The following is a 144,179-nucleotide window of genomic DNA, read 5'->3' as shown; positions in this document are numbered from 1 at the left end:
GGGGACCATGAAGGTCTGTTCAAAATTTCCGAAGATATTAGACTAAAGTGGTAATTGACCAATCCAAATTGGCTGACAGACACACTAACATTGCAATCCATAGAGCCATGTCTTGAGCAAGCCTAAAAATCCAAAGGGGACTGCCTCGAGGCTGCATGCTAATTTACTTAGATTTACTCTGAGTCACAGTCAAATTCTAATGCAGTAGTAGTCTAATGTATTCATCTAGTGTGAACACAAGAATATACACAAAAAACTGTTTACATGTCCTTTTCTGGGCCGCAGTGGAAGTATAAAAATAAAAAAACTTAGAATCTATCATTTAGAAAATGTTTTGAGAATTTCTTTACGTTTCACACAACCAAATCCAGTATTATAATAAGTGTCTGCCACATGACACCTACAACTATTAAAATAATTCTTAAGGAAAGTGAAGATCCAATCTCCCTGGGGGTGCAGACTATTGCCGGATGGGCAGCAACACAGTTATAACTCATTCTAGGGGATTCTCACAAACGCACAATGTACCAACAGATCAGATAACAGTAGTGCCTTTCTATTAAAATAATCTATCTATACAAGCAAGACTAAATTATATTGAAAAACAAATCAAGATGAGACAGGTTTTCCCAACAAAGCAAGGTTGTTTGGAACCGCACGCCAGCCAGCACACACAGGCACAAAGCAAGACGGCTATAAATGCATATAAGAGGACTCAACCCAGCTGCAGCTAAAAGCATAAATCAACCAGATTGATTTCCAAGGTGTGATTGTTTTACAATACAGATAAATAGACGTATAGAGATAAATAGTTACAGATGGATTGGTCAAACCTCCCATTTTAAAAGGTGCTGTAAGGGGAATGGTTCTTTTAGCTAACTTCCTGTCAGTTACTGCAGTTAGAAGTCCCTTTGCTCGTCCTACGTCACCACATTAATGCACTGCGGTCTTCAAGCAGCAAGTTATCTAGCATCATCTCAGATCCATAAGTGTGATAAAACATGATAAAAACCATTAAAACAGACATTGGGAAGTATTTTTACCTGCTCCGCCATTGTAGGCGCATACACATTCACCCATCTGTTGCTCTGGCGTGCACCGGCAGTGAGACCATGGAGTATACTATATGTGAGTGAGACGAGTATCGGTTCGTAGCGTTCTCTCTTCCGATTGGATAAAAATGTCGGGATCCTCCAATAAGTTTATTTGCCGATTACATGCAAAGCAGCTGACTGAGAGATCGGCTTTATGAAACGCGCACATTATGTAAGTGATCACTGTATGAATTAAGAGCGATTTAACACATATATTAACATAAATAAACCGCTTACTTCACCTTTAAGTTGAATGTACTACATTTGCTGGCTTTGTAATACCAACTTTCTCTCGAGAAGTGATGCTGTTTTTACATTTAGCAAAATAGTTCCTTTACTTGTAATGCAGTTCAGATCCCAAATATCTTTGTTCCCCTTTAAGTAGGTATATGACAAAAAAAATTGAACATGAAATGATAATAGTTTATACCAACTAAATTCACCAACAGACACTGGATAAATGCACTCTGAACCAATATCAGTAGAATGTATTTTTTGATGTTATAGATAACAATTTGGAAAGAATATATTTTATTATATTTCAAATATTGTTGGTTCATTCAAATAAAATGTAACTTCTCTTTTACATCTACTGGATCATCTACTGGATTTCAGTCAAAAAAGGTGAAGTCAGTGATTCTAGAGAACACTTCCAAATCAATGAATATCTCTTATCTGCTACCTGTCAATACAGTGTAGTCAGCTGCAGATATGACGTGACCCCCAAAAAAAATCTAACAAAAGGGTTTTCAGTGGTTTACAGTAGTATCAGATGTACTTAAAAACATACTAAAAGTTGACCAAAGTTTGATGCCAAGAAAGGCTCCATTTTCAAAATGGCCGCCATCAGGTCCTTAAAGTGACCATTACTCCTTTAAGTCCAGCAGATAGGTGCAATATATGAAGGAATTGTGGTTTTGATGATATACACATGAGCTTTCGCACACTGTTAGAGCATGTCCCAAGGAAAATTGTTGGCTAAAGGGCCATCGCCAATTTTTCCTATGGCACCAGTGGCGAAATGGCCGCCGACGGTCGTTATTTTACATGTAGCTTAGTTTCTAGACCACCTAGGATCTTGGTTCTGGTGGCTAATCCTACATTTTCAAGGATTAAAACATGCTGGAAACTACTAAAGTACATATACCTGGCACTCAGGGAGCAAAATTATAGTAAAATTATAGTTGAATATTAGCGGAATATTACATATTTTCCTGAATTACAGAATTATTCCATGAGTTGTGTGTATAGACCTCTTATGTTAACATGTACATATCTATTCAAGAGCCTGACCAATACATTGTTTTTGCCTGTTTGAGCGGTGTAATTGCTATTGTAACCATGTAACCCACTCTGAGTAAACGGCTCTAGGTTCCTAAAGAGCTTAGTGGTATAACCTGTAACCACAAAGGAAGTACCAGGCAAGGTAAGTTTCAAGCAGAAACTTTTAATCACATAAAGTTATATATATATAACACCCCAAAACATTTGCATAAACAGGAATGGACTTTCCTGATGCAGTTACCTCTGCTCTCCCATGTGACTGTAGTGACATCTGTCATACTTTTCTTGTTCAGCGTATGGTGGAGTGGTGGTGCTAGAACTAGTACATATTGTCCTCAAGTAGCATAGTGCATTGAGGGACCATGGCTAAACTATTCAAGGTTGTGGATCCTAATGAGCCAGAAAGATCAGAGAAATGTTCATCTAATTTTGCTTTGGCACAAACCCCTACTCAACAAACTTTGTAGACCTCTTTGCCCAAGAAGCCAAGTACCAAACTCTGTGTCTTCTCTCTCTGTACAATAGAGTGAGATCCAAGAAAGCACAAAATATAACATAGACAATGTTAACCATGGCATTGCATTCGCTGCACTTGTCTCCTATAATTAGGTGTGCATTGAGAATCCCCTGTAGCACCAATGTGCACGGTAACCAACCTGGTGAATCTGTACAGTACCAGGCTGGAATAACTAGAAATGCATGTGAAGGGGCCCGTCCACTCTTTAAAAATAGAATACTGAGTTACATCCCAGACATGGATGCTCACAAGCAAGGTTGTGATGTTGCCCTAATGTGCAATGAGGATTTTGGTGCTGCATTGGGGAAAGCATGTGAGCATGATGCTGACATTGAGGAGGAGGAGGAGGAGGAGGAGCCAGTTTCACTCTCAACACTAGTTTCCATGGTATTGTATGGTACAAACATCACAGCCCAAAACAGCTCTATGTTTATGCCTCAACCAGCCCCTCACCCTCTCACCCTATCATGTACAACAGTTTGGTACGCCAGAGGGAGATTTCCAACACATGTTGGTCTTCCATCAGGCACTGCCAAGACCGGGAGACACCATATTCTATATACCTGGGCATCATGATCCAATACGAGCCCCGCAAATGAGCCCTTGTGGACATCCTTTTTGACCTGGTACTGTGTGCATTTCTTATGATCTGGTGCTAGACATCTCCACATAACTTGTAAATGTGGAGCTTATCAGCAATTCGAGGTGAATATCACTTAATTGTGATGCTTGCAGGATTTGACATTGAGATGTCAGCACTAAAGGAAATTGGCGCCCTCTTTGAGGGTTGCTGGGGGACAGAAGCACATGTACAAGTTGGAGTTGCTACTGTTGGGACAATAGATCCCTTTCTGAAAGTCTCCAAAGTGACACGTACCTGACATGCTCAACAGGTCACAGCCAGCATCCTATATCTTCTCCTGCAGAATAACTACACTCAATGACCTGGAGGAGGGAAACAATTATACATCCAGGTGCACTGAAAGAGCTGCGTCATGTCCCAAGTTTCACTTCTGATCCATCACCCTGCAGCTGGAAATAGTTGATGAACTATGTTAGATCTCTTCTTCTCAGCCAATGCCATTGACTAGGCCCACAAGCAGATTATTACCTCATCCCTGCAGCAATGCTAGCAAGAGAGGGAAGGGAGTTAGTAAATGCGATGAGCCATCCTGTTCCATTCTTGAAAACTGGCCAAAGTTTTGCTGAACTGTTAACTTCCTTGCAACTGGTGTGACTGCCCTCAACACTAAAAACACCCTACTGCACCTAGGAGATGATGTGAAGGAAGGGTATGCCAAGGTGTCAATACGCACAGTTGAGACATATGTGCCATTACTGGTAGTGACAGCAGCCAAATCCCTTAACATAAATGAGTTATGTGTTCTGGGAATTTAGATGCTCATGAGATGATGAGGGCACTAGGTCCAGATCAATGTGTAGCCTGACCAGTGTTCAAAGCATTCCCTGGCTGTGACACCGTCATCTTTTGGTGGCAGGGACTAAGAAAGCATGGGATACACGGAGGAGCTTTGATGACATCAAGAGACCCTTCTGTGTCTTGGCTGACTCCATAGACAACTGGATGGAGCCTCTAGAGTGATGTGTGCTATTGCTGTATGACTGCACTAGCAGCCAGGAATCAGTTAATCAGGCGTACAAGCAGCTCTTCACCCAGAAAGGTACAACCATTAAGGAACCCCCCCCACAAAAGCAGCACTGATGCAACACAGAAGGGGGTTGCCAGTGCCTACCAAGCTGGCCAATGCTTGGGACAGATGATGCTTGCAGCCCCTCAACTCATGTCACCAGGTGAATGGGGGTGGAAGTGGAAGGCCACAGGTGGATGGGAAGTTCACTGGGCTGCAATACCAGGATCAATCCAGGCATGTTGTGAACTCCTCTGCTGTGGATGCAAAAGGGTGCAGTGGACAGTGCAATGCCCTCTGCCGCTGTCGTGGGCTGTTTTTTTCTGAAATAATTATAAATGTGTTAATTATTGTATAGTTATTGAATTCCCTGATATATGTTTGTATGCAGTTAGTAGCATGTTGTCAATAGTACCTCTGCATTTCTCATTCCTGTAAAAGTAGGATTAGGTACATTTTTTTATTTTCAATTGATGTTTATGCAAATGTATTTAGGGTGTTTCATACAACTTTATGTGAGTAAAAGTTACTGCTGGCAATTTACCTTGCCTGGTACTGGAAAATATGTAAAATTCCGCTAATATGAAATGGTTTTGCCTTAATTTTGTTCCCTGAATGCCAGGTGTATGTACTTAAGTAGTTTCCAGCATGTTTTAAATAGCGCCACTGTCTCCCTCATCCTTGAAAATGTAGGATTAGCCACCAGAACCAAGATCCTAGGTGGTCTAGAACCCAAGCTACATGTAAAATAACGACCGTCGGCGGCCATTTTAAAATGGCCGCCACTGGTGCCATAGGAAAAATTGGCGATGGCCCTTTAGCCAAAAGCGATATCAAAAGGTCAATATTATCTTCCACCATCTTCTGAATTGCAGATAATTGTGAATTTAGTTTGTTGGGTTTAGTATAATTCCACTTTTATACTCAAAAACTTCTATAGAGGATTCATCGTGTATTACCTTACCCATTACTACCCATCTTGGACGCCATCTTGAAAATTACCCCTTTCTAGTGGTCAAATTTTGGTAAACTTAGTATGTTATTAAGGACACATAATACTACAAAAAACAGCTGAGAAACCTATTGTTAGAATTTTTTTAGGGTTAGGTGTTTTTTTTTCATATATGCAGCCGCCTAGTGTACCCTTAAAAAAAGTTAGTGTTACAGAGCCTAGCCTTTGTAAACTAGTATGTAAAACAAAGGGGCCAACCGTAGCTAGCAAAATGCCTGTTTACAGAGCCTAGGCTGTGTATTGAAACATCTTTTTTTTATTTATATTTATTCTGAAGTTATTTTGACAACAAAAGTTCTCCAGAGTCGCTGACTGCACCTTTACTCTATGTACAGTATAGTTAAATGTCAACTGGGGTGCAGGATATATTCCCTTCTAATGCAATGATTGGTCAATGGGAAAAGATCAACCTGTACCTGGAAAGATCTCTTGCTAGCATAATGTTTGACTGACACATACATTGAGTATAACATGGAATATGTGTTTTAGTGTGTGTTCCCATTTCAAATTAGGTGTAACAAAAACTACTTTACACAGCTCAGGCTCCAGTTTTTGGCTATATTATAAGTATTTATAGATACTTCATGAGCCATAGCTTTTCACAGTTTTTTCATCACATCGTAACTCAAAAAATACTAGACCTTTTACAATCAATAAACAGTTTTTTAAATCTTGTTTAACGGTCACTTACTGTCAGTTTTTGTATAAAGAACTTGTATAAAGGCTATAAATTTAGGAATGGAATTAACTCCAATCGCTTGTTTTAACTTTCGTGGCATGTTGTCTATTTATGATTGGATTTGGCAAAGGTCCTTAGAGTCGTCTAACTGCAAAACCTGTGAATCAGAATCACTTTCTGTAGTGCATCACTCTAGATTGCCACTGCAGTACCTCTAGAGAGTTGACCACTAACGGCCATTTGACAAGGTCTTTAATTCCATTCATCTAAGCACTTTTCCCTCGACTTCACTGGGTTTTCCATGTCTGCATGAGCACACACCCATGTCTGGAGGCTTGATGTTCCCCTTTGAATAATTAAACAAGTATATGCATATACCATTGTCATAAAAAATAAGTATTTTTAATCAGACCACAAAACCCATTTCTTTCTAGCAAAGAAAGGTGGAGTATAGTGTGGCTCTTTGGACTTATTTGGTCATGTGGGTGGAGTTCAAACTGCAAAACAAAAAAAGGATTTTCTTCTCTAGACCAAATGGAGAAAATATGCCTCTGCACAACATGGCTCCACCAAGACTTTTCCTTCCCTGTTCAACGGTTTTTCCACATTAATTACTCAGAAATGTTTCCTGTCTCTTTTTTTGACACCTGTGAAGAGGCTCAACTTCATGTTCCATTACGGCAAAAAGGGATAGTACGTAATTAGACTTTGTATGTTTTGAGTTACATATGCTGCTGATGTCACCTTTTTTCATTATATTGCCTTTCAACTCAGTCTCCACCACCATTTTTACTAACCATTTCAGAGCAACATGGAAGCCATTAGGTTGCCTCTAATGAAATAGCCAGACAACCTATCATTATTTCTGTCTTGATATTGAAAGGCATATATGCTTGAGTATATGTGTTGCTAACTGTCACAATGCATTCAGTAAAATTATCTTAAAATGAGTCATCAACCTCAGTAGTAGAGCATTGTGGATTTAATAAACATTATTTAAAGCTATGGTTTAAAAATGTATACGCTTTTCAGTTGGATTTAATTGATACGATAACCTAAAGCCAGCATTTATCTCTCAGTGGCTGCTGGTGTTTTGTGTGTGTAGTGAGATTCTGCTAGTCTTAATCATTTTTCCTCATGTGAAGCTCTGCTTAGGTACTGACATCTGGGCATTTATAGTGCTGGCAAGTGATGGCTGCTGGCTGAGGCTTAGCATACTTCAAGCCATACCTTAGAGGGCTAAGCAGGGGTTTGTTCAAATGGACGGATATTCAATCTCTAATATGAGCTAAATGTTGAGACAAGCCAAAAGTTCCCCAGTTTGGACTAAGCTGACTGAGGAAACAACAATACATTTATTGTGCATAGTTAATTTGTTTTAACAGTTTTTTTTCCCTCGTCAAAATGTAAAGTAATTCACTTAAAAACTGTGGATGCATATGTAACAGACGATATGTGCCAACCCATATGGTGTACTAAACTCTGATAAGTATGAGACACTTTGTCATCCGGAGAAAAAACACAGTTAATGTTACTTTTGACTTGCAGGACATAATACAAGAAACCCTTTGCAAATGAATACAATATACCTTCAATTAAGTATACCTTTTTGAAATCATTCTAAGACTTTTTCAGGGAATTGCTGATTGTCTTTATTTATTTATATATTTTTTGCTTTGGCTGGTTTTATATTCTATGAATTAATATTGAAAAAACGAAATCTCTTTCCCTGAAATGTTCCTCTCATGCTCATGTGCTCCTGTGAATTTGTGGTTGGGGGACAAAATGGTTCATTTACAATAGGGTTGAATAAACACCTCTGACACAATCGGAACAAAAACTATAATTTTACTTTAATACACAAAGCCATTATAACCCATTTTTGTACAAGCATTATTTTGATTGTGTCCAGCTTCTGTATTTCATCCCAAATAAATGCTCAATGTTCAATAAAATAGACAAGACCATGATTTTATCAAAGATGTCGTTTATTTTATGCTCGCTGTTTGTTGGGTAAGTATAAAATTGCTCTCAATGGAATGAAAAGTAATACACAGGATTTTACTCGTTTTCTCATTGTGGTGTCAATCACTGTGCCATCCCTACACATGTATAATAATATTACAATAAATATGTTTATAGCAAGACATAACATTTACTGGTAAATATGTCTTGGTCAACATACAAATACATAGGTATGCCAGTTGAACACCATATGCAACTAATTATGAAGTATCTTGTAAGTGTTTTAACAAGAAAGGGGGATAGAAGGGGGGAATAGATGAAGACAAGAAATGTAATCTTTTGGTGTAATTTTACCAAGCAGTACTTGCACTGTCTCACTTGTGCATACAATTCATAACAAAAATAAGATAAAATATTTGAGAAAAAAGAAGACTAAAGATTGTATTCCCACATTTATTTTCCACTCTTACAGCTAAGCAGATAAGAAAGATGGTGTAGCAAAGCTAACCAACATATTTTTATTTAATACACAGATACTGTTTCAGATTTACCCTGGCAATGTTCCAAATCTTACCCTAACTCTATAATAACACTTTGTACTTCAGTTAAATCGTTGGTACAGGAAGGGAAACTGCTGTGGTTATAAAATGCAGCCAAATATTTCAGAGAATGCTCCAGAAAGGGATAAATGTGTAGCACCCTAGCTCTATTGTACATATATACTCATCTGATTTCTGTGTGCAACAACCAACTGGTCAAACATTAATAACATGACAAACTGAATTTGAGACTTCTTTGGTGGCTGATTAAGATGTCCTTGGTCTTAAGAAACAAAAGACTTAAGGGGGAGCAATAAATCAATGCAGACCTTGTTTCGCTTGGACAATTCAGCCACTTGGGGTGTAAAACACTCAAAGGCAATGAGCACTTGAAAGTCTGGAGCTGTGGACAGATTCTGCCCAGCAATTATCCTGTCTGCGTGCCTCCTAAACACTGCATACCAGATATGTTTGGGCCTCTTCAGCAACAGCCCCAGTTATGGAGACACAGACACTAATGACACCATATTTTCAGAGCTGTAGAGACAGAAGGCCTCTGGCCATCTCTTCTAAAACACATGCCACACAGCCTGCACCACCCACACCACACAGACCTGTTATTGATGACCACTGACTGCTCTACTCTTCAGCCGACTCAGGGTGGCCGCCATAGGCAACAAAGCAGTAAATACAACTTGTCTAGGTAACTTACTCATAACTGCCTTTCAGTGACCTACACTTGTCTTGTTGGTGAGGATAGATATCCTATGCTGTTTTCACATATTGTCACATTTTATTTTCCCTTGGTAGAGTTGTACTGTCTGTTTGTGCATTTCCTTTTTGGTCTGTTGCCTAGTAAGGAGCAGACTGACAAGCACCTGTCACATGGATTGATGTGTCCAGCTGGTGAGCATGAGGTGGGCTAAGAGACACAGGAGCAGGAGCAGCACACATTAAATCTGATGGCCAAGATGAGAGGGGTGTGGTTGAGACCTGAGCAGAAGGTTTGAAGGTGATAGAAGGATGAGGTAAGATGGAGGGGTGGAAGAAAGGGAGGAGTGGATAATTGAGGGAGAAGGTGACAGGAAGTGACTACCTTAGATACCTTCAAGGTGACTCAGTATGATAGAACATTCCCAAGAGTTTACTACTGCACAGACGGATAGAAAGAGAGAGAGAGAATTTCAAGGTGCAAAAGCTCTTTGCAGATGTCCAAATACGCAGTAAATCACTCTGAGGACCTGAGGGTGCTCAAATGCTTTTTGACTGAATCTGTCTCCCAGCCCAGTGGCTCCAGAATGACTAAAACATTAACAGGAGTCTTCAGGGTAACGGCAGCAGCCCACCCATCCCCCACTAGCGCCTGCACAATCCCAAGGCTATGCAAACATAAGGGCCAACCAAAATGGCCTCCATTCAGATGTTGTCCTAATGCATGTTTTGTTTGAAACCAAGAGAATGCTTGACTAGAAGACAGGCTTGTACACAAACTATCTATTTAGCCGTGTGTCCCCATTCCCATGAGTCATAAAGTTGCCCCTGGCATTTGAGTAGAGAGGTCTGTGTGTCAAGTTACAGGTGTTCTTTTTTAGCACGGTTGCTCGAGAAAAAAGAAAAAAAAAAGTTTATGACTCTTCTTCTATGGCGGGCTGTGGAAACAGAAGTGACATTGGACTTAAAAAACAAGTTTAAACCTAGGATGTAATCACCTTTATAGCACAATAACAAATAGACCTACACAGCGTGCTATGCAACCATACCATTCTGCAATCAACATACTTCTCTGCAATCTCCCGCTGAGCTAAAGAGGCAAACCTTTAATCACACCGACAGTCAAAGTGCTGAGGGGGAGGAAACAATTTACTTTTAAATGAAAACAAACGGCAATATTTAATTTTATTATGTTCCGTCATAAACACATAAAGAAGCATTACAATGAATATAAATAATAATATAAAATGGAAGCTGCTTCCAAAACTTTATCATTAGTGGCCCGGTACCTTTACATGATTTTACTTTCTTTTATTTATAATAAAGGAAAAAAACAAAACCATTCGGTGAATGTTCAGTAAGAAGTTCAGTGCAGCACTATTATTCATATGTGCAATAACATTAATGTATCTATTTCTTATTGCTCATAAATGGGCCGAGTAGTGAAATGAGCAGTGGTGAAATGAATGAATTTTTTTAACAGTTTTATGGGTACAAAATTACAACTCCACATTTTGAATTCACTGAACTGTAACTGGCAAGCTTACTTTTGAGAGTGAATAAATGTTCTTTTTATGTACGCTGTTTAAACTTTTTGAATGCCTTAACATTAATATGTTATAGTCTTACATTCCTTTTCTCCAGACATTATCCCGTAGATAAGACAGTCTTCATCCCATTCCTCACTTTGCCTCCTCTAACCTCCAAAAGGAAAATGACTGACATGATTTAATGCTAATGAAGAGAACATTAATAGGGGATATAAAGCAGTGAGCGCTTATAATTACAGCAGAGCATGACAGAACCATAATCCATAACTCAAATTGATTCAAATATATTTAGTAGTACTAATTTAAACAATAATTCCATACACAGATATGCTTAATTTGCAACTTGCTTTAAATGTCTTCTGATAGAAAGACAGGAACAGAAATCCTGCCACAGAGGGAGAAAAGGAGATCTGCGAGGCAGGGCTCTCAGGCTCTCTGTGGCTTTCTGCGACTTACTGCTGCCTTGTTATGTGTGCTCGACTGCCCCCTGGCAGATGCAGCTGTCACTACACTAACATTTCATCAGAGGAAAACCACTCCCTACAACAGAAAACCCTAGGAAAATTGTCCTGCGTCTTAAAAAAAAAGAAATTCTGCTGGTGAAGAGTTACAGAGAGTTACCAAAAGAGAACTGTCTCAATCTGATCCAGGAACAAATGAGTATCTGTAGCCTTAGATCCGCAACACCAGATAGATAGTTACCAATAGGTATTTAAGGAGTAGAAAAAATTCCCATCAAATGATCAACTAATAAAAAGCAAGGTACAAGCTTGGTAAAGGACACGCAATGGATTTAATGTAAAACTGATACTAATATTAAAATGAATGGGAGAACAGAATTGATACCAAAGTTTGTGCTTAGCTGTTTTTAAACATTAACCATAGTTAAAGTTCACAGGGTGGCACAGCTGACAACACAGTTTGACATTATATCTTTGCGTCAGACCATTGGACATAAAGCCTGCCTGGTCACTGGTGCACTAGCTGTATTGCAGTAAGGTTAGACGTGTTGTTAAACAACTCTCTGTCACAAACATGCTGTGTGACTAAACTGCAGAGTAGCCTACCAAAACTGATGCTGTGGAAATGGATACTGCATTACAGTACCTCAGTTGAACTAAGGGTGGCAGCACAGCCCCTAACACAAGACTTTGCTGAATGTGATAACTGCAAAAGACAATCTTAAACATCAGAACATAAAACAGATAACCACTTGGTAGGTGACCAGCAACTTTGGTGAAGGAAGCCAGTGTTGTGGCAGTTCTTATCATAACTTTTCACACTCATCAGAACTATAACTATTAGATCTATAAAGAAAATCAATAGTCTACTTTATCCTTGCCACCATTTTAAGTGGGAAATATGGTGTTGCCAATCTTCAATCCGTAATGACAGCTTTGTGCTCAGTAACACCTTCCACTGACAAATGGACACAGGACAGATTATACCAGAGGGGCCACTGCAGATGAACATGCATCACTGCATCACTTTTGCAGTGCTTCAAGCCTGCTCTGTGCAGGATGACATCACTCAACCTCAAGATCAGTGGAGCAGAACAAGAGCCAGTAAGGCTATTCATATTAATTAACAAATGACCTTAGATTAAAAGGGGGAGACACATATCAGAGAATGCAGACATTTATCAATTCAATAGGCAAGTGCACTCTCACATTATGCTTTAGATCTCTTCTGTGTGCTACAAAGCTCACACGATGACACACATACAAGTATCACAGAAACACACTGTATTATGCTGCACATAAATTGATGCAAAAAAACAGCTGTAGGGTACTTTCTTTTAGAAACCATTTCAATGAAGACCTGCCTTGTATTAAAATGCCTTTGGATACAAAGGCATCACTAGATGTTTTTCCATTTAAGAAGGAAAATTCCACAATAAATAAGCAACCAGGAATTCCTTAACAGTGTTGTCTGATAAAGTGTGAAATAAGCTGCAGCCCAGATGGTATTTTCTTTTATTTCAAAAACAGACTATATCTAAACCATCTTAGAGAGACAAGTCAAGCTCAAGGTTTGCTAATACAGTCCCATTGACAGGGGGATAAATCCCTGGTAGGCAACAAAAAGCAGATCAATAAAGAAAGCATGTAAACAAACCACAGTGGAAATGAAGTTGAGATGGATGAAGAGTGGGGCGGTGGTGAGGGTAACCAGCAGTGCTTCAAATAAAGAACATGACCAGGGACTGGAAGAAAAATAAAAGAAAGAAAGCCAGGGCGATGGACAGGGTGAGGATCAGAGGGAGTGCAGATGAACGGCCATGAAGGAGCGAAAGGAACCGAGAGAGGCAGAGAGCCTGTGAGGGAGATGGGGGTGGGAGGAGAAAATGAGGGAGCGAGAAAAACGGTAGTGTAGAAGTGATTTATGTAAGTTGTATAATTTTCTACAACGCTGCTCCCCCTCTTCCCCTACGGCTCTCTTTCCTCCTCAATATCCAACCCTCCCACCAGGGTGTGCTCCTCCTCACAGTCACACCAAGGAACCGTCCCTAGCCACACCAGCCAGTGATTAAGATTCTGCCGTGATGCGACTGCAGCACTTCGCAAATGGAAGACTGGACATAATTTCCCTAAAATGCTGTTTTTTATCACCTATTTCCCCTTCATCAGCTTGCCGCACACGATTGATAGCTGATGGCACCTCTGACAACTTAACGTTTTTATGGCTAGATTTATGGGCTATCTGCTCCTCTCCTTTTACAGCTCAAACTCTGTAAAAATGCTTATTTCTCTGATAAGGAGAGGGAGGGTGTCTGTCTATGTGTATGGAATGGTATCACACCCAGCTAAATATATGTATGACAGAGAAGGACCCATTCACTGCATTGCAGTCCAGATCAGTGCTAGGCTTCCAGGGCTTTATAGCAACTGTGAGACTTAAATTACCTCTGCATAGCACTATGGATTAAATGATATTTCTCACTTCTTAGATAGCATACACCCCATTTCTCATCACATCCTTAGCAGCAAACAGTAATTCTCTCTAGGAAATAGTAAATACTGAAAAACAAAGTATTCTCTATGGATGCAATGTGTATCCATTTGGAGACTCATCATTTCCTGATACAGGCCCATAATATCGTCATTTAACGTGTTTTTCATTTAATAGGAAAAACCGACAAATAATATTATAAGGGATCAATAATTTTTTTTAAAACTATATAGACCATAAAGCTCTAATACGCATTAGTCTGTGTTCCTTCCTAAAAAGGGTCATGCACTGATTGTATGTGAACGCATGATGTGAAAATATTGTAAAAATATAGCATGAGATCTCATTATCATTCTCGGGTCAAGACAAGTTTTGCTAATTGCAGAGAAGCTAGGTTAGGTGAGCTTTAATGGCAGTGAACACCTGAACACCTGAGTACGCCATAAACTGTCTTGTTGAGTATTTGTGTGCATGTATGTGTGTGTCCGCACATGTTGATGCACGAAGGAGGTTTTCGGTGTAGTGGGGGGCTGCTGGACTTAACTGGGCTGCAGTGGAAGTGTGGACACTGCAGGTTCCCCTCCCTCCCTGGCCAGATTTACAACCAGTATGGGCTTCCAGTTAGCCCTCTCCTCTCCTCCACTGATGAGCCTGGCAGATCCCAGACAGACGCCTCGGGGGACTGGTGTGTGACAGGGAATGGGGGAGGGGAGCAAAGAGAGGGAGAGAGAAAGACAGTGATGCGAAAAATAGGGGAGGAGAGAAAAACAGAAAGAGAGAGAACTAGTCTGATGAGATCAGTGATTCATAGACACCCAGGAGGACACACCCTGGAATGGGGTAATACCACACATGTTTTAACTGGGCTGGCCCATAATTCATTAGGGTTACCAAGGCTACAAGGAGCACCTTAGGAGAGAGGCCCCAGAAATCATCTCAGGGTGTTGTTAGATGCAGCCCATATAGGAGGAGGAGATTAATATTCAAGGCTACAGTGTGCTCGCCTTTAGTGTAGAAGTCCAGTCTGATGAGTAGAAAAAAATCAACACATTTGATGTCGGAATATTTCCACATAATGTCACAGGTTGCTCTGAATTTTCCACACCGTTTTATCTTGGTACTGTGTCCGGATCTGAGGTTGTCAGCGGAAATTTTACGATACGAAATATGAAATTGGAAAAAGTGAAGCTCTAATGTGTTTAAATATAGCTTCTCTGTGTAATAAATCCAGCATGGTGCTTACGTCTCATAGTAGTTATTGTCGCAAGTGCCATTGTGCCTTTTGCTTCATTACATACTAATCACTGTGCACCAGATGAAAAAGCAGACAGCATAAAGTCACTGGTGACAATAAGTGAATTACACACACTCTTTCTCATCTCTTCTCCAATTTAAAAAGATACAAGAACAGATCTCAGGATGACCTAACTTATTAATAAATTAGGTAAACACAGGATTTAAAGACTTTAACTTGGAGCACCTTGGTGGTGTAATGGTCACTGCGCATACCCCATAATCGCGACGTCGCTTGTTCGATTCCAGCCAGTGATCTTTGTTGCATTTCCACCCCCCCCCCCCCATCTCTTTCCATGTATTTCCTCTCTGTCTTGGAAAAAACTATCCAATAAAGCTAAAATGCCACAACAAATATCTTTGAAAAAAAAGTACACTCACCGGCCACTTTATTAGGCACACCTGTTCGATTGCTTATAAAAACATAAAGCTAATCTTCCAATCACTTGGCCGCAACTCAATGCATTTAGGCATGCAGACGTGGTCAAGACAACGTGCTGAAGTCCAACCGAGCATTAGAATAGAGAAGAAAGGGGATTTAAGTGACTTTTAACATGGCATGGTTGATGGTGCACGGCAGGATGGATCCATGCTTTCATGTTGTTTACGCCAAATTCTGACCTTACCATCTGAACTTCGCAACTGAAATGCAGACTCATCAGAACAGGCAAGACTTTTCCAATCTTTATTGTCCAATTTTTGTGAGCCTGTTTGAATTTTAGCCTCAGTTTCCTGTTTTTAGCTGACAGGAGTGGCACCCGGTGGGGTCTTCTGCTGCTGTAGCCCATCTGCTTCATGTTGGTCAAGTTGTGCATTCAGAGATGGTATTCTGCATACCTTGGTTGTAACAAATGGTTATTTGAGTTACTGTTGCCTTTCTATCATCTCGAACCAGTCTGCCCCTAACTTCTGACATCAACAAGGCATTTTCGTCCAAATATAATGTCGCTCACTGGATATTTTTTCTATTTCGGGCCATTCACTGTAAGCCCTGGAGATGGTTGTGCATGAAAATCCCAGTAGATCAGCAGTTTCTGAAATACTTACACCAGCCCTTCTGGCACCATCAACATTGCCATTTTCAAAGTCACTTAAACCCCCTTTCTTCCTTATTCTGATGCTCAGTTTTAACTTCAATAAGTTGTCCCGTCCAGGTCTACATGCCTAAATGCATTGAGTTGCTGCCATGTGATTGACTGATAAGTTATATGTGTTAACAAGAAAATGAACCACTGTACCTAATAAAGTGGCCGGTGAGTGTATGTCTGTGATTGTTTCTGATGTTGTTGCCCTGTGTCTCCAGCTGTACATTGGTCTTTCTTACAAAATAAATCTTGATCTGAATGAAACTACGCAACTTAATAAAGGTTTAATACACATCACTATACCCAAGTGGGTTTTGTCAAGTAATGCATTTATTAATAACTTTTTAGTTCCACACCTCAACTCAGCATGAATGTCCAATACACTGGGCTTTCAATACACTCACATTGGAAGTCTTTTCACATGAGGCCCAAAACAGCCTTCAGCTAAGCACTGACTGTAGAGCTTAATTGCTCCGATTATTCCCTGTAATTGCTGTTGCTTTCTCTGTCATGGGTTTTATTGGGGTGCAATGGGCAGGTATGGTGCGATTGTGGCTTCGGAAAGCAAACAAAGCTCATGTTGTTTCAATAAAATTTGTATCACGCTTTGGTTGTCTGAATCAGTATCCTCATTTCCATTTAGTTTTTCGAAAGCAAGGTAGGATTATGCTTAGGAGAGCAGAGGATGATGACAGTGAACAAGGCCATTAACCTACTCAGGATCTAGGAGGTCCTGTATGACTATAATGCACTAAGCTTTATCATCACCTTGTTTCCTAACACAGCACAAGCCTGTTGACATCATAGTGTGAAATTCTGGGCATATGGGATACTGAAACAAATGCAGAACGACCAGGTAACAGCATGACCTCACTGCAGTAAAAATACAATTCTTCATCATCTAAATACAATTTAAAAGAAGCCTATCAATCACATAATGTAAAACATGGCTTATTTTAAAAGGCCACAAATTGGATTATCCATTGGAAAATGGATTCATTCTGATTAAGAAATCACATTGCAAGCATTGGCTGCCCAGTTTTCATAAATCACTTCAGAATGTACATGGCATTTGATTAGAGCCTATTAGCAATGAGCAACAGTGTGTGCATGTGGAGAGGCATGTGCATGTATCTCATCTCACATTTTCCATGGTCGGCTCTGTAGGATGTTCCTCATTAGTGTGAATATTAATGCGACCAGAAAGGGGGGAAGAGGAGAAGAAAAATGTAAAAAGAATTTGGAAGAGCTTTTTAAAAGGGCCATTTCATCAGAATCGTTATTTTTTTGCGGTTCTCCGATGGCTCGTAACCGGCGGTCTATGAAGAGAGACATGCCGCAGTGGGGCTTAATTTAAAACCAGAAAGGTCACTGCGCTAAGAAAGGTCCTCAACTCAGCCAAAAATATAAAATGAGCAGGAGAAAGAGAAAGCAGTGTGTGGGGGGGTGGGGGGGGGGTCGCCCAAGACACAGAGCAGAATGAAAGGAGATCAGAGGAAGGGGGGACCCAGGCAGGAGGAAACACGTTCATCTAATTTGGAAAGACAGTGTTATGGAACATAGTACCAAATTGGAAAAATACTGAGGAAAGAGGGAAAACTGACAGAGGATAATGAATGGAGTTGCAATTGAACTGGAACAGGCCTAGCATCAAAACAGATGCAAGCGTTTTTTTTTTTTGTTTACTTTAATGATGTTTTTGCAAATAATTTGTTATAATGAACGACAATTTCAGGGGAAAAAAAGAACACTGCATCCATACACAGTGAAGGATTGCCAATCTGTCCAACAATCTGGGTTGGCAGAAAAACAACCCTCCCCAAGCCTTTGCTGAATTAGTCTCCCCGTGCTTGGTACAGGACCAGAGCACTAATGGTCAGATGGGAAATTAGCTTTGCCATATGCAACTCTGGATAGGAGAGGTACAACTTCGAAAACACCATTAAAGTCTGTTTATAAGTGATGATGACACTTGATTTGGCTGAGAAATGCATGTCATGTGTTGACTTGGCCTAGTTAACAATAGTAAATCAGCAATGAAGTCGCCCTCCCCCCAACTCTACATTCCAGAAACTAGCATCCCTGTTTTCAATCACTTGTTTATCTATCAGCTCACTTTAATTGTCCGCTGGGTTTTTGACTGCACCACATTACATAAAAGCACACAGGAGCCTCATGGCAGCGGCATGACAGCCCCTGATGTAAAGCCTCGCGCTTTGCACAGATAAGACGGGTTCAATTTTAATGTTGCTAGCACACCGAGACGCACCAGGCTCACTTGTAAAACAGAATGCCCCCTTCGCTTGTAAACGCAGCAGCCCAAGAGGAGGAAAGAGATGGGGGTTGGGACAGCTATTGGTGGGGCTGAATTAAAAGGGAAGAGAGGAATTCCACTTGTCCAACTCCTGCAATCCATCCAGTGGATCAATTTCTTCTCTTAAATTCCCAATCCATTCCCAATCTCTTTTAAAAACTAATACCCAATTCCAATCACAACTGCAGTAAACCACATCTTGTAAAAGGTCAATAGTGTGACCTCGGAGTTCTCTAAATTGGATGCTGCTTGGCCCACTTTCCTTTGAAATACTGCACAGCCTGAAATAAAAACTGCCCTGTGCACAATCACACCATGTGTGGGGCATGCATCCAGCCATCAGTAGGTGTTCATTTGGATGCGAAATCTCATAGTACAGAGACTTTAACAACATATTGGTTGTCTGTGTGGAGGGAAACAGGAACCAGAACTAAAATGGAAACTAGAGCATGGGGGCCCAGGAATGATTTTGGGATAGGTATACCGGCGTATGTGCTTGCCATAGGCAGCATGCCGGTATATAGTGGAGCATCTCTCCTGCAGCCAGCCAAGGGAACTGATCAGATGGACGATCAAACACTAATCATTCCCTCACGGCTCATAGCGAGTAAAGCTGTCATTAATTTTGCGGAATTACATCAAATCTGAGACATTCTTTATGTGGCCCACGGCCTGTAGACAGTTATACGACAGGGACTGCTGCGCTAAGCAGATGGGGCAGCTTGGCCGTGCATACTAAATACCCCCGTCCCCCATTTCTCTACCTCCGCCCTCCTAACACTCTGCCCTCCTTCCAGGCACTATGCTCCCACTCCCCCTTTCTTTGTTTTCCACCCTTCTAATGCCTTTCCTTGACTATTTGGTCCCACTGATTACATCAGTCACCCTACAGTGATAGGCATTATATCACTAAAAAATGCTCATATTGCTTGAAATAATATACAATATGCTTCATAGAGAAAAATGTAATGGACTTGTTTTTCCTCAAGGCTCTATTCACTAACACATTGTGCATTAATGTCCTATAATGAGAAAATAAATTGTTAACTGACATAAATCTTGAATGTTTGTCACTTGAATGTTGACAACTGGAACAGTTAACTTGCCTATACAAAACAGAAGGTCATAATCCCATTGGAGGTTTCTGTGGCAACTGATTACTGCTCAAGGCAAGTTACAATTTATGACTAGTGACACATACCTGCCATTCCCTTTGAATGAGACATGTGGTATAAGCTATATTCAGACAGACCACCTCAGGTAATAAAACTGCTGTAGCACTCGGGGGCTATACCATTTTCTTATATTGAAAGGAATTCCGAGCCAGGTTGCTAGAAATCAGCAGACGACAGGGATTACATTTGTGTAGAATAGCTCTTCAAAACAATAAATAAACAAAAAGCACACTGAGGATAGTGTGCCAGAGCAGTTGATAGTGGGATTTTTATTCTACATAATGCTTCAAAGTGTTGTTGGTGTTTGTGTGTGTGTTTGCGTGTGTGTTCATGTTTGTTCGTGTGTGTGTGTGTTCAAGGTTGGGGGGATGGGGTGTGGGGTTATGACAGACGGAGGGGCCATAACAGCAGGCAGCCAGGTCAAGATCAAGCAGTTTCATGGACAATCCACTTTAAGTCTAGTCTCTATTAGGGTGAAGCCTCACATTCCTCCTTCACGGCATTCTTCCAACTTCACACAGTGAAGCTTCAAAGTCAAGGGTATCTGAGGTCTGCCAGTGTTTTTTGAAATAACAGCAACACAAAACCCCAAACAATTACCAAAAACATTTACAAAACCGGGAGGAGTCCGAGCATATGATTAATTTGAAAAGAGGTCTTTCTTACTCATGCATTTATTTGCTTTTATATGAGTTCGATTAAATCATGGTAAAAACGTAGCACATGCAAGACACCAATTGTGAATCTTGCAGAAGCTGAAGCTGCAACAAAACCAATTTGGGAACTCGAAAAGGTTTTATTTCCCAACATCCTGGCCTAAAACACACATGTAAACAATGGCCACTGAATAATCTAGTCATTGCAGAACAACCCATTTAATTATCCAACTGCATAGAGAGCCACTACCTCCAGCAGCACTTTGCTTACAGGGGCTCAGCACACTATTAATCCACTTAAACACAATTTATAGGGTCTCAACATCGACTGTCCGTCGGCATAAAATTACATGAAGAGTCCTTATAGTGTCTTCAACAGACTAAATTAGCCAAACTGGACTTACTAATTGAGGAGGAGTAAAGTACTGTGTGACTGGATTGACTCATCAATGAGCAGAGATAAATAAGATAGCATCAATAACTATAACTACTGTATAGAATGAGCATTATTTAAACTGGGGCAAGATAACCTTAAATCTTAAATACTAACCTCAATTTCCACTTCTATATGATCTGTTTTTTTCTTCTGGTTGCAGGCTGCCAACTGCCTCTTACTTTGTAAAATACAAAGGAAACGCCTTAAAATCGTAATTTTAAATCAATTCTAATCAAGTTCCCATTTAGTTTACAAAATGAATACTGAAATAAGTCTTTCATATAAAAACTCAAAATTAGGCATTTTGGGCTAACGCGAAAAATGATTGTAAAATTAATGAAATAACCTCAGAGTCAACGACTTTCCTGTGAGATTTCTCTCATCCTGGGGTTTTGTCATCAACCTAATCAGCCAGTCATTATCATACTGTTGGAATGATTGCAAAACCTTATTCAACTTTGCTTAATTAATACAGAGTAATGAAGCAGCATTTAGTTTATTAATTTTTTCTATTTCAGATCTCATGCTTATTTAAATTGCATATTCCTTTTATCAAATGTGTCTCCTACATGAAGGTAAATACAACAAATTGGCCAAGATTTCTTCCCAGGCAGTGGAACAGTCTCAGGATGCTACAAAGAATGGGAATGCAGTGTGGGTTATGAAGAGGTCTGCATGTAATGCAAAGCATTGGGCTTTAAAGATGGTATACTGCCATCTGCTGTCCTATGCTGTAACTTCAACATGCTGTTCCAGACCATTTGTACATAATATATGTAAGGTGCCTCTCAAACAAATAGAAGTGCTTTTTTAAAGTAGGATTACTGGGTTAAAATAAAACCAGAAATTCCCAATGAAATCTGAAACAAGGACTGATGTCAAAAAATGTATATGTATGTATATATATATATATATATATATATATATATATATATATATATATATATATATATATATATATATACAGATTACTCCGTAAAACAGTTTAGAGGCCCATGCAGGACATTGATTCAACTGATTAGTAAAAACTCATACATAGAACTATAAAGTTATATCATTATTTGTGGGCTGCAGAGAATCTATAGTATTTTACTGTCATTCAAATTCAATAGCCTTCATATATTAGAATAAGAGTCAGCTTTATTGGTATTTTTATTAGCATGTGTATAGGGAATTTGGTTCCGGGTTTTGCCCTAAATGTTAAACATAGTAACGAATAATTTTCAGGAAGGTAAACAGAACCAGATCTAGAAGCAAAGTCAACCATTATGAACAAAGATAGGTAAAGATAAACATGTAACTATAAAGTACAAATAAGTGGGTGAAAAAAATTATTTTATATAAATATATATGAAAAACAACAATGAACAATATACAAGTTTTATATACAAGTAGTATAACTGTTTCTGTACATTTTAAACAAGATTCACCATTGTGCAGAGTGAAAAGAGTGCAGGATAAAAATGGAATGATTAATGATTAGGCCTGCTCTTTATTTATGATTTAGGATGATATTTTACATGCCTATACATAATATGCACAGCATACTTTGATTTTATTTATCAATGATAATATTAACATGTTAAAGAATTAAACTCTTAAATAAATAATATATCATTTTATGGTAAGGGAACATTTTAGGATAACATGGTATAATCTACTATCCAGCTGTTTGTGGAAAAAAACATAATAGTAAAGCTGACAACAACAACAACAACAACAACAACAACAACAACGCAGGCATCATCAAGATATTCTTTGTAGCTCATGAGACAGGCGGTTGAAAATCAAAACAGGATCAATTTGCTCTCTCCTTCTCTGTACACGTCTGTCGCACACACAAATCTTAGTGATTCCCGTTGGTCAGTCTTCATACGTTTATTGGATAACAATTGGCCCTCTGTGCTTCCGATGAGAAATACAACGGTGGCCGATGAGAAGCATCATATTACTTGCCGCGCGTCCTCCGCTATTCAGCTCTGAGCTTGGGGATTGTAGTTTAAAGTGCGGCATTTAGCTTTATTTCATTCACGTGGGGAACAACAGTTCCCACAATCCCGCGGTGGAAGTGAAGCTGTCATGCTTGTGTTTTGCTTTGTTTTTTTGTTATTGTTTCAGGTTAGTGGAGCAACGAAGCCCGAAGAGAAAAGCACGACTGCATCGCTCACGTTTTAGTTGTTATCTCACGGATAGTGACTCAAGCATCTGAAGACGGTGTGTGTAGACTCTTTACACAGAAGTAAGGGCGAGATAGGTAAGCGAGACATCGGAGACGGTTGGGAGATAATGTGCGCAGCTGTCTTTTGTAGTTAACAGAGCTAGTTATTGTCGCGTCTGACGTGCGCGCGCAGCACATTAACTAATTGGACAAAGACAATTAACGAGTACAGGTTCAAATCTAGCTGTATTGTCTCTGAATACACGTTTGTCTTCCTGAACTCACGTCGACGTGCATGGCACACTGTTTTCTCGACATGTGCTACTGTTGGGCCTCAAGCCTCGTGCTGTGTAATTTGAACCCTCCGAAAGCTACTGCACATTTTCCTCCCTCACCTATGGTTTTCGACATAACCTGCAAAATGGTTTAAACAATATTAACACTAGAAAAGTGTCTTCCCTTTTCTCTCTGTTTAAAGGGATGCTTAACAAAATTAGAAAACGTCACACCTATGATTATATTGTATTATGACAGTGGCACGGGCGATATAATTAAAGTACTGGAGAATCACAGTTAATCCACATAAGCAGCATGTACATTGTAACCCCAAATTGGGCTTTTAGAGTGTACCCCTTTTCCTTGCTAATATTGTCACATTACTCTGATGATAATCTCTAAGTAACTGCCATGACAGGGTACACCTCCACTTAGGCACATATAACCTATTGCGTAGTCAACAACCAATACAATGCTAAATTAATAAATAATGCTTTCTGTAAAACATGTGTCTCCCGGTGGTGTGGTTATCGGCAGGCAGGACTTTCTTTACATTCATGGAGAGTGCATTTGCAAGTGAAATATGAGCCCCATATGCTGGAGGCCCCAGACACCTTGTACTGCATGCTCACGCTTGACAGTGTACAATAGCAAATGCTGTTGACAGTGACTCAAATAGCTCTGGTGACAAACATGTAATATGTCATGTTGCTCAAAGGCCATGCTGTCGCTGTGGTGTTCTTTTGGCGTCCTCTCCTTAAGTGTGCGCTAAAGCAGGATATCTGATTACACTGAAATAATATTCACAAACTGCCAGCTTAACTATTTTACAATCAACTCATCTAACCAATGCATGCATCAGTTTTTAACCTGTAGTATATAACCTTACAAAACTGCAACTATTAACTCGAGTTTGGATATTGTTGTATTTTCCTGTTAGGTGCAAAATATCCTGCCTTTCTTTTGTGTTGCCATGGAGAAGGCTTGGCGGGTGGAGTTTCAGAATGTGGGCTGCAGTTACTTCCCTCAGAGCAGAGTCGATTCCCACTACACACTCAGCTCGCAGCACAAGTGGGCCAGCAATGACTGGATAGGGCTCTTCAAGGTATTGGTAACCTGATGACTTTCACAAACAATCAAGTGAATAAAGAATATGAATTCAACTGCAAAATAACAGTGCATGCTTTCTTCCTCAGGTGGGATGGTCATCGGTGAAGGATTACCACACGTTTGTTTGGGCACTGGCCCCGGCTGACTATCAAGAGGGCACAGATGTCAACTGCTGTGTGCACTTCCAGGGTACTCAAGCCGTTGTTTTCTAATTTTATTTTATTTCCCATAGTTAGCTAGAATCTATAGTGCCGGTGATTAGATCCGCACATAAAACCTGCAGCAGGAGATTGATGTTTCCGCAAATTGAATTGCCCTGTTGTATACAAAAGGCTAGCGACTGGTGTATTGAGCGGAGGAAAATGTAAGCCACTTCTATCCAAAAGGAGTTTTTCCACACATGTGAAAGGGAAAATATCCAAAACAGAACACAAATATCCCTCTAAGCTTGGTCTGTAACAAAGGCACAGTGTCTGTCATGGTTTGAATGAATTCCTTTAGAAGGCAGGAGGTTGAGTAATGATGGTGACAAAGACATTGGCCCAAAGCCTGCAGCAACGACTACTCCTCCTCCTCACTGGAAAATACAGTGTTCACTATGTCCTGTCTGTCACTGGCAGCTGATAAGGCTGATTCAGTGCGAGGGGCACGTGTTCAGCAAGTGTGGCAATGACCTCTGATTGATTTATCACTAACTTAAGCATACTGTCTATGGCGTTCTTCATTGGATGAAGAGCAGAGGAAGGAAAGTCTAAAGAAACTGACGATGGTACCTTATCATTGGCGATGCAGTGATATGAAAAGAAGGTTGCCTACACTGTGACCTGTGAGCTGGTGCTGTAAGTTACAATACAGCTCATAAACTTTGGTGTATATGCCGTTCTTCTAGCCTGGTCCTACCAGACCATTAAACTTCATTTCATTTGTACAGAAGGTCTAGAATCACTCAATTGACACACATTAAACACTTGAAGGCGAGTGTCTGTTGAAGTTAAAAACTATTGGATATGCCCAGCGCCACTCTGGATCTGCCAACCAATCGCATAACATTTGGTCATGACGTATGTCATGCGCTGACTTCTGAGTCACTCCCTCTGTTCGCTGATTGGACCGGCAAAAATCTGTCCGGAGAAAACCTAAGAATATACTGCAGGCCCAGATTGACTACTGAAGGGAAATGAAAATTGAGCGAAGTATGTAGGCGGGCGGTGTCAAGCTACCGTTCTTCCTATCCATTTCCCATATTGTCTGGGATAATTCTGTCATAATTCTGAACATGAAGCTCCAGTCTGTGAGAGATAAGGATAACATAAGGTTAGCTTACTTTATGGGCTGGATGAAGAAAGTGACTGGCTGGCGCCTCTCCGGTCGAAGCAGGAGGCATGACATCAGTCCCTGCATGTTCTGTCAAGGGTGGATAAAAAAAGGAAAACACAGAATCAAGAATGTGAAGATGTGGACATATTTTTTTAAGCTAGGAAATTAACTGAGTCAGCTTCAAGGTTTTGCTAAAAGCACTGTAGTTAAGAAACCATTTATTTAGCAGCATTATGAAGGCTTGTACTACACCTAACTTGCTATGAGAGATGGAAGCCTCATTAACAGGTTGTTGATGTTTTTGTTAACTGGCGGTAGTGTTTGATACAATATGTTATACTGCTTTTGTCTCTGTGGTTTCAATAGGGTATAGTGGCTGTGACGTGTTTAGCTTAGCTTGCACAAACATTGGAAGCTACTGCAAAACTGCTAAATTAACGAATATATTATGTAGGCCTATTAAGCATGTGTGAAAATAAAAGACTGGAGCTAGCCTGACCAAAACACTGGCCCTGCTTTTCTTTCTTTAGACTGACTATTATTGTTTTGTTATCATCATAACATTGACCGTTTCAACCTGCTTCAGTAGGCTACTGTAGAAAGGCAAACGGTTAAAAAACGTTACGCCGTAAGCTACTGAACCTACTCTACTGAACACAGAGAGATGAAACTACCCAAGTTAAATAGCAAACAAGCAACATGCGAGTATTACTTCGAGCAACTCTCTCCAAAGAGAAGCAAATAGCTTAGTGGTACAGACGAGTTGAAGTCATGAACCTATTAGTGAACCACCTGTTGTTTCTAATTATTTGTGCTCATTATGTAGGCTACTGACTTTAACGACAAAATATTGCAAACGGGTAGGCACTCACTCGATCTAAGTTGACTTCTTGACGATAACAGTATTGGAAAAAGTCTTCAGACCGGTGAGTCCGCGAGAATTACCAACTCCCATTAAAGTTCTTGCGACTACTGTAAAATTGAAAATAGCGCGCGTGCAGTTTTTCTTTCTCGCTCACGTCACCTGTGCCGAACACTTCAGTGCAGCTCCTTGTGGTCGGGAGGCTCACTGCTCATAGTAGCCTGGCGAGGGAGTAGAGCAGGGGTGTCCAAACTACGGCCCGCGGGCCAACTGCGGCCCGCGGCCCGCTTTTTATTGGCCCGCGGCCGATTTTAAAAATATAATGTAATATGGCCCTTTGAAAAAAATATATATATAATTTTTTATTTTTTATTTTTTGCATTTCCTAGTTAACCCACTAGTGCAGGGGTGTCAAACTGATTGATTGGCCCGTGGCACATTTTAAAAATATAATATAATATGCCCTTTTCATTTTTAAATATTTTTTTATAAATGCACTCATTATATTACAGAGAAATATGTCCCATAAAAGAAAAAGAGCACCAAGCCCATCCCAGAGGACCCTGCATAATATTTTATTTTAAATTAATATTATTATGGAAAATCCATGTGTCCTTCTCCAATAGCTTCTAATTCATCTGACACAGTTTCTCCATTTTTTTCATACAAAATTCTTCAGCTTTAGCCTCTTAATTTGCCTCTCAAAGTGCACCAGATTCATGCATTTCACTTTAAAAACTTTTTAAAAAATCCCGGGGGGGGGCACACCCCCGGACCCCCCTTGGAGGGGCGGGATCTCCGCTGGCTACTATTTTCACCCAGCTGGACATTGGACGCAAAAGCAGGGTATATCAATGGCATTTAACAAGAGGGGGAATGTATCTGTTTAATGTGCAAGTAAAAAGTTGCCGTGAAGAAGGATTACAATTTACGAAGACACTATGAAACTAAACATCAGAGCAGCTACATGTCCTGATAAATGTGTTATTTTTGCAAAGTGGCCCAGCCCTTCGTAGATTTTTCTGTATGTGGCCCTCAGTGAAGAAAGTTTGGACACCCCTGGAGTAGAGTCTAGCTGCAGCCCCGGAGAACAATACTGAGGCGGGGCGGGAGTACTGTGGCGGGGCTATTAGCCTATCGGTCTGCGGTCTTTTTTATTGTTTGGCGTGACCTTCTCAAGATGGCCGCCGCGGTGTTCCGTTAGCCGAGTGGAGCTAGCGCCGTGGCTAATCTAATGTTCTATCTATATTCTAACCTCTCCCTGTCCCCTTGCCCTAACCCTAACCACCCAGCTGTGATGCCTGAACATAATCTAATGTTCTATCTATATATATTCTAACGTCTCCCTATCCCCTTGCCCTAACCTTAACCACCAAGCTGTGATGCCTGAACATAATCTAATGTTCTATATACATATATATATATTATAACCTCTCCCTATCCCCTTGCCTTAACCCTAACCACCCAGCTGTGATGCCTGAACTTAATCGGCAAAACAATATAATTTGTCTAAATAACGTTCGAAATGTATTTGTATTTTCTTCCGCCCCGCCTCAGTACTCCCGCCCCGCCTCAGTATTGTTCTCCGGGGATGCAGCTGGATACTATTGGACTGAGGACGAGACCAGCATTGTCTCGCGAGTCCATTACAACAACAATACAGCCATATAGGCCTACATGTCAAATAAATATGAAAAATCTTTAATGCTTGTATTATATAAATACAGAAAAGGCTACTGTAAGGCTACATTATTATGATTTAAAGTGATTAAAAGTGAACTTTTTCCAAACAATTAAAGATAGTTAAATGAACTACAATGCACTAAGGTCAACGATATATATAACATAATGGGAGGCCAGCTCAAAACGAAAATTGGGTAATTTTGAAGCGTAATTATTCTTTAATGTAGCCTAAGTTAATTTTAAAATTACCAATTTTTTTTCTTGCACTTTTTTAGCCTCCTACCTACCCAAGCCCAGCTCCCAAGAGTATGAGTTTGTATATATGGATGGAAAGGGGGAAGTGTGCTCCCGCAGCTCCAAATTCACTTTCTGCGCTCCCATGCCTCTTGAGGATCTGGTGACCCTTGAAGAGGAGCCACATGGAGTTGAAGGAAGCACTGACATGTTGCTGGTAGTGCCCAGGGCTGAACTGCTGCAGGTGAGCAAAACAAATACATACTAGAAGGACCAAATAATATAGTGACGGAGAGCATGTTTTCAGTTCAGCAAAATTCATGCGGAGTGCTGCGCTGACAAAACTGTTGTTTACAGATTGGCACACAAAGACAAGAGCACAGTTATGATCACCCATCCACTGTCTGCTTCTTTCTGACTCTTGTCACAGAGTCGACTGCAGGATTGTCTGCGAGAGCGCGCTGAGCTGCTGCAGGTGCAGGAGACGACCAACAGGTGGATGGTGAAAGATAAGGAGGAGCACAAGAGGGCAAGGGAGGCCTGGGGCGGACAATGCAAAGAGCTGGAGGCTGATATCGCCTGGCTGCAGGAAGAGCTAAGGCAGAGTCGAGAGAAGATCAAGGAGATGGAGAGGAAGCAGAAGGTGGTGTATGGCGCTAGGCAAATGACATGATGGCAATATCATTTGGTTAGGCCTGATTTGCCTGTTACCATTTCCATAATATCTTTCCTTTTCCCTTATAAGCACATGTTTCTGCTTAAAGAATATCATGCCTTTTTTAATATGAAATTCTAAACAGTAAATCAAAGACACTTCTGAATAGTTAAATGTAAAATATTTATATGGGAATATAATATATAGCCTAGTCTGTCTCATGATTAATTAGAATTTGTCATGGAAATTAAAAATGCCTCTGGTCTGTTAGGAGGAGCAGGATATGGGAAAATCACTAGCCCAGGAGAAAAGCACTTTATTGGATGCAAGGGAAGAGAGTAGAGTGCGGATCCAAGAGCTGGAGGAGGATATAAAAACCCTCACACAGAGAACTGTGGAAAAAGAGATAGAGTTGGAAAGGTAAGACTTTTATTTTCTTTATTCCTCTCTGTCTCCTCTCCTCCTTTTCAGTTTTATGTGTCTCAAATGATTGTTTTTGATTGTCAGTAACCAAATCTCTGTGTGCAGGATGAAGGAGCGAGCAAAGCGGGCTGGAGCTCAGAGAAAAGATGAGGATAGTGAGAGGAAGAGCCTACAGGTGATTATAAATCAAAACAGGCTGTGTGTATGTCATAAACAAAAAACTTGTGCCTGATTTGAAATGTTCCTCTTCGTCTCCTTTTCAACTCTAGTGTCATTTATTTCTGCCCTTCTTTTTAAGACCAAGCTGGAACAGACAGAGGGGGAACTCAGAAGTCTGTCCAAGGAGTTCCAGGGCCTGCGCACCTCACTTGCCCAGAGAGACACAAGTGTCGTGCAGCTCCAAAGCACCATCACCACCCTCACCCAAAAACTTACCACTGCCCACAGGAAAGAAGTGAGATATTTCTTTAGGGAATTGGGATTGAAAAGAGGGGGTTGAGTTAATATATGGATTGATAGTTAATGCAGGTTAATAGTTAATCACCACACTTTTATTGAGGTGACAGTTTGTATTTCTAACCTTGAGATTTTTTGTTCAGCACCTCTCTTTAATGGAGAAGTATTTGGATCTTTAGGAGATATTCACTGATTTTGACAAAGTGATTTTGACAATAAGCGTTCTCCAGAATCGTTTACTCCACCTTTTAAAACATAACTCAAATTCACTGGTAGTTATTTTAAAGGGCTGTCTTTTTTTCTTTTTTTTTAACTAATCACCATGCAGTTACAGATGTGCAGCCAACATGCACTTTTCTTGTTCCCTAATGGCCAGGCTGAGAGCGAGGCAACGCTGAAGGAGATGCGGAGCCTGCGGGAGCGTCTGAACGCCAGCGAGCGTGCTGCAGAGGGCTTGAAGAGCGATCTAAGTGCTATGGTAGCCCAGAGGGATCATGGGCAGTCCGAACTGCACCAGGCACGCCTGCAGGCCGCTCAGCTCACCCTTCAGCTGGCCGATTCCACACTGGCCCTGAGAGAGGGAAGAGCTTACTGGGCCCAGGAGAGGCAGAATCTGCAGCGCACTGCTGAGGTAGTGTTTCAAGGAGATCTCAGAAAGTGTTATTCATCTGTACTGTGTGAAAGCTTTATGTTGTAAGATGTCAAGAGGTATTTTTTTCAAAACAGCATTCGAGTGGCTTTAAAATTAAATGTTCCGCCATGCAGTCAACTCAAGTTTTGACTGCATGTTTTGACTGCAGTGCTATGTTATGTAATAAGTAAAGTGTGTGTGTGTGTGTGTGTGTGTGTGTGTGTGTGTGTGTGTGTGTGTGTGTGTGTGTGTGTGTGTGTGTGTGTGTGTGTGTGTGTGTGTGTGTGTGTGTGTGTGTGTGTGTGTGTGTGTGTGTGTGTGTGTGTGTGTGTGTGTGTGTGTGTCACCCTGACAGAGGGGCCTGGAGCGTGTGGAGAAACTCAACACAGACATGCAGAGGATGGAGGACACATTGCAGGAGGAGAGGATGGAGAGAGTGAAGCTGGAGGTTGAGCTTGGGAGAGAAAAGGATTGTAACCGGGTGAGCAATACGACTATAAGAATTTACTGCATTTTATATATTTTTTGATATATGGTAATTTTGTGGGTTTACTTAAGTGTATTTTCAGTCAATTAAACTACTTTCATATTTATATATACTTCCCAGTTTAATTTAATAATTTAACAGTCTCTCATGTCTGTTAATCCAATTGATTAGCAGAAAGATCAGCACCTTTGAAGCTTATTCATGAATAAGTTGTATCTTGTTTGTTAAAAATTATTTAAAAAGAAACAGAAAAGTAACGGTAATTGTAAGCTAATTTCCTGCTGCCTCTGATTTCACGTTTACCATTAAGCAATGAGATTAGTATTAATCTTCTCATCTATTTCTCTGAAGGAAAGCAAGTACACATGAATCAAATGTCAAGCTTAACTTTACCCTTTAAACTATGCAGTTGTCATTCTAAATTCGCAGTATCTGTTTACATGTTTTTGACGTGGGCTGTTCTCCTTTGCTGTCCGGTTTGCAGGTTCAGCTGAGTGAAACCCGCAGAGAGCTCCAGGAGCTGAAGGCCAGCCTGAGGGTCGCCCAGAAAGAGAAGGAGATGTGTCTTGCAGAGAAACAGGTCAGAAAAACACTGTTTGATTAGTCAAGGGGGACAACTCAAATCTATGTTGACAGAAGGTCTGTTCAAAAAAACTATAAAGGGTTTGAGATTAAAGTAAACACTGTGCGAATATCGTGTCACGGCTACTGACTATGTCCCCTGTTCATTATCATTTCAAGGCTAATGAATGGTTTGCATGGATTAACAAGTAAATCGTTACTGTTTTAGCCTAATCACCTTAACAATGGAGGGACTTCTCATTACAAGCTTAACAGTTGGTTCATGTTTAGTTAATTTGTGACACTCCCAAGCATCAGTGCACCTATGAATAATAATTGTTTATCTGAAAGCTATTGTGTTAATAATATATTCCAATTCTGAAACCCACCAATTGTAACATACAGAGAAATATGCCGGGATCGTCAATGTCCCAGGTGTTGGGAATCTTCTGTCTGTTGTTGTCTTCTTTGTTGTTACTGTGCAATATAAATTGTTTATAGTGCAATATAAATCAGTGTATTTCAGGGCAGTCAGTGCTGCTGCTGCTGCTGCTGTTAAAGTGCCTGCAGAGTTTTTGTTGGCTAACCACTATCACATTTGCCCGCTACAGGCAGAGTTAGAAAGGTCAATGTTTTTAAAATCAGTGTCCAGCTTAAATTTAACATCCGCTATACGGAAGTGTAGTAGGCGATCTGTGGCACATCATAAATCAAACCAGTGTTTATCAAACTCTGCTAGTAATGTTTATATATATTAGCGATTGTTTGTCTTTTGTGTATTTACTGTGTAGGCATTTTATGTGGCTTTGGTTTGAAGAAGTTGGACATGATGATGGTTACAAGGGTGATGGCTGATGAAAGTCCTGCCCCGCTGTGTGTGTGATTTGAAGGCTGTGTTTTGCCAATACAGGAGTTGATGGAGTACATCTGTCAGCTGGAACAGAAGCTGGGAACAGCGGCCGTTGCCATGTGGAGCGCTGCCCCGATTGCCTCTTCAGGTGAATGGAAGCACACATTGATCTACTGTATGCCCTGCAGACGTGAACAATACAATGTTTAGCTGTCACTCAACAGCTTCACTAAATATAGTCCTGAACAGCCCATCCCTGCGTTCCAAATCACATACTCTTTATTTTTTATATTCTACATACTACATCGGACCATAAACATAATCTAGTTAGCATGCAGAAGGCATACAACTGGGACATAATTTTACTTATTTATTTCATCATAACATTGCGCCTTGATCTTGCCTCTTGCTTTTATATCCATCGCATCCCCGGTTGTTTTCATACGGAGGCTCCGTCGATGTGACATCACTTCCGGTGCGTACTGGATTGTGGGTCAGAATCGCCCAAATAGCAGGCTGTTTTCAACAGTATAAATCTAGGCCAGATGTTGTAGACATTCGGGGTTTTTTAAGCATAATAAATCTGACCACTATAATTGGGACATCCTAAATATTTTTCTACCATACTAAATAGCAGAAAGTAAAGGTATTGGAATGCAGCCTATGTCCGAGGTGGGCGACTAGAGCGGGTAAAGTGACTGCTTTTGTCTTTGCCAATGTTTCTGTCTGGCAGGGCGGCCTGGCAGTGCATTATTATCTGACTCTGAGGATGAGAACCCAGAGGCTCTGCAGCCCCTCCGTCCGGCCCGACCTATGGCACACTACAGCCTGTGTGAGCAGGGTGAGCCGGAGTCCTTGCTCCTGGCCACTCCACCTCCCTCGCCCAGGGAGGTGGAGAGGAGCACGGTGGTCATCAACCAGCCAGCACCGCTGTCCTCGCCACACCAAGCCGGCGCTGACACTCTAGGACACAGCTCCGATTCGGTGAGACAAGTTAGCGATGGCATTGTGTAATTATATGTGATACTGAAAATGAGCTATGTCTTCCTGCTGATAGCCTGTGCACAACAGTTAAACATGGGCAGTGGATTGTGCCAAATAGACATTATCTCCTGGAAGCAATTAGGCTGCTAGTCTGAAAGTTATTAGATTGTAATAGCTGCTGGTCAGAAATGTTGTTTTTGTGTGTGTGTGTGTGTGTGTGTGTGTGTGTGTGTGTGTGTGTGTGTGTGTGTGTGTGTGTGTGTGTGTGTGTGTGTGTGTGTGTGTGTGTGTGTGTGTGTGTGTGTGTGTGTGTGTGTGTGTGTGTGTGTGTGTGTGTGTGTGTGTGTTAAGGAGGAGGAATCTGATCCACTTCAGTGTGTGAGGCACAGCTTGGAGGAGGAAACAGCACTTTTGCTGTCTGAACACACAGACACCGTTCAAAGGTAAACCCTTTCACCTCAAACACACATAATCATATAAAGAATGTATTTACACACGCACATATGCAGGTGAGGAAAAACTACTTAAATCCAGAACTGTCAAATATCACAACGGTAATGCTCCATAAAATGGCATGCATTGAAATGTGAAAGTATGTTCCATACATATTTGCGGTAAAATGTCCTAAAATGTCAAACGTAAAAGTCGTCACTTTAAAGAGAATTCCCTCTCTCCCGTTGTGGAAATGTGATTAAGTAACAAATTTATTCAAGTACAGTTTTACAGGGCTTTACTCGAGTATTTCCATTTTGTGCTACTTAAAGCGGCTACGAGGAACTTTTTAATATCTTTAAAACAGCCTCATTTTCCCTCTGATAATCATAAATTACCGTTAACAGCAAACAAGACCATCAGTGCAAAGATTGCAGTTTTTATATAGTTTTTATTCATGCATTTGGTCTGGTCGCACACCCAGTCCGATTTTCGGCTTGCGCATGCAGGCTCTATGGTCACATATTCGTATTGGTCGCAGATTTCAGTGTAGCGCAGCAACGCGATTTGAGTAGCCTATCCATCCAGGTAAGGGAAGGGGAGCCTTGTTTGAGACAGTTATTTGTCGTCATAATGGCTGATAACGGGGCAGAACCATCAAAGAAAAAAAGTAAATTCAATGAGACGGGCGGGAGGAGGGCGTTGCCAAGCAATGTGTAAACAATTTAACAGGAGTGAACTAGTCCTGCAGTGTTTACTCCTTAGTGAATGAACGGTACTAAAAGAAAGTTTACTTTGCTTCACCATTATGACCATTATTCATCTGAAATAGTCATTATTTACAACAACATAAACTCATCACCTCATGGTGATCAATATTACTGTCTCTCGTTCATTCGCTAGTTGTCTAAGAACTGTCCCATTCGGGAACCATTTCCCCTATTAACACCACCAATGGTTTCATCTAAATAGATAAAGGTTCAAAGAAGAAAAAGTGTCCAATATTCAACACAGAAGCCAAGATTAGAATCCAAGACATGAATACAAAGTTGTTCAGCAGCATGTATATCCCAGGTAATGAAGGGCGAGACAAGACTACAAATCGGGTACAGTTGAAGATTTAATGTTCAAAAAGCGAGATTTGCATTTCTGGCTGCATATTAAAATGAAAATTTCTTTGAGGCCAACAAGCCAACAAATTTCTTACTGTCATACCAGCTGGTTTTAAACCCCAGCAATGCGTCATATTTTTATGAGTTCATGACTTGATTTGTGTGTACAACCTTACTCTGCAAAGTAATTTGTGAACACGGCAGCCAAATAAATGCAGTAGAGAAGGGGGAAAAAAGTATTTTTGCGTAAGTGTAGAAAAGGTAAGAGCCTAAAGTATTTCCGAAGGGGAAAATGTTGTGCTTTTAATTTAAAATTGCTCTGAAGCATAATACCCGACTCGAGTAAATCTCTTACTCTGCACGTCTGGTCTCACACAGAAATGGTTTCACACGTACACTATGAATTTGTGGCTCGCTGAGGCACACAGACAAATGCGTTATTTATGGTGACAGGGCGAGTATGGCTGGAAGATGGAAGTTTTGAATATGCGGTCGTAAAATAAGTTGAGTCAGGGTGAGGCGGGGGAGACTGTGCGAGACAGAGATGGGGCGTGGGAGGGGCGAGATGGGAGGACAAGGGGACAGATAAGTTGACAGCAAGCTGTAGCAATGATTTACCTGCGGGGTGTACCACAGTCACGGACCAATTTTCAGCATCATTAAAACCCTCTCTCTTCCCACTCACCCGCTCCTACAGTCTTACCTCCCCTTTTCAACCAGAATGTGTGTTTATTTCAGGGGTTTTTTCACACACACTCTGCTTTCTGTCGTCCTCCAGTGATCTGGCCGACACCTCGCTATGGTAACCGGTGGACTTCCAGCTCACAGCCATGACGAGCGATCAAAGAGAGGAGAAGGGGGGATTTATTTGGAGTTCAAGTGCTTCCGCATTACTTGCACTAACAAGCACATATACAGCTCACTCACTTCACAGACAAAATGTTAATGCGCAATTTACATCATATCTGCCGTCAACCTTGGTTTTTCCCCTCCTAGACTGTTGTATTATTGCCTGTGTTGTTGTTAGGAATGACCTAATGCCGCGTGGTGGCAGGTCAACACCGAGTTTATGACTGACACAAGACTGTTTTAGGTGACGGGCTCTGTCGTTTGAGAGTCCGCATACTGAAGCAGAGCGATTTCTCTTGAATCACTGCTATGTTGAGAGCTTTACGATGGATGTTATGTCGTTTTTATGACATCTGTGATTAGGAGTCATGACAGGGACTGTAATTATGATGTTTCGTGCAGGCCAAATCTCTCTTCAAGCATTAAATTCCCTGCAAGCAGCTTTGGACGCTATGCACGACAGCATAAATAGATAGATACAGCAACATGCTAAAATAATATTTAATCAATGTAGGACATCACATGTCTCCTCCCTTTAACCAGGAACTAAGACTTGATATGCACTTTCTTGTACACATTAGGAGTCGATTGTTCTCATGCAGATGCAGTTAAGGAGATTTAGTGATACAGAGGTGCTCCCAGACAGACAAGCATTTAAAATAGAGAAGCTTATTGAACCGATTGTGTTTGAAGTCTATTTAGATAGATGCAAGATGCAAATTTCTACTCCAGTAACTTTATATCATTATTATAAAAATTAATGTTAGTAAGCTTTTCACTTTAGATCAGCTGCAATTTTTACTTGCTAATGATCCTGGATTCAATATTTCATGATTATTCAAATTAAATGCTAATTTACGAGTTAGTCACTTGGATAGTCAGTGTTGGGCCTTGTTACAGTTTATATATTGCACAGACATCCTGTCTCACAGCCATGCAGTTTGAAATGTGTGCCTAAAATAATGAAGGAATAAAAAAAGAGTCGAGGTAATCATCTTTATAGATCCTGACATCACGATATAGTGTTGGTTTTCCCCTAGCCCTGTGGCAATAGGCTGCCTAATTAAAATTGCTGCCTACCTTTTAATCAATACTGTATGCATTTTTCATGATTTTTTCTATTTATAATTAACTTGAGTTCTGCTGCAATGAAACTATATTCAGGTTTAGTTTGAAGTAGGTTTTCGTTTTTTCCACACGACTGTTTGTCCAATATGTGACAAAGTTTTCCCATGCTTGGCTCAGAAGACTCGCTAGACACTTTGATGCTTGATTTTATCTGCTGTATTTGCACCCTATTTTTACTATAGAAGAGTTTTTAGATGAAAAGTTGTTGTATGGATACTGAACTATACGTCAGTTGCGTCCTTTCATATCTTAATCATTACCATTGTGTGTTGTGTATTTTATTGACATTTTTGTTTTGTTTTTAACGTTTCAAAATACTCACCTTGACTCTATTAAGGCTTAGTATCTGAGTTAAATTGGTGCTAATGACAGGGAATGATACCAGTGTGTCGATCCAAAAACATCTTCAGCGTGAAGAGGATTATTATAGGAGTCATGAATGGAGTAAATGTCTGTGTAACTTTCATTTACCTTGTGTCACTAGGTATCCTGGTGTTACATGTTGATTCTCCTTGTGTAGAAGACGTACTCATGAGTTGAGGGAGCCTGGTATTCTTTCCCAGAAGATAGTGCTAACTACATGAACTCTCCATAGTCCCTGTGTGTGGTTGTGATTTGACTGTATGTCTTTGAGAAAATACCTTTTTTTGGGGAGGGTTGTTTCCCTGAGAGCTCCGGTGCGAATACGCCTCCCATTGCAATAAAAGCCCCAGCGATTACGGTTTGTTTTGTGTGTGAAGGTTATCCCTGGTGTACACCGCCCGTCTATTTTCCTATCAGTCATGTACCAGGGTTTGGGTGGGGTTCTGTATAATAAAATGGTTTATGTATCCATAATTGGGTATAATGTGTCTTTTTCTGGCCAGAGATCATAATAATATTTTGATCCACACACATCACATTTCACTGGTAATTAACTGTGCCATTTATTTTCACACAGCCAGTATAACCTATATTCTCCTTTGGCTCATTGCCTCTTCCAAATGCATTTAGTCCCATCCTGGATTTTCTCCTCTCTCAAGCACTCACCTTTGGCTCTCTAGCGCCTCGGGGCCTGACCTCCTCGCCATCCTCCTCAGGCAGTCTCCTGCTCCCTCGTTTAAGCTCTCCTACCGTCCCTCTACCACACTCCCTCCATCCTAACTCTGGGGTGAGGATAGCTAATTATAAAATCAATGATGCCGGGCCGCCTAGTTTACAGCCCCCTCTAAAACCTTAACTGGGAAATCACTGTGGGATTGATGACTCCCTCACTCTTTATCTCTTTTAATTAGAAATGTAAAAGATATGAAGACCCAGAGGCCAGAACACATCTCCTAGCTTTTATGACCCCAACGCCTGCCTGCCTTTCCCCAAGCCTTCGCTCCCCTTCCACCAAATCACCCGTTTCGGTTCCTCTACCTAGCCTTGTTTATTTCCACTTGCCTCCCTGCTGGCGCACTCTCTACATTCTAACTCTTGTCACAGAATACCTTTGCTCATGTTGCCTGCATCACTTTCTCCATTACCGTTCTTCTTTAAGATCAGCCCAACGCACCCACCTCCCTGCTCGCACAGGGGGGAAGGTGTTAAATTTATGTTCTTTGCACACAAAAACATTTCTCACCTTCCCCTCACCTCTTTTCTCCCCCCTCCACTGATTCCCTTTATCTCCATGGATCCACTGCATATGGAACAAATGAGGGGGCGTGTCCCTTTTTTTTGGGGGGGGGGGCTGCTCTTAACCAAGCAGGTGACACACTGTGAATGATGTGCTGTTTGGTATTATGACCCTGCTGTCTCTCTTTCTCTCCGCATGCTCAGCTTGTGCCCAACACATGCCTCTCTGTCTTTTATATGGCTTATGGTCAACGTAGAAAGACCACATCAAACCCAGGTCACATGCACACACACACACACACACACACACACACACACACACACACACACACACACACACACACACACACACACACACTCTCTCTCTCTCTCTCTCTTCACTGCCTTTATCACACCTTGAGCCCAGGCCCTTCCTCCCTGACTGCTGCCAGGAGCACTGGGGTTCACTGAGCTTTATCCACTCTCCCGAGGAGTCACCCTCTCCTGCTCCATTATCTCTCCTGCATGTTGACTATAAGGTACCACCGCAGTTTGCTCATGTCCACAGCGAATGCAGCCCATGTGCAGCAGGGTCTCTCTCTATCTCTTTCTGGGTTTAAATGTTCAAATTAATTTCTCTGGTATGCCGCAGCCATGACCCACTTTTATGGATTCTTTACCATTTTTTATGAATAATTGATGTCCTGTGGCTGCAAGAATATTACAAGGGAAATTTTTACCCTTTATTAATTCATTGTTCCGTTATATCCCCCTTAAAGGCTTTTCTTTTCATTTTCTGTGAATATGCCTTTCCTACTTCAAGTAATTGGTTAATCAAGCACCACTGATCTGGAAGGATGAGTATAAAAATCTTGCCCGGCTCCTTTAAATCCCCCCCCCTCCAAGCACACCCAAACCCTCCCTTGGGTTCCCATGGCAACATCTTCCAGGGGCTCAGTATGAGGCCATTTGATTGTCCCTTGTAAAATAGTGTATAATGTATGGCCCTTTTTAAAAATTCCAGTCTTGTGTTATTGATCTGTCTTTAATGATTGTTAATTAAAGCAATCATATAATGGATATAATCTAATCTCTGTTTATCACCTCCCCTGATTCTCTCTCCATCTCTCTAATAATAAAATCAAGTTGAGGTATTAGTATCCCACACCGGTGCACTGAAAAAAAGATGGGATGTTTCCTATGGGTAACCCTTAACTAAGAGGGTTCCTTTTATTTATCAGGATATCAAGAGAGCATGATCTTATCGGTGTCAGTGATGTAGTGTGGTCTTGTCTCAACTCGAGATTTTATGTCAATAAAATGGTCCTTTCATATTCTCAGGTTGTTACTAAAAAACAGACTCAGTGTTGGATCCAAGATGCTTTCTCCTAAGAGATCAAATATCTCATTAGTCAAAACAAATCATGTTGGACCGGTGACTGTCTTTAGTTTCAAGCATCACTTTCATTTGCACTTTTTAACTTTTTTCAATGGTTGTGTTTAAGGTTATTTTTCTCCCTACCATACATCATCCACCCTTCTAAAATTCAATAAATAAATTGTAACAGATTTACCTTTTTCTTCTTCTTTTGGACCACTGTATCTTTAAGACAAAACTACAGGAAAAAGGTGAGTCTGTGATATATATTTTTTTCTTTTTGTGTTTTTTAACACTACCACGTGCAGTCCCCCAACTGCAGAGTGAACAAATCTCGGGAGCAGACCTTTATCTGATGTCCTTGTTCAGCGGGAAAGCAGTGATTTATTAGCCTCCACACCAACAAGCTCTCCATGACCTCTCAGACCCTGCCTCCTTGCAGGGTATACACTACTGCAAGCAGTACACCCTGCAGTCATGGTTCAAGAGCTCCCTCTACTGATGCATCTTGGTAATGTATAGTCATATTCACTCAGAAAGATCAGTAATATAGTTTGCTTGTGGTAGTGCAATTATTATTGACAACCAAATTTAAATGTTTTGAAAAAAAGAGTCTGGTCTCACAAAAGTAGTTTATTGTGCCTCTTACTGTTTATATGGCTTTTCTTTGTATGACAAGAGTTGACATAAACAGAGGCTAGACAACACCTTGGCCATGATGAAAAACAAAAACATAAAACAACATAATCTCAATGTTCTGCCTGCATATCCCATCATTAACATCATGACAGCCCAGCAGGGAGAGAGAGAAAGGATGAGGTCGTCACACAGGAGTTTCTGTGTGACAGCACCGTGCTGAGGACATTCACCCAACGACTGAAAACATGTTAAAGCATTCACACGCACACATGCCCTCTCGCGCACACACACAACTCAATGAAGAGACCTGCCCACGCTGCTACAGAAAGGATGTTCATATTGCTTTAAAGAGACAGAGGGAAAAAAAACACTCTGTACTCTAAGTCAGCCACACTCTCCCAGCTGATCGCCAATAGACATTTTGGCAATAAAGAAATGATACATGAGAACACATTATCCTCCGCTGCTCCTTTAAAAAAGAGAAGAGGATATACACAAGATGATATAATGTCTTTTGGGAGGAGAAGGTAGTTTTCTGCATGGATGCCAGCGCGAGCACAGGTGGGGCTGTGATGAGGATGAGGATGAGGAGGATTATGGCCCCCTCTGGAAGAGTCAAACTGGCATCCATGCTGTTTTCCAGACTTGTCACCTTCTATGTACACGCAGAGGGGTTGAGCTGATCAAAATGGGAGTCGAGAACACACACATAAATATTGCCTGTTTTCTAGCATGCCTGAGGGCAGCTAGGGTTTGGTCCTTACTGAAAAGCCCTGAGTCTGATTCCAAAACAACTTCCATAAGGATTCCTGCTTTTGACTTGCATATGTCTTTGATCGCTGCGTTGATGCATAATGTTTGTTAATGTGCGTGGATGTAATTTTTGTCTACGCATGTGTGTATTTGTCTACTGACATCATCAGGGAGTGCTTAAATGTTGATGTTGGTTGGACATGCTAACGGAGATTTAGGCTCACAGGCAGTCACTCTACTCTTGGCGGACGAGATGTGCCTCACTTGAACGGAGGATCACAAAAGTGCTACATATACGGTGTGAAGTGTAAATCTCTGTCCGGGCACTCGATTCCAGGTCGGCACGTCTGCCACAGTTGAGGGTAGAGTGAAAGAAAGTGTGTGTATGCGTTTTGTATATGTATAATGAGGCTATTATTCAGGTTAGTGCGTGTGTGCATGTGTGTTTGTGTGTGTGTGTGTGGGAGCGCTCTGCTGTGAGGATCACTGGATCATGGCTAGAGTCCCTGCCAGTAGTCAAACTCATGCTCCAAAGATGACTTCTCCTAACTTTGGCACAAAGATACTTACTTCCCGCACTGACAGCATTAGTTGGTTGCAAAAAAAGAGCAAGAGAGAGTAATGCCAATTCCCTGATAACAGAAACTGATTAAGTCACTGCAACATAACAATAGTCCTCTGGGTTGATTATCATTGACATCCACATTGAGCCAAAGTGTCCAAGAAAGCCCCAGCTAAGCATATGTAGCTGCTAGGAAGACCCAGCCAGTTCTGATTGGCCTTCTTTACCTCGGAATCTCTTCTCAGGAAAGCTCTTCAAAGAAAAGAAATCGTCTACAGGATTCATTTATAAAACCAGAATAACAAATAAAGACAAAAAATATAAAAAGGTATATAGATATGTATGGACTTATTCATTAATTGAAAAAAATTAAAACAACCACAAAAACAAATGATAAGCATACTCAATTTGGTTTTGCCCTGTACTCTTGTTTGCTTTTGAGAAATGTGCTTGTTGTAATCCACTGGAATCAACTGCTCAGTTCCGGTGTCTGATTTGGCTGGTTCCCCTATTTAGATATAAACAACAATAGTGAAAAAAGAGACATTTAGCTTTCTCAAAGAGGTTAATGTTTCTTTTTGTCACGTTAACTTCCCTCGTGGCTGCGCCAGGAGTTCATACGGTTTGCTGTCATGTCTCCTTTACTTTACTCTGTCGTATTGTTCACTTGTCATGGACCATGTGGCCTGAGTTAGAAAGTGTCTGTACACATAAGGCTCTGCTGTGCTCCGCCGTGGAGGACACAATGGTGTGCAGTAAAAGGAGAGACAAAGGCGGGGGGAAGGGGATGCCAGCATTTTCTTGGGTAGGGAGTGAGTGAGGTTGTGTTGTGATGTCTCTAAATGTACTGTATGTGTGTGTGAATGTGTGTGTGTGTGTGTTTGAATCTGTATGTGCATATGAGTGTGTGTGTGTGTGTGTGTGTGTGTGTGTGTGTGTGTGTGTGTGTGTGTGTGTGTGTGTGTGTGTGTGTGTATGAAATGCTCTGTTCACTGGGCCCTCCCGACGAGGCCTTTCCTCGCCCCGTCTATGGCATCCAGGACCCCCCAGGGCTCCCCGTCACTGTCCGAGCCCCTGTCTCGCTCTTCGTCGCCCCCGTCGTCATCGTCGTCTTCGTCCTCCTCCTCCTCCGGCGAGGGCTCGCTGCCGTTCTCCGTGGCCCAGCTGTCGTCCTCGTCCTCGGCCTCCTGCTTGAGGACCAGGGCCGGCGCCGGTGGTGGAGGGGGCGGCGGCGGAGGGGGCGGCGGGCTATCATTGCTCTCCGTTTGGTCCTCAAAAGCCTCTGGGTTCTCCAGCATCTCCCTGATCAAAGGAGGCATCGGCCCTGGGATCTCCATCTTCAGAGTGATGGCTCTCTCTGCACCTGGACACAGAAAAAACATGGCAGATAGAGGTAGAGAATTAGTCACATATCAAAGTCAAAGTCAGAGACAAAGTCGCTTTATTGTCAATATCTTCCACTTGTGCCAGACTTGCAGAAGAATCGAAACTACGTTTCTCTACGACCCACGGTGCAAATAGAGGAAATAAGAAATATACACAATAAATACATTCTAAATAGCGCAAAAGGAAAGGCAAAACAACAGTATAGAAAAAGTTAATAAATTGAAATGTGCAATATGAGGAACATTATTTACAATATGTGCAATATGCAGGAAACTGAAATATTATGTACTTTGTATGTGTTTCTGTTAAAAAACCCTGTGCTTTTTTTTATGTAATGGGTTATTATGAATTGTCTAGGCCTTTTTTTATTCAAACCAAAAATGTAACAGAAATTACTGTCTTCATACTAACCCTTTGTGCTGATGCCCCTGAGGTCGGTGATCTTCATCAGCATGCGGGGGAACATGTGAGGTTTGTTGGGGCGGCGGCGGCGGGCGTAAATCTTCAAGGCCTCCAGCAGAGGCTCCTGCAGCTTATCCACTTTCTGAGGCTCTTCTAGATCCATACGATCTGATGGGAGTGAAGAAAACACAGAAAATTCTCTATATTCCCAGCGTTTTACATTCACGTGAAAAAAACAAAGAATTGTTGCAAGTTTTATAATTGTTTAGAATAACTACATATGAAAAATAATAATCAGCTATTTTACTTTAATCATATATCAAAGCAGTGACACAGATTCAGACACTCCTTCTTTACAATTTACAACTATCAGTGTGTGTGTGTGTGTGTGTGTGTGTGTGTGTGTGTGTGTGCGTGTATGATGCAGTACCTCCACAGATGAGGCAGATGGCGCTGAGGAGGCCGGTTTCTGTGTCGTCCATCTCAAGGGGTAGAAGCTGGCCAGCGAAAGCAAACACCAGGTCCGTGAGGGGGCCGAAGCCGGCGTTGTGCATCTGAGTCCGGTTCAGTGTCAGGCCATCTGAGAAGGTCATAGTGTCCTGTTCTGGGGTGTAACGTGTGCAGATCCTCAGCATCTGTAAGCAGAAGAAGGTTGGCAAAACTTTTTAGTAGAGCAAAACATGATGTCACAAGGTTTTAAAAGGTGGAGTCAGCGATTCTGGATAATGCTTAGTGTAAAAATCGGTGAAAATCTGCTCACAATCTATTACCTGTCTATAACTAGGCTCTGTCAACGGGCATGTTGCCAACTACCGTTGGCCCCCTTTGTTTACATACCCTGTGGTTACATACAGTTTACAGAGCACAGGCTGTGTATTTCCACCATTATTTGTTTCGGCGCACACACAATACGGGGACAGGTAGTGGAAAGTGATGAGATATTCTCAGATTTTGACAAGAAGTGATTCTGACAAAAGAACGTTCTCCAGAATCTCTGACTCCTCCTTTAATGGAGCACCAAAATATCTGCAGTGGCTCAACAAATAAATATCAGCTCAAGAGTCATGCTATTTCTGTGAATACACTCCCACAACAAACACACACAGTGGGCTCTTTTCTTTCTGGGCATACCTTCCTGCACTTCCACTTTTCATCACCAGATGCCAGTATTCCCTAATCTGTCAAGTAACTTCTCAGTAAAAAAGGGGGTTCTTGCTGTCAGAGTGAAGAGGACAAATACATTGGTTCCAATCCTCACCAGTATGTCCAGGCAGGCCGACTTGAGTAGAGTGATCTGGTCAGCGATGGTGAGGGTGGTGAAACCTGGCAGCCGCTTGGCAAATTCAACAATCTTGATGATGCATTTGGTGGAGAGCTCACTGAACTTGTCCCATAAACCCAGATCCAGCTGGACACGGTGGTCTGAGCTAGAGTTCTGAACGCACACACAAGAGAAGACAGAACAGTACGACGTTAGAGAGGTGGTGTGCAAACCTGTCAGCATTGAGGCCTAGCGTGTCTAAGCCTCACAAAACATTTACATTTTACATCAATCAAGGGAGAGGAAAAAAAATCCATTTACATGTTGCATCAATCACTCGGAGGCCACACAGATGGCTTATTGGGGAACTGAATTAGTTAACCACCTCTATGTTGAGAAAGCTAAGTGAATATACGTCTTTGCATGCACTCAGTGACGGCACATAGCTTGGAGACTGTCGCCACACACGGTACGAGTGGACAGCAGTGCAGCAGGGTGTGTGTGTGTGTGTGTGTGTGTGTGTGTGTGTGTGTGTGTGTGTGTGTGTGTGTGTGTGTGTGTGTGTGTGTGTGTGTGTGTGTGTGTGTGTGAGTGACTTACGGTATGGTACTTGCCCAATTGGCCAAGTGATGGGAAGGTTTCTTTGTGAGCTTTGCTGACTTTATTGACCAACTCCTCTAGCTCTCCGCTAAGCTCATAGCTCTCTGGAAGCACCACCTCCTCCTTCACATCCTTCTTCTTCTTGTTTCTGTCATTACGCACTGCTATGGAAAGAAAAGCAAGACGAACAGTTAGAGCAGAAACTCGCCACCACTTCGTACAACAAAACCCCTTCTCTCAAGTGATTTCATAGATCAGCTACAGAATGTTCCTCTCCTTTTATCTGTGGCCACACATGTAAAAACATCCACAGCAGCCCTCATGATCTCTGTCTTTCACCACTGTCAAGGACATTGTGCTGGATAGTGGAAACCAGAACTCAGAAGCAACTGAGGTTGCTCTTAACAGTATTAACATATTTCCTTTAGCACGGCACGGATACCGGCTATCTCTTTCTTATCACCCGCTCTCTTCCTTGTCCATCTCTCTATCCACTTGACCGGTGCAAATAAGCCAGTCCTCTACTCTCTCTCCCTCTCTGCCTCCTCTCCCTCCTCCTCCTCCTCCTCCTCCCATACTTTCCTTCCTCTCAGGATATCCAGTAATAGCAGAGGCACAATGTGATCCCGGTCTTAACACACATCCCACACAAACATTACACCCACATACATGTCCCACGGGCTCTGTGAAGGGCAAGGAACTGCCACTTGCACACACACACAGGCACAGAAACACAAGGTCAAACTAAAGAGGGCACAAAGCAGTGTCTTTGATATGGCAAACAGCGTGAATCCTGCCGCCATTAACTTTGTCAAAGCCCGGGATCCTGTTTTCTGCTCTTTATGAATGACAGCTGTGTCTGTGTAGAGCCAGAGGGGCGAGGTTCCATATTGAAACGGGAAGTCAGAATCATTTTGTGATGCAATGAGTCATATGATTGGTACTGTGCCCAGCCTCGCCCCGATCACCACCCCTGGTAGGCTCATCATCTGCCTCTGTCTCTCTGCTGCATATTTCCCCATAGTCTCTAAGTGAGAACTGAGCATACAAACATCAATATGTTCACACTGTGTGAATCAGGTCGGATGGTTCATTTGGTTGTAAAAACAAACAAACATAAATCTGATTTAAGCCAAATTGAATTAAATATCAGGATAACTGTGTCTTCATCTCCATGTCTGAAACATTTGGATCTGCATTCTTGTGTGTGTGTGTGTGTGTGTGTGTGTGTGTGTGTGTGTGTGTGTGTGTGTGAGAGAGAGAGAGAGAGAGAGAGAGAGAGAGAGAGAGAGAGAGAGAGAGAGAGAGAGAGAGAGAGAGAGAGAGAGAGACACTATTCATCCATGTTTTGAGGGCCTCACCTTCCTTGGACATGCCGACCTCAAAGCACTTCTGCAGCCTGCAGTACTGGCAGCGGTTGCGCGTGACCTTGTTGATCTGACAGTTCTTGTCTCGGTGGCAGGTGTACACCATGTTCTTCTGGATACTGCGGCGGAAGAAACCCTGGAGCACCAGGAAGCGGGGAGACAAAAGGGGAGAGGGCAAGAGAGACACATTGTGTGTTACAGTCGAGTCATCAAATGAGGGATGTGGCATTTAACTGTTTGAATCTGGAAGAGAAAAGCTAAATGTTCTAGAATTTTAACTCTTCACTTTTTCCACTTCCTTTTTTCTTTCTTCTCAGATTTTTCATTATTCACGATATAACTCATATTAGAGAAGTAGTACAAGACCGCCTATAGGGCTCTTTACCCTCTTATCTTTATGATAAGGCAGCTAACGCATAAGTCATAATTCTTGCAAACCCTTTTTTTTCTTCTAAATGCAAGTAATAAATCCAGACAAAGCGGAGCTGAAAAGAATCTGGCAGGTCCTTCTCACCTTGCAGCCCTCACAGGAACTGACCCCATAGTGGTACCCTGAGGACTTGTCCTGGCACACAAAGCAGGGCTTGTAGATACGCGGTGGGGGAGGTGGAGACGGAGAACTGGGGACCATCTCCTCCGAGCTGGTGCTCTGGGTCTCCACCGCTATGGACAAGAAGAAGAAAAAAGAAGAGCACATGAGCACATGATTTGTCACAAATCAATGTCCGACAGCTACCGTGCGGTGACATGCATTCTTGTCGATACATGTAGCAGATGTGGATAGTCAAGTGTGTTTGACTGCATTCATTCAAACTCATGATCTGACAAGTGACAACATTTTCCTTTTCAATTTACTTTGTGTGGCCGGCGAGAGATGAAGAGTAACGGTTGTGTTCAGTGGATATACTTTTGGCCTGGGGGGGAATTAAGATACATTATCACATATTCCTTTTGAGCCTTGTCTCCCCCTGGGACAAATTGATAAGAGAGCGAAAGAGGGAATAGAGCATGAATTAAAGGCATCAATTTTTATTTCCAGACACCAATTACCACCCTTAGGGGCAGCACTCACGTGTGTATTTGGGGAGATTATTGTTCTTGTGAGAACACAATGAAACCAAGGAAAGATGACTCACTGACAACAGAGACAAAACGGTTTTCTAAAGCAGTAAGCAAGAGTGCCGTTGATTGACAGCTTCTCCGATAAGGCCAGGTAACAGGAGTGAGCTGTTGCAGCCAAGAGTCAAAGCTGGCTCTTCCTCATTCCACAGACTGACAGCGCATGATGACATCTTGCACGCACAGAGTTGACGCATGTCGAACACACATGCGTGCAAAGCGTGTGTAAGGTTCTCCATCTACCTTTCAAACTGGAACACAACTGTGACTTCAGCACCACTTAGAGTCACATATTTGCTACGGTACATTACACTTCACTATATTCCAAAGTGAAACACACAGGCTCATTCGGATGTTCTAGTGTTTGGCGTATGGATTCCATACTTCCCCTTGAGAAACATAAGCTGGGGCACACACATAGGACCAGACCCTCATCACACATGCTAGTCTGCACAAACTCACAGACACACATGTTGCTCAGGGGAAGTATGGAATCCATACGCTGCAAACTTGAACATCCACTTACCCGAAAGCACCTCTTTCAACTTTCACCCTTGGTTACCCTCAAACTTCACCACTCCCCCAACTCTCCATCCCCACCACCCCCTGACACACAAACCCTATTTTTCTCTTGTTTCCTGGCCCTAAATTCCTCAGTGCAGCCTTGCCAGGTTTTAATAGAGGCCTAGGCTCGTAAGGCGGCCTATAAAGGCGGTCCCATGGCTGGACTTGAGGCCCCAGCTCGACTGGCCCAAACTTTATTGGGACTCGGTCACCTTGGGCAGCTATTCACACCACCAGCTGTAGCTCCCAGCCCGTAAAAAAAGCCAATCATAAAATAAAAAACAGGGAGGCTCTAAAATTCTAACTTTTACTGCCCCACCTCCCCCCAGCACCTTCAATGGAAAGCACAGAGGGCTAGCCTAAACTTAACCTACAGCTACCCCCTCCTCCCCTCTCTCACACCCAAGGCTGAGGCAAAACCCACCAGCTTGGCTTTTTACAAGAGAGGGGAGACTTCAAAAAGAAGAAAAAAGGGGGCCTTAAAAAGAGGAATTTGATAAAAAACAGAGAAAGGGACAGAGGGGGAATGGGGGAGGAGGGGACACAGTTGCTCCTGAGGGCAAGTCTTGTTCAAGACCAAGATGACCATTACTACCACTCTGGCTACAGCTGCTGCGACTGGCCAGCTAGTACCTCATTAATGATACTAACAGAAATATGTTGGACATTTTCATTTGTTGCCTGCTGCTCAAACATCTGTTTTTCATATGTGTTTTTATATTTGACTACTTAGAAATCCACATTCAAATTCCTCCTTTGAAAGCCGTACTTTGCTGGAGGCAAAGATGTTTTCCATTAGTTTTAATAGTGATCCCAAAGCCAAATGTGCAAATCAATCTCAAACCCAAAGTTTTACGCCCGCTGAATGTTTCTACAGCAGTTCTCCTATCTCCCTGGCCAGAATGTAACAAAGCAGCAGGGTCAGTGGGAGAGCAGAAACCCTCTGAACGTGCCATGAACCTCTGTGTTTATGCAATAATAACAGCAGCAAATGAGACTCCAGACCGAGTGCTGACAACCCCTTTGGAAAAAAAGGACAAACCATATGTGGCGTCAAGTAACGAACACTGACTGACACCGTCTAAATGGGGGGAGAAAGCCAGGCCAACAGAGAGAAAGGGCCGTCCTGGAGAAAACTCAGAGACAGCAGCAGCGAGCGAGAGAGAGAGAGAGAGAAAAAATACATCAGGCTCAGTCAACACGTTGAACCTGGTTCCTGCCAGAGAACATGACTCCTGTACCCGCCTCCCCAAGACCTCGCCTCATTCAGCCCTGCTCCATCCAGAAATCCCCCGCACCACTTACCCCAGGGCGCCACAGTGAGAGGGCCCATTCAGGCAGGCCGACATGAGCCCCCTTTTACCCAGTCTCCTCAACTCAGCTCATCACTGTTTAGAAAACAAAGCCCTGTGAAATGAGAGGCCCTCCTTATCAGTGCTCCGAAGGCCCAGGGCACTATTTGCATGACAATCCGGCCGGCCGAGGCCTGTGAGCCGATGACGGACGGATGAGATGAGAAGAGTGGGATAGGTGGGTGGCTGCTGTTGTTGGGGGGAGGAGAAAAGGAGGATAAGAGAGGCAAAAAAAGGAGGGATAGTTGAGTTACCAGTAGCCACTGTTGGTTTCCTGCTAAGTATCAGTTTACGCCCTAATCCCTTCTCTCAATGCTCTGTGCACAAGTGGCCCAGCTGCACTGATGAGGCCTAATCCCTTGGTCACACACACACACACACACACAGATACTATTCAATGGCTACAAACTACACACACGCAGGAGGATAATATTCACTAGCTACAAACTAGCAAACAACCCCCCCCCCCTACACACACACACAACACACTCTCTACTAAAGTGCTTCAGCCCGAGTGGGAAGTGCTGTACATCATTCTCCACTCCACAACCTCATTAGATGTGAAATGTAACTGTACACGACAGAAATAGCTGTTTAGCTGAAGGTGACTTCAACTAGGTCAATTACATTATATTCTAGGTCAAGTCAGCTGGGCCAATCGACGTCCCTTTGGGTTCAACAGAGACAATAGGAGCGATAAATAGAGAGTGAGAATAGGACGGGATAATATAGAAAAACAACTGACTTTCTGGCAACACTAAAGCTGCCTGTTGGTCACTCGACTGGAAAGGGGAGCGTTTCCAATGTACAGTATGTGAGTAAATGCATGACTATGTGGCCCGTGTTTTATGTTGCAACACACTCCTTTTAACTGAGCAGCATATGACATTCTGGCAGGGTAACAAGTTTTTCTTTCACAATAGGCCTGCAGATTTTGTCTACGTGACTTGTTAGTTTGATTGAATCTTTAGTGAGACACTGTTCCAGAGGTCTTGTCTTGGCATGGGAGAGTGAATCCACAGGCTGTTTTTTTGTGTGAGGACTGTGCACATGCAGTACGGTACATGAGTGAGCGTCACAGACATATTTGTCGATGTTCACTTCTGTTTTTATGTCGTTTGCGTGTGCTTCACCAGCCTGGGGCACTGCCTATCTATGACCTCTTTTTGATTTGCAAATGCAGGACTGTTTGTAACAGTGCAGCAGTGAGCTCCACTATTTCCCCATTAAAATATCCTTGCGTTGTGTGTGTGTGTGTGTGTGTGTGTGTGTGTGTGTGTGTGTGTGTGTGTGTGTGTGTGTGTGTGTGTGTGTGTGCGTGCGTTAGTTGTCGGGTTCAAGTTTTCCCTTCTTTTCGTGTCAAACTGCAAGCGCAGGCATGAAGGGCCATTGTCTCCATCTCCCTTCATTAAACAGCCTGCAAAGTTTGCATGTTCCCATCAAATGCACTGAGCAGTAAAAGAGTGTGTGAGACTTGGAGGCAGTGTGTGAGAGAGGGGCACACAGGAGGGCTCGCTGTGAAATGAGGGCTGGTTACTGGGCAGACAGCAGTGGCAGAAGGGGAGCAGATTGAGAGAGGGTGGCAAACAGTGGGTGGGCAGGCTTGCTGGCACGTTAGGTGGGGCCTTTGAGGGTGCCCCTGGCCCTCTACCCTATGGCATAGGCTAAGGCACCACAGGGTTGCTCCCTGATTGACCATAGGCAAATCGAAAGGTTTCTATGAAGAACTGGGCTTCACGAAAGAGGAAAAGAAAGTACCACACCCTTGTCAGTGCATGGTGCCAGCATGTTTCACTCTCGTTCTCTGTGTTCCTCTGCCATCTTCCTGCCATCCCCCCTTAGGCTTCTGCTACAAGGTCCCACACAACAGACCGGCTTCCTTCCTCTTTGTCAGTACCAGTCTTTCCGGAGGATCTCCGTCACTGCTTTTGGAGCCACATCTCTGTGTGTCCCTCGCTGCTACGCCTCCTTCTCACATGTGCTCTCATTTCCCACAGGTCGATTATCACTGCCACTCTGTTCAAGCTCTGTTGCACACAGTTGAGTCACCTGCCAGCTGTAAGGGTTGGAGGTCTATCAAGTCTGTATTGTGAGTGTGTGTGTGTGTGTGTGTGTGTGTGTGTGTGTGTGTGTGTGTGTGTGTGTGTGTGTGTGTGTGTGTGTGTGTGTGTGTGTGTGTTACACAAGCACTCACAATACAATGTAAACTGCCTGCAACTGAGAAAGAAATACTTTATATGGTGGAGTAGTCAAAAGCTTGCGAGGAGGGAGGGAGGGAGGAATGTGTGTGTGTGTGTGTGTGTGTGTGTGTGTGTGTGTGTGTGTGTGTGTGTGTGTGTGTGTGTGTGTGTGTGTGTGTGTGTGTTGACAAGGAGGGGGGATGCTTTCATTAAAAGGTGCTGAGCAGTAGCAACGCCTTTCAACAGCTGTCAGAAAGCTCATTACCTGGGCTCCTAGACACAAACACACATAGGCCTACACAGACTCACACGTCTGTAAAGGGGCGCTGCAAAGCTGTTTTTTTTAAATAGGTCGATGATAAAATTGGGCTGCTGACCCGGAGATAGCTCAGGTACGAGCAGTGAAAACCCACCTAACTGGCCAGGAGTTGCGAGAAATCATAACACATTAATCATCCACAGACACACACACACACACACACACACACACACACACACACACACACACACACACACACACACACCCCTCCAGGAATTTACACCCTCCTGTCAGAACCAGCATAAAGTCAGGAAACACTGAGACATGTGAGTGCACATGATGAACGCATATAATCCTATACGAGAGGACATTTTGACATGTGTTCATGGCGGCCATGAGGGCTAATGGCAAAACTCTGGATTTTTTGAGAGTGGCACAACGTGACATGTCACACAAACTCCTGCCAACACACACACACACTTAACACTTCTTTATATATAGCTCCAACAAATAAAGTGTACAAGCGGAGCCGCACAGGAAAGGCGGCAGGTGGTATAAGCCTTTATCCTCAGGGAACATTTTAAAAAGTGGAATTACCCTCGCAGTCTGGTGGTGCTCTCAAAACACCCTTTCTTCTTTACAGCACCTCATAAAGAGCCTTTTGATATTTTCTTGATGGAGTTTGCCAAGCACCAACATTTGGCATCAAGCAACCCCCCCCCCCCCTCCCTCCTCTTTCCTGCACCACACAACCCTGTCAAGAAACACACAACTTGGCTTCAAACAGACACACTTGGCCACCAAGCTGCCTGTCCCCTATGAACCCTGCAAATAAAAAAAATTAAAAAAGTTTCCTTCAAATGTCCTTGTACAAGACCTGAGGAAGGAGGTATTAAACAGGGAGGAACATTTCAAAGGGAACATAATTTCAATGAAAGGGTTTTTTCGTCAGTGGCCTTTAATGGCAAGTGCAGGAAAAAGCAGACAGTCAAGTGCAGATCAGTGGAAAAAATTTCCCCCCCCCCCCCCTCCTCAACCCTGCGGTGAGCTCCAGCTGACTCTTCATCTGCCCACCAGAAGACAGGGAGGAACACAGCTCTCCTCCAATGGCTGGAGAATGAACTCAAAGCTGGCAATCGGGCGCAGGCCTGGGCCATTGATCATGTCAAGGAGACAGGACAACTCACGGGTAGGCGCGGAAGCAGACAGAGAGCGGAGGCAGGCAGACAGACAGGCGAGGTGAAGAGAGAAGAGCGGAGAGCAAAGAGGAAAGTCTTCCAGGCAAACCCCCTAGTCTTTGATCCTCAGGTTGTTTCTCGTCCTCCCAGACTTCCTCTCACCATCTGTAGCCCTGGCTCTCACCTGTCTGTCTCTGGCAAGGCCACTATAGCGCTTGTTTAATTGCTATTGCTTCCTCCTCGCAACAATAGAAACCTACAAAAGTAGAAGTAGCCCAGCCGTGGCTGCAGCCTCGCTCTGTCAGAGGAAGTGAGGGGAAAGGAGGATAACGTAAACAACAACAGTAGTATTCACTCCGGCTCATTGGGGAAGCACCGCAGACCAAAGCGTGCAAGCACTAACCGCTTGGTAGAAGGAACAAGCACACCCACAAGTAGTACTACAGAGTTTTATTCCCACTGAATATGTAAATGGCCTTAGCCCAAGCATCTGCACACACACTTCTTCCAAGCATTTCCTCTTTCTTTTCTCCTCCCTATAGGCTGCAGTTCAATGACAGTTTTACAAGATCATGCAAAGTCCCAGCCACTGTCCCATTTGTATTCACAGAAACAAGTTTGCTCCATCTATTCACTTTGACACAAACCCAAAGAATGAGATTAAGACAGATGAAACTGGCACAAACACTTGACTCATATCATGTGCAAATGTAACTCTGAATCTTCTGCTTTGAGTGTTTTAGTGAAGCAATGATGCATATCAGAGTGTTTCACTTTTGCTTGGCAACCAACTGCCAACAGGTTGCCCAACTGTGTCTGGGCGGAGGCTGTCAGAGCACTGACAAGAAATTCAAATGACAGTGATTCATTTCCTTCTCTGTCTACCTCTCGACGTGTGGGAAGTCCCGTGTGAGGCTGGTATGGGGCAATATCGTCACATTTTGACATTGTGACTGTAACCATTCGGAGAAATGAAGTCACTTAGAAATTCAGTCAGTTCTCTCAAAACAACAGGCTACCCTGAACTCATTTAGCATTCCTTAATAAGGCGTAAATCATCCCAGGCAGCCCCTAACTCCTTTGCTGGATCACTTCCTGTCTAACTGGCTGTCTGTCTGCCTGGCTGGTTTCATCTCAGCAATTTTTGGCAAATTTGAGGCTCTTAAACTGTAGAGCAGTAGCTGATACATCCAGGCCTACTCTCAGGAAGACTACAGTTGGCTCTCAATGAATCACAGGCCATGCTACAGTGAACCCATGGACACATTTTCTGCTAGTTTGTAGCCACTGAATAGCATGTGCTTTTTGCCTTTGTCCGTGCATGTCTGCTTGTGAGTGTGTGTCGTGTGTAAATGAGAATGGACTTTTTGTGTCCAATGCAAGACATCACCCACTGAAACAGTGAGTGCACTGCAGTAATTGTTATCAGTCTGCAGAAGCTTGAAAAAGGATTTAGTAAGCTACATTTTTACACGGGAAACTGGATTTAATATCAACGTTTACACCTAACCAAGAGGGATTGTTATCATGGGTACATGACAAAGAGCCAGCACAGGGAAGGTATCGCTTCGAAGGCAATACATCAGGACAACAGGAAAAAACATTACTATAACTCTGCTTCCTTGTATCCAAAACACATAAATCTGAATCCGACTAAAACGGAAATGTGAATAAATAAGTCAGTTCCCACAGCTGTTTAGTAGAATGTTTTGTTAAAATCGGACCCATGCTTACAGTAAAAGGGAAAACTGTGTGGTCTGAGAATCTTGGTTAAAAAAATATGATAGTAGGTTGGAAAGAAATCTGATTACTGACCAGCTGTATGGAAAGTTTTCAAGATGTGAACACATTCTGCTGTTTCCTGCCTTAACCTGATTTTACCCAATAACCTGGTTTCATGTGCGCACACATACACTTGGTCGGCAAGTACACACAGAAGCGCACACACACGCACACTCACACACACACACACACACAAGCACAAAGTGGCATCTGTGAAGTTCTCCGTTGACATTCATGTTCTTCCCATAAAAAATCTTAAACTAGTGTACAATTACAGGCACACCTGTTCCCCTTAGTGATCAAACAGGCGACAGACACACAAACAAAATTAACTAATGCAAGTATATAGGAATGAGCTTGTGCACCATTTCAAGGGAAGTGGTCATGGCCGTTGCACATATGTACCTTGGCAGAATTTGACTAATGTCGAAGTGAAAACAACGCCAGCGGGCCTCCCTCCCTCCCATCGGATAACTCCTTTTCCATCTCTCTCCACCCCTGAGCCCACATAATAGCTGTACTACACCAGCCGCCCACCACTCCCTGCCAAACACTGGGTAAACACAGCCCATTCACACACAAACACACACACACACACACACACACACACACACACACAGAGGAGAGGACAGTCGGGCTCGTCTGGGTTTAGAGTCCCGGCTTGGCTGCCCGAGCCCTCCGCTTCTCATAACACTGAGCCCCTAGCAACGCTCGAGCCAAGCCGTCAGTCAATAACATGGTGGTAACAGAACTGCTATCTTCACACTCAGCTCACAGATGGCTCCAGGGCTGGCATACACTACTCCTATATACACTATACACAAACACGCATGCGCACCAGTATATCCCGTGCTGACCAGGGAAAGAAAACTCCCAGGTGCATGCACAAGTACCAATTGCTAAGGTGATCATAACACATACACACATTGGCTGCCAATTGCCCACGTCGTTGTACACGGGAAAATGTGCCAGGCAGGCAAAGTTCTGTTCTCAGTAAACAGCTACAATAGCAGCAGCCAGACATGGGTGTTAGGGCGGGCAACCACAATACCGCTGTGGCCAGCAAACTGTTATGAAAGAACTTACGAAAGTCCAAATTGTATACTCTGCTGACACACAGGGACAAACTGTTGGCCCAGTTGCCTCATCACGGCCTGTTCTGTCATGTTGTGCTCCTCATCTTTATCCTCCTAATGTGTCAGCGTAAGCACTCTTGTGAAACACTGCTAGAAGATTTCACTAAGACGGACAGGGAAAGACAAACACAAAGTCCAAGGCGACAGATTCAGGCTGCACATGGTGGTTGATGAGTTTTATTTACAGTGGTGTGACTGACGCTGCTGAGGGGCTATAAACTGCTATTAGAGCAGAGCTGGATTCCACAGGCCTCTGTTGGAATCCAGCCTGGCACATTGTCTGTCTCTTGATTTGACACAGCAGTCTGGGTGCCCAACGCCAGCCAAACAGGCAAGCAAACACTGCATACATTGACATATAGGAGTTCACACGCAGACTCCACACATGCAAGCACAGGCTGACACTCTGATATTCATGCATAAGCAAAACCACAGATGAAAGACGGGCTTGTGGAAAAAAGTTTACGCAACTGCAGGGATTGAATCTGTTTATTTATAGGCGGCACTGCCTATTAACGGGCTTGGCTATTACTGCAGGGCCGAGACGGATCTGTTAGAGAGGTGGTGTGATACTGCAACACAAGTAGTCCTACCACTGTAAATGGCTTCATGCTATAAGATTTTTTTTTCCATGTTCCATGCAATATCATTTCCATGTTCCATGCAATATAATACAATAAATAAATAACTATTATGTGGTTAGAATAAACATCAATTATATTTAATATTGAGTTTCAGATTCAGATTAAATTTAGTGTCCCTGCATTGTGCAAATATGAATACAACAAAAGTGTTTTGGCAGCTGCCTACAGCTACAGGAATACAGTATATGCAAATACATAACAACATGCAAGCCTTTTGCATATACACATGTACTGTACATACAAGTACACTTCTGCATAAACCTTTCCCCAGAGAGCAGCTTAGCAGAGAAGGGGCAACTAACTGCTGTTACTTCCCCACACTGATTTGATTTCTTGATTACAGTTTGGAATTTCAAAAACTGGAGGAAACCTGTGTGTGTTTTCTTTTACATATCACTTACTGTACTGGCTTTCTACTTCAAACTGCTTATTTAGTTGCATAGTCTTAATTGTTTTCAGTGACAAGTGAAGGTTTGCCTGCAGAGCATATCAATTGCGACTCAGTGACCTTGGACCAGCTGACTACTTAAGCCCTTTTAGCTTCAGCACATTCATATGACATTATCTCAAAAGGATCAACAAGGTTTATGTATATATAACAGCACTGACAAGTCGTCATTAGAACTGCAACCATGGTGTTACAAGTCCCCGTAATTTTCTCTCTCTCTCCCACACGCACACATACACACAAGCAAAAACACACACACACACACACACACACACACCACCACCCCCAACCAAGATACCACTATCTATTCCCAGTCCTGCCCCCTCAGGCATTCTAATCTTTTAATTGAATCTTTTGTAATTATAATGAAATAACTGCGGACTTCCATCAGGGAGAAAATTATCGGGGCCAGAATGTGCCAGCGGTCACAGGAAGCTCTTATTTCTCTGCCATTGCTACCGAGATATACCCCCATTTCAATTAGCTCCTCAATTCACATTCGAACAGCACATTAAGGGGAAAACAAAGAGGTGTGTGTGTGTGTGTGTGTGTGTGTGTGTGTGTGTGTGTGTGTGTGTGTGTGTGTGTGTGTGTGAGAGAGAGAGATGCGCACATGGTAATGGATTACTCAAGCAATCTGTTACTGACATGCAACTTTCTTGTGTGTATCGCTTGCAAGGCATCCCAATTAATACCCAAACGCTGTTCAAAAACACCGAGCTACGAGTGTGTTTCAGCGAGAAAAACACGCTTCCCCTTCTTCTGACCCTGGAGAACTGCTAAGCGTAATTGCCTCATTCTTCTGCGCAAATTAACATTGACAGAGTGGGGATTGGTCTGCATAGGCTCTCTCAAATGGCTTCCCTGGCAGTTGACTAATTCAGTTCTCATTGACGTATGACTAAATCAGTGTGCATTATCCTTATGCGCAGGGGCAGCTCAGATGTAGTACCAGCTCCGTGGTAGAAGGCACTTAAGAGCATTACACAAGCCAAGCTGGTTGAAAGGGTCTCCTTTTTCAGCAAGCTGACAAGGCCGCCACACATGGTGTAGATCTGACATTGGCCAGGCTGTAGCCTCTGACTAACCTCTGACATTGAGGTCCCCCACTGGACCAAAAAAACAGGAAAACTGACCACACACTTTTAAGTCCTCCAACTGTCCTGGGCCAGCAGCCAACAACAGTGACACTTATCACTGCAGAAGATCTACTGCCAAGACAATAGGGTTTACTCATTTAGTGAAAGATTTAGAGGGACAATCACTTTTTATACACTTCCCACACGTTATTGACAAAATGCAGACATTTTCTTTTCAACAACATTGATGTTTTTTTATATGAAAATTAATCTCAAGGTGGACATTGACATCCACATTGTTGAATAATTTTTTAACAGGCAGAAATAAAAACACAGTTTATCATTGCTAAGTATCATGCTGGGGCCAGGTGACTCTCTTTGCAAACCCTGATGCTTATTTTGGTGTGCGGCAGCGTGCGTGCCTGTGTGAGTGTGACATTAGAAGCCAGACAGGTCCCTCTGTTGTGCAGCTGGGCTGGCTTAATGAGATATCAGGCTCAAACATCAATTCATCAGCCTCATTGATGAGGACAATGAGGGGCAACTGCTTCGGTAAAGAGAGGCATTATGGCCTCTCATGTGGGGATAGGGTGGCCTTGTTTACAAAGGTTATTGGGCACAGAGGGCTTGAAACAGTACACCACACCAGCACTCTACTTTGCTCTGCTCTGCTAGTCCCTGGCTCTCTTCCCCTCGGGGCAGCTTCTCTCTGGACTTTCCGACCTCTTTGATTTTCTGGAACAAAGACCCAGAAGAAAAATGTACTTGTGGAATCTGGAGGCCTAATTTTAAAATGTGCACGTGTGTGTGTGTGTGTGTGTGTGTGTGTGTGTGTGTGTGTGTGTGTGTGTGTGTGTGTGTGTGTGTGTGTGTGTGAAAATGGGATAAACGGAGAGACCCATAGAGGCCTGATTGATTAAATAAACAAATCTCATCTTGTTATCATCAGGGCTCCCCTAGCTAGAGCAGAACAGAGCAGGCCGGGCCGGCTGGAGTCCCCCCTGGCCTAGGCCTCCACTGACAGGGCATCTGTCTTCATTAAAGCTCAGCCAGTGTGCATGACGGCCACTGAAACGCTGGTGTCTTCACGATTAATGAAGACAGATGACTCCCCCCACACTCCTCCCCAGAGGCAGTAGAAAGGAACAAAAAGCAGAAGGATCAACAAACAAAACAAAAAATTCAGAATCAAATTCCAAAAGCTTCCCAAAAGACAGGAACACAGTAAAGCGTTGTATCCCACTGCTCTATCTCTTCTTGTATTCTTGATTGTTTTTCCGCTGTCATATCTGGCTTGGCTCTCACCACACGTCTCCCACCGTACCACGCATATACACCCCCCCCGCCCCCCACTCCTTTTTCACTCTCACACGCTCTCTCTCACAGCGGCAGCGGCCCCCTGGAAGTGTATGGAAATGGACCCCAGTTTTGTCTGTCCAGAGACAGGCCTATTGTTAAAGGAGTCAGAGCCTCGTCTCAAGTCAGAGGCGGAAGGACTGACGGAAAGGTAAAAAGAGTCTGACAGAGAAGCAGAGAGAGAAAAAGTACATCCCTCAGCTATTTTTTTTAAAGACTGCGTATGCATTCCACGTTTCTAATTTATTCATCAATTCCTCCATTAAATAATTAATCCACTTATTAATTCATGGCTGTTTGGCTCAAGAGGAATATCATTATCCATCTAGTATCCAGGAGCGTAAACAAACATCCGAACTATGAGGACCGCAGCAGACAGACTAGAGCAAACTTTTGGCATCAGTAATATTTCACAGGGTACATTCATCATGAATAACTTTTCATGGGAAATACATCAGAAACAAAACTTAAGTAGCAAATCCACAATATGAATGGAAGACAAACTAAAACATGTATGTGTGCCCTTCCTGTCACTCACCAACCCTTTCCCTCTTTCTTTCATCAGTGCATACCTGGCAAGGTCATACCTCACATTGTCACTGAAACTTGACAACATAGACTTAGACTCACAACAACTCAAAACATGGACGGATACACACACACACACACACACACACACACACACACACACACACACACACACACACACACACACACACACACACACACACACACACACACACACACACACACACACACACACACACACACACACACACACACACACACACACACACACACACACACACACACACACACACACACACACACACACACACACACACACACACACACACACCATATCATAGCAGAGAGTTTCTTTCAGATGAAGAAAGAGGAGAGGAGAGGAGACTGTCTGTCCCAGTCATTTCCTGTGCCGCTCTGTAGCCCCTGACAGCAGCCCCCTTGGCCGAGCCCTGAGGGGTAAGCAAGCCAACAACGAGAGAGAGCGAGAGAGAGAGAGAGAGAAGGAGAGAGAGAGAAGGAGAGAGAGACATACATGATTGAGTCATGCGAGAAGTCTAAACCGGATGCCACACTTACACTGAATGCTGGCACTGCCGGTCCAAGCGAAGGGGTCCAGACCCGCAAAGAAGGGGCTTGCCTTCCGCAGCATGCAGGCACCGCGGCTGGTGACATCATAGAGCTGACGGGGGCCCATTCCCAGAGCCTCCATGCAGTCGAACATGGCAACCCCCCCGCCCTCAGAAATACAAAAAAATCACTACGAGCACTCAGCGATTTGTCTGCGTCCTGCCCTGCTTGCTTCCAACTCGCTCACGTCACTCGCCTGCTTGCAGTGACAACAACAGCAACAAGCTAGCTGGATATGCTCTATACCTTCCCCTCCCCTTCACTTATCTCTCGCTGTCACTCTCTCTTTCTCTCTCTCTCTCTCTCTCTGCTGCTGTCCTTTTCCTATATGGATGCTGGAGTTTCCCCTCTCAGCTGGAATGCAGATCTGGTTCCTGCCCTGGCTGTGCTGTGCTGTGCTGTGCTGTGCTGAGCTGAGCGTGACTCTCTCTGGTCTCCCACTGCCCTTGGGTGAGCTGCTCCCTGTCTGCTGTAACAGACCTAAATAACAGCCTCTCACAGCTCTCGCCGAGCCCCAGACACGGCGGAGCGAACCAACTGCCTCGGCATGACGCTCTGAGAGGGGGGCGGAGAGAGAGAGAGAGAATGCCAGAGAGGGAGGGATAGAGAGAGAGAGAGGGACCCAGGAGGAGGAGGAGGAGGAGGAGGGGGGAGAGGAGAGGGGGCCGGCCAGCAGAGCCTGCACTGGAGGAAGAACTGATCTGGCTACAGGACAAAACTCTATTTCTTCTCCTGTGTTTTTATTTTTTTGTTTTTTTTGGTCCGTGCTGCTTTTGTGTTTCATATTTCAGCTCCGAATGCAAACAAATACAGCCCCACTCCTCCCCTCGTGTCCCATTCAGAATCTGGTCCCTGTCTCTGTCTGTCTGTCTGTCTGTCTGTCTGTCTGTCTGTCTTTACATCGCACCTCCCCCCAAACTCCCCTGCAGTAAATATGAGCCCCGTTCCCCTCCTTTCTCTGAGCCCCCGTCTCTAATCATAACCATATTAAAGTTCAGCCACTGGCCGGTTGAGTGTGTGTGTGTGTGTGTGTGTGTGTGTGTGTGTGTGTGTGTGTGTGTGTGTGTGTGTGTGTGTGTGTGTGTGTGTGTGTGTGTGTGTGTGTGTGTGTGTGTGTGTGTGTGTGTGTGTGTGTGTGTGTGAAAGAGAGCCGGGGATCGAGAGAGAAGAGAGCGGGAGAGAAAGAACACTGTGCTGTGGTTGAACCCAGAAACCAGATGCCAGGGTAAATCCCTCCCTCCACTCTGTGTGTTTGAGGGAACAGAGGATGGGCAGTTTCTCTCAGTCTCTCCCTCTGGAAGTGCTTTAACAGTGATGAATGAGTGCTGCCTTGCTCAATCCCGCAGCGCATTTACACAGACAAATATCCACCAATATACAAACACACCATGTGCTGGACACACTTCTCACAGGTTCACTTGACCTTGTTTGTGATTTATCTCCCGAGCAACCGTCGCAAAGAAATAAGGAGAATAGCGAGGACGTGGATGTGGTGTTGTCGTGCAAGTATAGTCAACTCCAATGGACCAAAAGCCACTTGAACTTGAACGCTTCATTCTCACATCACAACTCCGCCATTCACATTTTGCCCCATTTAACACAGGATGTTCTGTGTATGGCTAAAACAATTAAATGTAAAACATGGCAGTGTCCTCACAGTGTTGGTAAATCTAAAAGGAAGTCAATAAGCATTATGTGGTCAATAAAAAAGCCCCCGTCACTGGTCCTAACTGTTGCTCAGCAGACAAATTGACTCTGGCCGGGCTAAAGCAAACAGCCACATACAATGGGAGATATATGATAATAGAATGGCTTTAGACAGAGCGCCCCGCACATTCATCTACCCCCCCCCTGTCAGATCACTACAAGTGGTACAGCCCAGCAGGCAAAAAAAAGACAACATTTCCTGTCAATCTGTGCTGCTGGCTACGCTCTCCATAAACACACAGTGCCCTCCCCTCCCCTCCTCACCCTCCCCCCCCCGCCCCCCGTCAAACACTTCACTCTTTTTCCTCTCTCATTAAGAAAACCATGGTTTCATGTTTTGGGGAAATTTCGAATGGTTTTCGATTTGAATGTTTATTGTCCTAAAAGCTTGAGAACTATTGTTTATTTTTTCTTGAGCTGGCACACTCACGCGTTCATATACACATGTGGGCTGATAGTCCTCGCACACACACAAACTCACTCACACTACCACAAACAGACACACACATTTTAACGGCTCCTTTGTTGCAACTAACAGTAAACAACATCAGTAGTTTTTATGTGTTTCTTCATCCAGCTGTCAGGTCATAAAGAGGAAGCTTTATGGCGGCAAGAATAGAATGGTCAGGCTAAATAACAAACGGTTATCCATCAAAGATGCCCCACTGCTTACAATTTGTTGTTAAAAATTTAAAAAATAATTATCTTTGTTTTTCACACATTTACATAATAAAAAAAATAAAAAGAAGTCCTGATCTGGATGCATTTCAGATGAAATCATCACTGCCCCCAGTCACATCGTTGTGAACCGCAAACATTCTTCTCACACCCGTCTTTCGTCTCCTTCCTGTCTTTTTTTTTTATTTTTCTTTGTAGCTGCAAGTTTTGTACAGCATCCTGGAAACTAAATGCTGGCTAATCCCCATGGCGTTCAAATGTTCTATGTAACATCAGTGTCGTTTGCCAGGGCTGCGCTCTGGACCAGCGAGCCGCGACACAATCGATTTATAATGTCATGTGCTCACACTTGAAACTCTTTTGTTTTTGGAGATTTATGGACCCTATCCGACTCTCTCCTGGTTTTGACTTTTTTATTTTATTTTTTTTGCTGTGTATGAGACTATAACTCAGGTTCCTCTACTTATTGGCACGCAGCACCGTGTGCTGTGAGTCTTTAGGCGCTTTAGAGGGGTTTTGAGTTTAGACATCTAACCTACACACACTCCATACTGCTGCTGACCCAGGCCGGTCCCTGCCTCCCCTCCTCCTTCCCCCTCCCCTTCCTTCCCCGGCCAGAGAGGTTGAACTCCAGAAGAAACCCCCACTGGGCCACTAACTTTCCCCCCAAACTTATCCTGCCCTCCCTCCTTCTCTCCCTCACTCTGTTGCTCACAAGTCTCTCCATCGCTCTGCTTAATTCCCCCCACCACCCCTCCCTCTGTTTCTGCATACTCTCCCCATTTCATCAAGTTCCCTATGGCCATTTTTTTTCCTTCTCCTGACTGCATGATTTGTTTTAGTTGACAAAGTTCTCTTGCTTTTGTTTCTGCTTTTGGAAATGTTTCATTTTCGGTGCCTGCCAACTCCCTGGCCATTTTTGTGTGACTGCTGCTTTCGATCATGTTAATTGCAGTGATTAGACCTGACTTTTACACCCATTAAAATATCCAAATGTTTCTTTTAGTGATAAGATTTCATATCTCCGATGTTTCATGTATTCAGTAGACAGTGACACTCAAGTCGGTGTGCTTGTAGCTCCACGTGGGCCGGAGCCCAGGAAAAATAGAAGGTTTTACTACTGTCTGACACTCTGATGCCGATTACAGATAAGCCGTATACAACACATTGTTGCCACTTCCTCTGTATACAGTCACTCAGGTTCCAGCCGAGCAGTCAACAACACAGTGGTGTGTGAGGCAATAAAGATGGCTTGTTTCTTCTAAATGCCTATGCGCTAAATACAGCATGCCGATTTTGAAAGGAATGTAGAGCTTTTCCAGTGCCGATGTGAGCATGTGTGCAGTGTGTGGACGTGCTGAAACAGATTGCCGGCGATGATAGAGACACTGAACACCAGTTCAGAGCGCCCGTTCCACTACAGCCAGATTCAGGTTACTCAGAAACACACACACACACACACATACACACCAAAGAGAGAGAGAGAGAGAGAGAGAGAGAGAAAGAGAAAGAGAGAGGGAGATCCTATACATGTTGTAAACAAGGAGCTAACAAACCCACCAAAAACATCTCCTGTCCTTTTCATTTGCGAAACTCAATAAATAAAAAGTAATGTTTATGTCGGACATTGAAAACAGAGCGCAATCCTTTTTTTTTTTTAAGATATTTTTTGGGCATTTTTATGCGTTATTGATAGTGCAGAGAGACAGAGGTGAAATGGGGCAGAGAGGGGAGTGACATGCAGAGAAAGACCGCGGGCGGGAATCGAACCCGGGTCTGCTACTGGGACCGGTCCGGGAGGGGGACGCCTTACCGACTGAGCTAAAGGCGCCCCCACAGAGCGCAATCCTAGCGTTCTCGCTCATCACATCCATCAACTGCTCCACCCCGCCGCAGGTTTTACACATGTTCAGCTTTGACAAGACATGTAATCTTATCCACTGTAATCTAATCCACTCATCTACAGTATCTCTCTCTTTCTCAGAACACATCTCTGGAAGATACCTGGCGAGTCACTGAGGACGGACATAGTGGGACGTGAGAAATGACTTTTTCCGAGAGCCCCGTCCCTCAGCAGCGGCCATGTTGGCCTCCGTTCGCATGCTTGTCCCACCAAGGGCCTCACAAACAGAGCTACTCTTCAGAAACACTATCAGCCTTGGCCATATTTCAGAGAGGTTTTTTTTTTTTGCTATGACTTTTTCCCTCCCTCTATTTGCACTGTCATGACATTTTGCTACCCATGTTAGCTGGTGAAAAAAATAAAAATATTTTAGTTGTGTGGCCAAAAACACAACACCCCCACCCCACCCCACAACTTACATCGTCCCATCCCTCCTTTCTCGCCATTGCGCGCACATCGTCCAACACGTGCCTACAAAGGCCCATCTGAAAACAGACCCCTCCCACTTTTTATTAGTAGCCTCTTTATCTTTATCTGTCATCATGTCAGAGCTGTAGTACTCTCTGTGGCCTCTCCCTTACCACTAACCTTTGCCGACTTTCCACACGCAGCACACACACACACACACACACACACACACACACACACACACACACACACACACACACACACACACACACACACACACACACACACACACACACACACACACACACACACACACACACACACACACACACACACACACACACACACACACACACACACACACACACACACACACACACACACACACACACACACACACACACACACACACACACACACACACACAATAATACTCCAACACACTCATAGTTTCAATAAGATTCCAGCAATAGGGCATATTGGCTCCTACTTACAAAAAGGGATAATAAGAGGAAATCCCAGGCAAAGTCTGAGAAGAGATAGAGCGTAGAGGATAGAAGAGAGACAAAGAGCGATGGAACTGAAGAGTGCATAAGCCGACAGGGTTTAGGTGGATATTATCAGAGCAGCAGATATTCCACTCCAACATTGGACGCCTAAACTGACAGGAAAGTGGGCCTTTCTCTCCATTTTCCCGTCCCATCTATTGAATCATGGCCAGCAGTGGTTCAGAAATGAAAAAGAGAAATGTGAAGTGGGGGAATCGATTTCCAAAAAGAAGGTGGGAGATACCTCGGAGAGCTGTCGTCTTGAGGCTAGCTGTCGCCTAGGGAGATGAAAGCTGGGATGTCAGACGTTGCAGAGCTGTTTATTAAAGCAGAGGAGGCTCCAGTCCCCACTGGTAGATCAAGGACAAAGCCAAACAGCGCTACACATGCTGTCATCGTACACACACAAGTTCACACGAATGGTCCGGCCCTAGCATCCCTAATTTGCTATGTCGATCATGGTCACAGGTGTCAGCGAGCAGCTGTCTTTATAATGGTGCTTCCTTCTGATTAGGTTTTGACACTCATGGTGGGTGAACACCGGGGTCAAATCCAAACACAGCTTACAATGATTTAGTGTTAAAGTGGATTCTTCATCTATCCATGGGGTATACAGTATCTTTGACAGGATTTTGAGAATTCAAAACTGCTGCTGGAAAGAGATTACATTTGCAGTTTAAAGGGGTAGTTCAGGATTTTAGACATAGGGCCTTATTCCCAAGTTAGCCTTGGTGTTCTTTATCAGTGGAGACAGTTTTCAACACATTTAATTCAGTCCTTCTAGTTGCAGAGTGCGCTCGTGCTAAGCTAGCGCACGGCATCGGGGGGATACCTAGCCTGCTACTAAAACAGTCTTACCCACTCCACAGTACACCCGAGGCCAATCAATTATAACGCCAGACTATCGATGTAAATGTCTGTGTTGATAGAATAATTTTAGAAATAAAACCAACCTCGCATCGCATGAATTATCGCATTTTGAGGGACTACTTTCTTAGCAGCAGCGGACTTTTACTTTGCTGTGTAACCGAATCACTACAGCAGAAAGTAAACAGAGCAGCGTGGGACAGAAACTGAAACTGCACTGCCACCAGTCTACCGTCATTCTGTCCCGGTTCTCTGCTGCAGCTCCAGCGGGGGCTGTCTCTACAGACGCTCTTTCTCTTTCTGCCCTTTGAGCATCCCTCTCAATTCTTCATCAGTGTATTCCGGCTCGTACAGGTACGGTTCGTTGGATACAACAAATTCCTCATAATCGTCTTCAAAAGCAGACGCATTGCTAAGTCCTCCAAACGTGGCCATATCTTGTTTATTGCATTGGCTAATACAACTCCTTTGTGCACTGTGCACTCTGCGTCTGTAAGACAGCAGCAGGTAAACAAACTATTATAGAGCCTGTAACCTAGGTATTAGTCCGCCGCTGCCGCAGCCTACAAGGAATAAAGTCCCTCAAAATGCAATATGCGAGGTTGGTTTTATTTCTAAAATTATTCTATCAACACAGACATTTACATCGATAGTCTGGCGTTATAATTGATTGGCCTCGGGTGTACTGTGGAGTGGGTAAGACTGTTTTAGTAGCAGGCTAGGTATCCCCCCGATGCCGTGCGCTAGCTTAGCACGAGCGCACTCTGCAACTAGAAGGACTGAATTAAATGTGTTGAAAACTGTCTCCACTGATAAAGAACACCAAGGCTAACTTGGGAATAAGGCCCTATGTCTAAAATCCTGAACTACCCCTTTAACATATCTGATACCTTTTCTTTTATACTCCTGTCAGAATGTACCTATCCCTTGTATACTTTATATAAAGCTTTGGTTACCATGACCTTTGCAATTTTTATGAAGAAAAAAATACAATATTAGTAGGTGATCAAGCGATATAAGAGATCAGGGATGATACTGTTGTTATGTATCAAAAAACACCTCACACACCATAACAACTCTCTCTACTCTTAAATCACTATGATCCACATTCATTCAATTCAACCATCGATTGCACATGCTGCCCACAATCACTTTAAAGGCTACTATTAATCTCACATATAGAATGCGTCTCTTATTCCTGATATTTTTGTATGTATATCAGGAATAAGTGTAATGTGTAATGTTTTGTCATGTCTTATGCGCTTCAATTAGGTTTCAAGTCTATTAATCATATGCACAACAAATACAGGCGAAGTTATGGCCAGTAAAATTCTTAAATCTGAGGCTCCCTCTGACAATGAAAAGTACAAAACAATTCAATAATTAACAGATATCAATAAATTATGACAACATTGAGGTCAAAGAATAAACAGAAAATTTAACACTCAGGTTTTCTGCGAGAGCACACTGGGAGAGAAGAAGTTAATAGATATGGGAGTTGTGGCTTGTGTGTGTATAGAAGATTGGGCCTGCAAAGAAGTGAGGGGTAGCACAGCTGAGCTCAGCATTTTCATATCTTTCATTGCTTCGATTCTCTTTCATCTCTCTCCCTCCCTTCACTCAAATATACAGTATTCCCAATGCACATTGACACACACATATGCACCCGGACGAATCCTAACCTAAAAGTCAGCCACGTAAGTTCCAACCTGCTCTATCAAGGCTGGGCTGAAACCCGGCACTTCAACCATTATGAAAATAAATAAAGCGGCACAATGCGCTGTTTGTGCTCTGCTTTTCATCCAGTTCAGAAGGCTTCTCTCTGCTAGCCGACATCCTTCCCCGCTGTCCCTCTCCTCCATTTAAAGGTTTGCTTTTATTCCCTCTCATACCACATTTCCCACCAAAATGGCTTCTTTACGCAACTCCCAATGCTCCCTAAGCCAACATGACCTCTTTGTGTGTGTGTGTGTGTGTGTGTGTGTGTGTGTGTGTGTGTGTGTGTGTGTGTGTGTGTGTGTGTGTGTGTGTGTGTGTGTGTGTGTGTGTGTGTGTGTGTCTAAGAATGCAATGAGTGTTTTTAATTATGTCACTCTGCATGAAGATAATCTTTTCTGCTGGAACATTTTGGTCCTTTTCGCAGCCTGCTTGACTTAATGGTTTGTGTATGTCTGTGCGTATGTGTGCAAACATGCATGTTTGTGTGTGTACACACCGATGCATGCCTATATGCTTGGCAGCCCGTATGCTAATGTTTGTGTGTGTGCGTATTACGTTGTGTGTGGTGTCAAAATCCTCAGCCCTACACACACTCTAAACATCACAGCTGTTCATGTTGTCGCCACCAGAGGCACAACTGTGTAGACTTGGGCAGCATTTATACAAGTTTCAACACGCTTTTCATTCCATTCTATTAATACAATGCTTTAATTTCGGCCCACTGTGATGCAGAATAATACACTCACAGCTGAGCCACGTTTTTTCTGTGTACATCACTCAAGATAAGGCCAAAAATTATGGTCTGGATGGAGAGTCCGTGCCAAGCAAAGGACTTCAGGACTTCAGCCATGTGGGCTGAAGGAAATGACCTACTAGCTTTTCAAAACATCCCTGTGGCTGGCTTTGGGGCCAGGGCTCCGGCCCTGATTGGTGAAAGCTTAGAGAGGTGTTTCAGGGCTCAGTGGCGATGTTATCAGATAGTAAGTGGCCTTAATGGGCTTCCAACTGTTTATTTGAAGGGCTCCCATAATGACAGGGATCAACTGATAACGGCCGCTACTACACACTGCACAGACAGCCCTCAACCCTCTCATGGATGAACAATCGCCTTTCCGCATTTATAAAGATATGGATGGTAAGGACGGGAGTCTTGCAGCAGACCCACATGGTCACTGAACGTCATTCACACGAGATTTGAATGTTGAAGTGAAGCAAGGTAAGGTTTTCTGTGTCCATTTCCTCCATTTATGCACGTTTAGACTAAAGGAAAGCCTATCTCTACATGTGCAAACACAGTCCACCAACCCCATCCCTCCCCTTTCCTGTCCTTCCCCACCTCTGTGCAAAACAGGTATTTCCAAAGACACTGTGGTGCCAAAACAGAGCGCCGCCATGGGAGGTGCTCCAACCTGTCGGCGCAGCATGCACACCCTGCAAAGGTAGGTGTCACCCCGGCTACCTTTCTGACAACAATTGCACACGGAACACTGACGCTGTTTAAAGAATGCAGCACTATTTACTTCACACACACACACACACACACACACACACACACACACACACACACACACACACACACACACACACACACACACACACACACACACACACACACACACACACACACACACACACACACACACACACACACACACACACACACACACACACACACACACACACACACACACACACACACACACACACACATATATTTTCACTATTCTCTTTATGTGGAAAGTATTTTCTCAGTCTGGCCTACAGACAGCCCTGACAACAATGAGCAGGCCTGTTAAGTCAACTACTGCAGAAGAAGTAGAAGTAGAGAGAAAAAAAAACAGGGCCTGGGGAATGTCAAAACCAAGGCCTTTTGTCTTCCCCTCAAACGTTTAAGAGAGCAGGGAATGAGACTGCTGTCAGTAAAATGACTTGTAACATTCCTTGTCAAGGGATACACCAAAAGGAAGTTTTAGCAGCCGATACTAACAGCTGATGGTTTTACATTCCAGCAGCTTAACCTGATACTTGTTGCTTTAGCACAAATTAACTGTGGACATGTCTGGGGCTAGAATAATTAGTCCATGAACTAATTAGTCAATTGACAGAAAATTGATAAACAACAAAAACGGTGACAGCTGATTAATTGTTGAAGTCATGTATCAGGCAAATAAACGTTCCCTGGTGTCAGCTTCTCAAATGTAAGAAATGTCAGTTTTTAGAGTTAATATCATTTGAACCATACTAATGTTGATCCACGTATTCACATTAAATACTTTTAGAAGAATGATTGCATTCACTTGAATAGTACAATACAAGCTAATGGAGAGGTAAAACTGAAAAAAGTCAATCTAGCTGACTTGAAGCTAATTGTCACTCTGATCCCGACTTAATCTTTGACCCCAGCCTTGTTTAAGCTTCAAGAGAGCTTAAACCCAATTGTTAACCCTTGCGAACGATACTAATGCCAGCGAGGATATGTCAGTACAAGCAGTCATGTATGAGGCCCTGGTGCATGTGGTTGCCTGCGTCTGTTTGTGCTTTGATGCTTGTTTTTGTTTTAACTCACGCCAGTGTAAAAGCCAAAAAAGAATCCATCTGTCAAAGCTGTGGGATTTCTTTCTGCGTCAAGAGTATGTTTCTAGTTTTCAGATGAAAGACAAGCTCTATGTGCAAGAGAGACGGAGAGAGAGAGGGAGAGAGAGAGAGAGGAGGGAAGAGCGTCTCTGGTGTGTTTGCATGTGTGTATCTGTGTGTTTTCCCTAACAGGGTGTGTTCTTGGATTCCACCACACCAGGACATTACCCCCAGGTGCTCTCTCTCTCTCTCTCTCTCTCTCTCTCTCTCTCTCTCTCTCTCTCTCTCTCTCTCTCTCTCTCTCTCTCTCTCTCTCTCTCTCTCTCTCTCTCTCTCTCTCTCTCTCTCTCTCTCTCTCTCTCTCTCTCTCTCTCTCTCTCTCTCTCTCTCTCTCTCTCTCTCTCTCTCTCTCTCTCTCTCTCTCTCTCTCTCTCTCTCTCTCTCTCTCTCTCTCTCTCTCTCTCTCTCTCTCTCTCTCTCTCTCTCTCTCTCTCGTTCTGTGAAAATACCTTGAGGATTAGGTGGGCAGCAGCGGCGAGAAGGAAGGGGGGTGAGGTACTGATTGACGGCTGAAAGGCTGGAGAGGTGCTCAGGCATGCTGTGGTAGGGGGGGGGGGGGGGCTGCGCACACAAGGCAGGGGGGCTCCCAGGCTCTGCACTCAGCTGTTGCCACCCACACCCATTATAGCCCCTCCACCACCTACCACCACCTGCCACCCCTTTAGCGTACTACCCAGATAAGATTTCAAATAACTTCTGCTTACCTTTACCTCATGCCCCTAACCTCACTGATAGTGCTCTTTCCTTTTTTCTCCCTCTGTCTGTGTTCCTTTCTCTCTGACATCCTCAGCAGCTAATCATGCAGCAGTGGTTTTATACAAGCACTCCCTGACCTAGATTTCCCCTATGTCGATAATAAACTGTGTCTTTAAAAATAGCAGGTGTTTTGAACAATGAGCGATGTATGTCGGCAGCGTGTGTGTAATCGGGCTCGTTTTTCCAATGACAGAAAAACACTCTAGATTGCCAACAATCTCCTCTTTGTGCTCTGAACTCCATACATCATTCCATCCTATTGCTTGAGAATACAACAGTGCCCCCTGTGGTCACGACTGAAACCACAGTTTTGTCACTCCTGGGGCATGCTGTTGTGACAAGTCTGTTTTATTTTTAAATCCCGCCTTCAGCTCACCTTTCTTTCTTTCTTTCTGAGCAAGATGTGTGGTATGCCGAATCTGAATAAACAGTTAGACAAATCTTTGAATTGCTCTTTTTCAAATATTTGTTGATGCTCAGAGCACTCGTCACCTCACACTGAAAGAATGTTGTTTTGTCTCTAATTGCAGACTTGTGGGTTGCCTGCTTCACAAAAGCTCTGTGATAGGTCCAGTTACACACACACACACACACACACACACACACACACACACACACACACACACACACACACACACACACACACACACACACACACACACACACACACACACACACACACACACACACACACACACACACACACACACACACACACACACACACACACACACACACACACACACACACACACACACACACCAGCGAAGCCTGAGCCAGAGTTTGTGGTCACAACCACACCATCTACAAGCATCTATAAGGAAACCACAGGAGCAGTGTAATCATTGTATTGATGAAAGTGGACCTTCATGGTAACATTGGGGGATTTTTTTTTAACCACTCGTCCTATATCACAAACAGATCCTAAAGTTTTCCATTTCCACAAAATTACAGATAATAAAGTGCAATTTAAAAAAGCAGTATTCTCCTCTTTCTAGTGCACGTCCAAAATGTTTAATGTGACTTGACTAAAATGAAGGTATGATGAGTCGGATATGCAGTTTGGAGTTGAGACGGAAAATGAAACATAAAGAGGGAGGGGAAAGTCAACCGCACACAGTAATGAAAATGACTTACAGAGAGCGGCCATCTCTTTGGGCAGGTCAGCACCAAATCTCCCAAACAGGCTGCTGTTGGCCAGCAGGTCAAAAGGGGAGTGGCTTCTCATGGAGTTGAAGGCGAAGGGGTAGACAGCAGGTGGGAAGCCGGTCATGTGACCCACCTGCTGTTCCCTGTTGGTAGCCATGGCGACGGAACACACCCAGGGGTCCGCAGCAGGCCGCCGGGGCCAAAGCAATGGCTCTAACAACACCTGGAAATCCCACGAAAAGTTGAAATCCGCGTCCTTCTGAATACTCTCAGGGTGTGGGGAGTGGACCAGAGATGATGGGGCCTCTGGTTTACTGAGGGAACATCGGACTCCACTTTAGAAGAGTAATCCAGTTCACTCTCTGAGGAAGAGAAGACAGAGAGAAATCTGTTATCTTAACGAATACATTCACCACACACACACAACATGAGGACAACTGTTCCTGATTGGTAGAAACATGATGATACACACAGCCGTTTCAGTTGACATCCTCTTTGGATTTCGCAAAAAACCCGATTCACCTCACATCAACTCTGGGACCTTAAATCTCTCTACGCTCTGGGACGGAGAATAGTTTATCCACATTTCTAATGTAAGAAGGATGTGCAAAAACTTCATACCAATAGGTATGAGAGAATGGGAAGGAAAGAGGAAGTAAGGCAGGACAGCGAGAACAAAAACAGATAAAGACGTGAGATAAAAAGGAATGAGTGAGCCGTGAGAGGAAAAGCCAGAAAAACTGGGACTGGGCAAGGGGAAAAGAAAATAAGAAAGAAGTTTGGAAAAAGTTATAACAGGGAAGAGCAGGAGGGAGGGAGGGAGGGAGGGGTGGTGGGGAGAGAGAGAAAGAGAGAGAGCTCTTGTTCCTGCAGTTTTGATGAGCTTCCAGACTTCTGCAGTGATTCCAGGCTATGCCATATGATTTAAATCACCAGAACTCTACTATAAAGAGCTCCTCTGTTCCCGCTGCCAGCCTAGCACAGCAGCCTGCCTCTCTGCCTCTTTCCCCCCAGGACCAGAGGCCCAGACACGGGGTCCAGAGCACGGAGAACGAACGGAGAGAGGGGGGAGGGAGGGAGGGAGGGAGGGAGGGAGGGAGGGAGGGAGGGAGGGTAAGGAAAATGAGATCCACTGATTGCTAACTGCTGCTGTCACTTCCAACTATCTTCTCTTGAGGTCAGGCTCCCATCCCACAGAGTCATTTTGGCTCTTACCTTCTGCGGCCCGCTTGTCACTTTGAATCCACACAGTGAGCACAGACAAGTCAGGCTCAAGTGTGGACAAGACCCACAGTTATGCCCCACTGTTGTTAATACAAGAGAGAGAGAGGGAGTGGGGGGGGGGATTCTAGTAAAGCCTCCCATTTTCTTTTTTTGTGTTTGCCTTTCACTTCCCTAGCGTGATTTCATGAGTGGGTGGTGTGATCAGCTTGTTTTTTAAAGTGTGGCTTTGAAAAAGACCAGAACCAAGGAATTTGGGACTGCTGTGGCTTGTGAATCCGGCAGAAAAAAAGACGAGGGGAAAAAATCTTGGTAATGAATTCGGTATAAACAAAGAAATGATGGGAGGGGGGAGGAAAAAAAGATCTAAGGCTGAACCGGTGAACTGCTGAACTGAGCGAAAAAATGCACAGAGGAACAGTGACTGCGTCTGGGCACTGGGGGGCACTAAGAGGTGGCGCCGTGCCCAGGAAAATGAGGGAGAGCTTTCCAAGATGCACACATATGCACACAGTCTGAAACACGTACACACGCAATCAAGCAATGGAGAAGCAAAAAACACAACTCTACACATGTGTGAGAGCGCCCACTAACACACACACAGGCGCGCACACGCACACACACACACACACACACACACACACACACACACACACACACACACACACACACACACACACACACACACACACACACACACACACACACACACACACACACACACACACACACACACACACACACACACACACACACACACACACACACACACACACACCTCTCACCCCTTGCCTTTTTCAGGGTTCTGGCTGCCTCCCTGCCTCTCTTTCTGGCTCTTTCTCTTTCAACAGAGCCAGTTAATTACACCCTACTGCTGCAGGCAGCTTCAAACCACCACTAATTTAGAGTTCCATTACAGTAAACTGTTCCACATGTGCTTCCAGGGCCCAGGCAGGCTCGGGTGGCCACGTTTCAGGAAGGAGCAGCCGCCAATAGGCACCCACCCCCATCCTGCCAACGCAGCCATACTGCCATCTTTCTTTTCCTTTCCCCCCTTTCTCTCCGTGCTTCTTGCTTTCTTTCATTACAGTTTTTTCTGTCTCTATCCTTCCTTCAAACTACCTTTGATTCCCCCTGCTCCCCTTTTCTGAACCAACCCACATCTCCTCTCTATAATCATGTCCTTATACTCAATCCCCCACCCCATCCGCACCCCATCTCCATCCCTCTACTGCTTATACAACTTGTACCATGACCCTGTGCAGCGGTTCCACTGTGTGGCTAACACACAAAACATCACTAAAGATTTCACAGTGGGCCTAATGGGAGAAGAGGTACAGACTGGAAAAAACAAAACTGCCATCAACGCAAAGGCTCATTGTGTGTGTGTGTGTGTGTGTGTGTGTGTGTGTGTGTGTGTGTGTGTGTGTGTGTGTGTGTGTGTGTGTGTGTGTGTGTGTGTGTGTGTGTGTGTGTGTGTGTGTGTGTGTGTGTGCACGCATGTGTGTTATGAGTATGTACTTGGCCAGCGTTTAGCCCGTTTGGGTATCTGCCTCATGAACTCAAACCAGGCCCCATAAAGCCAGTGCAATCTGTCTGCGAGTGCGGGGAGAAGAATAAAGAGAAAAAGGAAGATGTGGGAGACAAACAACGATTGTGGCAAAGAGTTGGACAGTGCACATGCAACTAGCAAGGAAATAATAGTATGTTAATCCGAAAAAATTAAGCTTTAAATGAGCTTCAAGCCCCCCAACCCAAGCAGGGGAATCCTACTTTCCACTGTATATTTGCAAGAATTTCATGAAACAACAACAGAAACTAAGAAAGAAATCAAGAATCTAAGAAGGAAACTAAGAAAGAAACTGAGAAAAGTAAAAAGCAACTCTTACAAAGAGAGACAGCCTTTTAAAATAGAACCCAGAAAGTTTACTCTCCCCAAACACAATAATGAATTAATAAAAGAGTTGGCGCCAGTGTTTTTTAATGAGTCACATCAGCCCGGCAGCTTTTTACAGAGCCATTTATGTTTTATGTTGGGTCCTGTGGTAGGCTCACTTCGCCAACCCGTCTGGGGCTATAAGGGGATAAGGGGAATTTGGAGTGACCTCATCCCGTTAGCCAGGGCCAAATGGGCATGGAGGGCCTCCCCACTTCCCCCGAGCCTGGGGGGCACACAGGAGGCAGCAGGCGGCCCAGGCATAGCGAAGAGCACCCGGGCCAGCTATGGGTGGGTTTGACGGCTTGTTCTGCTGGGGACTTTCCATCATTCCCTAAGAGGTGCACTGTAGCAGTTTGAATTTGCTTTGGTTTGTTTCTGTAAAATGTAGGGAGTGTCAGACCCCACAGTAGTTCATCATGTTAAAGCAGACGCATTGGTAACACTTGAGGAAATCCAATGATTTTATCGGGGACGGAAAGCCGTGTAGCAGATGAAATGAAATCAATCAAGCCGACAACTTGGAGGCAGCGCTACAAGACGAGGCACGCTTAAGAGAGAATGAGATTCTCTTGTTTGCTAAAGAGTTTAGATTTCAACAAAAAGGCCAAGCAGAACGAAGGATTGAGCAAGAGTGAAAGAGAGAAAGAGAGAGAACCGTTCCCACAGATTGAATGTCTGTCAAACAAAGGGTATCAAATCCTCTGTGAGCAAAACAACAATTGTGCCTTAACTGTTGTGATGGAGTTAGTGCCCCTCAGGCAATAAGAACTGCAGTCAAACATAACAAATAAATCACGGCGTCTTAGGAAGCTCTGTACCACACAACCAAGGAAGGCAGTGGGTTGTTTTTTTGTCAGCTCAAGAAACCACAGGTGATTACTCGGCGTATATGAGCAGGATTCTGGGTGACACGGCCGACATTTCTCACGGCACAAAGGGAAAAAAATTACATGAGCGTGTGATGTTATATTGAGTTATAATTGCATGTTGGTCTTTGTGAAAGTTTTCCTTTGCAGTAAGAGTTTCACAACTCTCTGACGCATGTTTCTCTTTTTCTGAGATTGACTGTGTTCACTAAACACAGAAGGCCACAATATGAAATTCGAAATTAGGGATGTTGGGCGATGCAAAACAACAATATATGTCAATCAGTCCAGGCAGAGTAGCAAGTCAAAGCTTTTACTGGAAGCATTGAATTGTAAATTCGCAGCCTGGAGATAAATTAACTGTACCATGTATCCTGGCAGGGAACGCTTGGCAATATCACAGTCTTTTCATTCTTTTTCCATCTCTGACTTGCCCACTCCTGTTAATTTTTTTTGACAGAAAACTGTGCATGACTTCCAGGCACTGTCCTCCGATTGTCAACAGCATATGAAGTGATTTATGTTCAGTTACTTTGTAAAGGAAATAAATTGAAGCAGAGAGGGTGATGTTTTAAGTCATGGTTCAGTAGTTCAACAATGATTTTACAGTCCATATGTGCCAACCGAGTTGACAGACTGGCTCTTCCAACTGCTCGGAGCAAGATGAACATTTAGCACCATCACAGCTTAATGTGCCCACGCAGCGCCACCAGCAACTGTTTATGTACTCAGGCCTGTCACAGACAAATGAAAATGTTCGTATTGAAACAGGATCACGAGAGCGTTATCTGATCCTGCTGCTGGCGTCAGCAGTATTTTGGCTGTGAGAACAATATCCTCAACGCTATTATCTGATGCAAAGCTGACAGCTCCCAGTCTTTCAACAAGTGGCTGGCTAATGGCTCTGAGAGAGACACCTAGTGACAGACGGTCCAGTGTCTCCAAACAGACCCATATTCCTACACCTCAAACTTGTTTGACATCTGCCTGCTCTTGGCATCACACAAACGTATTTGCTTCTGGCAACAATGCAAAGTAGTACCTGTGTGTATTTGTTTGTCACTTAAAGAGGTGTTGTTTTTCATGAGTGTCATTGCATTCCTTGGTTTAGTATCTAGAACCCATAAAACATTAATTCCTAAATCTTTTTTTATTTGTTCCCTCTCATTCTTTTCTTTGTTTAAACATAATGTCACAAAACAGACTGAGTTGAATTGCAGTGGTGGAGAGAAGTATGAAAAGAGTGAGAACTCAGAGTGAGGCATAAAACACTTTGTGACATGATGAAGTCATCCCTACAGCTTGCTGTTTCCATGACGTGGTAGAGCTCTTCGGAGAACGCAACATGGAGACTTAAGCAGTGGGTCCAGCAAAACAAGAAAACACAACACAACAGGCAAAGGCAAAGACGGACGAAGATTTAAAAAAAAGAGTTAGAGACAGAAAATAAAGGCAGACGAATGTTCCAAGTGGCAACAGTGTGATGGCTACTCTTCTAGATTTGACAGGTAAAGTTGGTTCTACTAATACGTCCCGTTTTGTCATTACTGAGAGTGGATTTAAACCAAACTGGCAGCAATGGAGGTGTTTCCCTTGCTCAACTGAGAGGGAGAACAATTCTTTCTCTGTATGGAGAGATGCATAATGGATGGGTTTCACCACCACCGCTTTTAGCCTCGGGTGTCAAAGCAACACTCAGAGACAAGCAGGCCCAAACACACACATGCAAGCGCAACAAGCAAAACAAAACACTTACACACAACTTTGTGCCAAAATACATTTTTTAATGAGGGTTAGAAACAGGCTGAAATGTAAATCCTCACAATCAGAGCGGCACACCTGCAAAAATAGACATAGGAAACGGTGTGCAGATAGTTTCCTTGTTAATTATAGTGTGGTGGCGGAGAGCCCCTCGATTCTCCTAAAACCACCTGTCTAACCCCTCCCTACCACTTGGCCTTAATTGCTATAGAAATTCCAGAAAAAGACAGGTATCAACAACTCCCAGATTTACTGCTCAACGTCATGTCACAAAGAAAGACTGTTTTCAACATTTGCAACAAAGAAGCCTGTTTTTTTTCCAGTGGTTCCCTAAACAAAACCAAAGATTTATCTTCACCTGAAAAGTGTTACCACATAACGCACCAGGTGCTGACTTTTTTTTTTTAAATCAACATAAAATATATTATATTCACTGATTCATATTTATTGTAGTTTTTATAATTTGTGTTTCTCTGGATTATATTATTTTGTTGATTACATTTAACCTTTTGATCCATAATAGACACGTCTACATTTAGGGCACGAAATGACCACTAATCACACTGTTTGAATAAATAGATTTTAAAAAAGGCACTCTTTTGTGCTGTTATGTCGATGAAAATACAGTAATTTTCCCAGTATATTATTATTGATGTTGCTGGTTTGCTGCTTGATGTGAGGACAGGCAGAACGCTGCAACTAAAGACCATGAAGGCAAAGCTGCCCTGTATGGACAGCCTGTCCTCCAAGAATCCCCATGGGGTGGTGCTCTGAAGGAGCAGAGCACAGTGATATTACTCTGCCTCAGAGATGAGCTCCGTTTCTTCCACTCCAGATGTCACCGACTCTGAGTCAAACTGATAGACCAGATGACAGAAGAAGGCGACACTGATATCACTGGCCTTCAAGCAGCCATCCCTCACTCGGCCGTGTGGCTGTTTTTTCAATTCACTTCAATCATACTGTCCCTCACACTTATGTCAGGTCCATCAGGGGATATAAGCAGCGGACAGCAGGTGCAAAGCCAAAGCAGTCCAGCTGCAGTGCTTTACTTACTGACCAATCATTGCTGGAGCAATAAACCAAAGCACTGTGAAAAGCTGCACTCTGACATCAGGGCCCCGATCTTCATCTGATATCCAAATCACACAGCACTAAATGCACTGTGTTACACATGGCTGTAACAAGTGGAACCTGTTAACCTAGCACACATGCCAGCAGCAATAAATAACCTTCACTGACATGCATCTAACTATGAGAACACAATGAATAAACGTCCATGTAAACTAAGACCGGAGTTTCAGACACACCTCACTCCACAGGAATCAGCCTCTGCTGTTTAAATGGTGGAAAACAATGCTTCTCTTTTGCAAGTGTTCATGTGTTGGTTATAAAAATAATAAAAAAAACAGGTCAAGGACTGGCGACTCCTCTGGTGAATACACATCAAACACAGGCTACACACTAACACACACACATGTGCTAATAATAAAGTGCTCCACAGGCACTGGGTAATACTCGAAACACTCACTAATAGGCACATATGTGCACACAGGCGTACAAATACATGCTGCAGTATGTTTTCATATAAAGTCAGGTCCCTCTTATATTGACAAAGCAGCAAGAAACTGCACACTTAAACACTGCATGCAAACAAACGTGTGTCAGGATGTGTATGATTGTACACATGAAAATCAGGCCAGATGTAGGGGGGAAAACAATGATTAATCGTCTCAGAGCCTCTCAAGTGTGTTGCACACTGACTCTCTGTCTTCGATTAAAACTGTCGACCCGTTCCCAAAAAATGAAGTCTCTCCTGCTCTTGTTAACTGAGAGAGAAGGATAAAGGAAGACACACAAGCACTACAGTTACTGATTCTAAAGGTTTTGAGCAGAAACTACTCACCAGCTCTGGTGTTGATGAAGCAGATTGACAGATGAAGTTGACGGAGTAGTCCGATGAGTGGAGCTAGCCAGGGAAAAGGAGGAGAGATGTGTGTACGTTCATCAGAGTCCTTCTGACAGCAAAGACTGAGTAGCAGTGAGCCTCTCTCTCTCTCCCTCACTCCCCCTCTTCCACTCTCTCCTCCTTCTCTCCTCTCAGCCTCTACCTCTTAAAAATCACTCTTTCACTCCCCAAACACAGGCAACACACTCACTCACTCACTCACTCACTCCCTAAGAAATAATTAAACCCTCTGATTCATAAAGCCTTCCTTTGTCACGTGACCCAACACTTCAAATATATACAGCACATTTTTCCACAAGCCACAAAATGCCTGAAGGGAAGAAAAAGGCCCAGAGAGCTTAAGTTTCTGTTTTTAATTCTCTCTCCCTTCTTTGTCTATTGGTTGAATTATTTTTCTCTCCTTTATCTTCTTGGCTAAAAGGGTCGGTTCACCTACAAACTGTTTGTGCATGTGGAAATGCGGAGCCATTTCATAATCTTAGATCATTCCTGTTTAATCAACATATTCACAGTTTAATACGAGCGGATGTTTGGGGATCCTGAACAAAGCAGATTCAAATGTTTTGATTTAACACAGATGCTCTTTTATGTCAAACCAATAGACTAATTCTTCCCAAGAAAGTCTCAGCAGTTTCACCTAGACATTTATTTCTGGTGTGATCAATTTATGTAACAATCATAATGGACTTTTGCCCTACCCTTCTGCTCAGTGCAGGCATGCATTTTGAGTGCTGTTTTTGTGTGAGTCATATTTGACACTATGTTGTATTGCTTGTTGTGCTCATGCGACAATCTTCCCATAAAAGTGATAATACACCACTTGTACTATTACCTCTGCTGATGCTACTACGACTGATGGACCTCATATTGAGGAAGAAAGCAACTGTGATCACCCTTGTGAAACTAATTAAGGAAGTACTGGACAAAACTAAACTGATAGAAAATCTAAAAAAAATTCTTGTTGAGGATCAATGAAAACCAGATTTTTTAAGACTACTCCAAGACATTTTCTTAATAATGTTAAGGATAAAAAACATTTGTCAACATCCTGAGAAACATTATGCACTAAGAAGTATATTCACAAGTCAAGATTATTGGAGGGAAAAAAACCCTCCCTTCAGATTTCTGTACATAAATCCCCTCAGTTACGAAAAGGAAACTAGCAGTGGCACATGAGCGACAGGGAAGTCCCGTGTGAGATGGCAGAGCTGTGCAGCAGCAGCAGCAGCAGCGACAGATTTGGGTGTGCCCCTATGAACGTGCCCCTCTCTCCATATGAGATCATATGTTTCAGATCTGTGTTTATGTGTTTGTGGTTCTGGGCGTGTGCCCTGTTTTTCTGAATGTAATGTTTCTCAAGTTGTTTTGGTTATGAGCAGGACCTCAAACCTCAGAGCTGGGAGGAGAGGGCACACCTCAACTGGCACCTTCACAGGCACTTTTACCTCCGCAGAAGAGCATAGATAAACTAGACTGAAGAAGAAGAAACAAGTAAACACATGCACGCTTATTCACTGAAATAAATACAAATCTAGTCTAATTAATGTCTAAAGTAAGCGTGGCAAGCATTTTTTAAATAAGCAACTTCAACATGCACTAGATATTTTGAAACTTCATCTTAGACGATGCCCTTCAGGCAGATATACAGCAGAATTGCCCACCAATGCAGCATGTGCAACTTTTCTTTTGTTCTTCCCTGAAATATCTTTATATTTAAGACCTGATGTAGCTGCTGCTTATTTCGGATGTAAATCACAGTGGCTGGGATGATACAGGCAGAGTTATTTTCCCTAAGGTCACTGATTCCAATATGCCTCCAGGATAAAGTCAAGTCCTCATAATAACTTGATGACTTGCATGTCCCAGGCCTCGCTCTTATTATTCCTACATGCTCCCTATCTTAACAGCCACATATGGTCTACAGAGACCTACTAAGATGTTCTTTCATATGTTTTTTTATGTAGATTTGCTCAACAGAATCATGTTCAATGAAAGGATAAGTAAGCAGTGAGGGTCGCTTTTGCATTTGCGCAGAAACCTTATATTCAGGAAACACGGATCTAAGCCACAGACTGCAAAAAAAAAGCACTTCAGCTGATCCTTATCTCGTTTACATTTGATTTATGTGTTGCTTATGAGGCCACTAAGGCTAATAGAAATCCCTTAAGTGTTTAGAAAGCAGAACTAAATCAGCAATTGTGTCAAATGAAACAAGAAGGTAAACACAGCCAAAGGACACTGCAAAAAACTAAATCTGTGTTAGCCATTAAAGTGATGTGAACTGTAGTGTGCATTTCGTGTCGGTGTGACTGAGACCATGCGTTTGCGTCAGAATGTGCAGTCAAGTGCATGATGATAGTCGTGTGTCAGTGCACAGGGCATGCTGTGCTCCTTATCAAATTATGACAGGGAGCTTTTGCAGGGGGTGTGTTTAGGCCTTTGCTTTGTGTGTGGACGAACTCTTGTAGCACGCTCGTCTGAGCTATGCAATATCTGTGTGTGAGAGCCTGTGTCAGTGTGCATGGATGAGTATGCGTAGGCAGTAGCAGCGAGAAGGTCAGAGGTTACTAGTGTTTGTGTTTCAGTGTCAGTGAAGTGTGCTCCAGGCAGAGATTTATGATCATTGTGTCTGGGAGGCTGCAGAGTGGGGGATAATGAAGATAGATCAGGGTGCTATCTCTCTCTCAGGGCACCACTGGAAACATGGCCTATGGCCCCCCTCCGTTCTCGTATCATTAACTCCAGCCTGTGACATCATAACGTAGTGCCCTGACATCAATTCTCACACAGTGTGCTCTGACAAAAAAGTCGAACGGCGAGAGAGACAGAGAGAGAGACAGAGAGAGAGAGAGACCATTCCTCATAGGAAGCCATCCGGCAAAAACAAGCATTGTTCAGTATGAAGCTTTGCAGCTTCTTTTGGGTGTGTTTACAAAGATATGAAATATTCATGGAAACATCGTACTTTGTTGTGTGGTTTCACTTTGGAATCAACATATTTGCATTCACAGAGCTATGGAGAAGAGGCCTGGGGCTCGCTGGCAGAGGAAAAGCAGCAAAGACGGAAAGGAATGAGGAAAGGGGGGATGACTTAGGGAGCGAGAAAGGGAGGAAGTGAGGTTAGAGGGGTTAAAGGGAGAAGGAGAGAGAGAGAGAGGAGAGAAAAAGTGGGGTTTGAGGGCGAGAAGGCCCATGGTACAGAGAATGTGAGAGAAATGGGTGTGAAATGGAAAGAGGGAGGGAAAGAAAAAGCAGGGGGTGAGATTAAGAGAAGGAGGGATGGGAGAGTGGGGCATGATGGGATTGGTGGTGGTGAGGTTAAAGGGGGCGCAGGGAGCGGGTGCCTGTGGTGGCAGGTTTTAATCAGTAACAAGATGCCTGTAATGAGATCACCATTTCCCCACATTCAGATTGATGTCATGTGAAGTTTGGTGCCACAAAGAGAAAAGTAGGGGACGCAGGGCGGACACATATACACACACCCTGCTCAAGAGTCATTTCCACACACACACACACACACATGCAGAAACACATTCATTCGCACGCATGCACACGCACAAGCACACACACACACACACACACACACACACACACACACAAATATACACTTGCTTGCGCTTTCTTGGTTACAGACTAAAACACACATCCTGCGAAATGAAGGAGCTCATTCATCTCGCCTGGCAAAGTGTGCTCATTTAGAGTCCAAACCGCCTCGAAGTAAAAACATACACAGAGGAATACTCGCAGGAAAATGAGTTACTCATGGCAAGGGAGAAATGTATGTGTTAGAGGCCGAAGGGCATATACCACTATGTATTCCTCTAACAAAAACAAATGAGCACAAAGCTTGGAACAGAGAGAAGGAGCGAGCAGATTTTTTATTTTTTTGAATTTATTACTGCCGGAGAAACTAAGGAAAAAGGAGAGGAGAGAGGGAGAAAATAAAAAGGAGGAGTGTGTGCATATTTTGGGGTGCATTCAGAGGCTGTCGACGCACAGCTACCAGTGTGTGTGCCAGCGCTCTGCCTATTCCCCGACATGTGTGTCCAATGAAAGGTGAACGGCTCTCCTGTCTATACTTTGCTCAAAAATCAGCCATGATGTCACCATGAACCCATCTTGAACCCACCTCTGTCAAAAAGCATTACTCCAGCCCTCCCTCTCTCTCTGCCTCATTTTCTGTTCCACCTCTCCCTCCTTCACGCTCCATTCCTGCCTCTCGAATCCTTCACTGAGCTCCCATTCTTTTGCTTTCCTCTCTTTCATATTTCCGTATTCCTCAACGTTTCCCCTCTCCCGTCCATGTCTCCTTCTCTCTATGAAGCACACAACCATCCCCTCCTCCTTTTTTGTTTTTGGCAAGCGTGGTCTAATTGAATCACCAAAAAGCGCAGTCGTTTGCCAAAAATGCCAGGATGTTCTGATTATCATAAACTTTGTTTAAGCTGCGGTTTTACAAAGAAAATGCTCTGAGTGCACGAGGGGAAGCCAAAAAAATAAGAAGCAGAAAAAAATTTGAGGAATAGGGGGAGAATGCAAATGAAAGAGGGGAGAGGGAAAGAGAGAGAGAGAACACTGGGGAAAGAGAGGGGTGGTGGGGGCAGCGAGAAGGCAGCCAGAGAGCCACATATGGAAGTGATTCTGTAATTACTGCAAATCTGTGAGCTCAAAAGGAAAGGTCTTCTTTTCCATGCCTCCTTCCCTGCACATAAAACTGCCCTTGTGAGAAAGCTGGGCACTAAATACTGAGCAGGAAGCGTGAAAAAATGTTTTTTTATTTGCTTTTGCTTCTTGGCATATAAAGTTGTTATATAAATATGTATATGGCATATGTTTAGCTTGCTGAGTTTTCCATTTTTTTTCTGCACAACAGATGATGAAAATAATCTGTGCTGATCATGAGGCTAATTCCACAATGCCTGCTACTGGGAAATTGTCCACTTTCTTTGTTCATTTACTTTGCTTTTGTTCTCCTGAGTTTCATCAACCATCATGGATTTAAAAGACTATCGGAGGTTGAGGCTTAGAATAAACTTTGGTCTCTCATCAGCCTGAATCGAACTGGCTCCTTTTGCATAAAGCACACATTCAAAAAAGTGTGTGAGGGGAGGGGGCGTTTAGGGGATGGGTGATGGACATACATAGCCTACAGACAGGCAGACAGACAGACAGACAGGGATGAAGACTGTCTTTTAAGCCTCAGGCAGGGCAGGGCTTTGCAGGTGTGTATGTTGGCAGCGACTTCTGTTCTACTCAGTCCCCAAACAGTTCCAGCAGCCTGTAATTATCTCGTGCCCTGCCGTAACGTGTTCTCATACTGTGAGTGCTTGAGTCTCACACGCACACACACACGCACAGTAAACACACCCGGACTGACGCAGCTTGAGCTACGTTTAGTTTTAGACACATCCAATCAATCACGGAAGGAGATGATTTATGTAAAGCACACGGTCCTACCTTCTTCGCCTAGAGTAGTGAGTGCCTCGGCTTCATAAGCGAGCACGGTCCCCCAGAACTTTGATACATAAATAGTGGACGGCAGGCGCACGCACAACGAAGTTTTCTGTGAAGGAGACAAAACAAAAGTCATGGGCAGGTTTCGGATAAATCGCCTATCACGGCACACAACAGCTTGTAAAGATCACGCCATTTGGTTTTACGCTTCAGAGATCATTGCAGTCATTTGTCAGATTACCTTAGTTTGTTGCCAATCCGTCACTGTGTCCCGGGCGGCAGAGCAGGGGCGTTGATGGGAGCTATACCGTGCGTGACCATTTCTGACGCTGTGGCTCCCCCTAGTGACGTAGAGGAGGCCTGCAGCACACATCCTGGCAATGAGGTGGAAACCCCGACAAAGAAACTATTGATAAGCCTACATAAAAAAATAACAAATTCAATCAACAAAATCAACACTAATGTAGCCTAAATAAATTTGCTCCTTGAGATCACATCTGATCTGAGCGTTATCTAGGCGGGCATATCCAAAAATGGGTTGTTTAGCTCTCCACAGGATAAGTAGGCTACGAGGAAAGGGAATTAAACACATTTTGTGAGTTAACGAAGTATTAAAACCATAAGGCCTACTTATAAAATCGATACATAGTCTAGACTCACAGAAAGGAAGCTGATTAAATGGCCTAGGCCTATAAAATAATAGGCCTACAGCTTTGTAAAAAAAAACATTATATATATCAGATGTAGCCTAGCCTAATTGAAGCGTACCTACGCTACTTTAAGAATGTTTAAACCTGAAAGTAGGCTACACATCGATTTACCAGTGACATGCTTAACTCTATCAAAACATACATATTTATACATTTTTAGAGTAAATGAAACCTCAAGCGTCAGACAAAGTTGACATTTTTATTTTCAAAAGCTGAAGCTGTATTAAAAAATATATAGATAGATAGCCTAGATAGATAGATAGATAGATAGATAGATAGATAGATAGATAGATAGATAGATAGATAGATAGATAGATAGATAGATAGATAGATAGATAGATAGATAGATAGATAGATAGATAGATAGATAGATAGATAGATAGATAGATAGATAGATAGATAGATAGATAGATAGATAGATAGATACTGCTATCTATCTATCTAGGCTATCTGTCAAAGCAATACATTGCCACTGGGTGGCGCTTTCTACTAGCTGTTTAGTCCATGTTCAGAGAGATTAAGTAGGCTACAGAGTTTGTTGCTGACTAAATGTTAGTGAAGTTCTTGAAGCAACGCATTTTAAAAGTCTGGGTAAAGCGAATAACAGTTAATCTGACTCCAACCACAGGCACACCGAGTCACAGAGTGAGCCTAGTTAAAACACATACACAAAAAAAACGAATAAGCGAAATTGTTCAGCCATTGACATATTAGCTGATGTATTTGCATAGTGGTCTATTTCCTTTGGCACACGGGCTTTAAAATTGGCACTTGCTTGTTGTTTGGCATGTCAGTGTTTGGCATATCTCGGTGTTTACCATCCGTTTGCAGCGCTGCAAAGCAGTCACGGTGAGCCACGCCTATTGTCCATGTGCCTCCCTGTCCAATCTCTCCATCCTTCGGCACGCGGGCTCAGAATTTTGCATAAAATGTGTATCAGTAGGGCAGCGCTCTCCCCGGCACATGCGAGCGCACATGTAGCGTGGCTTCCCTAAACACATACCACGGTCGAATAAGCACATCAAACCCCCCTCAGCGCCAGATCCCCGCCAATGAAAATGCACAAGAGCGTGAAGGAGAGAGAGGACTGCGCGAGATACAAAGAGTGAGCCAAATCCCACACAAACAGACACAACACAAGTTGAGCGAAAGGGAAAGGCGGTCACATCTCCTACTCACCTGCAAACGTAATTGATGTGGGTGTTTGTATCAGTGGGTGTGTGTGTGTGTGTGTGTGTGTGTGTGTGCGTGTGTTTCATGACCAACGCGCACGGATATGCTGACTGTACGTTCTTGGAATTCATGGGCATCGCTTAATCTTCGCTCGCGCAACATTAACACCCGCTCGAGCCGAGGCGCAGTATTCACAACGCAGAAGGCATCCAGGTATATTTGAAGAGACCAGCCTAGCTATAACTTACTCACCTTTCGTCAGACCAGATCTGAGCACGGAGAGAGACACACCTGTCTAACTTTTACGAAGGGGAAAGACAATTTTACACACTGGACACATTTCTACACTGCTTTCCATTTTGCGTTCCATGGAGCAGGTGTTTTATTCAAAGCTGCAGTTTCTTGACTTTTTCTCCTGTCTTCAAAATACCTTTGCTCCGGTTTAAGAGACATTCACGGACGTCTATCTTCAATTGTCTTTGAAGTTATTGGCATCAACAAGAATGATGGATAACAGCCCTGGCAGTGGTAAGATTAACTTTCACATTATATTTGAAATGCAACCGCTCCATTGTGATAACATCTAATGATACATTTGTCAGAATTGATAAACGGGCCAACCTTAGAGTGGTCATTATTGGTGTTGCTACCAATCAGGAGGGGACAACTATTTAGCTGTCCAAATAAAATAAAATAAATTATGACTTTAATTTAAATGTGATAATCAATTAATAAATACAAGCATTTTATAACATATATTATTTTACTGGATGTCTGACACTTCAACATTTACTTCTGCGTAGTATGTGCATAATTGGCAGTTATGTATTGTGCAATGAATGTGAATTATTATCACATGCATCAATTGGTGCACGAAATGTAGTTTTTAAATGCATTTACAGGTGTTTGGCTGAGCTGAGTAATTTGATTGGTTAACCACCAGGTGTTTATGACAATAAGGCATTATATAGCCTCAACCTGTTTCTAAGTTCAATAAAAGTAAAATGTAATGGTGCGTCTTCACCATCAAGTGTCAAATCGCATGCAGTGCCTGGACTGCAGCTCTATAGCCTACCGACAGTGAACCGCCCCTTATGGTTGAAGCGAGGCGGGCCACTTCCTGCTTCTCTCCATGAAAACAAACTCACGTGGAGCTAGAGTACACGGGCTGCTACTGTTATCATAATCTGTAAGTAAAAGCCAGAATTAATAAAAAATATAATCTCAGGGAGGGGAAACAAAAGCACGTTGTCACGAAGAGCGAGTTTGTTTCTATCATCAAGGCCATCGTCTATGTTTCTTCTGCGTAAAAGTTAATAACCAAAGGACTTCCATCCGTTAAGTGGCATTAGGCAGCCTCTTGTCGAGGTCAGCCAAAGGCCCACATGCTTTCCACTTCCTCATCCTAATTGACAGTGAATCTTTTACAACAGTGACGGTCACGTTCCAGTACAGGTGATGGGCGAACCCTGTGATCCGTCAACATGTTATTCTAATATGAAGGCAACACTAAACCCACTCACTGGGTTATGGTTTGCTTTCTATGTCAATGAAGTGGGACACGGAAGGAAGTTAACGAGTAATCATAGATAATAGCTGTAGTATTATTCAGCCAATAAAGATTGATAAGCACTGCATGTTGGGCTTTTCTGTTGGGTGTTATATTGATTTGAGAAGGATGTGATTGTGAGTGAGGGCCATTTCAAGCCTTTCTATTTATTTTTTACAATAGATATAATTGCCTGTTCCTTCCCAGTAGTATCTTGGAATTTTTCTTCGACTCATTGGTCTAAATGTCAGTGACCACCTTGAACTGGATTCACTGACCTTTAACGTTTCAATAAAGTTATTGGAATGCAAATTACTTCATTTCACTCATTAGTTCAGTGAAGGGATTTTTTTTTTAAAGCTCGTAAACACCATCATAGCCTGGCCAAAAATATGGCTGCAGTAGTGGCTGTATGGCTCGTTAAGTCCAGCAGATAAAATGAGATTGTGTGTGTGTGTGTGTGTGTGTGTGTGTGTGTGTGTGTGTGTGTGTGTGTGTGTGTGTGTGTGTGTGTGTGTGTGTGTGTGTGTGTGTGTGTGTGTGTGTGTGTGTGTGTGTGTGTGTGTGTGTGTGTGTGTGTGTGTGTGTGTGTGTGTGTGTGTGTGTGTGTGTGTGTGTGTGTGTTGACACAGAGCCCCCATTTCAGTGCAGAGATGATTGGGATGTGGGATGCATGTAAATGCAGAATTACCCCTGCAGGAATTGGCTTCTGCAATATAACATTTGAGAATATCCCACATTTGAGAAAAGCAAATGCATTTGTCAAATTTCTACATCCTTGAAGGGGAAATTTTACTATGGGGTTGGGTTGTAACACATATTTACTCTTTAATAACACAAATAGAAATTTGCTCAGTTACCTTTTACTTGACTTCCCACCTTGTCTCGCTCACTAACTCCCCATCTGGAGGTTTTCTGCATTATCCTGAGCACCTTTAAAACAGTCAGACAGAATTAGTGTGGGTCAATTTTTGCCAACATTACAACTGAACCCATAAAGTCATAAAAAAATGTCAATGCTAATAAGCAAGCCACATTAGTTTGAAGACTGAAGTAATTTCCCTTCAGAAAAAAAGTAGCACAACTAAAGAAACAGAAGCTGGTCTCCCTTGTTCTAAAGGCCTAGTAGCCTACTATAGGCTTACCAAAAAAGATTATAGCTAAACATATCATTCACTTGAAATAGTATTATCATAGAGGAATTTTAGCATCTACTGCATGCATATTCCTCCCAATAGAAACCAAAGGTAGGGCCCTAATGTATCTATAGCCTACTACATGTAGCGCCTGCTGTCAGTGCAGGCGGTGCAGCTGGTGGTGCACAGTCAGACCACCCAGCCGCGCACAACATGCTGCTCTATTTAATTTGTCTCTTTAATTATAAGCCCCTGGCGGACTGTAGAGGCTCTGGCTCCTGGCTTTATGTCTTTCCCAGTGAAAGCTCCGTCAAAAGCCTCCTCACGTGGCTTCCTTCGCGAGAGCCGCGTGCGGCGCATGAGATACCCCGGCCCTCCTCCCCGCCAATTCCCTCGCTCTCACGGACGCTTCTGTGTTGATGCCGCCTGCGGTGGTGATGGTGAGGGAGAGAGCTTGGTCAGTGGGTCAGCGATTCCGTGCATCAACTTTTTCTTCTTTCCCCTCTCGTCACGTTTTCCCGCCTCATGAGCCTTGCTTGCACGAATGCACTCTCTCTTTCACGTTTTAAATCACAGACCTCGCAGTGTGGTAAAAGATGACTCAATTTTAAACTCTGCAACATCTGTCCACAACTTATCGGTTCAGCGCACACATCCGCTTAGGGTGTGTTTCAGCTGGAACGTGACTCTGCTGTTAAACATTACATCTCTCCACTCATCCAAAGTACAGATAGCGGATTAAGAACACTGAGAGGCTGCATCTGTGTTGCTGATAAACCTCGTAACCCTTAAACGGATGTGTTTTAAAAATCGAATTTTGACGGAGCTCATGTGCCAGGCATGAAGCTATTTCAGCCACAACGACCGTGAAACACAAAATAAGACTGGATATCTCATCATATTCTGGTGTTTATAAATTATACATATCAGAGCATTGATCTAATACAGTTCCTCCTGATAACTGCTTGAACAATGTGTGTGATACAGCATCAGTTTGGAGGAATGCTGCTAGAGGCACAGAGACACAGTTCTATCAAGTTCCTGTGACATTGACCTACTTGCAAAAGCCTGATTTAATGAAGTCTTCTGCAGACATCTGAGTGCTCAGTAGTGCAAACATACTGACCATGCTCAGTACAGTAGCACATAACAGCTCCTTGTATTGGCTAATAATATCCAAAGGAAGCCATTCCATGCCATTTTAATTAACTTCCACACAAGGGCAAACAAATACATGGTCACCTTAACTGTATCTGTGGTTGTCCCGCCATGCCCTGCATTGTAAGGTCCACGAGTCAGAGTAAGAGATTAAGGGCAAGAGAAAAGTGATAGGAGAGGTGGTGTTGTGCCTGTGAACTGCTCAGGTATCTCTGCCTGCCTCCAGTCCCAGGCAGATTAGTGCTTGCAAGGGTAACTTAAATTGGAAGGAATTCCATAAAATATGAAATATGAAAGAATGCATGAAAAACAGTTCAGTTTAAAAGTTGTTTGACAGCACACCAACAATATGCATGCAGAGGACTTAAGACTTTGCCTATAGGTGGCTATGATGATATAAGGGGGGGGGGGGGGAATGCAGGTGATAGTAGTTTTATAGTGTACTATCCTTCCGTCCCTATCACAACCAAACTGTAAAATGGATTGTATATTGACAGTGTTCACAGCAAAGTGGATTTAGGGGTCATTCATAAACACTTGTGTACATGTGAGTCTTCAGGTGGACTTTCAAGGTTTTTTGGCGGAGTGGGGGCTGGGCCACCACTGTCTACAGGTTTGTAAGCTTTTGAAGTGGTGAGGCTCAGGCCGGCAAACTACCACAACATGCTGGTGGAAGGGATTATTAAAACATTTGAGCTAAATACCTTATGCTGCAAAGGTCAGCACAGGGATAGGCCTACTGCACCTATGCATACAAGACTGAGTTGCCTAAACCACTGGCCACAATGGCATGGATTTTGGATGTTGGAAAAGAATGGAAAGTTGGAAATAACTCAGTTGCATATGTGCAAGCCAACCATGAATGCAGTTTTATAATGAATCCATTTGACCCATATTTTATTCTAAAGTATTTATTTGAACACTTGTTTTCCTTAGCGTTTTTACAGCTGGACTCTACTGTACATTGAGCTTTAGTACAGTCCTTGCAGTGGAGGCTTTTCTTTAGCAAAAACGTGACTCACATTCACTGACTGTTGATGGCGCATTAACAGCATGTCACGCCCGGGGAGCTTCGAGGTCGGCACATGTTTGTAAACACCGCTCTGACTTTGGATTGTTTTACTTTTCAACACGAGACTGCGGATTTGGTCCGGGCAATAACCGTGCCAGGAGTCCATGCATGTGACGCGGCGGTCAGGTGTCTTGCTGTTAGCTGGCGCTGGGCATGGTGCCAGGGAAGCGAGGCTATTATTGGAGCGGAGCAGGCAGCAGACACGTGAGGCCGTGTCTCAGCCCATCCACAACGCATGACTAGGAGTGCGCGCGCGCGAGATGGAGATGGAGATGGGGGGGGGGGGGGGGGGGGGCGGAGGGGTTGGAGGAGAGATCGGAACTTCGGTGCCCCCATAAATACTGCATTAGCACGGATTTACAAAAAGTAACGCTTCATTTGTGCTTCCAGTGGAAGCGCGTATGCTTTATTGTTGCTGTGCTACCAGCAGTATTTTTAGCGCCCACTTTATCCACATGAGCGCACCATTACGCCTATTACACTCAGGACGAGGCAACGACGCTATAGCCTACTATGAAATGTTCTCCGTGTTGCCCAGAGGCAGTGCAACATTATATCACGTCGCATTCAAAGTTGTATAGTAGCTACCGGTCTCCAAAGAAATGTGGAAGGCGGAAGGCCAACTTAAACTTATGAGGCCAATTCAAGCCAACAATGCACTGTAGGCTATATGGCATATTACCTATGCCACTCCTGATCAATATGGCAATGCCATTGTATGTTTTAATTAGGGGCTTGGACTAAAACTCTCTCCTTGTCTGCAGGAGTCATCCTGTATGCAGGATCCTCTGGCAGTTCCAGCCCCAGCCCTGGCAGCCCAGGCAGCCCCTCCAGTGGCTACCAGACACAGTCACCTTCTTCACACTCCCAGCCATCATCTCCAGAGGAGGTTACCTTCACAGAGATTGGGCCGTTGAAACAAAGTGGAGTTGGGCGTACAACCCCATCCTCCAAACTGGTGTTCCAATTCCCAGACGTTTACAGCGGCCCTTCAGCGGCTCCAACTCCACAGCATACATACGCGCACCCCATCGCAGGAAAGAGGCAGATTGGGTTCACAGGGACTTTCACAAGTAAGTGTTATCCTCGCTGTCAATATGCAGAAACATTTATACTTTGAACTAAAGTTTTGGCAGAATATCTAACTGTGTGTTTGTCCCATCCACAGAGACTGGTGGAATGGTCCTGCTTTGCAAAGTCTGTGGGGACATCGCATCTGGTTTCCACTACGGAGTGCATGCATGTGAGGGTTGCAAGGTAAGCCACTGATTGGAAAGAAAAATCATGTGGAATGATTTTTTTTAAATGTGGCGCTTTTGGTGGTGCTCCAGTTTCATGTGACGTTTAAATATTGTTGTTGTGTTTCAGGGCTTTTTCCGCCGCAGCATCCAGCAAAACATCAACTACAAGATGTGTGTGAAGAATGAGAACTGTCTGATCATGCGTATGAACCGCAACCGATGCCAGCACTGCCGCTTCAAGAAATGCCTCTCTGTTGGCATGTCAAGAGATGGTGAGACATCCTCCTCTTGACACAGTTTTAATGAGAGAGACGGTTGTGTTGTTATGCCAGGATGCCACGATGCTCTGATTAGCCAAAGAATGCAGCGGAGGAAATGGGCAGGCCGAAAAAGCCACTGCACTTGATATGTAGGTCTGTTTGAAAAAATTTAATGCGGAAAGTCTTTTGAGGTCATCGTGCCAGTAGCTCAGTCACGCACTCTGTCAGCAGACCTGCACCTGTCTTGGCCTGCTTCTGTGTCACTGCACTGCCAACGAGTACCATCTGGCTTTAGAGCACTCTCATAAGTGTCTTTCTCTTGCCTTTTGCAGCATCAAACCGTAATACTGTTACCTCTATTCACTAGTTCAGTACAGTAGAGTCCCTCCCCCTCCATGTACCCAACATGTTCCCTCAACTCTCTTACATCTCCCCCTCAGACAATGATTTATGAGAAGAGGAGCCTTGAAGTCCCCGAAGCTATCTATCATTTCAGAAACTGCAGCAAACACAGGGATTATTTTAGGAAATTGGAACAGGGTCGACTTGGTTACCCTGTGTATGTCCATAGAACATACTGCAATTCACGAGGGATAGGGCAACAAATAAAAAGCCAGTGCTCCGATATATTTGATCAGGCATGGCGTTCACATCACCTAGTTTCAGTGCTGGCAGCTGAACATTGATTGATCACCTATCATCACAGATTAAGAAAACAGCTCTGGCTGACCTAGAAAAACAATACAGAAATGGGCCTATAGTGTACTCCTGTATCATGACCTACTTGGTGTAGTTTGCCTGTCGTCTTCCTCTCAGTATGGTATCTCAGTATCTCCACTCCCCCCCCCCCCCCCACCCCCTATTGTATAATCTAGTAAAGAGGTCAGTGTTATTTCTGCATGTGTTTGACACTTTTGGTGCACAGAGAAAATAGGGTGGCATAATACAACTCAATCAGAGAACAAACAATCGGGTCGACCCTCTTTGAAAATATTTTAAAAAGTGCTAAGAACCACAACCTAGAAACCCATTTTCTTCTGTTTCAACCATTACGAAAACAGGAAAACCGCATGCAACTGCCTGCAGCCCGCAAAGAAATAGTACACCCTGATTTCACATCAGGCAGCTGTGTGACGTAGGCTCTGCACAGGGCAAATGTTAAAGTCCATTGATATGGCACACTTTCTCTCCTCTAACCAGAGCATCATTTTAGAGCAACTGCACACTAGTCCAGACTTGCTTCTTTTTAACTATGATGAAAGGGATTAATCTCTTTCCAAATGATTGGCCCCATCCTCATCAACAGCTCCTGTGGGCAAGGAAAAGTTTATTGCATATTTGGTAAACATAGTAATATGTTTAACATACGGGAATAAAGGTACATTTATTCCTGCTCTAGAAATAGTCAGCTACACTTTCAGGGGGAAAAAATCAGGTATCCTATAATTGCAAGTCTTTGAAGCTGAAATAGTTTAACTTGTCTGCCTTATACAACCCCACCTTGCAAACAAGCATGCACGTGTCACGTTCCACATTTCCCTGTCTATCGCATCAGTCCTCATCATGTTGTCACTACTGTCTTCTCAACTAATATCTGCACATCGTGCCCACCATTCACCCCCTTCTCACGATTTCAGTGCCAGTGACATCATGCTCACGTTGTCCCACTGACCTACTTAGAAACAGAGGGAGGGAGCAGGAGAGGAAGGAGACAGGGGTGGATAAAGGAGAGGATGAGGCAGATGGTAGCAGGGAGTTTATAAATAGCCTCTCCAGCTGATGGTTACTGCGGGAAAGGGGGAAAAGGGAGGAAGGGGAAGTTTTCTTTGCATAACTTTACATGGTTGTCCTTGAAATCCTTCAACACTTCCTGTTTTTTTCATGCTTTTGATGTGTTCATGCCTATAAGAAGGTGTAATGGTTAACTGCTTCACCATGCAAGCTTTACTTTAAAGCCAGCATAAGTTATCCTAGCAGTCCTGTGTTTCCTACACGGTGACACTGTATGGGTAGAATGCACCTGACTCCATCTTCATTTTTGAATTTACTTGTCTTTAAAGGTCGGGTAGAAAAAGAGCACAAAACATATCCAGTGTCAATGTCATCACAATGAGCTGTATACTGAGCTGTCCTCTCCGTGTGTGTCTTCCCCAGCTGTGCGTTTTGGTCGCATCCCTAAAAGAGAGAAGCAGCGACTGCTGGATGAGATGCAAAGCTACATGAACAGCCTCAATGAGTCAGCTGCCATGGAAATGGACTCCTCTTCAGTGAGGGACACTCCCCCCAGCATAGAAGACTCAAAAGAGGCCATTGGGGCCATCTCCAAAGCCTACTCTGACATTTTCACCAGCAGCAACAACAGCAGCCAGGAGAGAGCCGCCAAGAGGGCTCACATCGCAACCAGCCACAACAAATCTTCCTTTTCTCAGGATGCCAGCTTTACTCAAGTCTCCTCTCACCCAACCTCCACCCAGAGTTATCAGTCTTGCCCTGTTGCCCATGCCACTCTATGCCCAGTTGCCACTAACGACAACCAACATACATTCCACAATGTGGAAAACAACCGCTATACCTACTCAGTGTCAACTAATAAAAATCATGACCAGTTGAACAAAACAAAACCTCAAAGGGCCAGCTCTACCGATAACAGTTCACGCAATGCAGGAAGTTCCCAAAATCTGCCTTCCTGCCCGTGGAAATTAGCTCCAGGAGCTAAAGTGCTGGTAAGAGCATGAAGAATACAAAATCAAATCAAGATATATCTTGTCTGGGCAACAACTTATGATTCTTTCTTTGCCTTTTGTCTTTCTTGCAGGCCTGTCCTCTCAATGCATGGCCTGTATCAGGGCCAGAGCGCACCAGTCAGGAGATCTGGGAATCCTTCTCCCAGTGTTTCACTCCTGCTGTCAAGGAGGTTGTAGAGTTTGCCAAGGGCATCCCAGGATTTCAAGAGCTTGGCCAACAAGACCAGGTCATGCTGCTTAAATCAGGCACATTTCAGGTAATGATATACATATCAAGAGATTTATTTTGCTTTTCATACATGTAAAATATGAAACTTCTTTAGGAGTACAAATGTATTATTGGTTAAGTGAGTTTTTGTTTAATTCCTATCTTTTTGTTCCACTATTTGTCTGCTTTTTTAGGTCCTAATGGTGAGATTTTGCACCTTGTTCAATGCGGATGAGCGCACAGTGACATTTCTGAATGGCCAAACTTACCCCCTGTCCACCTTGCGTGCCATGGGCATGGGCTCTCTGCTGGACGCGATGTTTGAGTTTAGTGAGAAGTTGGGCTCCCTGCGGCTAGAGCCTGATGAAATGGCCCTCTTTATGGCTGTGGTGCTGGTGTCTGCAGGTGAGACAGGGGCAATATTAACTTCACGATTAGGGGGGAAAAGCTGCCGAGCTGTGACACTTAGTTTATGAACCAATAATGTTGTAACTGTGTCTGTCAACCACTCACACTGGTATCTCTGCGCTCATTAGACCGTTCTGGCATCTCGGATATGCGGGCTGTGGAGCAGCTACAGGAGGGTCTGATCCGTGCCCTGCGATCATTGATCACTCGCCGTCGCCCAGACGACACGGCCCTCTTCTCAAAACTCCTGCTGCGCCTGCCAGACCTGCGCACCCTCAACAATCTGCACTCCGACAAACTCTTGGCCTTTCACATTGACCCTTGAATGGGTCACTTGCTCACAGAGAACAAAGACAGAAACTGTTTAACACAAAAGTATTCAGTACACCACACACACACACACACACACACACACACACACACACACACACACACACACACACACACACACACACACACACACACACACACACACACACACACACACACACACACACACACACACACACACACACACACACACACACACACACACACACACACACACACACACACACACACACACACACACACACACACACACACACACACACACACACTTGCAAAGATATTATCTTCCAAGGGCATGACTTCTTTGAAAATTGAGGAACGTGGAATTGTGCAATATGGGGACTGTTTCTTTTCAGAAGGATAAATGAGAGCAATAGCGAACATATTTTTTGATTCGTTATTGATCTTCAAGCAGTGTTTTGGGATGAATAATACACACAAACTTCACATTAACACATTAACACATTAACCTCAACACTTCTGCAGAGAATTTGTTCCAGTAAGAAAAAATGCATTATCATGTAGAGTTACTATTAACCTTTTGGACAAATCATGTGTGCACTTCCTCATTATCCACCCCAGTGTATTTATCAATCAGTAAGGCCATCACTTAGCAGCTGCTGAAAGAAGGTCGGATATCGTAGATCCAAACCTTTATTTCTTAGGGACCATTAGCGATGATTGATTATGTGACAGCTTATGTTAAAGAGAAAGGGATCCTGTATATACATAGCAAAATCTGAATATATAGATAATAGTGTATCACTGTCTGTTTCACAAACAGCCCATTTACATTGATAATGGAATGAAACCACTATTTTTATGTGTTATTTGTATACAATAGGATGCATTCTGTCTGGTCTTCCAGAAAACATTTGGCACATTTTTGGGTTCAAATATGCCAACTTCAGTCAAAGGCAGCTGATATAATTTCACAAAAAACACCTTGTCTTCATGCGTCACTATTTTGTATCACATCTGGACAGATGAAGATGCTAAATGCATGTTGTTTTTTTAGTTACATTGTTTATTTTTTTGTTGTTGTAAATATTACGTTACCTAAATGTCTATGTATCTCTGACTATGTGATGGATCGGACGCATGAGTTCGGTTAAAAGAAGAATGTATTGACCTTCCTGAACCAGGTGGGGGAAGGAGGGTTGGCTATGCCAAGGGGGCTTTGGAGAACATGCAGTAAGGACTCTCAGACGGTTTAGACACTCTTCCTGCTATCTGTCGACATAACCAACCAGCATTATCCTGTGAAATCACCAGCACTGACACCACTTGCACTCATCCTGTGCCCCCAATGTTTGTCATACAAACACAAGAGATATTTTTAAGATCTTATTTGACTGCTCCTCTCACTGTTTGCTTGTTTGATTGTGGCTGATTGAGGACATCTTGTACATTTTGTAAATCTTTATTCCATGATAGAAATTATATAAAGTTCAAGATTATATATAACGTTACTTGTTTGTCTTTTGTGTCCATTCAGGCAAAATACAGTAAAGATGATGTGCTGAGTGAGTAGTTGGGAGTCTTTGGATCTCAGAAATTAGTAATGAAACTATGCAATTGGCACATCTGAATGTCATAACCTAACACAGGTTTATGTCCTGCGTGCTACTGATGTTAGAATCACTCAGTAGAGTGACTGAAATCTAGGTCAGATAGAGTAGGTTTACAACAACGTAGTTAATATGCTTAATCATCATGCTTTACACATATAAATATCGGGGTCAGTGTGCGGACTTGAAAAAACGATCGCGTTTTTCAGGAACTGCTAGCCTAGGCATAGCCTACTGCAAATAACGAACTAACCAGCCATCCCTTGAAATTCAAAAAGCAAAGCAGATATGTCACCATAGACTGTAACGATGTCACATAAACAGTATATGGATGCCACCCATGCCACCTTGTGGTGAAATAATAGATCCCGGATCCCGGAAGTGAAAGGTTTATTTGCTTCTGAAGGCACACTTCTCTGTATCTCACTCCATGATTTAGTTATGTTTATCACTTTTGGACGCCATGTAACTAATATGGGATCGCTCTCCAAAGGCACGGTAAGTTATATCATAAAATACAACACAGTGTCGGGAAGAACATATAGGTCTCTAGGCTATAACAGTAACACAAGTAACAACGTTAGCTTGTAGGCTAACTTTAGCTATATAGAAATAGCATGTAGGTGCGTTTCAGCCCTATTAATTATGTGTCTAAACAAAATTAAAAATGGCACTCGTGAAACTCATTCACGCGGGCAAGAATATTGTCGTAACTTGCCAATGTTATTTTTACTGAGTAACTCAATTCCTTGAATTAAATCTGTATAAGCCAAGTTAGCTTCGAATTAAAATGGCTATTTACTCTAGTAGGCCTACGTAGCGTAAACGCTCTACTTTCTGTATTATTTTACAACCTGTTCACCTTGTCTCTCCGTAGGTTCTGAGAGATAGAGAGAAAAGAGTGGAAAGGGCCCCAGGACCTCAGGTTTGACCTCCAGTGGGTGCAGTCCATCTCAAGATGTTGGTAACAGCGTATCTTGCCATCGTTTTCCTGCTCGCCCTGTGTGTTGTCCTGGAGCTCACCGCTCGCCGCATCAGCCCACCTCAGTCTCCTGCTGCTGTAGCCAACCCGGTCTTCCGCTGCTTCCAGACTATATTCCTCCGAGCATACCTATTGGCTTTGTGGGCAGACTGGCTCCAGGGTCCTTACCTCTACAAACTCTACCGCCACTATAGCTTCCTGGAATCCCAAATTGCTATTTTATATGTGTGTGGCCTAGCCTCCTGTGTTCTGTTTGCTCCATTTTCAGGCTGGCTCCTTCAAGCCCTTGGACGCAGACAGACATGCCTTCTCTTCTGCCTGTCCTACTCTGCCTGTTGTCTCACCAAGCTGTCCAGGGACTACTTTGTTTTGATTGTGGGCCGGGTCCTGGGGGGTCTGTCCACATCCCTGCTCACCACCGCATTTGAAGCCTGGTACGTGCACCGTCATGTAGACGTGCACGATTTCCCCAAGGATTGGATCCCCAGCACCTTCGCCAAAGCCGCGACCTGGAACCATGGCCTCGCTGTGGGAGCAGGGTTGGCGGCTAACTTGCTAGCTGAGTGGCTCCACCTCGGGCCGGTGGCTCCCTTCCTCCTGGCTGTGCCCTGCCTGTTGGGCTGTGGCTGGGTGGTGCTTAAAGACTGGGGTAAGGAAGAGGCCGGAGAAGGTTCTGAAGGGGACAAACAAACACTTCTTGCTCCTTCAATTGCAGGTGTGATCCATATGTCTGCAAGGGCCCGCTTCTTGCGCAGCTGTCATGACGGGTTGCGCTGCCTGCTGTCAGACAGAAGAGTCATGCTCTTGGGTGGAGTGCAGGCTCTGTTTGAAAGTGTCCTCTACATATTTGTGTTCCTGTGGACCCCAGTTCTAGACCCTCACGGGCCTCCTTTGGGAATAGTATTCTCCTGCCTGATGGCTGCCAGCATGGCGGGCTCCTTGCTGTACCGTCTAGCCACTTCCACACGCTACCGTCTCCAGCCTGGCCATGTTCTCTGCCTGGCTGTGCTTATGGCCTTCTTCTCCTTCTTCATGCTGACCTTCTCCACTGCCCCAGGCCAGCCTAGACCTCATGAATCCTTTCTAGCCTTCCTGTTGCTGGAGCTGGCCAGTGGCCTCTACTTCCCTGCAGTCAGCTTTCTCCAGGGCAGGGTGATCCCAGAGGAGAAGAGAGCCGCTGTGCTGGCCTGGTTCAGGCTGCCTCTGCACCTTCTGGCCTGCCTTGGGCTGCTGGCGCTCCACGGAGAGGTGTCAGGAACAGGTGGAGGGGAAGCTGGCAGCGGCACCAGACACATGTTTGGAGGCTGTGCAGTCATGATGCTGGCGGCTTTGATGGCTGTAGTCAGTCTGTTCACCCTTGGCCGGAACGACACAGACCTGAGACTGGAGGGAACCAGAGGGGAGGGAGAGATGTTCTGAGGGGAAAAATCACTTATTTATCCATTCATATTTGTATTGTGCCCATTTTATGTGACTGGCGGTGAAAACTAATGTGTTCCGCATAGGAAGTGTACATTTTGCTAAATGTATCAATGAAGGAAATGAAAGCCCAAGAAGGATGTTTTGAGAGGTTAAAATGCAGTTCAGTTATAACTTTACCCTGTAACTTTTTTGAGTGTTTTGGGAGAAACTTTGACTAATCTTGTCTGTTTGGATGCTTGGGAAACATGGCCATATCTACTTTCATTTATCAAGTAAATTGCTGGAAGCTTTGTCAGCCATGACCAATATCATTCCTTTTTACTATTCCAGATTATATGTTCTTGCCTCATTGTGTCCTCCTATAGGGAGATGCCAGGTGAGTTTTATTTTGTAGCGGAAATCATAAGTAAAGATATCCCCCTGGGAGAGTTACAATCTGCACAGCATATTACACAGTTTGTCATTAGACCCTCGGTGGGGGATGGGGGGGGGGGGTTGATTAAGAAGATATAGTTTATTTTATTTGTCGGACTGTTAGGATCTGTATTTTAATATTGATTTTACAGAGTTCAATTAATATCCAAAGAAATTAGGTCATGGCGAGCAACACCAGTATCTGAATGTCACGACTTCCACAGTACTCTGATTTTGGTATGTTGTGTATTTTCTAATGAAGGGCAATAAGTAGGTCAATTATAATTTGTAATGCTTTTTCTACACCATTTAGGACATGTCCTCTGTATTGTCTTAACATTTTGGTGTTCTTTACATTTTCAAATAAACATGGTCAAATTTAATAGTTTTATATTATTGGAGTTTCTATTTTGTGGCATATTGATGTTTTACAATTTGTATTTTAATTGTATCAGTTGGGGTTTCCAAATAATGCATAGTAGTGCCAAATCTTAATTTACCAAATTTTTGAACATGACAGTATATTCCCAGTGAACACAGTCCAAGCAAATTGTAACAACTTTTTAAATAATCAATGAACACATTTCTAATTTCTCATTGTCAACCTGCATTAGAGGTTAATTTTGCCGATACATATTATTCGATTTTTTTTTTCAAGTCTTCATACTGATTCAGCTATCAAGTTTAGTGTGAACTTTTCAGGCACACTGCAATTTTTTCAGAATGTTTTATTTATTTATTTTAGCTAATTATATACACTTATCATTTAAAGGAAAATACCACATAGATTACAATGAAAATTGATTGGAAAGTTATAGTTGTTTTTACTGGGGAAAAAAGCCACTTGTGTGTTGGGATAGTTGCATTTGCAAGAGCCCTATTCAAATTCACCAAACATCTCAGCTGGCAATGATAGAAATAAATTGTAAATCTGAAAATATCACAACATTTTAGCCTCTCCTGGTTTTTGCTGCAGACCAACCCCCCAGATGTATCTGGACATTTCTTCCTTATAACCACTATCTATGCTTATAACGCATCGTGCAGGCACTAATCCTCCTCCCCATTTTTGAGTGTTGTGGTACAGTCCCAGCCTTTTCTCTATGGGGCAGCTTTGCCTGGATGCTGCTAGAACATCCCTCCGTGGGTTAGGGAGGGGTATCTGCACGAGTCTTAGCTGCGTTGTTTTGGGATTACATCACAATATCGTCAGAGGCAAGAAGAGCACTGTCAGTCTGAGGTCCTTTCGTCGCAGTTAAACTTCACTCTGCAAGAACTAGGCTACTTCGTCAAGAAAGGAGACACCAGAGCCCCATTCACTGGCATTCAGAACAAGACAACCTTACTGCAGGAAGACAGACAAGCATCATGACACAGGGCAAGGTATGATTAGCCTATGCTTAAATCGTGACATTCAATTAATCTTTCCGTAGCCTATTACTTCTAGGCTACCATTTATAATAGCTCTGTATTCATAGGGAATTTGAGGACTAGCCATGTAACAGCCAGCTGATATGTGCGTTTTTCCTCCAATGCAGTCCATTAAGTTGTGAATACTAAACGTAGGCTATGTCATTTTAATAATAGCCTACTGACAATTTGGGATAGCCTTGAGGATGTGTATTACTGGTGTTGTGTCCTGCAAACATAGCCTGATGTCTGTCCATCGAGTCACTGAGGGTGCAATAGCCAGAAACAGAATAACAGAAACCAGATTAGTATTGGTATTCCCCTGTTGTCATTTTTTCATTCATGCTGAGGCTATTTCTTGTGTTGTTCACTGCTCAGCTATTCAGTTTGACCTGAGTTTGTGTGAATGAAATGCGTCACACGTTCACCATGACAACCTATTTTCCCTCTGCAGCTCAGGTAACGCTACTTGTATGTAAGTTAGCCTGGCCCCAGTTTATGCCTCTCATATTATTACATCGAAAAGTTAGAAGATCACGTACTCTGAAAATATGGTCAAAACAGCGGTACGTAGGCTATTTAATTATTTTAAAGTCTTATTTTATTTTTATTTTTTTTAAGGTTTACTTATCCTACCTTTTATCTGATCCTGTATGACCAGAATAATGCTAATAGGCTGTGTGACGCATACACTTGGACTAGATTGGCATAAGCATTTTTTTTTCTTCTTCTTCAAATAGCCTATTGATAATATAGGCCTATACTCATCTCAAATGAGTAATTGCCTCTAAACTAAAAGAGATAGGACCTAACACGATGTTAATATGTTTTGCTGTCAGCTATCAGTGACGAACAAGAACGCCAATGGCTCCCCCAGTGAACAAACCTTGGTGCCACCAGTTCCTCCCAGCTATGAGGAAGCCACTGCAAGTATGACACCACCTTATTTTATTCTTATTTGTTTAATCATTGTCTTTGACAAATACATGATTCAACAATGTTTATCATATTTTAGAATGGTGTGGCAGTGATAGGGTTCAATGGAAAAAAATGCAAAAATGCATTGTGAACCATAAAACAAACATAGATGAATGTGTTCTCTAGGCACCAGTGCTCCTTGCTATGACGATCTTGAAAAGCTCACAGAGTTCAGCTGGGATGATCGCAATATCAGGAGGGTCTTCATCCGTAAGGTATCAAAAGCTTTGTCATAATTTTAACAATATTAGCCTAACTTTTTGTTGTGAATGGTGTGTATCACTGATCATTTACCTCAAACAAACCAGCTCACGTACAATTATGCAATATTTTCATTACGAGTTGCCTTCTTTTAGGTGTATGCTATTCTGATGATCCAGCTCTTGGTCACTTTCGCTGTTGTGGCTTTTTTCACATTCTGGTTAGTTTTGGAGACAAATCTTTTTCAATCTTTTCTGATGTTTAACAATATTTAAACAAAAAGTTCTGATAAAAACACTGGACTATGTTATCTTACAGTGAACCTGCGAGGGACTACATTCAATCCAACCCTGGATGGTACTGGGCCTCATAGTAAGTAACAGGTTTAATACACAGTTTCTCTTTACCTTTTTTGGTCCATGTCACCTCTAACAAAACATCCAACAATGTTTTTGTTGTTTCAACAGCGCTGTGTTCTTTGTCACATATCTGACCCTATCTTGCTGCTCTGCACCACGGTCAGTTCTCAAAATGAAATGTATCACTAAAGAGCAAATGGGGAAACATGTAAATCGCCTATATAGTGTTGTTAGGCCGACCATTTACTCACTCCCTATTTTACTCACACTTTAGGCGACAGTTTCCATGGAATCTGATTCTGCTTGCCATCTTTGTAAGTATAAGACAGATTTTTGATGAGCTGTTTTTTTCTCTTCCGAATTCAACCTATACAGGTTTTTAAATGGCAAATGATAAATTCATAGATTAATGTTAATTGTTAAAGTCACAAAATGATTAGAAGTCTACAGTTTAAATGATGTAAAATGTATGAATGTATTGTACAAACGTTAACGCTCTCCAGTCATTACTTATCTGAAGGGATTTTAATTCAAGCCTGCATTTTCACACAACTGTCATATTATCCTGTTGCAGACCCTCTCGCTGTCCTACATGACGGGAATGTTGTCCAGGTGCGCTTTCATGTTTTATGTGACTGTCTTGTGTCTGTTTTAGGCTTTTGCATCCTGATAATTTGGCAGCTCTGCATTTTCCTTACAGTTGTGATGTTGTGTGTACAAGTAGCCACTAGCTAGTGATGTGAGCCTATACTAAAGTGTTTTATGTATTTTGTTTTACATGGCTTTAAACATTTTCAGTAAGTCAAGCATGTTTCTTGTTTGAATAGCTTCTATAACACTAAGTCAGTGGTGATGTGTCTGGGCATAACTGCAGCAGTCTGTCTCCTGGTCACAGTCTTCAGCTTCCAAACTAAGGTGAAAAACACAAATATTTATTTTGCACTATAGGTGATGATGTGAGTGAAAATCATTCACATTGTTGGATTAAAATACTAAGGTTTGATTTTCATGTGTTTTCTCGCTTTCCAGTTTGACGTGACATCATACCAAGGTGTGCTCTTTATCTTCTGTATGGTCATGTTCGTCTCTGGAATAGTTCTGGCTCTCGTCCTTCCCTTTCAATATGTGAGTATGACCATTGAAATCAAGCAGCCACACCAGTTGTGTGCCATGTAACAGGATTTTCCTGACAACGAGGACATTGTCGCATCAAATACTTTTGCAAATGGAAATGAGACTCATGCAGACTTTACTCAAAATTGAGATCATATTTACTGTTTGTCCTATCATATGCATTCATTTGTTATATTGTGGATCTTTCATTTGATGATCTACATATTGGAATCCCTTTTAATCAAGTGATTTTTCCCATTTAGGTACCCTGGTTGGATTCAATCTACGCTGTCTTGGGAGCCATACTGTTTACTATGGTATGAGTGCAGACACTCGCAAGCAATTATTGATGCATATTAACCATATACTGTAGACTATCAGAATCAGAAATTAAACAAAAACATGTCTCACTTTCTATTGCAGTTTTTGGCCTTTGACACACAGCTCCTAATGGGAAACAAGCGTTACACAATGAGTCCAGAAGAGTACGTCTTTGCCACTCTCAACATCTACCTAGATATTATCTACATCTTCTCCTTCTTCCTCCAAATCTTTGGAACAAGAAATGAGTAAAATCATTGTGCAACCTTTCTTACTTACAGTCAAGGGGTCAAAATTCCCATACTGGTGCAGTATGGGAATTTTGACAGACATGATGAGAGTCATAAGAATTGTGGTGATTTTGATGATAATGCTTCCAATTATTACGGCTTTAATTTATTTTACCTGACACTGATAAGGCCAGTGAATCTTTTGTACAGCTATGCATGTACATATAAGTGTCAGTATTCCCATCTCAAATGTCAATCCCCTTCCCAATATGTAACACAATATGCATGACTTGTAGAAAGAAAAAAAGTTGTTACTATGGGAAGCATAGTCATCCCACGGACTATAGCTGTGGTTGTTGATTTTGTGACTGAAAGCACAATGTTACTTTAGCAAAACTCTTAAAGACTTTTCCTGTTATTTCACTCATATCAAGTGTTGTCTTATACTGTAAATGTGTTGTTTTGAACAGTTGAGGGATAGGTGACATGTTTTTTCTGGTTTTTGAATTACAGTCTGAAAATTTTATTTATTAGATTTGTGATGTTGCTACTTATCTCTGCCTTGATTCATAATACCCTGTTTACTGTGTGGACCTTATGTGATTTTTCTCCATTTAACTAAGCTGTCATTCATTGCCTTCACATTGTTTTAATGTTTAATAGAAGAAGAAGAAGAAGACAAAAATGAAGAAGAAGAATTAATTAATTTATCCCCAGGGGGAAATTCGAATTATGTTTATTATTATTATTATTATTATTATTATTATTATTATTATTATTATTATTATTATTATTATTATTATTATTATTATTATTATTATTATTATTATTATTATTATTATTATTTTCATGAAAGATAAAACCTTGATTTGTTATTGGTCATAATATTATTTAAACTTATTAAGTCGGTTTGAAGAGTGGTGACACGATAATTGACTAGAGACTTGACAGTGCCAAATGCATGAAATTAAAAACTTTTTGATAAGGCCTGTATTTTTGAAAGGGCATTAATGGTTTATATTTGAAGTTTATTTTTTCTATGACAGAACGCTATATTTTAGAAAGTGTGTGACATAAAATGATGAGTGTGAATCTTAAGATGAATTTCTAAGTCTTCTAAAGTGACCTTGGATTACCTTTGTTTGATGATATTGATGCAGTAGGCCTATATTGTAAGAGCATTTACCATTGGATTGGTGTTACTGTAGACATTTATTCAGTCGTAAATGTGTACCACTCACTGGTTCTCTGATTTAATAAATAATAAATGCCTACCTTTATTTAGTCTGTCATTCGTGAAATGCAATATAAGAAATGTAGCCATACTAGGATACTTAGAAACAACTCAAAATGTTGTGGAAGTCTCTTTCTAAATGTCCTGTTAAATCACTTCACCTGCTAACACACTCATTCAAATAGATCGTCTACATGTGTATAAAGTTCAGTCTTCCTTTATGTTTGTTTTGGAGCCATAGTTCTATTTATGAAGTAGGCATATTTCCCTGAAACCAGCTCTCTTATTAAAATCTCGCTATATCCAAAATTGTCATTTTGTGACTGGGTGTTCATTTATTCCTCTAGTTGTTTACTCCACACGTAGGCCTCAAGGTTATTAGTCATGTCATAGGATACGTGAGTGTAGCCATAAGCTGTATACTGTTTGGTGTTTTACAACACTAATAGGCCTACTAGGCTATAGCTGCTAGCCTATTAGATAACTTGATGCCTCCTGTATTGCATTTTTGCTGTTCGTGTTTAAGTGTAATTATTTAGTTTTATGTAGGATTTTGCGCTCATTTTAGGCCATTGATATTTTATAAACGATAGACTTATCGTCATTGTTAAAACATGTTTGGTAACACTTTACAATAAGGTACACAAAATTGTAGTACCTACTTACTACTTAGATATGTGTTACCTACTACATAGGTTTTTTTTGTGTTACCTACTACATAGGGTTTTTTTTGTGTGCTACCTAACACAGGTTTTTTTTGGTGTGCTACCTAAACACATAGTTTTTTTTTGTGCTACCTACTACATAGGGGTTTTTTTGTGCTACCTACACGGGTTTTTTTTGTGCTACCTAACACAGGGTTTTTTTTGGTGTGTTACCTACTACATACGTTTTTTTTGTGCTACCTAACACAGGTTTTTCTTTTTTTGTGCTACCTAACACAGGGTTTTTTTTTGGTGTGTTACCTACTACATACGTTTTTTTGTGTGCTACCTAACACAGGTTTTGTTGTTGTTGTTGTTGTTGTGCTACCTAAACACATCGTTTTTTTTTGTGTTACCTACTAGGCCTACATAGGGTTTTTGCAGCCTAAGATAAGTCAGGATGGTTTTGGTAACACACCAAAACAAAACCTATGTGTTAGGTAGCACAAACAAAAAAAAACCTGTGTTATGGTAGTGTCACATCCCGGCTCAAGGGAAGGACAAAGGAGGAAACCACACAAGAGAAGTAGTTTAACCAAATTATAATTTATTAAACCAAGTTTAAATTACTCTAATAAACGGTGCATGAATGTCAGTAGTCAGTAATGGTTGCGGTGTCTGTGTGAGTGAAGAGCACATGGTGTGTGTGTAATGCAGCCCTAACTAAACCAAACCAAAACAAACCATTCATCAAGGGAGGGAGACCAAGTGGCTGACTCCTGCAGCTTTTATAGCTCAGGAGAGCAGCCAGCATGTGTTTTGATGATCAGCAATCAGCTCCTGGCAGCCTGCCAATCAGGAGGTGCCAGGAGCTGTCACCAAAAAAAAAACGTATGTAGTAGGTAACACACCAAAAAAAACCCTATGTGTTAGGTAGCACAGAAAAAACCTATGTGTTAGGTAACACAAAAAAAAACCCTATGTAGTAGGTAACACATATCTATGTAGTAGGTACTACGATTTTGTGTAGCCTACCTTATTGTAAAGTGTTACCACATGTTTGAATAGCCTATATTATGACAAAGTGAAAGTTGCAGTGTGTAATATCTTAATATTTGTTGTCTGTTCTTCAGTTCTGTATTGCCATTTCGAACATAACAATCAGAAGTGCATGGTAATCAGCGCAACAACATTACCAATACAATACAAAATACAAAGTATAAAAATAAAGTTTCTCACATAGCCTATAGGCTCAGTAGCCTAAGCCTAAAAATAGCCTAATGATCTAAAGTCAATATAACTAAATAATTTGTTTTCATGTTAATAGAGTGCACTGTCCATGAAGCCTATATGTTGAATTCGACAAGAAAAATATTGATGTCTGTGAGAGGGACCGAGAAAATTGAGATCAAAAGTCAGTGATGGCGGGTGTGACGTGATATTAAAGGCTCTCCAGCAGTCTGCCATCAGCCAGTACGTATCGGGAACACTGGGACTGACATCATCCTTTCATCCAATCACAGCGTGTGATGGTTGAGCCTCCTGTTCAGCCATGTTGTGGTTTTGAATGAGGAAGAAGCGGGAGATAATATTCTTGAACGAGTTTATATGCGATTTAAAGTCACGTTGAGGCTATATAAATGAGTTCGGGTGTGACTCAAAATGATAACCGTTATTTTGAACGCATTGGTTGCGACTTATCGCATCCCTGTTGGAATTTAAAACACACTTCCATAAATTAGCCCTGTAGCTAGCAGCGTTAGCTAGTTAGCACAGTGTGCTAGTTAGGCTATTGGCTAATTCTCTGCTAACTGGCTAGCGGTTAGCTCGTTTCCTGGGAAAGTAAAATGAAAATTGAGAAGAGTGCTAGCTTTTGAAATAGCCTCAGCCGACTTTCCTCAGTCGAATGAAGCCCGCTGATCATATTTGGCTGGACTATATTGACAGATAGTGAGGAAACTGCTACAGCGATTTATCTTTAATCCAGCGGCGTTATTTCAAAAACTTTTGAGCCATGTTGAATAAAATCTATGAATGGATAGAAACCAGCTTTGCCAACATTCGCAATGGTGTACCAGCCGCCGAGAACTCTGATGGACACCGGGCTCCGGGAGATGGTCAGATAAGGAGGAAAAGACCAATAGAATGGTAAGAGCTCTAACTGCGTTATTCCTCCGTGTGACCAAAGTCGGGAGTGTTTAAAAATACAGGTACACTGACCCCGCGTTGCTTTGGAGTTACTTTATCAGTCAGTGTAACTAGTGGTACTCCAGAACCGCTATTTATTGCCTCGAGAGTCATTTAGTTTTTCAATCATTTGTTATGATGTGAAGAAAATTGTGAATTGGCAGTTGCTGAATTGGTATTGGGATTTGTTATTAAAAATGTATCGTATATCTGTTTTCCCCCCCGAAGTTTGGAAGATGGAGATAATAACATCGAGCAAGATGGCTTAATGATTAAGAAATCTCGAATGGGTAATTAATTACTTTGTTTCTTATTATTGTGTGTGTGTGTGTGTGTGTGTGTTTCTTATTATTGTGTGTGTGTGTGTGTGTGTGTGTGTGTGTGTGTGTGTGTGTGTGTGTGTGTGTGTGTGTGTGTACTGTATGAGGATATATTTAAAGTAGTACCCTGCTTACAGTCTATTCCATTTGTTTCAAATCCCTCAAGGAGATCTTATTGACACGGTCAAGAATGCAGCTGAAGGGGTTAAAAGTCATAGCTCTAATGTGGCTACATGGATGAGGAACAATGTGAGCCCTACTTTGAGAAATATACTGCCCGTCTCCCCTGGTCCTCAAACCGGAGAACCACAGCCCTCAACATCAGCAGCAATCTGGACAAGGAGGCCGGTAAGGAATCCATTTTTGCTGCCTGACTGTAGGTTTGGAAAACAAAAAAATTTAATGTTTGTTTTAATGTGTCATGTATGGATTTGGTTTTAAGATTTCTGAAAGTAACTCTTTTGATGAGACGTTTGCTGCTCCCTCCACAACTTTGGAATGGAAAACAACCAAATCAGGTAAGATTATCAAGTGAAGCAGTGTATAAGCGTTATATGCATCATTGTTTGTAATCTGTACTGGCTTTACAATCATGGAAAATAAAAAATTATTGGGCAACTTTTTTTCCCCCTCTTTTTTTTGTAGAATGCCTGCGTAATGAGAAGTCAATAATGGGATCCAAAGTCTGTAGGCGAAAAGTGTGCATGAATCCTATACACCGAGAAATGCCCAAAACAAATGGGCACTCAGTCAACTTGCCACCCTCCATCACTCCTGAAGTGCACCCCTCTCCACGGTTAGGCAGACCCCTAAACCTCCGACCACATGCAACACCAAGGTAGTCCTAACAATTATTTTTTTGTCTTTACATTAAAAATAAATAAAAATTAGCATCACATTTATCATTTATGATGTATGATTGCCACACTGTCATTTTGTGTCTGCAGTTCATTTAGTGGATTAGCTAGCAGCTCCTGCAGCAGCATGTACGAGAAGACCTTTCCCATCAAGGTGGTGCAGAGCCCGTCACACAGCAACTCCTCCGGCCGCATACACAGGGCAAGTCCCAGCTGCACCGCAGAAGAGGTCAGACATCAGGACGATATGGCTCTGTTTGGTTCTTTCTAAATAGGCTGTTGTATATCTTTGTTGACTCAATGGTTCTCCTCTGTCTTTGTCCAGTCTGTTTTTATAGAGGAGAAGGAGGTCTACAGGCAGCTCCTGACCATGGTCTTTGGTGGTCACTCATCTTTTCTTCACAATGGCAGCTCACACGCCATCGTGAGGTCACACAGAGATTTGTAAGTATCCAAACGATTGCTTTAAGTTCATCAATGGCATTTGTGGAGCATATTCCAGTTTGTGTTCACTTTTGAGTTCAGGGATACTCAATGGTAGTAATTTGTATTCTTTCTAGCTGGAACATATGTTTATATGGATAGTACATTTACATTAACCATGTCTATCCGTTATCACTCTGAGTATGTTGTACTGTGTCTAAAATAGTGTCTGCTCTGTCATCTGCTTTCTCTGTCACTAGCACCAGCTTCCTGACCACCAACAGCAGACTGCTACAGTGTTCTTCTCCAACTGGGTCAACAGCAGGAGACAGTTCTGAGGGACCCAGCAGCCCCCTCAGCCCCAGGGAAATGTCTAGCCAGGGCTCCAGCAGCCTCCCCAGCCCATTGGTGGCCTCCAACAGACCAGGCATCCAGACCTGGTCTCTGGACACAGACCTCACTGCCAGCAGAGCAGCTCCACTCACACCAGCTCCCTCCCCACCTGCTGTGCAGGATAACTCCTCTCAGGACACAAAATCATCAGGTAAAATGTTCACCCACTTGTGTGTACACCTTAAAGAAATATGTGCATTGTGAAATGGGGCATAATAAGTGAACTGAATATTTGCTTGCTTCTGTATTCCTTATTGGGTTGTAATCTACTTGTCTTTTCCTGCAGCCCATGATGGTGACTCTGTAATTATTGTACATGAGCGAAAGGGTAAAAAGCAAGACCGCTCAAGGTCAGTATTTATTTTTAGTCATTCCTGCTATTTTGTTGCTTACTTTGTTTTGTATGGAGCTTTGCGATTTCATTGTAGTTAATAGTAATGTTATGTAATATGATAAGTTATAAAAGCATGGTAAAAGACTTAAACGTCTCAACATTCCATGTCGGATGCTGTTCATTGAATTCTTAAGTGTTTCAACTTTATAGACAATATCATGTCTTTGCAGTGTGCCATGTTTCCAAGCTGAGTTATGGATCAAAGAATTGTAAGTTCACTCCATTGTATTTAATCAAATAATAATAAATTATTCAGTAACATTAGGTTTGACTAAAGGAAAATTTGATTTTTTACCACTGTAGGACTAGTATGTATGACTCTCGAGCGAGAGAAAGACGGAGACAAATAGAAGAGCAGGAGGCCCTGGCTGCCCTGCTGCTGCGACAGGTGAGTGTGTACCACTGAAGCCTCCTTTCATCTTCAGTTTGATCATATCTGTTGTTCCTCAGCGTCTTCATATCCTGCTAACCTGTGTTATGTTGTCATTGGTTCACAGCGCCTGTCTGAAGAGGGCCAACGCAGCCCAGATGTGGAGGTTCATGTCCGAGTTCCTTTGGAGAAGGAGGTTCCTTTGACTCTTATCATCGAAGAACCGAAGTCATTGGAAGAGAAACCCGAATTCCCTGAACTTACAGAGGTGTGGTCATTGGGCCTCATTTATCAACCTTGCGTAGACCAGAAAAGTGGGTGTACGCAAACCTCTGCATTTATCAATTTGGACGTGAGCGTAGGGTACGCTCAAATCCCACGCCAGCTCTCACATCGTGTACGCAAGTTTGAAAACAGCATGGACTTGTAGTGCTGGCTGTAGTGTGCCGGGTAGCCGATTACTTTGTTAGACTATTGTTAGTAGATCATAGTATTGCAGTGTTTGCTCAGACCGAGATAAACATTAATCACTTAAAAATGTGCAGCTTATGGTATGCAACTGAGTAGGAGCGCTGATTCAATAGTGCGCACACGGGCCACTTTGGAGCGCTGCATGGGACTGCGTAAGGGAAATTGTCTCCGACTTGGAGCAGCTGGGTGGACTGCAGTTTGGGGGCTGCATTCAATCATCGCTTTTAAAATGTTAGCCTAAGTATTAAATATGTAGGCTATGCAAGTAGTACGCTGCTCTTTATGATAAAAATACAGCTTTACATTTTATTTGACGCACTTTTGAGATTTTAGTTTATCTTTTAATGTGTCATTGATTGCTAAAGCCAGTGATTTATTTCCACCATTAACCGGCACGTTTCGGCTTGTTTTTCCGATTCGGGACCTCGGCAGTAATGGTCCAGGATCGATGGTGGACCAGGACAGTGGGCGCTCTCACAGCTGGTGGTTGCCGGGCCGGTTTGTGCAGCTGACAGCTGACCACTCGTGACAAGCAGTAGAACAGAAAATTTGTTATGTTTAGTTATTAAAACCCTTTTGAGTAGTTCTATCTGAAAGGGCCAATACATTCTACTCATTCGAATCTCTGCAGACGTGTATTTCTTTCATGGGGAAAGAAAAACGAGACAGGCGTTAAAGGTTTAATATACCATTATCGGACAGTTGGTGCGTCTTTTTTCGTCTTTTTATACCCGCACCTCCAGTTGGTGTTGCATTTCAGAGCAGCAACACACTTTTTTCAGTAGCGATTTTTAAGTCAGACCACTTTTTCTTCATCTAGGCCTATGTAAAGAAATTGCGACATAAAATTGTATATGCTATTTTATATCAGTTGAGCGATAACACTATCCTCAGATGGAAATCGTTTGTCAACACCAACGCTGTTGACCGCAGCAGTTATTTCCTTCCTAATGTCTGCCATCTGACGTTCTTTAATGTCGCTTTCAGTGCTCCGAATTAAAACTTTTTTTTATTGTTTCTACTTTCGCTGTCATGCTGTCAATTTCTACTTCAGAGAAGTTCCTCTTTGCCATAATGCGCATATCCATGTCGTAAAACCTATAGGCGAGGCCTCTAAACTGAGAAAATATAGGGGCGTGATATTCAAATTACAATTGTTTTCAGCCGCCGTATTTATCAATGCGTACGCTTAGATTGGCGAGATACAACTGTTTGATAAATCCCACGTGATACCTGACGTAGGGTGATATTTGCGCCAGGATCTGCACCATTTTCCACGCAAGTTTGATAAATGAGGCCCATTGTATCTTAATGTGTATGCAGTGTTAACCATACATGGAACTTATTTACTTTTTTTCACAGTCCTGTTATATGATTCAAAACAGTAAAATCCGAAAAACTTTAGATATTAGAATTAAGAATAATACCAGGTGTTGGTATTATTTTTTTGTTTTGTTTTTCCTGCAGGCTGTTGCGTTGAATTTTAGAACAAATTCATACACAAATGGGTTACTTATTATATACTACTTTTTCACCTGTATGCTATCTCTCTTTGTTAAGGAAATGGAGGATGATGTGAACAGGGTGCTCAGAGGAGGAAATACTCATGAAGTGTTAAGTGAACGTTTTGGTCTCAGCCTCACGCGCAAAGACCTGCAGACCCTCAGCAACCTCAACTGGCTCAATGATGAGGTGAGTGCACATTATCCTCAAAGTAAGATCAGTGTGTGAATTTTCTGCAGGCATTTTGGAACAGATGGACACACTTTTTTTTTGTCTGGACAGAGGGTTGAAATACTTGCTTTAAAGCCACTTCGAGTAACATGGCACGTTGGCGTCCCCTTTGGACAAAAGCAGTAGTATTTTTACGACGCCCACTGTCGCAAAGCTGTTTTCTAGCTCGTGCCAGGCGTGCGAGTGTGAACTGAGAAGGGCGCAATATAGTGCATGTCCGTGTGTTGAAAGTGTGAGGACTCTTTTCGGCTCCGTGAGAGTGGTTTTGACACTGCATCAACTAATGCCAGTCAGTGCTACACACACCTGATTGCAATGAGTTGATGCAGCAGCGTCACCTAACTACTCTCTCTCACGGAGCTGAAAGATTACGTGTCCTCCCAGAAAGCGAATGAACGAGAGACGGCAGTTAGTATGGATCACGATGAGGTAATGTTTGTGTTGTTGATGTAAATAATGACTATTTCAGATAATGGTTATCTGATGATGGTGAAGCAAAACAAACTTTGTGTTAGTAACAACCGCTCATTAATTTAGGAGTAAACACTGCAGTCTAGTTTCGCTCTCGTGAAATTGTATACAGTAGTGGCCAAAAGTTTTGAGAATGACACAAATATTACATTTTCAAAAGGTCTGCTGCTTCAGGGTTTTTAGGTATTTTCGTCAGATGTGTCTATGGTATACTGAAATATAATTACAAGCATTTCATAAGTATCTAAAGCTTTTATTGACAATTACACTGAGTTCAAGCAACAAGTCAATATGTGCAGTGTTGACCCTTCTTTTTCAAGACCTCTGCAATTCTCCCTGGCATGCTGTCAATCAACTTCTGGACCAAATCCTGATTGATGGCAGTCCATTCTTGCATAATCAATGCTTTGAGTTTGTCAGAATTTGTGGGTTTTTGTTTGTCCACCCGCCTCTTGAGGATTGACCACAAGTTCTCAATGGGATTAAGATCTGGGGAGTTTCCTGGCCATGGACCCAAAATCTTTATGTTTTGTTCCCCGAGCCATTTAGTTATTACTTTTGCTTTATGGCAAGGTGCTCCATCATGCTGGAAAAGGAATTGTTCATCACCAAACTGCTCTTGGATGGTTGAGAGAAGTTGCTCTCGGAGGACGTTCTGGTACCATTCTTTATTCATGGCTGTGTTTTTAGGCAAGATTGTGAGAGAGCCCACTCCCTTGACTGAGAAGCAACCCCACACATGCATGGTCTCAGGATGCTTTACTGTTGGCACGAGACAGGACTGATGGTAGCGCTCACCTCGTCTTCTCCGAACAACCTTTTTTCCAGATGCCCCAAACAATCGGAAAGGGGATTCATCAGAGAAAATGACTTAACCCCAGTCCTCAGCAGTCCAATCCCTGTACCTTTTGCAGAATATCAGTCTGTCCCTGCTGTTTTTTTCTGGAGAGAAGTGGCTTCTTTGCTGCCCTTCTTGACACCAGTCCTTCCTCCAAAAGTCTTCGCCTCACTGTGCGTGCAGATGCACTCTCACCTGCCTGCTGCCATTCCTGAGCAAGCTGTGCGCTGGTGGCAGCCCGATCCTGCAGCTGAATCAACTTTAGGAGACGGTCCTGGCGCTTGCTGGACTTTCTTGGGTGCCCTGGAGCCTGTTTGGCAACAACCTTTCTCCTTGAAGTTTTTGATAAAGTTCATTTTCAAGGCAAAGAGGGACTTTGCAATTAATTGCAGTTGAGCTGATCACTCCTCATTACATTCTGGAGTATATGCAAATTGACATTATAAAAACTGAAGCAGCAGACTTTGTGAAAATTAATATTTGCGACATTCTCAACTTTTGGCCACAGAAGTACACGTTGCTTGGCAACGCCCTCGTCCCGCCCGTAGCCTATCACTCTCCCTTTTAGCTTTTCTTCATTGCATTTTCCTTTTTTTCTTTGATGGTTCAGCCCCGTTATCAGTCATTATGACGACAAATAACTGTCTCAAACAAGGCTCCCCTTCCCTCACCTGGAGGGATAGGCTTCTCAAATCGCGTTGTTGCACCACACTGAAATCTACGACCAATATGGATATGTGACCATAGAGCCTGCACGAGAGAACCGAAAATCGGACTGGGTGTGCGACCAGACCAAAAGCAGTAATAAAAACTATATAAAAACGTCTTTCTTTGCACTGATGGTCTCGTTTGCTGTTAAAGGTCATTTATGATTATCAGAGGAAACATGAGGCTGTTTAAAAGATATTTAAATGTTACTCGTAGCCGCTTTAAGGATAGGATGACAGTCCCATTATACTTTTTTTTGATTATAAAAAGATAATATTGTGCATCTTATAATTGTTGCACTACAGAGCAACACAATAGTGCTTGTCCAGTTAATACCAACTCTCCCTCCTTAATCTTTCAGGTGATCAACTTTTACATGAACCTACTGGTTGAGCGCAGCAAGGACCCCGGCCTGCCATCAGCCAATACGTTCAACACCTTTTTTTATCCTAAGCTGCGTGGCAGTGGCTACGCTGCTGTCCGCCGCTGGACCAAAAAGATGGACATCTTTTCTAAAGACATCCTGTTGGTTCCTGTCCACTTGGGGGTGCACTGGTGCCTCTCTGTAAGTCTTGAAGACTATAATTGTGAACATTGGAAAAAAAACAATATTTGGATTACTATTGCATGTTTTCTTATTTTGAAACTGTTTCTCTCAGGTGGTGGATTTCCGCAAAAAAGCTGTCCTGTACTTTGATTCTATGGGAGGAAACAATGACGAGGCATGCACAATGTTATTGTAAGTTTCTGCAGGAGATACCTTTGTTAAATGTGATATATATATATATATATATATATATATATATATATTAGGAGTGTACACGTATAACCGGTTAGTAAATCATAACCGTTTCGGAAAAATCAATAAATTAAAACCGTTTTTTTTAGTTTAGAAAATTACTTCACTTATATACTTACTAACACTTATATTAACATAAATAAATCGCTTACTTCACCTTTTAAAATTGTAGATGTTATTAGAGATTAAGAATAGAATGTCTGGAGCACAATTATCCCCTTAAATAAAATGTTATCATTATTATATCAAATATATGACACTTGTTATCTTCTCACAACATCCAAAACAGTGTGTCCACAGAGAAGGGTTCAATCATTCATATGCAATAAAACCTATGACAAATGTACTTTAATGATTTAAAAAGAGATTTTTTCATCAAAAGCAACACTAAATAATCTCTCATATCAATAAAAACTTTTTTTCTACAACACATTCATGTTTTATAAGGTTTCTAAGTGGTGGGACACTTTTTGTAACCACCTACCTTTGCAGACTACATTAGAGTCAGACAGGCTCTGATAAGTGTTGTAGTTTTAGAATATTTTACATTCCAAATCTTGAAAGTCCTGCGTCACAACCATGATATGTCAACACCGACTTACAATTTCTGAAGTTATTTGAAATGTTTCGATCATTTTATTTTCCTGAAGTAGTTCATACTAGCACCTATCATCAACAGAAAAACCAAATGGCTACTAGATAAACTCCATTTGTTTTGCTTAAGAAACGTTAAATATGTCAACACCGACAGATGTCAACTCCGTCAGTTTTCCTGTCTGACGGTGGTGACAGGCCAATGATGGATTTGACGTTCTATGTGAAATATATATTTGGGTGGTTTTCAAGTTATTATAATGATATTAAATATAGAAATAGGGTTTAGTTTTTCTAATACTGTATTTATGGAAACTCACAATCTTCTTTTGTCATGGATGATTCTTAAAAAAGTACAGGATGATATACAAAATGAGGGGATTTGGTGTGAGTCTGATTGAAAGACTGTAATGTGAATCTTGAATTAACGCTCAACCAATAATATGCCGTTAAAAAATCACTGTTGTTGATGGTTAAAATGACTACATCTTGGTTTTTGTCACCACAGTCAGATATGTGTCAACTCTGTCAGATTTATATTATTTTGATAATATTGCATAATGATATTACATAATTGTTGAGGAATGATTGGTCATATGTGAAAATCTAACCAGTCACCTAACATGAGAATGTGTTTTGAAATTTGAAACACATCTTGATTGCTGTTAATTTTAAAGTAAAAATTCTATTACACAGTTCAACTGAATAACATAGAGAAAAATCGATATAAAAATGTATATGCATATACATTTTTGAAAATATTGACCTCTGTCAGTCTTGGTGAATAACATCTACAATTTTAAAGATTTTTAGTTTTAAACATAACAGCAGTTAATATTGGAAGATGGTCTTTTGGCCCGCTTCTCAAGAATCACTGATTTGAGTTTTTGGTGTCTGACGGTGTTGACACAAAATAAGGAATGGCAAGTTAAAAAGCCCATTTTGATAAAAAGGACAAAAGCTGGGAGGTTGTGTCAAAGCTTAGCATACGTTGGATACATACATGTTATTTCATTTGACTAAACATAAGGTTTTTATTTTTTCAACATTGTACTCTGTTTTGTCCCACTTCTCAAGAATCACTGATATATTTGGAGAGCTTAATAAATGTGTGTGTGTGTGTGTGTGTAATTTAAATCATGTTGGTTTCCCCAGTGACTACCTGCAGAAGGAAAGTAAGGACAAAAAGGGCAAAGAAATGGATACCTCTGGCTGGACACTGCACAGCAAAAAGCGCCATGTAAGTCCTACAAGCAAGAGAGCATTTAATTAGTCTGTTTTCATTGTTGTGCCATTTCATGCTGTGTTGTCAAACTAAATGGTTTTAGGAGTTTTGGATAGGTTTCCATTATCAACAGGACATTCCAGGTTCTTATGCTTGGAGCTAGTACTACCTCCATCGTTGTTACCGGCTCCAATTAATGTTCTTTGTAGCTATTTACAATTATCTTTAAAGTAATAATTAATTTTAATTAATACTTAAGGAAAAAATGTAAGTAAGCTAAGTTACTACCATGTGTTTCAAATGTGTGTGTTACATGTTGTACTCAGTGTTGTAGTAAAAACCATGAGAAAGGTTTTATTAAGTAAACTTTAATAAAAATAAAAATATTTTGGGTGCTTTGACAAATAAATAATGGGGCTTGTAAAGAAGGAAAAAAGCCTCCCTCAGCACTCTATATGAAGTAAGAGCCTATACATCATCTGCTGGCATAGACCCTACTTTGTTTCACTGGCACATCCAAGTAGCTAATATTGGGAAGCAATGCACCTTAAAGTTGCCTTCTTTGCAATGGTTGTATTTAAGGAACAGCCACTACTAGGGTTTTTAAATCTTGGTCTAGTCATTTGTCTTTATTTAATAGAGCAGTGTTTTTTACAATGTTATTTTCTGTTACTGTGGCTTTCTTACACTTTCTCCAGTCAGCTAAGTAATTTCAGAAGGTTTACATTTATTTATTCTATTGCATTGACCAAGTACTAATGTCCAACTAAAATGTTTGACAATTTGCATTAAACAAATATTCTGTCAAACTTGTAGAGATAATTATAGTAATTTTACACTGTGGAATGTCCATTGAAGTCTCCATTCCCTCTTTTGCTCTCAGGAAATCCCACAACAGATGAATGGTAGCGACTGTGGAATGTTCACGTGCAAATACGCAGATTACATTACCAAAGACAAGCCAATCACATTCACACAGGTAATCACAAACGGCATCAACAGAGATTTGTTTGGTTATCATTATAACAGTAGCCTTATACGACCTCTCTTTTTCCCCCCACAGAAACACATGCCCTACTTCAGAAGAAGGATAGTTTGGGAGATCGTGAACCATAAGCTGTTGTGATGTGAGCAAATAAAAAGATTGAACTTACCGTACCGTAGTCTCACAATGTTGATGATGAAAATCGGGATGCAACGATGAGCTCCTTTCAGCATCAGGACCTTCTTTCCAGTAGTCCTGTTGTGTGATGGACTTGCACACCAGCTCTTCAGATCAGGAACCAGCTCTGCTACTCTGACTCCTCCTAAGCCCTCAGCTGATTTTGAGCTGATAGCGTGTTTGCTGGACCACCTAGCACTGCCTCCCAGTCCTCAACTCCACTTTGTTGTTTTTTGGTGCACCACGGTAGCGTCGGCATAGTTTTGTAATTGCCCAGCCAGAACAGTTTTTGAAATGACACTTTGTGCTGACCTACAAACCATACTCTCAGCTGCAATGTTCAGTTTGATGCAGAAATGCAAAGTTTACATGTTTTTTTGTCTTACAGGGAGCATATTACATTGCATCATTTCAATATTGAAAGTATTTATACAATTGGTGTCAATGTTTCATACTATGATATGTGCGAAGGGAAAAGTTGACTTAACCATGTAAATATAAATACCCACAAAAGTGACATTTGAGTAGCATCCAGTCAACATTTCTCTGTGTTTGGGCTTGAGATTTTTTTTATCCAACACACACAATACACTTAAAACAGGATTATTTTTGTATTTTATTTTCTTGCTCTTTTTTATTTTATTAAAATGCACAGAAGTCTTTAAAACTGACATTGGCTCAGAGTATGATTTATAATTAAACTCGAATGTTCTTACAAAACAGACTTAGTTGACCCTGAAAAAGCATGGTAGAAAGGTTGCCATTTGTTATTTTTATAGTCTTGATAAAAGATTGTACATTAACATTCAAAGTCTATTTTATGTATTTTGAAATCTCTTTGTTAAACATCAACTTTTGGGCATATTTGGTATATTTTGAACTTTGTACATAAAAAGTATACAGCCTCTTAAACAGTAATATACTTTTTTCTTTACTTATTTGCTATCTATTTTTTTTTTAAATCTAGATTCAAGTTTGTTTTAGATAAAAATGCTCATGTATTGTGACTGTTCTGTGTATTACCTCAATCAGCTGGGTTTGATATGAAATACTGCCACATTTGATATATTGATAAACATGGGAGAACCTGGACATGTGTTTAGGCTTATTCTTTTAGAGGATATAATGTTCTCTTTAAATAAAAAATACACAACCCACAGTGAAAAAACTTTTATTATAAAAAAGGACAAATCCAAAATCCAACCAAGTTTAAAGTTTAATAGCTTTAGGGGGTTTCTTTCTATAAAGCAGAAATAAAGGCCTGCATCATGGCAGACACAAACATGTGCTGAGGAGAGGTTGTTTGATGCACAAAACAAGACTGAACATGGAAATCGTTGAACATGAAATACAAACTGACCCCCATTGGACTTGATATATCAGAACTGACTTCAGCTGAAAGATTTCTAAAATCTTAGCAATCCAAAATTAGCAGCATTAGTTATTTACTCAATAAGCCACCATTCAGCTTTTCTTCAATATTTTGGATAAAAATGATGGACACGAAATTGTAAATTTATCTTTGTTTCATAGATCTATGTTCATGGTATCGCCATTTGCAGTGCATAAGAAACAAAACAATTCCAGTCAGAGGTCAAACCTACCGAATCTGAGGAACACTTCACTATCCCTTCCAGTGAAATTAAGGCATTTCTGTGAAGTTTTAATTTCCCCCTGGATATGAACAGTTGTGTGGTTTTAAGAGAACAAAACAGCGTCAATTACACAGCAAGTAAGCAAATGAACAAACACGGCTAGACGGGACCAACAAAATTTAACAATTAGGGTCTACATAAAAAAAATTGCAACTGGATGGAATGGAGAATTACATCCGACACAACTCTGTGGTGTCAGATATAGTAAAAGGTCAAAGTTGGGTAGATGAGCGGGCAACTCGCCTTAATTCAAATAAAGCTCACCTGCCATTTTTTATTATTATTATGAATTCCTACATTTCCTACAGAATTGTTAACAGCCACATTTTGGTATGAAATAGTTCCCTTTTTAATGCAGCAATTTTTATAAACAGTTTGTGAACCAAAGATGAATGTTTCAGTCAGAAAACAAATCTCAACATATGTATAATGAAAGAGAAAAGCCATGTGAGCCGGGATGTGAAGTCATATTGTGAGGTGTCTCTTGGAGATCGGTAGTATTGCATTTAGTAGGATAATAAATTAATTGCATAGATTGTCAGACCTTGGGGCATGTTTTCCCGAACATTGGACGGAAGTGATGTGGACACAGTACCAGCTGTGAACAGCCATAAGACCTGCTGTAGTTGGTTATTGCCTGTGAACCCTGTACACAAACTGAATCTACATTGCTATGGCAGGATGAGGTAATTCAAGGTTTTTGAACATATATTTATCTTACGTTGTACCCAAAATGCTTGGGGCACAACTCTGTAACAATGCATCTGAACCTAGCATTCATTATGATCAGGAGTCATGTTCGCAAAGTGCCAACGTTTGCGACCCAGACAGAACTGAGATGTCTTTAGAAAAAAAAAACAAAAAAACATTAAAGCCTCTTTGACATGAACACTGAAACCAGAATAAGAGACATATGCAAACATGCAAACAAAATCACTGTTAAAAACAAATAAGCCCAAAACATCTATGTAGCACTATTTGAAGCACATAACACACTATCAAAAATAAAATCAAAGCTTCTTTGAAAAAATCTTAAAAGTATTAAAACGGAATAAAAAAAAGTTAAGAAAATCTTTAAATAAGAAATGTAAAAAAAAAAAGATAAAAAAAAAAACATGAGGGTGAAAAACCCGAAATGCATTAGCATATTCTAACACACCAATGGCCAGTATTAAAACACCTCTATACTGGCCATAACAATCCACATTGATAGTGTTTTCTGAAGATATAACAGGACCGAGCCACGCTTTACAAGACGATCTCCATATCTATGAAATAAGGACTTCATATTCTAATAACAACATCTAACTTTTGGATTTAGTGGAAATTTAGTGGAGTTTCCCCTTTACTGCAAGGGTATGAGGAACACACAAAAATACACAGTGATTGCTATGTCCAGACAATTTGGTATAATGTTGTTATTACAATAGCTGAAGCCTCACTACACTGATAAAAGGAAATCAAAAGAAAGCCTAAATACATTTAAATCTCTTATTTACAGGCAGCTCTACGTGAGATGGGATCCCTGTTAAGCAACTTTGGATATCATCAAAGTTAAACCAATATTTCTTTCAGATAATAATCTCTGGAATGCTTAAGGTCTATTTACCTCTTTTAAACAAAATCTTGTCATAAATGACCATCACCTCAAACTGTTCTCTTCTGATTGTCCGAAGCTTTGTCCAGATTGTTGGAACTATAAATTATTTGAGAGTCAAGTGCCAAAAAAAAGAAGAAAAAAAAAGAAGAAGAACGGATACCGCTTCAGGTGAGGTTTCTTACCCGATAAGCTTCCAGAGAAGCTTATCCAAGTCAGCACCATATCTGTCGGAAAGGTATTATGAGCTTCTTTCTTTTTCTTTTTTTTGTGAATTTTATTTTATTTTTGCCTTCTGTTTTTTAAATATTTGCACCAATCAATCAAACTATCACACATGACGCTAGAAAAACACCAATTCAAAAAAAAAGTATGTACAAAGAAAGGTCTGTTCAAACCCTGAAAGAACCGGACAAATAATAAAATAAAAAGTCAAATCAGCAAAAGTTACAAAATGTCAAAATAAAATGTGGCGTTGAAATGTTCCTTTCCTGGTTTCATTCTCGCTCCCGGGAGTAATATTAGAAAAGAAAATTGATAACGTGAAAAAGAAATAGAAAATTAACAACTTTTAAATGTGAAGTGTGTGTGTGTGTGTGTGTGTGTGTCCGCCTGTGATCTTTTTTCTCAACGGTTATCAAAATAGATGCTCCTTGTTCTTTCTGTTCTTCCATTTCCTATTGCCTGCTGTCCTCCAGATTTGCTTGGTCTGAGGTTTTTTAAAGAGTTTGTATAAAATATATTTTGTTTGTCCTTTTCCCCTCCGGAGTCGGGTGCCTTATGTGCAGAGTCTCTGTGTCGAGTTTCATCACACTGTGTGGGCGGGGCTCCAGAGGAAGACCTGCCACAAGGGGACAAGAGCAGCCAATTAGAAAACAACACATACTTCTGGTGTCTTTAAGATTAAGGTGCAGGTACATACAGAGACACAAAACAAGTGCAAACAGACACCGGATATGGTCAAAACCCACCTCTGCCACATCTTCACTTGTTATGCTGGTAGGAGTAGGTTGTGTGTTCTGTGGGTGTCTCTATGGCAACAGATTGTTGTTGGACGGCACTTTCCTAAGAGGGGAGGACAATGAATATTAAACCTACCGTGATTGATTGTTTCACAAAACATCTCAGTGTTAAAATGTTCCAGTGAGAGAGGCCATTACCTCGACTGAGATGCTGGCAGCAGGCACTTGGGTGTACTGGGGGATGTAGGTCCCCTGCATAGATGTGTTTGCAGGCATGTACTGCAGGAGGAGATGGAGATGGTTAAGTTCATTAGACATGACAGCTAGGGTTGACAATGACACTGTCATATAAAGTTGCCCTAGACAAGATTTAAATTTGAAGTAAAACCTATTTCTATCAGACTTAAATTACAAACTCATGAAGAACATCCCATGCAATTATTACTCTGTTGATTTGCCCCAAATAGAAGTCTAGTTATCTCTAACCCTGAAAATGTAGAAGACCCTTACAAGTTGTATCAATGATATACTAAATGCTAAATATTTGACTGACTGTGCCACTGCTGCCCATGGAGAGATGGCTGAGCTGCTGTGTCAGGGGCCCCATCATGGAGGTGGGCTGAATGGACATTGTGTGGTCCAATCCTGGTGTCAGGACTGTTCCCTATGAAAACAGCCAACAGCAGTGTTAGCATTTGTGATTAAGACAATCCAGACACAGCAAAAGTTGGAACGGGAAAAAAGTGGTTTCCCATTGGCTCTAAGATTCAAGATACTCACATTGGGCGGCATAATGTATGACTGATGATGTATCCAGGACGGGTTATGTACCTGCAAGACAAAGGGGTAAGATTTAGTTGTCTTAAAAAGGTTTAATCAAATCAGAGAACGGACAAGCAAAACCCTTCTTTTTTTGCAACTAATGTTTGACAATTATAAGATTTATAGATATGGGAGAGCTAATCAATCGACAAACCCCGCCCCCCAGTGTTCAGGGTCTGAAACTACCTGGTAGGTGGACATAGGTGAATGCATGTATGGGGAGAGGGAGGTTGGCCCCATCATCCGGTTAGGGGCAATGCTGTAGGGAGAGGAGTAGAACCTACAGAGAGAAACACAAAGTTATTCGTCACCACGCTATGACCCTTTGGGGTATTAAAGGGATTTGTCAAACTGGCAGTACTGACCCGTTCTGTAAGGCTGTGGTGGGGTCATAGGAAAGGGTCATTCCTCCCTGAATACAAGAATACAAAGCTGTTAGTATGAGGCTGGTCGATGTTCTCCATGAAAAGCAATTCTACATTTTAAAAAAAAAGAAGGTTCTCAGAGACGACATCACGACAAGAAGAACATCTTAAACTCACAGTCTCCCCGTCTCTCATCCAGGGCCGGCCGTTCTGCAGATATTTTCCTTGGCTCTGACGCTTCTTCTGGCCTCCGTCCGCAAACTTACACAACAAGGGCTCTGGCGGCACTGGATCAGTCAGAAAATATTATGGTACATGAAACATATATATAAATATATTATATATATTAATTGAATTACTGTAAATGCAATGTACAGTATATGTACAGTTTGTTATCTCAAAAACACAAAATGGAAACAAAAGGGAAACCTCACCTGGAACTCCAGGTGGAGTCTTGATATATTTTCCATTGAAATGTTGGATGATGGCTTCACATTTCTCTGTTGATTCCATCCTACATGAAAAGGAAAAGGTTAAAGTGTTTACAGACAACAATCTCTGTGTTTAACAGTAGCAGGTTACAAGATATTTATATTTTGCTGGTGAAGTTCTAACTTGTACTGGCCACCAGAGGGCTCACTCACCATCATTAATACTGAAAGAATAACGTTGTAACTTAAAAAACGGAACACTCCAACTCTTTTTTTACCATGTGTAACTGGGTGTTTCTTCACATGAGGCTCACACCGTCAATAATTGTACAACTTTAAGCAGCAGCTGTCCTGGTACATACCTGGCAAAGCCCACTCCCCGGCTGGTTCCGTTGGCGTCACGGAGGATGCGTGTGGAAATGGCCTGGCTGAAGGGCTTTAGCATGTTCTCCAGCTCCTGCTCGTCCATGGACAGAGGCAGGTTGGAGATGTACAGGTTGGTGGGGTCCTGCTCCTGTTGCTGAACGCAGAGAAAAATGAATGAGGACGTGGTGCTGACAGAGCTCCTCATTTTCAGAAGCCAAACAAAAGCTGCCGGCAGTAGTATGGAGGCCCTTTAAAAGGTGGAGTCACTGATTTTGGAAATTAGAGAATGCTTGTTGTCAAAATCCCTTTCTGTCAAAATCCTTGAAAATCTCCTCGTGATCCGCTACCTGTCCAAACTGTGTGTGTGCTAAATGAAAATCTGGTGTTGCTACACAGCCTAGGCTCTGTAAACTGGTCTGTAAACAGAGGGAATGTAAACAAAGGGGCCCACTGTAGCTAGCAACATTCCTGTTTAAAGAGTCTAGGCCGAGTATTAACACTGGGTTTAAAGTTAGAGGGTGTTAAAAGCAGATTTCATCTTGGCCTTGTGTGTGAAAGTGAACTGGACAAGGGTAAAAGGAGAAAAGGATGATGGAGATCGTGTTCTGGCTGGACTTCAGCTGAACCTCTCTCTCTCCCTCTCTCTCATTCTGACACTATTTCTGTCTCTTCTACTTCTATTCTTCAGACTCACCCCTTTTCATCTTCTCACTTCTCTCTCACACTCAAGCACCCGTATGTTATTACCAAAAGGGTTAGAAGACAGGCCCATTGTCCTCCTAAGAGGATGAAGGCGAGGGATCAAGGTAATGTGATATCAAAGCATAATTACATTTTAAGACGGCTCTCAGACCGCGGGTGATATTAAATGATTATGTGCTCTAGCCCGCTGGAGAATCGCCGCTGAGACATTTTGGACAAAGGCCTTTTGGAAATGATCTGAAGAAGATCTAAAAAGCAATGGGCTGCTATCATCTCCCCACAAGGCAAACATTATCGTCCTGCCTCCCCTAGGTCATGGATATAATATGTCGCTTGAATTAAAGCCTTAATGCTCACTTGGTAATTCCAACCTTGAATGCAGGCACAGAAGGCCGGCTCTGTTGGCATGCATACATCAGACAAATTATGCAGAATACTAAATTATTAGAAAACAATCTGAAAGAAACTATAAAAGAGCCACAATATCATATATGCTCTTGAAGTATTTCGTAGGCTTCCCCCTCCCGTTTATTTGCCTCCTGCTCAAACAAATTGAATTTGAGCAACAGCATCTTGTCAGATAACTAATCTGTATTGCCCTCAAACCATTATGCATATTCATTATCACAGAGTGCAGATGTGATTAAAAAACCTGTAAATGCAGTGTGAATTAATTTCCATCCTATGAATAATGCATGTGTAATCGCGGCGACCGGTGCCGAAGGTAATTTGTCCTTCGCCTCCTCTGCCTCCGTCACGGCAGTGCCAACTAGTGAAGAAGCCTCAGCCCCATGAGAGCCAGCGGAGGAGAGCAGCTGTGGGCTTTTAACCGCCAGTGAGTCAGACTGAGTCAGGGAGAAAGCTGACGCAAACATAAGCCTTGTTGTAAACCTCCAGGGACGGGGTGAGTGGAATCAAGTTATTCCATGAGCAAGGAGCCGTATGAATGTCAGTGATCCAGCTTAACGGGAGATCAGCTTTCCCAGGGTGTCGGTGGTGTGTGTGTGTGTGTGTGTGTGTGTGTGTGTGTGTGTGTGTGTGTGTGTGTGCGTGCTTGTGAGTGTGTGTCATAATCTGGTTGAGGCAAGGCCGGTGGAGTACATGTGTGACTGTCAAGTGTGCTCTGTGTATGTATGTGTGTGTGTGTGTGTGTGTGTTGACAGGGCGGGTGGCTGGGCATAGGGCCCTGCCGACTGGGGAGCTGCTCAGACACTGAGTCAGATGCCTCCAGGGAGAACAGACAGGTCCTTTGTACAGGGTTCTCATAGAGAAGAACCTGGGACACGCTCCCTCAACACCAGCACCCATATGAAGCACAAAACACACACACACAAACACACCATGTACCTGTGTGCATACACTCATTCTTGTTTGTTCACACTCATATTCTACAGTGCAGTCATGCCCATAAATACACGGTTTTCAAGCATACATACACCCATGTGTGCATGCAGTGCACCACCCAGCAAACACACATGCCTGCAGTGCACACGGAGGCTTAACTGGCATATATTTTTCAACACGAAAGAAAACATGGGATGAAAGCAAGAAAAAGCTTTAGATGGCTTTAAAAGAGAAATATGTTGGAAGCAAACAAGGCCAAGGAACAACCTTTCTGCAGCAAGGTTAATAATTCACCATTTAATTTGTTATTAATAATTCATCCTTTAAACGTTTTGCTGACTCACTGTCAAACTGTCTGAAAGGTTTAATTTCATGGTCTAAGAATTTCCCTCTGACCAACCATTTGAATTAAGCTGAAAAAGAGGTGTAGGAAATAAACGCACCAAATATTTTCATTCTCGAGTGGAGTTCTTACCTTGGCCATCTGAGCCTGCACTCCACCCGCCTTCAGCGCTGTCACCGCCTTCTGAGCTGCGCCATGACTGTCAAAGTCAACAAAGCCATAGCCTGCAGGGACCAAGACGGACAAGTTCAAACAATAAGATATGCAAACTGCAGGACAACAACTAAAAGCAAACTTAACAAGTAAACCTGACAATTATCAGAATTTATTCTTTAACAATAACTGAATAGTTTCGGGATTTGGACTTTTGGTCAGAAAAAAACTAAACTTTTTTCTGACATTCTTTTAGACTAAACATGTAATTGAGAAAATAGCAGATATATCTGTCATGAACATTACAGTTGGTTGCAGCCCTCATCATAATAAAACAATGGCTCCTGATAGGTATGACAAGGTTAATTCTGTTAACAAAGGAAGAACATTCTTCTAGAAGGCATCTTATTCACAAATACCTCTCGACTTATCAGACATCCAACATGGATCAACAATCTAAATAATACATTTCACTGAAAATGATTATGTTAAAATTCAAACAAAAAGTGATAATTGACACAAAAACTATTTGATTCGGATTCCTATCGAACCATTTCTTTATTAGAAATATTCCCTTGACAATTAGATGCTACATTCTCTTTTTGGCAAAGACAAGGCATTTCTAAATTTAAAGATATGTACATAAATTGTGTATTTGCCAGCTTTAATGACTTATCACAAAAATTTGTCCTTCCTCGATCTAGCCTGTTTCGATATTTTCAAGTACGCCACTTCCTTATGAGCCATGACCCCAACTTTCCAAATTTATCTTCAGTGTCAGGCTTAGATGATCTGATAGAATCCCCGTTCAATTCGAAAAGGCTAATTTCTAGAATACATGATTGTATAGCTTCTCTTAAAACCATAACCATCGCAAAGATAAGGGCGGACTGGGCGGATGAATTGGGGGAAGACATGGAAGATGACATGTGGAACTGTGCTTTACTAAGAGTGAATGACAGCACTTCTTGTGCAAAATTAAGTATAATACAATTTAAAGTTTTACACCGGACTCACTTTTCCAAAGCAAGATTAGCTAAAATATATCCTGATTCAGATGCTAGTTGTAACAGATGTCATCACACCCCTGCCAATTTAACCCATATGTTTTGGTCATGCTCTGCTCTGGTCACTAACTGGTCTATGATCTTTAAAACATTATCTGAGGCGCTCAATACTGTTTTCCAACCAAATGTGGCAGCAGCTATATTTGGTATCACAGATCGAAGACATTCTATAATAAGGAAAAGTTATATTGGCCTTTGTGACTCTGCTTTTGCACGCAGAAGAATATTATTACATTGGAAATCAAAAAACCCTCCCAAAGCGTCTTTGTGGATGTGTGACCTGATGCACTTTATACAATTAGAGAAAATTAAATACTCGCTTAGGGGGTCAAGGGACAAATTCTACTCCACCTGGGATCCAGTTTTGAAATACATAGGGAAACTCAAAACTATACCTGATACCCCATAGCAATATTTATTGCATTAGGACCCTATATCATGTAGCGTACAGTAGATCGTTTTTTGGGTTAATTACCGATCTGGTCACTTCTGGGCCAATCCAATTGTAAAACTGTTTTTTGGATATAGTATGTATGCATGATGCATTGTCTGTGTAATTACGATGTAGATTGATGCTGGCATGTCAGCCTATAATGTAGAGTGTTTGTGAGTGTGCATGTGAACAAGTACATGGTGACATTTGGCACGGCTAAGTATGGTGACCTTGCTTACTTTTTTATTTATCTATTTTCTTCTTTTTGTTAGTCTAAGTGTGTGTACTACATGTTCAAGTGGGTGGGGTGGGTGGGATGTTGTTGTTCGTATGTGTATGTAAACAAAAAACAACAAAAAACATGGATATGTCTGCTAAAATGTATGCTCAGTGTACTCTGTGTTCATAAACATTGTCAAATAAAAATAATTATTAAAAAAATATATATATATATTCCCTTGACTAAGGGGATTTTGGTGTTACTAAGCCTGTATGTCTGTTACTTTAATGTCAAACTATAGGAATTTTTCCCATTCCTCCTGTGTCCGTCACAGTTCAACATTAATAAAATACTTAGCTTACTGTTTAACTGGTATCACTCTTTGGGAGAAGCAAAAGTGTTCCCAAGGTTCTCATCATTTCTGGGGTTCAATGGATGCTAATTGCCTTGTTTGTCTCAACATTAAGCCACAAACATGATCATGAGGACCTGGCACGTCTTGCCAGTTCCCAGGTATCTCATTTCAGAGATATCTTACTCCCTTCTCATAAATGTCAGTTTCCCAGGCCTTCCATACGTCGTTCTGCTTGATAACAACCATGCACAACATAAATAAGTGGACGTGGACATGTGGCAGCTGGGGGGCTTACTTAAAGTCCAGCCAAATGCAGGCGGAATTTTCCCTTTCAGTAATTCTGTTTGCCATGACATCCCTTTTGACCTTAATCCCTGAGCTCGCTTTGTCACCTCTGTATGAACTGCTCTTTTAACCTCTGCCCAACAGTTACTCTCAACCAGCTGATGCTTTAACACTTTACCTTTGCACTTGTTGGTAGTCTTGTCCAGGATGGCCTTGGTGGACACGATTTTCCCATACCTGAAAAACATTGAGGTTTACATTCAGGGGATGGTCCTTGCACTGTGTACTGAAAAGAATGACTTTGTTTACATTCAATATTAGCATTGCAACATTGCTGAGGCCATGTGTTTTTCTCGCTAAACACATCATACCCTAACAGACTGGGCTCCACGATGGCTGAATTATAATTCACCTGATAGATTTAGTGCTATGACACTGAATACAATGTGGCCATCTGATAATAAATTATGTGCATAAGAAAATCTTTACAGAGGCGGTGGGAGCTAAATGAAATGAAATAAGAGTAATGTCCCATGGGGTCTTGCATTCCAGAAAGAACTATAGATTTCCCATATATATTCATTCTCATGCACATGTGTCAATAGGGATCATAACTCAAGGGGAATCCAACATAACATGACAATATGGTAAAATGTAAATGTTTCTGCTGCATTTTCAGACTTCTTTATGATGCACTATCAATATGAAAATACTGCATTATCTATCGTGCTGCATAGGATGGTGCCTGGCTTGGGCAAAAAATGCGTCGTGCGGCGGAGTGTCTATCAGTTCCCATCTCTCCAGGCATGTGCATGCAGTGTAATCTGATATGCCTCTCCTTGGTTGTCCTGTCCGATGCTGGCTCTCAGCCATACTCTCATTCTACTAACCAGCATCTCTCCAGGCAGCGCCCTCCGCTGGGTCTTAGTGCCCCTCAAAATACAATCCAGCTTTCATCCCGTGACGCTGCACCATAGGATTACTCCAATTTGAATTAATTTAGGATTATGTTCACTTCAGAAGAAAAAAAATAAATCTGTAGATATTTCTTCCGTTACAAAGTTGGTTAGGTTTAAAGGTAACCCATGAACATTAATAAATGATTGACTTGAACACTACAAAAGTACATGTTGGGAATGTGAATATAGAATACAAAATAAGATTAGGTTTCAGTTTAATTATGATTAGAATGATCCCTTCTGAAATCAGAGAAATGCAAGCTTATTAGAAACACCTTAAAACATATTTACACTCAATGGCTATTCACAGTATCGGAGTTCCTGTTAATCTTTATTCTTGGATTTTATTTCCTTTTATAACCTAATTAGAAACACTGAGATGTGTTTAAAATTATCCATGCATATTGTGTTTACCCTCACAGCCAGACATTGTAATATCATAATCATTTGAGTGAACGGAATCCATTGTATGCAATTGATATATATATATATATAATATTACTATTACATGCTGCATTTCTGATTCTATAAGAAAAGCAATCCATAAGAGGCCACCAACTGGACTGGATGGATATTCCCACACACTGTCTTCCTTTATCTTCATAATGCATCATTACTGTGTCTATACTATTCAGCAATCCCACCAGCCTATACATCTTAACATTATGATTAGCATTAAAGCTGTAAGATGCGCTTGCTGCACTCCCCTTGCTTACACAGTTGATATAAGTTGACTCTAGGACTACATGATGCAGAGCGAGGAGAAGGGATAGAGACTCAGCCATGTGTGAGAGCGGCCCAATGTCCACCCATGGCCAAACACCAGAGACGGGCCAGGGCCAGGGCCAGAGCGCATCCACCCAGAGAGAGACAACTGTAGGGGCCGAAGATGGAGTATCAACCCCCATGCCCTCCTCTCATCCCTCACACACACACACACACACACACACACACACACACACACACACACACACACAGGGTATACATCTTGCAGCGTGCACATAATAACATCTCTCGGTGCGGGGAGGGGAGCTTTGGGAGTGTTGTGTGCCCTGACACTGTGTGCATACACACACACACACACACACACACACACACACACACACACACACACACACACACGTACTGTTCAAACTTGAGTGAAGCAAATCGAACTCCCTCCGTGATTCGTCTCCCTGCTGTTTAACGTCCTTATCTACAAGCACCTTCCCCTAATAACTATTATTGGACAAAGTCATTTATCTCTCTCTCTCAGTCTGCTTTAACTGAGAATTACAGTGGCCTTTATGTGTCCTGCTGAGAGGCAAATTTCATGCAGTGATTTTATCTTCTTTGTAAAGGCAGAAATATGAGAACTGCCCCTACCACCTGACACACAAAACCCTGAACTCCATTCACTCCTCCCCCATTCTGATTCTCTCCATCCACCCCCCCCCCCCTTCCCCTCTTTCATGCCATTGCCCTTGTTTGTCTTTCCCTTTCCCCTGGGCTGGCCGTTTCCTGTAGGGTTGGGCAGCCTCGTGTGAGCCATATCTTCCAGACAGCTGTAAAATAGCAGGCCTCTCCCTCCCTCCCTCTTTCCCTTATTCAATCTCTCTACAGCCGCCTTTCCCTCCTTTCCTCTCGCTCCTTTTTCCTCTACCCTTCTGGTCCTCATCACCGGGATTCAATTAAGTCAACCCAGATCATTCATCTCAGCCCTCAACTTGTTTTGATGTCTTCCACCGAGAGGCCTGACAAACATATCAGAAGGATTGGATGGTGTTGTTGTTTTAACATCTGGCTACACGCTGCAGACAACAGGAGTTTTTTTTTCAAAGACTCAAGCTCAGTCTGTGGAGCCAAATAGTGTGGTATCCATAGTGCGCAATATGACTTTGAATTAGGATTGCATAGTGGGATTGTCATCATCATGGTTGTTATCATAATGCACTAAAGAACAGAGGAGAAAATAAATCAGACTGGGCCAGAAAGTCAAAGAAGGAGCAAGACGAGACGAGCGCGAAACGAGTGAGACTAAACATTCTGTACCTTGTTTTTGGAAAGTCTGTGCTTGAGCTGTGCCAAACTAAAAGGTCCTAGTCCGCTGCTGTTAATTATTGTTGGTTTTTCCACCAAAGGCCACTCAATGATGGGCCTTAAAAAACACCTGGAAGGGAATCTCGGATCCAAAAAATACCTGCAGTTTCACAGTGTAAAGAAGCCATTCAAGTAGTATATGTAGTCCCAAAACCCCAGGTGCATTCAACCTGCCATTGTCCATCTATCACAGCAGCCATTGCTCTGTCCTATGTTAATCTACTCATAACCTGCAGGCTGTTTCACATGTGTGCAGTGACTGAGAGATGTATTAGGTGTACATGTAGAGGTTAGAGAAGCTGGTTCTTAGGGTGACTTACGGCTGACAGAGTTTGACCAGATCCTGGTCTGTGGTCCCCGGTTGGAGGCCACGGATGTACAGGTTGGTTTTACTCAACTGCTCTCCCAGTGTGCTGCTGCTGCTGCCATTGCTGATGGAGGTGGTGGTGGAGTTGCTGTTACTGTTGTTGTTAGGGCTTGGGGGAGCCATCTGATGGTTGGAGGGGGACACATACGTTGGCTGCAGAACGAAAAAGAGGGGATATTCAGATTTTGGGATGATAAAATGGTAAACAAAGTACTTTTTTTAAGGTACGTGAAATTGAATGTATGCACTTTTATGTCGTTAAAAGTATTAGGGGGATGCACGCGGTGTAGTGGTTAGAGAATAATCATGAAAAAATTAAAGTATCTAAATGGGGCCACAGAGTCAGGGTATCAATAGCAATTTAGCTTTTTCATCTGAGACGAGATGAGATGGAAAATGTAATGGATGGATACGATGATAAGTAAAATATACCAACATTTTAAACGCACAACAACATAGGACATGTAAAACAACATAGACATTAATATCATGGAATGTAAATATCCAAAGAGAAATATAACATAAAAATATGTTATATTGTATTTGTAGCAGCATGTACCGTAAAGGTTAGGCATACATAAATGATCTTTTTACGTGGGTATGATTTGTAAAAAAAAATGTACTAGGCTCTGAATGTGCCCTGGTTCAGCAGTGATCGAAATCATAAAAAAATCACCAAAAACAATGTTACAACCATGGACATAAAAAGAAAGGTTAACTTACAACATACACACACTTCCAACATGTGCTGTTAAAAATTAATCAAACTGCTCTACACGCAGCCAACAGCAATCAGTCCCTCTTGTACATCCTGCTCGGGTCAGAATATTTGATGTTGTGGGTTGAAGCTGGAAGGGTTCACGCAAACAGTTCTCAATGGAAGTATTTAGTTTCAATCAAAACTGTTCGCATGGAAACCTGTGTGATTATCCAATGTTACCACGACATTGTTTCTGGAAAGATTTTAAATTTGCTTTATCGAATGTAAAAAATGTCAGGGCTTCGTGCAGCAGAAAACAGAATTCCAATCACCACTATTGAATGGTTGGATATACCATATCATGTTTTTTTCATGACCTACTAAGTCATATATATTAAATTTAAAAAATAAGTAAACTCTGTCAATGCTATCGATGATGACTCAGAATAAATGTTATCAAATGGTGGTAAAATGTCAGCAAGGTTTGGCCTCTGCATTGCCTTCCTCCCAGTGCTGGTGAAGGAGGAACTGTTTGATTAGTTAGGGTCAGCAGGCTCGGCCCCAGGGAACAATGGGATGGCTTGTTGGACACCACAAGGTCAGCACTGGAGCACCAACTTATTAACAGAGAAAGAGTTGTCAAAAGGCTGCTGGAATCAAGCTAATTAGGATCTTTCTATTTACCTCTGTGCTGTAACCTGCTAGTTCAACTGTAATTCACATCCCAGAAATAAAAAAAACTAGGAAGGGTCACCTTCCACCAATTTAAAACCAAAACATAAACCTTGAAAAACGATGTTTTAAAAGCTTGTGTGTAGTGGTTAGAATCAACCAATCATGGGTTCTCAAACCAATCACAACCAATTAACTATCAGAGCTCTAATTAATAAGCCTTATCAGTCATACCTCACATCTAGAAGCTCAACAAGGGAAACGGCATAAATCCCTACTAAATTAAAGGTGAATTATTGCTAGTACTTTGTGTGACAACTTGCCATGCAATACTAGCTCACAACAAGATGTTCCTGAGCTGTAAAAAACCTTGTGAGGAAGCTGGAGCATTCTCAACATTAAGCTCGTTAGCTAGCTAGCTGAATGAATGAATGCCCTGCAATGGAAGGTATGCTAGCTTGTTTTGTGAGTTCACTTTGATGCACTATTTAAAGTTTTTCATCACTTTTGGATACCAAAGTTATCAAAATGTATCAAAAGATGCATGATTAGCATGATGTACTATGCAAAAAATTAGGCTACTGCATTATTCTCTAATACAGAACCATTTTACTTGAATACAAAACTCTGGGCAACTTAGCACTTAGCAAAACCAATGATTCTTTTGTCCGCTTTATCAGATCCGTGTTGCCTTATGTTTTGGAAACGGATCCGCCTTCAGAACTTACTCCATGTCTTTTTAGGTACTGTAAGAAAATCACAGTGAGTCACAGAGCCCATTCATCTCAGTCCTCTCCTCTAATCTGCCTCTCTTCTTAAGCATCAATAGCTCACTGTTTGTTTTTCCACAATCCCAGCCACTTCCTGCGCTCTCCCCTTTGCCTTCACTGTAGGGCGGCCCGCACAGACGTTGGTATCAGGAGGGATGCACCTGCAGAGGCCTGGGGAGATAGGATCTAACGGGAGACCGAGCCTGGGCTAGCGAGGCCTGTCTAATTGGGATCTGAGCTTGTTAGCGGAAAATGCTAATCCCTCTCATGTGCTCTCAAGTCAGAAAGCAGTGTCTCATTAAGACCGCTCTGCTAGTCTCCTTTGGAGAAAAGGATGGCAGTCAGTCGGATCCACACCTACTCCCCATCTGCTCCAGCACCCAGCGCCAGCTCACGGTGTTTTGCCACCCATGTATGGTAAATCCAAATGTGCTGCTGCTGCAAACCACAGGCAAATATGTACACAGAACACATCCATGCAGTGAGAGGGGCAAGGCCATAAATCCTATAACATTGCATAATCTTATCAGCTAGTTTGCGCCTAAAACCTGACATTCTGGCCTGTTACCGATTTCCTTTCCTATAGCTGTTACCGTTCAATCCACGGCCAACCACATATCTTTTTACACCGTTACACCATACATGCACTACAGTGTCAATACTGAGCATTCTCTAAATTCCTCTGCAATATACACAGGTTTGTGTTTTCCTCTGCATCGGAGTGGAAAGGGGGGTTGTGGTGGGGGACATGTTTTGAGTTGGAGATCGGAGTTCAAGCTGTCGTCGTTAAAACCAAACTACATTCCTGGAGGCATCACAGTTCTGTGGGAACTGGCAGGACAAGACAAGGATCAGCCCTGATAAATACAGGACATCCTCCCATGCTCATACGACACACACACACACACACACACACACACACACACACACACACACACACACACACACACACACAGATTCAAAATTGACTTACAAGAAAAAATAGCAGTGAAATAATTATTTTATTATGTTCTAATACCAGTTTAATTCTATCCTGCCCATGGACAAGTGATGCTCAGTTGTTGCATCTGGCCCCAAAAGAATAGTCCTCACATCCTCATAACTATCACAAATAATGCAGTTACAGTATAGTAAACAAGATTAATTAGCTTTTTGCCTTTTTGTTATAGTTGTGCAAGAAGAAGCATAACTACTGTAAGTGGCCCACAGCTTGGTGCAGAGGAGGGGGTGCGCTCAAGGCAGCAGCTGAAGACTGATGAGGTGATTACAGTTGGAAGGAGCAGGGGTGAAGCCTGTGGGGAGCGCAGGTGACTCAAGGACTTTTTCATCAGAGAGAGAACAATGACTGCCAGGTAAGGCAGGATATGATGTGATGTGCATTTTACTCCATAATAAAAGCACACCGTTAGTGCAACTGCTACGGAGGATGTTGGATCAATCCTTCACAAAATGTTCTTTGGGTCATCATCGCATTTTAGTCTTCAACTTAATGATCTTCATCCCTAGCATAGTCGCCTATTCATTTCATCAAATATGAATTGTTTTAATAGTTCCAAGATAAAATGCGTACTGACATAATCATAATCCCTATATTTGCCAAGGAAGTTTTTTTTTTATCCTCTGCAACAAGCGTATGTTTATATGAATAGGCTACATGACATATTGTATTCTTGACTGAATGATAAATATATCTTAAAAAAGGTGGAGTCCTACCTGCTTGACTAAAGAAACTTTTAAAGGCACCGTGGAAAAGATCATCATGTCACAGACAAAATCTCTTTATATAATTTCCCCTTCAGCTGCAGACGAAAACGGAAGCAAGAAAAAATGGTGCGAGGTGGGACGAACCAAATGAGAAAAGTGAGGAATATCCTGTGGCGTCCTGTGGCTAAAAAGGTGAGACTTCTCCTCGCACTCCTTCTCCTGACTCAGTCCAGTTTCATTTAAAACAGACACTTATTCATGATTGTTTCATGTATGAGAGCAAGTAAAAAGTATTTCTTTTAGGAGAAGGGATTCAAAATCAGGAGTAGTGTTCAGGCTCTCCTCTCCATGTGAACTGAACCACTGACAGACCAGAAATCAAGGTATGTGAAACACCCAGGGGAGAAAGAAAAAAAGGGGGGAGTTAATCGAAAGCAGAGGAAAGAGGGGGAAATCTCTTAATCCTTTCTTTTCTCCGCCCTTTTTCGCATAGTAAAAGGCACAGACCAGGGGTTATTATTATTTGACACTGGGTTTACAAGTCTTCTCGGGCACTCCAGTCTAAACAATGCAAAATGTGTAAAAAAAAATGTGTGTGTGTGTGTGTGCACATGACTTCTTTCAAAGGAAAAAGTTTGAGTTTGCAGAGACCCTCTTGAAGTGATCACATTGTCTGAATCCAGGATTCCAGGAATTCCAGGTCATTAATCTGAGCAATCTGAATTCCTGCCAGCCGCGAGGCAGGGAAGGGAATAACACAGGGAAGGAGGGAACTCAGATTTGATCCCCAGTGTTGTTCAAACCTTTTTTCGAGAAAACGCTGAGATTTCAGTCGTAAACATGCTTCACATGCTATTCCAGTCACGTTTATTAGCTGCCTGTAAACATTCAAAAGACGTTCTTTGGGGCATGGCATCTTAACAGTTTTCTCAAGAATCAGCACTCGATATGCTCTGAATCCTAGACATGAATAACTGTCATCACGGTCCTATCCAATCCTGTCATTTTACATGTCCCAGGATTTAAAATGTAGGCTAGAAGATCTATTCTGCACAGAAAGGGTGGTTGCCAATAGACAACAATGTCTCCCATTGAATTATTCATAGGGCTATGAGAAGACAAGCTGATCAATATTAGACCATTAACATTGTTCCAGTTTAGTTTGACATTGATCTAAAACGGATCTGCACATATAGCCACCACATATAATACATAGGCTACATTAGACTTGGCTACATTGGCCCTACAACTTTCCTCTTTTCCATAGTGCCATGCAAACCCTCTCAGTCATCATTAGCAGCAGGACTGAAGGGGTGGGGCATATCGGTACGCGTAAAAGAGGAGAAAAAAACTTTGCCAACTTGTGGTGAATTCAATGAAAGCATTAACAAAACGAAGAAACACTTGTTTAAACCCCCACCAATGTATGTGAGAGTCAAATAAATAAGCCTTTTAGCTTGTTTGGAGCGACAACAGCACATTGGTATATGTGCTGTGTGCAGGCTAGGTATAGGAAGAGAATGGCGAAGGGAGGGGGGCCAAAGCAAACTGGAGTTGGAATCTACAGGCAACAATGTAACGGGCCCCGCGTTAGTTTGTAACGCCGTAACAACATCAAAAAAGCCGACGGCGAAGGTCACAAACGGCCAGTAAAAGAGTTTAAACGTCGCATGCGAGACACTTTCAAGGACACTGCAGCTTAAACAGGCGAGCAAAGCTTTGGACCGGAGAGGCGGAGAGCGCGAGCGACACCGCACATCGACAATTGGCTCAGGGTTTTATTTTTAGGTTTTTTTTCAGAAAGAGAAGATAGTTAGACAAAGTGTGTGACGGTCGTTTTGTTATTTACCCTCTTGCTGTATTTGCTGGTGTAGCCGTTGTATGGGTTGATTCCCGTCCTTGGCGGCATAGAGAGCAGCATTTTTACACGGCGCTGTGTCCGGAGGAACGGGGAGGGGGGCGGTCAGCTGACGTCAGCCAGGGAGATTGCGCCAGGAACAGCGGTAGAGATTGGAGTCGCTCTTTCTGATGTGATCCGCGCACCGCTGTCAATGCTCGTTATTGTAGCCTATATAGCCTATCTGAGTTTATCTCGGGGTTCCATGTCCCCACGAGCTTCCCCTTCAACCCCCTTAAAAGACAATTGACTTCCCTCAAGAGATTTAAAAAAAGTACAGCCTAATTTATTAAAAAAATATATCAATATGTTTTTGCTGGGAATATAGAATTCCACTGTGCCTGTGGGGTTTAGGATTTGATGAAGAAACATAGAAACGCAGTTTACAATATGTAGGCCTATGGCATGGTGTGATTCCGAGAAAGCAAGCATTTTGTCCCTATCCTTCCATCTACCTGCCTGTCAAACTTTGGCTGGATTTAGAGTCAAGATATGAGGCAATAGTTTGTTTGTAACCTTTATTTAACCTCGAAAGATCAATTGAGGGGTGACCCTCTTTTACAATGACGTCGAGTACAGATACACAATATACAATGAGAATACATAACAAGTTTACACACACACACACACACACACACACACACACAGACAACAACAATTTAAAACATTCAGATCAATTGAATGAAATAAATAATAGCCTAATTAAAACAGTTACAAGTGTGGAGGGGTTGATTCAAAATAATACTTTTAAATTGGTTAACAGATATGAGTGTATTTATTTTAATTGTATGTTGTAGGCTGTTCCAGGAGTCAGGGGCACTATAGCTAAAAGCGGTTTTACCAAGCTCAGACCGGGCATAGGGGACATATAACATGATCATGTCAGTTGAGCGGGTTTGATAGTGCACCAAGTGTCAAAAGGAATAACCCTCTACAACTATTTCCTAGGAAGTAGAATATGACTCACCGTTAAGTGGAATATCTTTACAAAGAAAAGCTTTGCATTTTTATAAAATTACGCTTTTCCCTGTCATATTTTCTAAATTCCCGTATTTGAACTTTAATTGGAGGAGTAGAAACTTCTCGTCCAAACTGACTGTTGTTAAGGGCAAGTTAACTGAATCAGAAGGTAGCTAAAATAGTTGTAATATTGACTTGAAATTGTTATAAGACAAAAATAGATGCAGAAAGTCATGCCGTGTTCAAGGATAAACTATTCTGATGAAGTGTAAATAAACAAT

General features: G+C 42.3%; 7 protein-coding genes across 9 annotated transcripts; 5 read left to right on the top strand and 2 right to left on the bottom strand.

Moving 5' to 3' along the window:
• The first annotated feature begins 23,035 nt into the window (after nucleotides 1-23,035).
• calcoco1a (calcium binding and coiled-coil domain 1a) lies at nucleotides 23,036-37,947 on the top strand. Its single transcript, XM_080030494.1, has 15 exons — nucleotides 23,036-23,165; nucleotides 24,286-24,450; nucleotides 24,542-24,644; nucleotides 28,593-28,795; nucleotides 28,982-29,194; nucleotides 29,478-29,626; nucleotides 29,735-29,804; nucleotides 29,928-30,083; nucleotides 30,462-30,716; nucleotides 31,072-31,197; nucleotides 31,688-31,783; nucleotides 32,675-32,762; nucleotides 33,348-33,598; nucleotides 33,950-34,041; nucleotides 35,921-37,947. Exons 2-15 carry the CDS (start codon nucleotides 24,319-24,321, stop codon nucleotides 35,946-35,948), a joined length of 1,962 nt encoding a protein of 653 aa, XP_079886620.1. The 5' UTR covers nucleotides 23,036-23,165; nucleotides 24,286-24,318; the 3' UTR covers nucleotides 35,949-37,947.
• Nucleotides 37,948-40,693: 2,746 nt separating this feature from the next.
• rarga (retinoic acid receptor gamma a) lies at nucleotides 40,694-86,981 on the bottom strand. 3 transcript variants are annotated; one of them, XM_080031134.1, is made up of 9 exons: nucleotides 86,880-86,981; nucleotides 73,655-74,028; nucleotides 47,560-47,708; nucleotides 47,040-47,181; nucleotides 45,679-45,842; nucleotides 45,076-45,252; nucleotides 44,248-44,452; nucleotides 43,827-43,985; nucleotides 40,694-43,392 (listed from the first exon to the last, which is right to left on the bottom strand). In XM_080031134.1, exons 2-9 carry the CDS (start codon nucleotides 73,821-73,823, stop codon nucleotides 43,019-43,021), a joined length of 1,539 nt encoding a protein of 512 aa, XP_079887260.1. In that variant the 5' UTR covers nucleotides 73,824-74,028; nucleotides 86,880-86,981; the 3' UTR covers nucleotides 40,694-43,018. The 3 variants fall into 3 exon arrangements, with proteins under 3 accessions (XP_079887260.1, XP_079887259.1, XP_079887261.1); XM_080031133.1 differs by lacking the exon at nucleotides 86,880-86,981 and adding an exon at nucleotides 81,360-81,584; XM_080031135.1 differs by lacking the exons at nucleotides 73,655-74,028; nucleotides 86,880-86,981 and adding an exon at nucleotides 61,247-61,754.
• Nucleotides 86,982-88,847: 1,866 nt separating this feature from the next.
• nr1d4a (nuclear receptor subfamily 1, group D, member 4a) lies at nucleotides 88,848-98,884 on the top strand. Its single transcript, XM_080031001.1, has 8 exons — nucleotides 88,848-89,287; nucleotides 94,439-94,747; nucleotides 94,843-94,931; nucleotides 95,043-95,187; nucleotides 97,330-97,898; nucleotides 97,991-98,176; nucleotides 98,322-98,532; nucleotides 98,664-98,884. The coding sequence occupies exons 1-8, from the start codon at nucleotides 89,263-89,265 to the stop codon at nucleotides 98,858-98,860; spliced, it is 1,731 nt and encodes a 576-aa protein (XP_079887127.1). The 5' UTR covers nucleotides 88,848-89,262; the 3' UTR covers nucleotides 98,861-98,884.
• A 1,923-nt stretch (nucleotides 98,885-100,807) lies between these two features.
• Nucleotides 100,808-103,631, top strand: mfsd5 (major facilitator superfamily domain containing 5). The gene is made up of 2 exons (XM_080031445.1): nucleotides 100,808-100,934; nucleotides 101,314-103,631. Exon 2 carries the CDS (start codon nucleotides 101,395-101,397, stop codon nucleotides 102,835-102,837), a length of 1,443 nt encoding a protein of 480 aa, XP_079887571.1. The 5' UTR covers nucleotides 100,808-100,934; nucleotides 101,314-101,394; the 3' UTR covers nucleotides 102,838-103,631.
• A 991-nt stretch (nucleotides 103,632-104,622) lies between these two features.
• Nucleotides 104,623-107,888, top strand: LOC307253623 (protein lifeguard 2-like; the record flags this gene model as incomplete). Its single annotated transcript, XM_080031736.1, has 12 exons — nucleotides 104,623-104,637; nucleotides 105,504-105,594; nucleotides 105,769-105,857; nucleotides 105,999-106,063; nucleotides 106,162-106,215; nucleotides 106,311-106,361; nucleotides 106,477-106,516; nucleotides 106,777-106,814; nucleotides 107,030-107,117; nucleotides 107,232-107,327; nucleotides 107,579-107,632; nucleotides 107,739-107,888. 12 exons carry the CDS (start codon nucleotides 104,623-104,625, stop codon nucleotides 107,886-107,888), a joined length of 831 nt encoding a protein of 276 aa, XP_079887862.1.
• A 3,407-nt stretch (nucleotides 107,889-111,295) lies between these two features.
• senp1 (SUMO specific peptidase 1) lies at nucleotides 111,296-123,749 on the top strand. Its single transcript, XM_080030820.1, has 18 exons — nucleotides 111,296-111,892; nucleotides 112,160-112,221; nucleotides 112,418-112,599; nucleotides 112,694-112,769; nucleotides 112,897-113,089; nucleotides 113,199-113,337; nucleotides 113,434-113,552; nucleotides 113,792-114,075; nucleotides 114,211-114,274; nucleotides 114,489-114,527; nucleotides 114,622-114,706; nucleotides 114,816-114,956; nucleotides 116,720-116,851; nucleotides 119,272-119,475; nucleotides 119,570-119,649; nucleotides 121,459-121,543; nucleotides 122,412-122,507; nucleotides 122,592-123,749. Exons 1-18 carry the CDS (start codon nucleotides 111,759-111,761, stop codon nucleotides 122,652-122,654), a joined length of 2,178 nt encoding a protein of 725 aa, XP_079886946.1. The 5' UTR covers nucleotides 111,296-111,758; the 3' UTR covers nucleotides 122,655-123,749.
• A 96-nt stretch (nucleotides 123,750-123,845) lies between these two features.
• LOC307252664 (RNA-binding motif, single-stranded-interacting protein 2-like) lies at nucleotides 123,846-142,980 on the bottom strand. Its single transcript, XM_080030395.1, has 14 exons — nucleotides 142,891-142,980; nucleotides 137,149-137,348; nucleotides 133,969-134,027; nucleotides 131,410-131,501; nucleotides 128,885-129,042; nucleotides 128,526-128,605; nucleotides 128,269-128,378; nucleotides 128,092-128,138; nucleotides 127,913-128,006; nucleotides 127,685-127,735; nucleotides 127,458-127,568; nucleotides 127,103-127,183; nucleotides 126,914-127,007; nucleotides 123,846-126,783 (listed from the first exon to the last, which is right to left on the bottom strand). Exons 1-13 carry the CDS (start codon nucleotides 142,960-142,962, stop codon nucleotides 126,927-126,929), a joined length of 1,236 nt encoding a protein of 411 aa, XP_079886521.1. The 5' UTR covers nucleotides 142,963-142,980; the 3' UTR covers nucleotides 123,846-126,783; nucleotides 126,914-126,926.
• Between the last annotated feature and the right edge of the window lie 1,199 nt (nucleotides 142,981-144,179).

This window comes from Ammodytes marinus (genome assembly GCF_949987685.1).
Source record: "Ammodytes marinus genome assembly, chromosome: 7".
NCBI classification, from domain to species: Eukaryota; Metazoa; Chordata; class Actinopteri; order Uranoscopiformes; family Ammodytidae; genus Ammodytes; species Ammodytes marinus.
Note: the sequence above shows the minus strand (reverse complement) of the source record. Positions and strands in the feature narration are given on the sequence as shown.

What these genes read in the sequence shown, in the direction of transcription:
- senp1 (XM_080030820.1), top strand. Translation starts at nt 111,759, where the DNA reads ATGTTGAATAAAATCTATGAATGGATAGAAACCAGCTTTGCCAACATT. An exon ending in GTGAGGTCACACAGAGATTT is followed by an intron (nt 113,553 to 113,791) that starts GTAAGTATCCAA and finishes CTCTGTCACTAG; the next exon opens with CACCAGCTTCCTGACCACCA. An exon ending in TCAACTGGCTCAATGATGAG is followed by an intron (nt 116,852 to 119,271) that starts GTGAGTGCACAT and finishes TTAATCTTTCAG; the next exon opens with GTGATCAACTTTTACATGAA.
- nr1d4a (XM_080031001.1), top strand. Translation starts at nt 89,263, where the DNA reads ATGATGGATAACAGCCCTGGCAGTG. An exon ending in ATGCATGTGAGGGTTGCAAG is followed by an intron (nt 94,932 to 95,042) that starts GTAAGCCACTGA and finishes GTTGTGTTTCAG; the next exon opens with GGCTTTTTCCGCCGCAGCAT. An exon ending in TGTGGTGCTGGTGTCTGCAG is followed by an intron (nt 98,533 to 98,663) that starts GTGAGACAGGGG and finishes TGCGCTCATTAG; the next exon opens with ACCGTTCTGGCATCTCGGAT.
- rarga (XM_080031134.1), bottom strand. Translation starts at nt 73,823, where the DNA reads ATGGCTACCAACAGGGAACAGCAGGTGGGTCACATGACCGGCTTCCCA. An exon ending in CAAAGAGATGGCCGCTCTCT is followed by an intron (nt 47,709 to 73,654) that starts GTAAGTCATTTT and finishes TCTTGTCCATAG; the next exon opens with CGGTGGAGACCCAGAGCACC. An exon ending in GGTCGGCATGTCCAAGGAAG is followed by an intron (nt 45,843 to 47,039) that starts GTGAGGCCCTCA and finishes TTCTTTCCATAG; the next exon opens with CAGTGCGTAATGACAGAAAC.
- LOC307252664 (XM_080030395.1), bottom strand. Translation starts at nt 142,962, where the DNA reads ATGCTGCTCTCTATGCCGCCAAGGACGGGAATCAACCCATACAACGGC. An exon ending in CCAGCAAATACAGCAAGAGG is followed by an intron (nt 137,349 to 142,890) that starts GTAAATAACAAA and finishes TTCGTTCTGCAG; the next exon opens with CCAACGTATGTGTCCCCCTC. An exon ending in CACCTATGTCCACCTACCAG is followed by an intron (nt 127,736 to 127,912) that starts GTAGTTTCAGAC and finishes TTTGTCTTGCAG; the next exon opens with GTACATAACCCGTCCTGGAT.
- calcoco1a (XM_080030494.1), top strand. Translation starts at nt 24,319, where the DNA reads ATGGAGAAGGCTTGGCGGGTGGAGTTTCAGAATGTGGGCTGCAGTTAC. An exon ending in GAGAAAAGGATTGTAACCGG is followed by an intron (nt 31,198 to 31,687) that starts GTGAGCAATACG and finishes TCCGGTTTGCAG; the next exon opens with GTTCAGCTGAGTGAAACCCG. An exon ending in TAGGACACAGCTCCGATTCG is followed by an intron (nt 33,599 to 33,949) that starts GTGAGACAAGTT and finishes GTGTGTGTTAAG; the next exon opens with GAGGAGGAATCTGATCCACT.
- mfsd5 (XM_080031445.1), top strand. Translation starts at nt 101,395, where the DNA reads ATGTTGGTAACAGCGTATCTTGCCATCGTTTTCCTGCTCGCCCTGTGT.